The sequence below is a fragment of the Ruditapes philippinarum genome, unplaced genomic scaffold (assembly GCF_026571515.1).
Source record: "Ruditapes philippinarum isolate M1 unplaced genomic scaffold, ASM2657151v2 ctg1871_1_1_1_1, whole genome shotgun sequence".
NCBI lineage: Eukaryota > Metazoa > Mollusca > Bivalvia > Venerida > Veneridae > Ruditapes > Ruditapes philippinarum.
The window spans coordinates 1-114,186 of NW_026862769.1; the positions used below are offsets into that span (position 1 = coordinate 1).

Below are 114,186 nucleotides of genomic sequence, written 5' to 3' on the forward strand. Positions count from 1 at the left end.
CTTGCATTAGAATTAGAAATTGCAATTATTAGAGTAAACAATGAGCAAACACATTTTATTTGGTCGTATAATTTACCATTGTTTTCATAAGAATTACATAGGAATTACATTACATACTACGAACGCCAGAAAGGAATGGTAATTGAACTCACATTAAGCTATAAATTTTGTCATGATATTTTATAAAAAAAATATGACATTTATTGTCCTTGTGACGACGAAGACAATCCTGGTCGATATAAAATGCCTGTCGTTTTCAAGTACATATTTTGCTTACATAATCAGAATTGTAGGATATTCAAAATTAAGCGGAATTGCCTCATTAATCCAAAGAGAGTAAATGTTTTAATACTGTTTAAAGCTATTTTCATTAAATGCCTCATATTTCCAAAAAAGTGAAATAGTTTTAATACTTTTTAAATACAAGTTCTTTAAAGATATTCAGGCTATTGACCTTTAACATTAGATTGATATCATACCGCATCCAACTCGGTTTAGTTACGCTATATATTGTCTCTAAATGAGATAAATAAATGCTTATAAAATTAAACAAATTAACTTTCAACGTTGAACCACGTGAAATCAATATTGGATACAACCTGATGAATTTCATTGTCATTTTCAGAGTCCATGTTATCTAAATCAAAAGCATATTGCTCCCCATATCACGAGGTGGGAACTGTTACATTAGAGAGGGAGCTCGTATGATATATTGTCAGCAGTTCTTGTGATAACTGTAGCGAAGTTCGTCGGAAAACATTAAATTTTGTATATAACTACAGAAAAACGCTCGTCAAAAATGGTAATTTTCATCTTTAAAAATGAGTTTGAGGTGCTTAAATAACTTTAATGATTAAGCTTGCCTTACATCTTGTATGTGTCAAAACTAATCCATACTTCATATTTCATCTCCCCTTGTTTGTTATCAGATAGTTTATAGTAAGATTACCAAATTATTTGCCTATTCACACGCATTGACCTGTTCCTTTCTGTTTTTCATCCTTGCCATACATATTTACATAATTATAATCAGGTCATTACGTGCAAATTAGCAAATAATTTGGAAATTTTACTCAAAACTACCTGATTTTAAACACGACACGATGAAAAAATGGACTAGGAATCAGTTTTTAAACCTATGTCAGATCCGGCCGCTAGCCCTACGTCAAATTTATTTCTTTCTCAATTGAAAAAAATATATCTATAAACCTACATACCCACACCTGCTTGTGACTGAGGGCTGCCTTTATTTGTTGAGGCATCATTATTGCAGCTACCGGGTATCTGCTAGATCGTATGAGGCGACTAAATGAGTTCAAATTAATGAGTCTATGTATCTCTTGGTTCCAGAGGTGAGGCGGTTTTGACATTTAGTTTTGCTTTACACCCGAAATTAGCAAAAAAATAATATTTTTTTAAAGTGTCGGGGGATGCGTCCTGTGAACGTTGCCTTTGCCTTGTTGATCTTTATTCTTGTTTTTCTTTCTTGTTTCGGCACCATATAACGTAAATTGTGCTGGTGCGCCATTAAACCAAACCAAAGAAAGAAATACATAACCACACATCCATCGACCACCTACAAAATCAGGAAAAACTGATCTGTGTCTGCTGTTTCAATAAAGGAGGAGTACAATCAATGACTTATCATCTTTTGTCTAAGATAAGACGCGACATATGAATAATTCTAAACTATATTGACTTTTATGTGGAAATGCTGCTACATACGGGAATTAAGAAAGGAATTTTTAAAAAAATGCACCACTGGCTTATTTAGTAAACCAAGATAAGTAGTAGGTCATCTATTTTTACCTAAAATCATGTTGTTGAAATGCAGTGATAATTATCCAATTACATTCAATAATTCTTGTTTCTTATAAAACACAAAATTTGAACACAACAAAAAAGACCTTATTTTATTTAGTTTCGCATATTGTTTTCTTGTTTAGGGCGGACGCACACTTTTACTTGGGGACCATACGCCGCTTTTCATGGAATGGCACTACTATGTCACATTGAAGGTTCCATGATAATCGCAATATGAACACGTCTGCGGATTTCTCTAAATTCAAAATTTCACCATTTTTGTAGTTTAAGTGTCAAATTCTGCTTAAGCCGGTGCTAGAGGACGTGGACGGTAACTTGCACTTTCCAGTACCGTCCATGAACAGGCTTAATCAAACCAAGTCTGCAACATTTTCAATTTTGTCGCGTTGGGCTTTCTTACGAGATTCTGTAGTCGTACTTTGGAAAGAATTGATATTATCGTCGTTGTAAAAAGAACATTGTAGAGATTAGCTATGCAGAGGTCGTACTGTATATCTTTGTCCGATTTATTTCCAATCGTTATTTGCTTTCAACGCCTCAATCACTTACAGCATATTCATGTATAAAAAACGACAACATTGTTTAAACTTCAATAATTTATGTTTAAAATTTAAGGACCATCCAGCAAAACATTTAGATCAATATTCGTAAAATCGACAGTGCAAGATATGCCGAATGTTGTGCTGACACAATCATGCACAATCGCAACTTAACTATCGTGGCAACGTGTTTTCACCATCCTCTCATGATTAAACCATAGTGTCATCGTTGTTTAACAATCGTGTCATCGTTTTTTTAACCTTCGTGTCATCGTTGTTTACATCGTGCCATAAGGATTTAACCACCGTAACAATTCTAGCCCTATCCAGCTTGCTTACGTGACGTTGGTGGTTCTAAAAATATGAAATATCACACAGAGTGGCAGCTGAGGTCATCCTCCACCAATTAAGCTGGAACATCGCCATATGACCTATACTGTGTCGATGTGACTTACCAATCAAACAAACAAACAATTATAGCAATCGTTGTTTCAAAATCATGCGATTTAATGATATTGCTTCACATTGGTTTCTTCTTGGTTTAAGAGATTAAAGAAGATCATAGGAATACATGTGTCCCCGTAATGTCAACTCAGAAAGGAAACCCGTATATCTATCAGTTAACAAAAATTCTTCATACACTATCCCGACTTATAATTGTAACAATATAATGAACGGGTCAATACAATGTATTTTCAATGAAAAGTTTTTTTAGGATAACATATTTGACACACAAGTAACCTATAGTTTTAAAGAATTTTAAGATATAAGATCGATGCACACAAGATTATGTTTAATACTTTCTTCTTTTTTTGCCCATAATATATATTTACAAATATAAGCTTACACGAATTTGATTATTTCAATATTGCGTCAATCGCTATTTTGAACTATCGAAACTTTTAGAGCAAGCATATAGACAGTTTTAATAAAAAAAAACGGTACACCTTACATATGATAAACAAAACCTTTTAAAAGCAAATTATTGGCGTGGTTGTGTGACTTACGCGTCCCACTAGTAATTTTATTGGTTGAAAATTCGACCGTGTCAAGCCGTTTTTTTCCTTGAGAACATGGTAATAAAACTTTTACCAGCATCCTTTAATCATTTTACTATAAGTAAAACGGCAACATATTACCCAAAGACACGAAAAATTCTGTCAATACATTTTTATATGCCCGAAAGAATTTCGGGCATATTATGTTATACCCACTGGCGTCCGTCCGTCCGTCTGTCCGAGCAAACATTTGATATTTATGAGCTTCATTCCGTAGTTAAAAAAAGAACAAAACTCATAAAATTCACATTGTGAGCTAATTTTTGTTTTTATGAGCTAAATTCAGCTTATGGACTTACGTCCAGGTGTAGTTTATGAGCTGATTTGCCTCTTAAATATCGAAAGTTAGTACGGATGTCCGTCCGTTAGCAATTTGGTTTCCGGAGCAAAACTTAAGTTCCATTTGACCCACCAAATATTCAAACTTCATAGGATGATTGTCCATATTGGGTAGAAGACCCCTATTGATTTTGGGGTCACAAAGACAAAGGTCAAGGTCACTATTTTCTTATAACAGAAAACTGTTTCCGAGCATAACTTAAGTCCCATTTGGCCTACAGTCTTCAATTTTCATAGGATGATTGTCTATATTGGGTAGAAGACCCCTATTGATTTAAGGTCACAAGGTCGAAGGTCAAGGACAATTTTACTTTTAAATTGAAAACAGTTTCCGGAGCATAACTTAGGTTCCATTTGGCCCACAGTGCTCAAATTTCAAAGAATGATTGTCCATATTAGGTAGAAGACCCCTATTGGTTTTTTTGGTCACAAGGTCAAAGGTCAAGGTCACTTTTACCTTAAAACTGAAAACAGTTTCCGGAGCAAAACTTAAGTTCCATTTGGCCCACAGTGTTGAAACTTCATAGAATGATTGTCCATATTAGAACCCAATTGATTTTGGGGTCACAAGGTCAAATGTCAAGGTCACTATTACCTTAAAACTGAAAACAGTTTCCGGGGCATAACTTAAGTTCCATTTGGACCACAATATTTAAACTTCATAAGATTGTTAATTGAAGGAGGTAATACTTTATTTAATTTCAATGTCTGACAAATGCTTCATCTTTACTAAAAAAAATCTCTTTCGGGCATCTATTGCTCCGCCTAGCGGTGCTCTTGTTTTTAAATGTTTCCTAAAATGATGAATTGTTTTGCTCAAATTGAAAGATGGACAATTTTGCATGGTAAAGTAAAAGCAAAACATGACTATTGTATAATCAATCGGTGCATTTAATGTTCACTGGAAATCTCTATGCCGAAACATGCAACCTCTATAGTTTATTTTACTGTCAATCATTAATGAAATCAAGACACTGGTCATTTAAACTAATGCAAGCATATGATTTGATTTTCCGATCAAATAGCTTCAAGAGGGGATATGAGATATGCAAGATATTTATCTATTGCGATATTAAAGTAAATAATATAAAACTAATTGATTTTTTACGTTTTAATAGGAGAATTCATATGATATATTGTTACATCGATACTACAAACAAACTCACAAGCCGCGAAAGTGTACAGTTTTGCCACATAACCTGCTTTGAAAATCAGAAAATCAAAATTCGTTGCTCGTTGCCATCCGAAAATAAAGCCGACGGTTTCGAAAAGTGAGACGGGATCACTGAGTACGTGATCTTTTTTAATGCCACTAGAGCATCTAAATTGTTTTAATAAGTTGATACCAGGTTTTTCAATGTTTTGTACTTGGAAATACTGTAACTAAAGGTCATCATGTTACAGTCCGCCATTTCTACGTGACAATACAATAAGTGTTCACTTATCATCTTCAAACATGCTAATATACGGACCACCACAGACTGACGTTGTGTCCTTCCTAAAGGATTGATTTCATAGGCTGTTAAGTAAAAGAAAATGTAGTAAGAGTGCAAAAAGAGGTTATACTGCATCATTACTTTATATAAAGAAATAACCATCATCAGAGCAAGGTACACGCTTCATTCGATTTGGAGATTATACACCATCTTTCATGGAATGACATAGAACGTTATATTGAAGGTTCCATCATAACCGCCGTATAACATGTATAAACATAATTATCCGTATTTTTATACATTTTATCACATACATGTTAATTGTTGAATGTTTCTTTGGACGGTGCTAGGGTTCGTAAACCACTAGTTACCGCCGATGAACAGGCTCCTGAAGCAGTTTAATTGTGCCGTTAAGAACGTTTTTTGTGGGTTCTGTTCTTTTTCTAGTTATTTTAGTAGATGTTCACGCAATAACTATCAAATATACCAAGATATATATCTTAATAAATTCTTGGATAAGGTGCTAGTCAACAGTTTCCGAATGTGATGATAGGTTTACCACATGCAATCACATGCAATCAACACGTGCTTTTGAATGAAATCAGGACATATATCAATTTGTGTAAAACTGGAACATCTGAAAATAATCTTAACAAACATTAGGCATCTAAAATATAAAAATTATGTAATCAATTAATTTATAACTTAACTTGTTCTGTTGGATAATTATTAGTTTTAATTTGTTTTGGTCGTCAGTCCAATCAAATAATGGCCTTATATACTTATTTGCAAACACCGAAAGTAGTCCGAACTCCTCGAAGCGGTTGCTTCCCTTTAAAAGTACACTAACGCCGAAAAATAAGGAGAGATCACTGCGTCAAGATTGTCAAATAACAGGCGCATTGATTTTCAAGTCTTCTCGGGAAAGAAAAAATAGTTAGCGATAAGTCGAATATTTCTAATATTGTTTAACTCTTTACAGATATACATGCTTATATCAAGCTCCATAATTATCTACATCAGTGTTAAAAAACAAGTTTACCGTGAACAAAACATCTCGAAATTGATAAGGGTTTCAAACCCTAATTTAGAATGATGTGGTTTTCTTCAGGCTGTTAACGTCCCCGTGGTCGAGGGGTTACACGCTCGTTTAGAAAGCGACAGGTCTGGAGTTCAAATCCAGTAAAGGCAACTTTTTTAATGTTTCAGCCAAATAAACATTGAATTGAATTACAGTGTTGCAATTAGCCTTATAGCGAATTTACTACAATTATAACACTGGAAACAGAATTGATGGAACTATGCAAAAACAAATTGGTTTATAATCTCACAAACTTCACCTTTCTGGCATTCTGAAACTCGAACACATTCAGCGCCTTCTTTGCTTTGATTTAATAATGTCAGCGAGCTAACAGAAGGTCAGTTTTCATATTTAAATTCCAAGCTAAAGGTCTGCAATAGAAATGAATGATTTGGTTCAACGAACAGCGTTTTAATTATGTTGGATACGTAGCATATAACAAAATGATATACGGTACTCTTTTATACACTTTGGTGATAGTTACATTATGCTTATTTGATTGAATTTCAAAACTGAAGGAACAGAAATTCAATTATTCTCTTTCAGTCAACAAGATACAAACTTTCATTGCCCCTCATCGCTTTGGGTTCGAATCCTGACATAGACTTTGGATATGAAGAAGCTATCCAGCTAGCTTACGGAACGTCGGTGGTGCTACTCAGGTGCCCGTTCGTGCCTGAAATAATGCACGGAAGGACACCTGAGGTCTCCCTCCACCAGTTAAGCTGCAATGTCGCTAAATGAGCTATACTGTGCCTGTGTTAAGTAAACAAACAAACGTTCATTAATAGAACATTTAAACAGCTGAAATACAAAAGTAATCGACAACAATTCTTTTTCTTCTTGTTCAACATGATATAATGTTTGTTCATTGGTAAAACAAATAATATACACTGTACTCGTACAGTTTATCAAAAGTTTAACGTAACTTTGAAAAAGTCAAATTCCTGTTTTACCTGAAATACTTGCAAAAGTTCCATCAAATCAAACACATTTCAGATTTCTACCGACCTAATTATATAGTTAGTAGACAGCTGAAATACATAAAAATAATTCTCAATTTGTACAGAAGGAAATTTTGTTTCTCAGTAAAATGGTCAAGGCGTGATTATTTCAATGCTTCGAAGAAGTGTTGCTTGTACGATAAAAAAGAAAAAAATACTTATAGATAAAATACGTTTATATCAGGCTAATGGGCACTTGTGCATGGACAATAAACTTTCCTTTAAGTACAAGAAAGGTTAACCTTTATCATCTGATGTATTTTAAGTCCTATATCAAAATGAAATGTGTACGTGGTAAAGGTTTCATAATGTAGGAGGTAATATTTATTAAATAATACGTTGTAGATGCCGCTGTGGTTTTCCACATAATTGAACTACTTGAATAATATCATTGATGAATATATTTATTATATAAGCATTGGGTCAAATCTTTGATCAAACAGTTATGCAACTGGATGATACGGATATTTGGCAAAATAAAAGCTGCGTGTAGGGAAAACAGTATCAAAAAGACAGGTAGAGTTGTGATTGAGAATTGTGTAGGTTTTCGTTAATCAGATCATCATAACAGAGATACAATCATGTCCACATTCCTTTGTTCATTGAACCTAAGGGTCGACGAGGGCTAACCTAGTGACGGGAGGGTTTCCCGAAATACGGTTGTTTTGGGCTTAAGCAGTGATGTTACATTGTTTTAGCAGACTGTATCTGTATCATTTCACTTTTCAACTTTTGTGAGTTGTTTCTTCATAGAATATATTGTTTGATATAAGATAAAGTAACATGATTTCCATTTCTATCATTTTACATCCTAACATTTAGGAAGTGGACCAGGTTCATTACTATGCGTTATTCTGCAAATATGAGAGCCTCATCTAAATTGGTAAAATGAGCTTCTTGTTTAGGATTTATATAATTGTGCCAAATAAGAATTACTGTCTCCTCACAAATAATTATGTTTGTTTTTAAGATATAACAACAATTCTGCCCAACAAATAGATATGATCTCCACAAAACTAAACAACAATTGGGAATGTGTGGAACAAATGCATTTATTTTTTTTTCGTATTCACTTCATGTATAAAATCAATTTACCATAATAATAGTTGAGACAATGTCTCTTTTTTATCATACATTTTGGAAAGGGATTAATTACCAACCAGGAATCAAATTAATGAATTACTACCATATATCTGACATGAGACATGTCTTATGGTTTAATCCAAATAATATTGACATTTATGTGAAAACAAGTGCAGCTGGAAATAATAAAGAAAGAAAACCATATGTACACTGTCTGGCGTGGGAGAATATAATTATATATTTAACGAACAGAGATAGGAAACTGCCGGTTTGTGTGTTGTCGTCCCGTTAAACAAACCAATGAAACAATCATTTTTTTGTCTTCGTCCTTGAATTAGTGGTTTTGCTACATTATGCAAACATTCGACTTTGGACTGTTAAATGTTTGTAAGGAATTGCTTTGGCATCCTTAGTGTATTTTACTTGCCTTTGATCAATCCTCAACTACAAGTGTTATAAAAATTTAACATACGACATATAAGACATACAACGATTCATTCTCAACCGCATTTCATTTCGAATTTGTGCATGCCTATCATTATGTACGGAGGGGCACCTGAGATGTGTATCCACCATAAAAGTAGTTGTAAGACCTTATCAGTCTCTTTGTGTCTTAATATCTAATAAAACAAATAAACAAGGATATGTGACGTTTTCATTCGAAAACAGTGAGTGCCAACGTAGGTCAATACCTAATTGTGGCCGCTGTGGCCGAGTGTATACGTAGCTGACTTTTTGATATATATATATATTTAAATTATATAAAAATATTTAAAATTCAATTGACTTTCATGTCCTTAAGAAAGAAAAAGAAGGTGTATACATTTTTGATAACATTAGATTTGACTTACGAGGAACAACATAATAAAAACAGATAATTTATAGTACACTATTTTATCTTTCTTTTTTCTATTTAAGTGACTTTTCCGCCTCGACTTAAAATTCAAAATTACGTTATTATATCAACTTATTAATAAGTCTTTTTCTAAATTTGATTTTGTGTGTGCAACCTTCAAATAAAAAAATATCTATATATATTTAAAATTCAATTGACTTTCATGTCCTTTAGAAGGAAAAAGAAGGTGTATACATTTTTGATAACATTAGATTTGACTTACGAGGAACAACATAATAAAAACAGATAATTTATAGTACACTATTTTATCTTTCTTTTTTCTATTTAAGTGACTTTTCCGCCTCGACTTAAAATTCAAAATTACGTTATTATAGTAAACAATGAGCAAAGACATTCAATTTAGTCGTATAATTTACCACTGTTTTCATAGGAATTATATTACATAATACGTACACCAGAATGGAATGGTAATTGAATTCACATTAAGCTTTAAACTTTGTCATGATATTTTGTAAAAACAATGACATTTATTGTCCTTGAGACGACGAAGACAAACCTGATCGATATAAAATGACGGTCGTGTTCAAGTACATATTTTGCTTACATAATCAGAATTGTAGAACATTCAAAATTGAGCGAAAATGCCTCATTGATCCAAAAAGTGTTACAGTTTTAATACTTTTGAAATACAATTTCTCTAATTTAAAAGGTATTCAGGCTATAAACCTTTAACATTAGATTGATATGATACCGCATTGAAGTCGTTCTAATAATCTAGCTACGTTGAATGTTAGCTGCTAATGAGATTAATGAGGCTTATAAAATATATCCAATGAACTTGAAACCAAGGTTGAACCACGTGATATCATTATCGAATTTAAGCTAATCATTTTTTGTTGTCTTTTTCAGAGTCCAAAATATCTTTATCAAAAACATTTTGCGCCTTATCTTACTTCATTTTCATGTTCAGAGTAAAATAGGTAGTTCTGTCAAAAAGGCAAAGAATGTAATATAAAGAAGGCATTATATTTTGTTGAGAACATTACAGATTCTGTAAGACTCGTACACTGCTGCAACACCTATATCAGATCCGACTAGCTCCTAGTTCAATATATTTCATTCTCAACTAGTCACTTTCTTACATACCTATATTCCTAACCAACCACACCCACCTGTAGCTTGGGTTGCCTTTAAAGGTTGGTGCATCATAATGAAGCTACAGTGTATCTATGCGAGATCTGCAAGAGGCGACTAAATGGGCTCGAATTACTGAGTTTTTGCATATCTTAGCTCCAGAGGTGAGATTGTTGTGACCCCTGATGTAAAGTTGTTACACCCGAGGTTAGCAAACATCGTCTTTCCTCTAACGGCGCCATATGACCTAAACTTAGTTGGTGCGTCGTAAAATCAAACCAAACAAACACACATCTATCTACCACCTACAAAAATCAGGAGAAAATTGATCTGCGTCTGCTGTTTCAATAAAGGAGGAGTACAATCAGTGAACTATCATCATTTGTCTAGGATAAGACGTGAGTTATGGTTAATTCTAAACTATATTGACTTTTATGTAGAAATACTGATGCATAAAGAAATAAAAAAGAATAAATATGCACCACTGCTGATTTAATAGAGCAATACTAGTATAAGTAGTTGGTCATCTATACTTTCCTAAAATTATTTTGATAAAATGCCGTGATAATTATCCAATTTAATTCTATTACTCTTGTTTCTTATAAACAATATCTGAACAAAATAAAACGCAAAACTTAACGGAAGCAAGCTGAATAAGTAGAGCAGTTAACTGTGAATTCGTTGTGATTGATCATCAAATTATTCCTTTGGTCATGTACTATGGAGGGCACTCGTTGCCAAAATTTATGACATGTAAAGTGTTCCTTTGAAAATGCTAGCTTGTATGCCTACCATTTTTATTGTTCCCGTGCATAGCACATAATATGCCTTCTAATCCAATCTTTTAATTTAAGGTTCCTGCCTATCTTAAATTAACAACTTACTTAACATTGAAAACAGCAACATTTTTACAAGTTCGTATCTTCCATTGCATACATACATGTGCTAGTTTGCACACTTTTAGATAGCTATCTGTACCTGAGATATACCATTGAAATGTAAAACTCGAATACAGAAAAACGTGTTTCCGGTTGTAAAACTACAAGAGTACGTTGACACTAAAATACCCAAAGAGGGGCGGGCGTCATGCATGACTTAAAATCATTTAACTTTGTGTGTTTGTTATATTAAACATTTTACTGTGTAAACGTATTCTTGTAGTTTTACAACTGGAAAAATGTTTTCTTAAAACTGTTTTTCTGTATACGAGTTATACATTTCATTTATATATATCTGAGGTACAAGTGTGCAAACTTGCTTATGTATTGTATGAAATGGAAGATACGAGCTTGTAAATTTGTTGTTGCTTTCCATGTTAGGTCAGGTGTTAAGATATGCATGTAAACGTGTTATTTAAAAGCGGGTACCTTCAATTAAATGATTGGATTAAGAGGCATATTATTTGCTGTTGACGAATACAATAAAAAATGATAGACATACACAATCGTATTTTCAAAAGTAGTTTTCAAAAGGAGGACTTTACATGTCTAGAATTTTGTTTGGCAACGAACGCCCTCTAACTTTAATTTACACCAGAACTGTACATTAACTGTAAACTACCAACAGCGAAATATTGCTTACTTCTATCGGAAAATATATCAACTAATAGAAAAGGGTTTTTGCATTCTTAGAATAAAATTCTATCTACTTGTTATCAGTTCTAAATGCAGTACTACTTCTACAAAGTAACATTCTTTATTTATTTATTTATTTATTTGTTTAATTATTTTTGTTGCGGCGGAGATGGGGTGATTCTACAATATATTGTTCAAGGGAGATTAAATATTGTATAATCGTACTATGGAAATAATTCATATTATGTTAAAAACTTAAAAAATATCCAGTATAAAAGAACAATATGGAATTCGTAAAGTTGTGCCAAGGTGTATTCACCGTCGTGCTATCGTTGCTTAATCACCATACCCTTGTGATTAAACCATCGTGCTGTCATGAGTTAAATATCGTGTCATTGTTGTTGAAACGTTTGTTCCATCGTTGTTTAACTACCATAACCTAGTGATTTAAACATAGTGCAATCGTTGTTTTAACCGTCGTGCCATCATTATTTAACCACCATGTCATCGTAATGTAACAATTATGGTCATCGTTGTTTCAAAATCATACAATTTAATCATATTGCTTATGGGGATCAAAGATGAACATGGAATACCCCAATAATGTCAATCCAGGACGAACGCCCGTATATCTATCCGTAAATAACGTTCTTCATTTTAATTATAGCAAACGATTTCACAGTATTGTGACTTATTATTAAAACAATATTAGAACGGTAAAACACATACAATGTATATCTAAAATACTTGTTGTTGAATAGTTTTTTTTAATTATATTGGCCATATTTGACAGTCAAGGTATGTTTAAGACTAAGATGTAAGATCGTTGCACAAAAGATGTTCATACTTAAATTGTTTGCCTATTATGTACATTTACTTAAGATAAGCTTATACGGATTTGAATTATTTCAAATAATGTGCATTAATTGTCATTTTAAACTGTCGAAACTTTTGGAGCGAGCATTTTACAGTTATAATAAAAAAAATCGGAACACCTTATATATATTATCCATAACCTTTTAAAAGCAAATCATTGGCTTGGTTGAGGGAAGTCCTAACGCGTCCCACTTGTAATGTTATGGGTTCAATACTCGTCCAAGTCAAGCCATTGTTTCCTTCACGTGGTAAGCATCCTTTCATCATTAATCTATTAGAAGTAGCGGCAACACTTTACCCAAAGGCATGCCCACTTCTGTCAATATATTATTTTAAATGTTCCTTAAACGATGAATGGTTTCGCCCAAATTTAAAGATGGACACTTTTTAACATGGAAAAGTAAAAGCAAAGCATGACTATTGTATTATCAATCGGGTGCATTTAAAGTTTCCCGGAATTGTCATTGCCGAAACATGCCACCTCTAGTTTATGCTACACTCAATCATTAATGAAATCAAGACACTGGTCATTTAAACTAGTGCAAGCATATGATTTGATTTTCCGATCAAATAACTCCAAGAGGGGATATGAAATATGCGATATATTTATCTATCGAGATATTTAAGTAAATAATATGAAACTGCTTGATGTTTACGTTCTGCTAGGAGCATTCAAATGATATATTGTTACATCGATACTACAAACAAACTCACATGTCGCGAAAGCGTACATTTTTGCCACATAAACTGCGTTGAAAATCAGCGTATGAAAAATCGTTACTCTTTGCCATCCGTAAAATAGCCGACGGTTTCGAAAAGTAAAACTAGATCAATGAGTGCGTGATCTTTTCTAATGTCACTAGAGCATCTAAATTGTTTTAATAAGTTGATACCAGGTTTTTCAATGTTTTGTACTTGGAAACACTGTAACTAAAGGTCATCATGTTACAGTCCGCCATTTCTACGTGACAATACGATAAGTGTTCACTTTATCATCTTCAAACATGCTAATGTACGGACCACCACAGACTGACGTTGTGCCTTTCCTCAAAGGATTGATGATAAAAGTTGTTTATTAAAAGAAAATGTAGTAAGAGTACACAAAGCGGTTATATTGCATCGTTGGTTTATACAAAGAAATTACCATCATCAGAGCAAGGTACACGCTTTATTCTAGTTGGAGACTATACGCCACCTTTCATGGAATGACATTGCAAGTTAGATTGAAGGTTCCATCATAACCGCCGTATAACATGTATAAACATAATTATCCGTATTTTTATACATTTATTATCACATTCATGTTTAATTGTTAAATGTTGCTTTGGACGGTGCTACGGTTCGTAAACCACTAGTTAATACCGCCGATGACAGGGTTAATCAAACCGAGTCTGAAGCAGTTTACTTTTGCCGTTAAGTACGTTCTTTGTGGGTTCTGTTCTTTTTCTAGTTATTTATAGTAGATGTTCACGCAATTACTATCAAATTCTCCCAAGATATATCTCTTAATACATTCTTGGATAAGGTGCTAGTCAACAGTTGCCGAATGTGGTGATAGGTTTTCCATATACTATGCAATCAACACGTGCTTTTGAATGAAATCAGGACATTAGGACATAAATCAATTCTTGTAAAACGGAAACATCTGAAAATAATCTTAACAAAAACGAAGATCTGCTATTAGGCATATAGAATATGAAATTTATGTAATCAATTAATTTATTACTTAATTTGTTCTGTTGGGTAGTTACTAGTTTTTTTTAATAATTTCAGCGATCTAACGGAAGGTCAGTGGTTCTACTTACTTTGCCGCTTAAACCTGAAAAAATGCACGAGGGGAACATTTTCTGTTTCTACATGATTAAAGCTTGAAAAGATGGAAACGATGAAAATAATATTGTATGAAAATTGCAGACACGGTTTGGTTGGGTCTCTTTGAGAGAGAAAATGTGAAATATAAACACCTCTTTTGGCCCAAGCACCGGCTTTAACGGTATTGGATCGGTATTCAATTAAGGAAAGTCGCATATCTATGTTACACTGTTGGTGTGAACAAATAGCAATACTATCTTCTTGTATGTCTTAAATACTGCATGGCTCATTGTTTACCGGGTATTTTGACTTTTATGTTGCAGAATAAAGGAGAATAAATAAACAGTATTTCATGCAAATTGAACCTATTTACTTGATAAACACTGACCAGTCATATGAATTTGGATGTTTTAATTATTATAATATAAGTAACACTGACCAGACATACGATTTTTTTATTTCAATATGAGAAAGTAAATTTAAAAATATGTATTATAATAACGGAGCTTGCCACGTGAATATAAGTTCATGAGAACACCCATCCATCGATCTCTCTTTTCACCCGGTTTTTTTGTTTTTTTTTATTATTATTATTTTTTCTTATTTATTTATTCCTTTTGTCATTTTTTTCGGAAATAAAATAGTACTTACTAAAAAATAATCACACATTTATTGGTCATTGACAATTCTTTTTTTAATAATCTTTCTTTCTCCTACTATCATTGTTTGTTTTTATTATTAAAACAATCGATCATTCATATTTTTTTAATGAAATGAATAGTATCACCGCCTTTTACCGTTGATTATCGAACTTATTTCTCAGCCCAAAACCTCTTGTATTTTATGAGAAATTCGACCAATACATGTACATAATAAAGGCTACCAGTGGGGAAACAGATTTTAATATCATAGTTAATATCAAGGAAATTTCGTTTTAACTTGTTTTAAGCATAAAATAAAAAGAAAATTTGTTTGTTTATTGTGTAAGATGTAATTTTATTTCATCTTACACACAAACAAACAAATATCCTCTATATAGTTATCAAGAACAAGAACAAGCTAATAAATTCTGACACACACAGAGTCCTCAAGGATTGGTGGAATTTTCCAACCGGAATAAATTAGTCTTTGGCAGCTATTTGAGGCTAAACCCGTCTATACATCCGGTTCTATAGTGTAGGTACATGTAGCTTTTTTGTTTATTTATTTATTTTATTTTATTTCATTTTAGTTTACTTTATTCTTTCTTTCTTTCTTTCTTTCTTTCTTTCTTTCTTTCTTTCTTTCTTTCTTTCTTTCTTTCTTTCTTTATTTTTCATTCTTAATTTGAAAAGCCTTTTAACTTTGAATGGGTTGCTTCAGGTTAAAAAGACGGGGAACTAGTGAAAAAAGAAGGGGAAATAGTTAAATTATTGGTTGACCACCCGCCGCTTAGCTCAATTGTTAAAGCGTAAGATATATCGCACTGTACTGTACCACAGCTCTGGTATGCACATATATTTAATTCCTTGTGAAAGTGAAAATAATTGGTACTGTTTAACTGCTTGACAGCCTATCCTGAAAAGATGCGGTGGCTGAACTGTGCTCTGATAATTTCCAAATTAAAACTGTCCTTCAGCCGTGATCCGGAGGATATTATGAATATTAATTCCATTTTTTTTATCAAAATCGAATCAATAGATTTTAAAAAATACCTGCTTATTTCTTGATTTATGTAACATGTATTATCAATTTGTTTGTTTGTTGGTTTGTTTGTTTGTTGATTAATGATTGATTAATATATTTTTTCATGCATTTATACATACATTTTATTTATTTATTTTTTATGTTTTTTATTTATTTATTTATTCATTCATTCATTCATTTATTCATTCATTTATTTATTTACTTATTTATTTATTTATTCATTTTATTTATTTATTTATTTATCTTTTTATTTATTTATTTACTTATTTATTTAATTTAATTAATTAATTTATTTATTTATTTATTTATTTATTTATTTTTGTATTTCACGAGAAACCTTTGAATACAATTTGCTTTTCTTTGGCCAGGTGTAATGGCCTACAAAATGATAATACATTATTTCTCCTACCGCTATCTATATATTAATGTTGGGAAACATGATAAATAATCTTTAAAAAATACAATTAAAACTAAAGTACTAAGTGAAAATATTCTTAAAACTAGCTGTTTCAAATTATTTTTTTTCGCTTTAGCATCAATTCAAATAAAACCATTCTGTTATCAAATTTAACATAAACCGTAATACGCGGTATATATATAAACTATCGAAAAGCCGCGGAATGAAGTGATAACGTGATAAGTTATTGATCTTTTTTATTCTGAATGCCAATTTTCTACACTTTTTGATATGACAAAACATCGCTGACCTCCTGTACAAAGAACGTGGCATCACTCAATCAGTAAATATTAAAGATGTTTCGCGCGTATACAAAGACTGGTTATTGAAAGCTTTTGCGGCAACAAGCGCCTGTCATATACAGATCAATATATGGAAAGCTAACTCGCGACTCTACTTCGTTTTTACGGCATTTCCTAACACGGATGATCTCTATAAGGCTACAGTTGGTAATTCTCGGAGGAACGGATTCAATTTAAAGGGACTAATGTTTCCGGAATTAAAGTTTAACTCGTGTGTATTCAAATGTTAAAGGAAGTAAATTAAAGTGTTTTCTTTCATTAAAATAGTGTTTGGAATTAGAAAGAAAAGAAGAAAAAAATTAACGCGAGATAGTTTTCTTTTTTCGCAGTTTGATAAAGAAAGGTTACGGATATATCAAGAATTATACTTTTTGATGTGGTAAGTTGATTTTTGTTGTTTTTTATATAGGTTAAAGTGTCTTTATTATACTAAAGAAAAAAAAGTTCGTGTCGATCTACCTATGACTATTTTTAGAATAGATATTATTGTTACAAGGAAGCGGTATTAAAACGTAAATATTGCTAAATGAGGTGTAAGAATTGGTTTAAAATGTCGTTTCTTTGCTTGATTCTTATTAGCGAATTATGTAAGCATGTGTTTAACATGAAATAATCCTGATAAATTATGATTTGAATTATTATAGAAAAAAATGTACTATTATCACTTTGAATATTTCACCAATTATCAGTATTAATACTTAATATATACATTAACGTAACGTAATTGTTAAAGCATACTTATTTAATAACTTATTATTTTGATTAACATTATTAGTCCACTTATTATAGTTAATATTTCTTATAATTCATCATCATCATCATCATCGTCGTCGTCGTCGTCATTTTTTTTTATTTTTATTTTTTGAAGCCCAAGAGGTAACTCCGTTATCGTCGTCGTCGTCATCGTCGTCGTCGTTATTATTATTATTTATATAAAAAAATAATAATAATAATTATTATTATTATTATCATTATTATTTTTATTATTATTATTATTTTTATTATTATTATTATAACATCATCATAGTTGTCGTTATCATCATCATCATCATCTTATTATTATATTGTTATTGTTATAAATTATTTTATTATTATTATTATTACTATTATTATTATTATTATTATTATCATTATTATTATAACATCATCACCATCATTATCATCATCGTCATCATAATCATCATTATTATAATAATTATTATTATTATTTTTTTTATTATTATCTTTATTTTTATTATAACATCATCATCATCGTCATTATCATCGTCATCATCATCATCATTATCATCATCATTATTATTATTATTATTATTATTATTATTATTATTATTATTATTATTACTTTTATTTTTATCATTATTATTATTATCATTATTATCATTTTAATTATTATTTTAGTAATTTTATTATAATTATCATTATTATTATCTCCAATGTTATCTTCATTTTTATCCTAGTTTTATTATTATCATTTATTTACATGATATTATAAAAAGTCAATTATCATGTTAGTTATCGTCATTATAAGTTCATGATAATAATCAAAATTGTGATAATTTTGATGACAAAATAATAATAACGATGAACGAATTTTATAATAATACAAGACTTATCTAATTATTTTGATTAATATTACTTGCCGAAAATGGATTTTTAGTGATTATTCAAAACAAATCACTTTTAAAAGCCGAGCTTGATAAAAGGAAAAAGAAATCATTTTAACTATACTATAAATGAAACGAAGACTTTTTTGCAGGATGAAAATAATATCATATTATAAAAAAAGTATTTTGATGACTTTAAGAAATAAGCATTCTAAAGTTTTCAACATATTAAAATGTAAAAAAACCAATTAAACATGAAGGAATATGTGTGTCGTTCCTAACTAGTTTATTTATGGAAAATGAACATATCTTGTTTTTATTCTCCTTGTTTTATTTCTTGTTTTAAATCTTTATTATCTTTTATGTATAAACTTGTATAATTATATTGTTTATATACTAAGTATTACCTCACACACTGGCAATAAGAAAATTACCATTAAAACAACAACAAAAGTACATTTATCTTTTTTCAAAAAAGTTGTTTGTTGATGTTGTTGTTGTTTGAAATTGAAAACAATTTGCAAAAAGTAATTGTGGCTGTATGTCAACAACAACAACAACATTAATTTCTGTTTTCGGACATGTATTATTTACATGTAATATTGAAATATTGTGTGAAGATGTTTTATGCAATATATTGATTTCAAATAGTTTTGTTAAATATCGGTCGGGTATTTTTCCACTTCAACAAAATGTCATTTTTCTACAGAATGATTAATGGCCTTTGGAATCAAACTTTTAATGTTTTAATTATGCAAATTTATCCGACATATTTTCAGATCATTTAAGCAAACTCGAAAGCAGAAAACAAGATAATAAAATGAATAAATGAACAAAAAAGTTAAAAACTGATGATAAATCGATTCATCAACATAATAAGAATAAATCAAATGAGCCGCGTCACGACAAAACCAACATAATGTGTTTGCGACCAGCATGGATCCAGACCAGCCTGCGCATCTGCGCAGGCTGATCAGGATCCATGCTGTTCGCTTATAGACCCTATAACAAGTAAAGAAACTGATAGCGAACAGCATGGATACTGATCAGACTGCGCGGATGCGCAGGCTGGTCTGGATCCATGCTGGTCGCAAACCCATTATGTTGGTTTTGTCGTGACGCGGCTCAAATGTAAACTGAATCGTTAGAAACGCTAAACGCATAACAAACAAATACAGCACAGGAAAGATTCTTGTGTATTTATTACTTGTTCATCTATACAACGCCATAGAAATAAACAAAAGTTAGACTTAATTTTAGCAGTTAAAATGCATCATGGAAAACATATTCAAATATCATTTTATGCCCACTTTTTTTTTTTTTTTTTTTTTTTACGAACAAGTTCCGCATACTCGAGTATGGTAACATCTGGATGTACATATATCATTTTGCTGCGTTTCTATGTACATACTTGTAAGTAAGACAGGTTGACCAGATATTATACTGTACAGAAATAGTGATTTTTTTCTTTTACCAATATTTTGTTTGATATTTTACATGAAAATAACTGTTTTATTAAAGGCCTATTCAGTTTCAGAAATGCTATCATTGTTATTTCACAAAAAAACTGTTTATTTTTGGTGTATTGTTACTGATAAAATATACAAAGGATATATACTCATTGGCCATAAACATTAGCTATCATTTGCATCATTTGCTCTCTACGCAAATTGAACATAATATTATGAATTATAGTTTTGTTTGGAAGACATAATACTACTTTGCTTACATTTTGTACATTTGCGACACATAAGGCCATGTTCACTGCTACTTTTCCAGCTGTTTAACATCTAACATGCTTTAAAGTTCATTACTTAAAAATCATTAAAGACATATTGACATTTCTTTCTTAAGAAATAGAAGAAAAAATATTTCTGAGGCATCATGTGCCGTTAACATTGTTGACATAAATAGAAATATTTAATAAACATCACGCTTTAACAGCTGGTTGTCCAGGACTAGATTAAGAAGCCATATTCAAAATGCTAGGTATATTTCAAAATGAACATGAAGTCACTTGCACCCTCTTATTCTAATGAATGGAAGTGAACTTCAGTGACAGAAACTTTGTAAATTGACTAGCTATGACTTAATATACTTAAAAATTGACATTGACAGAAAATAAATTCAGATTTAATTTAGCTTTGCATTTATATAACAGAACATATCTATGACGATTGATTTCGGACATTAAGTCTGATGGCCATTTGTCTCTTACCGCTGAGAATAGGAGTCAGTCACTTGCAAAGAAACTTGTATCTACTGGTTAGTTATCAAGGAAAATCTATTTGGTGGTCTGACCGCCGAGGTATGAACATAATTGACATAAATAAGTTCAAGTCAGCGTATAAACCAAGTAAACAAACAAACAAATAAAAAGAGATACACGTGCGACTCATGTTGGCAAACACGTATCCCAAAATGACACAAAATGATTCCTAAACATTTTACCTCTTGTATGAATATAAATAATGTACAAAATCACACGAAAGTTTCTGATGGTACGGGTATATATAATATTTAATACAAAATATAGTACATTTGTTATCTATTGCATTCTTTAAGAAAAACGCTTAATGTATTTTTGTAAGTGAAGCAACGTGTTAAAATTAATTCATTCAGACTAAGTGTTTCTTACTTAAACTCCCATTTATTCTAAAAAAAAAAAGAAAAATACATGATATTTCCATTACAGAATATAACATTTAAATATTGTTACAAGTCTACAATTAACTGATTGATCATAATTCTCATTTCAAATACTTATTGTTTAATTAAAAAAAACTGTTTCTGAAAGAAGCAAATTAGTATTTTGTATGGACTGTCAATATTCTGATTGCATTTACTTATTTCCCCAGCGAGTGTGTCCGTAATACATCGCTGACATTTCGTAATTAGGTCGTATCACCCGGTAACATTCGCCGTATGTTTTGTAAAAGCGTGAGTTCAATGCCCAATCCAAACAGTTTCATTTTGACACTTAAGCACGAACATGGATTCCTTCAAAATTCTAAAAAATATACTTCTTTAAAAAATTAAAAATGAACTAGTGAAAACCATTAGTTTTCAATGATTTTTCTCGCGACTCAGAACGTGTATTTAATGATATTGTTTTATACTCAAACAAAATATTTCAAAGACACAGAGTTTTCGAAAGATACATTAATATTTTACTTTTTAAAATTTTATAAGCGCATTTGTTCATTACTCAAACATTTTTTGGCTATTTAAGTGCGTTCATTAGACACATTTATGATCATATGTTAACCGATTGAATTTGACCTTTACCCTTCATCTACTGATAAGCCTTTAGCCGTGCAATCTGACCGCACTCTACACTGTTAGTACTTCAGCTTTTCTTCTTTTTTTATTTTGATATTAAAATCCCTCAAACTATATAATGGGAGGCAACACAACTTAAGCAATTTAAATGGTAAATTTGACCAGAATCTACCATACATATAATATTTATATACACAATTTTATAATTACATTTATATTTGTGTTACTGTATATCGTTCATAGTTACGGCAACAACAAAGCTAAACATCGCTCCATTTTAGCGCCAGGTAACAAATCCATTATTGACGGTTGCCATGGTAACCGTTTGTCACGACAATAATACTTGAACGCGCAGAGAGCCTATATCGCTGCTAATTACAGGTGAAAACTATTGATTTACAGTGACGTACATCTGCTTAATAGATCGCAGATAGTTTCTATTAATCCTTGTAATCAAGCACAGTCATCCGGTAAAATGGATTTTTCTCTAATTTGATGAGATGTATGAAAATAAATAACAATGATTTCCAAGTATTCATTAAATCCTAGTGTTGATGAAACGTTTAATGTATAATGTTAAAGGAATTCCATTGCATGTCCAAAGGCCTAAACTCATAAAATTTAAAAATCTTCAAACTTAAAATGGAAAACAATGCAAATGGAAACAAAATATATACTCATATTGAATTGAAAATTGGTTCTTGTGCATTAGTTAGCTAGATTTTAGGGAAAAAGGTTGTGTCGGTTTTGATATTTTGAACAAAACAGGATGAGGGAATGAGCTTAGAAAGTGCATACAAGCTATTTAACCAGGCCTTCATCATTTGGTACACTTATCTCGGAAAAATATTTCCAGTTCCGTCATGTCAAAAAAAAATCAGTAAAGTCCTTTTAAAATTTTGTGCTTACTGACAAACTATCTCTTATTACATGTTATATTATAAAACGTACAAAATAACAGTTGACCAGTAAACAAAAAAACTTAACATTTTGTGATTGATAAAACTTAATACAATCCGAATTACATGTAATAATAAAAATTTTTAATAACACTATAATTATCTTCTTTGCATTATAACCCCGATTACAATGAACAAATGATACAATATTTAAATACAGTATCAAATGCCTACAAAATAACTTTCGTGCAGATTTAATGTTTATTTAAATTTCATATAGAAGTTATTTGTAGTTGTGGATGAACATTTCATGTTGATTTCGCAGATTTAGGATCAATTTTTGGGAAGCGTATTGTGTTTTTTTTCTCTCAAAACGAAGAAAATCATAAAATCAAAATGACGAATTATCAACAACGTTATTTTGTTGTTGTTAAACAACACTTCATCAATGATTGAACAACAAATATCTCTTTTTTTCACATTACCATAATGATGAAAAAGATAATTTCTTTCAAAAAGTAGATAAGTGTTGACATTATTTAAAATGAGAAAAAAGAGAGAAAAAAACAACAAACAAAACACAGAACAAAAAAAATCAACGACGTAAAATTTTGATAATCTAACATCTCAGTAAACCAGTAAACACAGCAATTTAGTCATCATTATCTGTGTCTACAAAACGTTACTTTGTCTGCAGAGTAACCGGGGGCTTCTAATGTACTATTCATTGTTTACCATGATTCTTTGATGTAACAGTATTCAGTCTTTTCTCCACTTATATCATATAGAAATTCAGAATCTTTATAAGTGTTATTAATTTTACATTTATGTCAGCTGACAGCATGATTAATGTTCTAAAGTCTTTTACCTGATATACACGTGTTTGTATTTAATCAAGGAAACTTTTTGAACTATAAATTTCAAAAACACGTGTTTGTTCCATATCCTAGCTCTTCTCTTCTTGAACTGAAAAGTTGAATAACATGAAAGAACTATCATTGTTCTTATTACACTAATGGGGCGGGAGCGGTGGCTTTGTTGTAAATATTTTTTTCTTCGAGATTCGAGATCGAACAGGGTTTCTGAAATGCGAGACCAATACATAATGGTACATTTAATAATGGAGCCCAGCAGACTTCCGATTTCTTCAAATAAGCTAAAAACATTATCAGTATTTTAGTTCAAAATTTAATTTCGTTTTAAACAGTACGTACAAAATGGACTGCTGTCAAATTATGTATATATACATGTAGCCTATGATTATGATATCCACTAATGAGACCACCCTGCAATTAAGACAACCTTAGATAAGTCCCGTTGGTGGTCTTGAAAATATGTCTATAAATGTTTAAAAGGCGTTTTTTATAACAAAAAGTAATAAGATTTGATTTAATAATTCTGTGATGACATTCGTGTCGCCTATGAATCAATAGTGATAGTATTATACTTAAATTGTATACTGCAAATTATTGACATTATTCATTAGGTCATTGTTATATGTCCCAGAACTAACGGCTGTTACCTTATTCATACAAACTGTGCCGTTATGAATAAATTATAACGAATTTACAATGAAGCACAATTGATTTCATTTTGTGTAATTCGTAACTTGATATCAAAAATAATATAAACTGTTCCGTTGTCCAATGAAAATCGGCGTTACAAAACCTGCATAAATCGTTTTGGGAATGATAATGACCAGAAAAGTTCAATAAACTTGCACAAATTATCTATATTATCACTCTTATATTAGCGATGTTGCATTTACGTCATTGAAAAAGACCCCCGCTGGACCAACGCTAAGGTCGAATAAGAGAAAGGTTTGAGTTTCTTTGTATAAAATATTTTAATCCGCCGGACCATCAGAAATAAATTAGGTATGGAAAAGTACCCAGTATTATTGCAGTAATAGACGATAAAAAATATGTTGACAAAGAAAAAAAAGCTTTTCAATTAATCGAATTTGCGTACATTGTGTTTACCACATGAACTTTAAAAGGAATGGTTCTATGCTTTAATAAATTATCCTAGTAATACAGCGGATAATGATTGTGATGATGATGATGATGATGATGATGATGATGATGATATGATGATGATGATGATGATGATGATGATGATGATGATGATGATGATGCAGAAGAGAAAACATAATAGTGAAGATGATAATTATCATTTTTATTATTATTATTCTTTTATTATTATTATTATTATTTTATTATTATTATTATTATTATTATTATTATTATTATTATTATTATTATTATTACGGAAGGAATGTTAGTGATGGCTATAATGATTATGATAATACTGATAATTACGGAAATAAGTGATTAGTAAGATAAATTTTAAAAAAAATGTTTACTATTAATAAAAAGGTGTGTAGGGCAGTAAATAATTGTGTGCTCCATTGAAGGAAATGCCTTCGGATTATTCATAATTCAACAAGATTCGTTTTCCACGAACATACTTTAGCAGGCTATTTCCCGGAAACGATGAATTCCTAACATTAGATTTTCATAATATCTTTCGCAGATATGCTTTCAATTGTAATCCCCTGAAAACTGATGCAATACAAAAACACAAACTGTCACTTTTAATTTGTTCCAACAACTCCCCTAGAGTTATGTTAAAATTGAATTTTCGCAAAAAGAACGAATGGGAGCAGTAATTTTCCAATATTGAAATTTCAAATATTCACATATCTGTAAATCGTATTCTATATGGCGTGTTGTTTACGTTGTCGTATGCGGCATTTATTTGTCGTCTGCTAAAAATTAAAAAGAAGCAAGAAAAAAGTTGTTGTTGTTTCCAAATCGAAAGAAGTCTCAGGGATTAAGACTTACAAACATGTGATATCTATCTTTAAATATATACAAAATATACGATGAATATAATCGTCTGCAAATTAGGGACGAGACAGCCAGTGCCTGTAGCGAAACTTTTTATTTGAACTATGTATGTTCTGTCGAAGACCTAAGTAATTGTTGTTTTATTTTTTTTTTAAATATTATCTTTTTTTATTTAAATGTTGTTTCTCGATTTGAATGATACTATTAAAATGTTTCAAATTTCTATTTACGTGGACGTTATCTAAATATATACATATCTGATTTCATACTTTATATTTTAAACATATCTGGTGTAGTTATTTTGATCTTTGTTTTCCATTATTGTATCACCTAATGGTCGCCCGAGGATAAAATTTCATGACGTCATTAGACATATACAGTTTAAATGACAAACAAAATCTGTGCTTTTAGAAGAATTAAAGAATTCCTTTGATGCCAGTTTAATTCAGCGCCCGCACATTAAATGCCATGTCCTTAGAGATTGTGAAATACAATTATATAAATTGCCGTAGCAAAAAGAAGTTTTTCAATCGCAAGGTAAGCTGTTAAAATAGCGGGAATAATCAAATACCAAACGGGGAGCTTTTCATTTCACGATTTCTTCGGTATAGCACAGATTCACACAAACAAACTTTCTAGGTTGAACACTGTTAAAATAGGTCTTTCCCAGTGTGCTCCAAAACAACTGAATCCGTAACACTTAAAATTTCTGATTGAATGATGGAAGGCGGTTTTTTATTTATTTATTGGAACAAAGTCTTTTTAATAATCTTCAATTTGCACTTGAACACATAAATCCAAGGGGGATATGTCCTGATGAAGTCATTCTTTACGGGTTGCTGAAGCTACATATATGTCCCAAAGCCTTATGGTAATAATATCATGCTGCGCTGCTGTACAGATTACGGAAATAAACTGTTGTGGGCAGTATATGCATTGGACACAGTCTACGCGTGTGAAACAATAATGGTATCATTTTTCCATTAGACGTACAAAAAATATCTTTAGAATTTCAATGTTATGGCGTTTCACAAGTTTTATGTCTGTAAACACTTATTTTAAAAGTGACTCGTTCCGATTTACTCAACTGACATCAAACAAAATTCATATTTCTACGGGTATGCATAGTTCTTTAGCAATTGTAAACGACGTCATACAAGAAAGTGATTGCTTTTGACAAAATCACTGATGGAAAATAAAAGTGTTCTTTAACTAGTTTTCAAGCTTTCACTGCGAAGAATGTGGAACAGAAGCGTGTGCGTATAAAAAGTACATATATTTACGATAACAACTTACACGGACACATGACTAAACAGTCTTGAAACCATCCAGTATTTAATGAATATCCAGCGGATAGGACACCGTCTATGAACGGAATGGGGATTTAACATTCGACCTCTCTGAAACGAGCGACTGGTTTTGCCTAATATTTACACGCCAATATGTAAATACATAGATTTGACAAGCGTCATTAAAATCCGTAAAACGCTTGATAAAATAAATATCAGTTTCAGCACTTTCTAATGCTAAAAGCAAACAGACAGCATGTATAGTTTGTACCTTGATATCACTAATGACAAGCCCAACGGTCATGTAAGAGTTTTGTTTGATTTGGAAATGAAGTCGCTATCTATGTATTGATCATTTGCCGACTGAGGGTTATTTGATATTATGATTACGGGCAAATTAGATGCTCACAGCTGATGAATTACATCAATATTTGTAGGATTGCTTAGTGGAAAAAATGTTGTGGGAATCTGAAATCTGTGACAGGCGAAAGTTAGCTATTTAATATACGTCTGTGATGACACGCAACTGGGACCTCCACGTGCGTTCTGCTGTCTTATGTGATTTGAATCGATGAGTATTTAATATAAAGATATAAAATTAATTAAAAAAAATCTTGTGAAGTCAAATCAGCATATAAAATCCTTTCTTTTTACACAACTAATTGTCTTTAAGGTAGATATATTCCTTATTGTATTTTGCAGCGTAAATAACATTAATCCTGGCTCGAACGTGAATAAAGTTTATATTTTATTTGACTTATTCATGAAACACTGAATAGTATTAGTGTCATATGCAAGAACACGATTGTTACCAAAGTGTGCTCAAATATAGGAGCTTTATTTCGGAATCCTTCAGTTTGACATTTTCCAGTATCCCTACTGACATACTGCTTCATTGAATGTACCTCTGATTGTCTTTTAAAACTCCAATATATTTAGTTTCACCCATTTCTAGTAAGGGCACACAAAGAATCTAACTTTGGGACCATACGCCTCGTGTCATTGAATGTCATGAAAGAGTCGCATTAAAGTTGCATGCCTCCACATCAGCCGAACATATTTTCAAGATAAATTAAACTTGAGAAAATGTACTAAGATTTTAATTTTGGAAAAGTAAAAGAGATTTAAGATTCATGTAATAATTAACATTTTATGTGCGATTAAGCATCCATTTTTGCAGTATTTACATGTATCACCATATTTATAATGCGTTACTTACGCAATAAGGACTTGTTTTTGCTTATTTCGACCATCTGTGGATTACAAGTGCTGTTTGAAATGTGTAAATCATTTTCTTTGTTCAAGTTACAATATTTTACTTTTAAATACATTCTGAAAATGTTCATGATAATTGATTAAATTAAATATGAATTGGCATGCTCTTGTTAAGTTGGAGAAAGGAAAGGTCTACAGTAATGTAATTTGGGAGAAAATTGTCCTGTAATGTTTTGACAGTGCGTAGATATGTCTGCGAGTTTGATGGAACAATTGATCATAATTACATGTCTTCTGCAGAATTCCGATAAAAAATGACCACTCTCCGGCCGGCTTCTGGACGCTAAAGTGACCAGGAAACTCTTATATCTTGCCCACACTCGCCTCATAGATGTTTCAATTAATTTCTAGCAGTGCCACTTGTCAAAAGAATTGGCAAATAAATAAATCTCCTTTACAGAGATGCAACAATTTTACCATTCTTCTGACGGGGAAGCGTAAATTGTATTTTTTTGTTTGGCAATTATTATATATTTTTTATCATTCGGTCATGTTTTTCTTTTGATATTTTAAGTTCAGTCCTACATAACCGATTATTTATAGATGACACTTTAAAACCATAAATTACAAGGATGAAAAGGACTTAGTTTGTATTTACGGATAACAAATTATCCCTATGGTTATTAAATTATTTCAAATTTAAGATAAGTATTTTTCCCGATATAAATGGGGAAAAAGTTTGTTATTAAAACCTTTTATTCTAAAACATTTTTAATACAGATACCGTTTCTGTACGCAGTCAGAGTCACTTGAGCTGAATCTGTTTTATACATAATTCTTAATGAACGTTTCGCTGTCCTGTATAAAATGCTAAATGCAACTTGTTCGCTTGTTTGTTTGCTTTTGTATTTTATTTTTTTTTTTTTTTGTGTGTGTGTGTTACCGATTTTCATGATTTACTCTTCTTTTGAATTATTGATTTACTGTTTGGCATTCAGTTTGGTATTCTTAGTTGATATAAAAAAGACTTAATAAATGTTGTTAAACCCTTCAAAGATTTTCCCCACGTGACCAGTGCAGGTCAAGATAGGTTGATACGTATGTTTTGTCTTCCACTTATAATTAGTAACTTGGTTTGTTCTACGGTGTACCTTTAGGGCCAGCGCGTTTTGTCTGATAACGAAGCGCGCAAAACACGAGAATAATATGATGACGGTACGACAATACGATAGGGAAATGCGCCAGACCGATGGTGACAGTGCGACAGTAATATGTCTAAGTCCATTTTAGATATTTACTGTTGTAATGGTAAACTAATGAGAGGTAGGAGGGATCAATAATTATTGTTTTTTACTGATTTACACCAGCTGTTGCACAAGTAAACAAAGCAAATTAGTTTGTACAGTTGGTATGGTCGTGAATAATTACATTTATATCAATAGCAAAAAAGTGTAGTTATGCACTTCATGGCATCTTCGGCTGTTTATGTATCATTTATAATGGCTTATGTAAAATCCAGTGTACAAAGAAACAGGCACTTGAATGTTATTATGATTATTTTAAATCTAAGACGTCCGTTACTGAGTGAGTAAGGTCATTGTTTCAAAACAACTGTCCACTCACAGCCCCGCGTTCGAATCCCTCCAGAGTTTCTTTTTATGTAAGGAAGCTATCCGGCTAGCTTACGGAACGTCAGTGGTTCTGCTAGGTTGCCGTTGAATAATGCACGGAGGGGCACATGAGGTCTTCCTCCACCAGTAAAAAATCTAAACTTTATTGCGATATATGCTTTATGAAATGCTAAAAGTTTACTTTTAAATTAAAGAGTTTCAATATAAACATATCTTATGAATTTACTGATATTTTCTATCATTTGTAAATGGAAAAATCATGCAGTATCCTTATGTGTTGCCTATTCTCAAAAGAGTTGTAAACAAAATGTCTGTTGCATAACACATACGAATCATGTGGTATCCATATTTTTATCGATTCTCAAAGGAATTGTAAAATAGAATGTCTCTGTTAATAACTTACTAAAATGTCATGTACAAAATATAAAAAAAGCTTTTTTGTTAACGATTTTAACCGATTAGCAATGAGTTTTTGCAATCGCAATATACTTTTAAGGAAATATACAAAGTTAACATATTTTTCTCATTCCATCTTTTAACACTAATTTCTCTTTACAAAATTTAAATAATAACTTTGTAAACTAAAGTCAGCAAATATATAGCTTTAAACATTTTTACAGATTTTGTGTTCGGAACTTCTTTTAATCGAATAATCGGACATACCTGTCCCGTATTTGGGTCATATGCGGAAACCTGGTCGTGATCAAAAATAGGGCTTGAACCGACGATTTCTATATTAAGAGACATGTATGGTAACCACTGGGCTACTTTTCAAACAAAAATATCTCACAAAGCAGAACTTATTACACTGCGAAATAACTTTATATTCAAGGTTTCCAATTATACAGCTTTTTATGTGTCAATGGAAAGAGTAAAATATATTGTTTTTAACTGTGCTTGAAATACTTAATAATATTAAATAAGTTGTTATTAAAAGAATCAGAGAAGAGGGCGGGGCGAGACAATTCTTGCAGAAAGCAAGCCCGTTGAGAAAAAGTTTTATGTCTTTATTGCAACACGTGTTTAGTTCATATGATTATCAAATACTTTATTTTGAATCAACTATATGTAAATATGCTGGCCTAATAGCCAATTTCGCCAGATTTTCGTGTACGGTGCAATGTCTTAATTTCCGACTTTATACATTATATACGAAATACTGAAAAATCATCTATGTTACATTAGGCATTATCATTATTTGTGCTTCAGTTCTGCTTTATTTTGGAACCATTAACTTGCATCAAAATCAGAATGGTCGATAGCAAAATATTCTTGCAAGGAAATTGAATGAATTACTGTAGCAAACGAGCGTTTAAACCATTTAAACATACAAAACGGACGCCATAAAGAATCCAATTAGGGACGTTATTGACATGTCGCCTGCATATAAAATAAAATGTTACAGTTCAACATACGTTAACATGAAAAGAGAATGGTAATTTGTCCCAGAAATCCATACCCATAGTTCCCGTAGCTAGGTTTTAATGAGGTTGTGTTTAATGATATGGTATTATCTATTCATTGATCTATTCAACATTGGCGTAATAAAACTATGTAGTTAAATAATTGAATGCTTTCAAATACTTGCTTGTTGGACAGTGGCATCAGTCAAACATTGCTTTAATACGGTGTTGCACAATCATAGAAAAAGAACAACAACATAACTCTTCTTACAGAACGCCAATATCGCAAACACGAAAACAAAACAGAGAAACAAAATCTGAACAAAAAGCACAACAAAATTGAAAATGATACGGGCTTGGTATGACTTGGAACTTTGATTGCTTTTAGTTTAAATAAATAATAATGTTTTTAAAACAAATATGTGTTTTTGTTGTTGTTGTTTGTTTTTCCAAGAAAAAAGATAAATGACAGTGTACTTGTTTGCCGACAAATACAACATGCATGACATACAAAATTTGAATATAACAGTACAAAGGGAATTTCTCATGACACCCAAAGCATTCTGTAGTCAACTTCGTTATAACATTTATTGTATGTATACATTTCAAATCGTTTGTGACTTCTTTAGAATCATAATTAATTAAAGGTAGGCTGCATAATGATTTCGCTATAATTGTAATTATTAATCAATTCACCTCTCGCTGCTCCGCATTTATGCCCTCTTCCGTGTTTGTCAAATTCCGGACGGTATCCTACTGACGAATCTATAAAGCTGGAGTTTGACCTTGTTCCTTTTCATTCTCACTATGTATCGAACTGGCAACCGTGTACTAAAATCTTTTTCCCTTTTTTTCAAAACTACACTTTGCTAATAATAATCACTAAACATTTTGAAATTGCAAAAAAAGTGTGAACTGCGTCATTAAATCATACATTCACAGAGTATTTTGTTTAGGTTCCTATTTTGGACTAAAAGATGATAACAAATCACGTTAACTACAAAATAATCTCGGAATAACGACGAGGGTTAATGCTGCATTGCATGCAAGTTTACCATTTTGACGACTGATTTATTTATTCCGTCATGTGATTGCAAAATGTTTTGGCATGATTCCAAATGTAGCTCTGTAAAATACAAAGCAATCCATGTTATCCGTTGCAATTCGACAAAAACCGAATTATATGATTATATTATTTATATGTAAATTATTTTAACTTTAGCGTTGAAATCTTTTATAAATCATGTGAATCATTTTTGTCATCAAACAACTTTCATTTCAACTTGATATTATTCAAATTCATAGCAATCAATTTATAGACATACTTAGACTACTACCTTAGATGTATTGCTTCATAAACATGTTGGACCTTAATGAAATTTGATAATACAAATTATATTATTTATCTAACAGATTTTACATACAAATAGCTTCAAATAAAAAAAAACTGTAATATAACTATTATAATTATATGAATAAAAGTTTTATTAACAAATAACGGAGCCGAAAAGTTTTTTTTAGCTAATCTCTTTCGTAACCAGAACAAAAATGGAAATTATAAAAGCACTTATTGACCTCAGATGAGAAATCTTTTCCATTTAAGACAATCTTGAATGATCTAATTGAGTCTTGGAATATTTCTCATATTAAGATTGCCATCAAGAGCAACGGCTTCATGGCTTCTGGTGTATGATCTCTTCATGAATATGTTAGTGTGATCTTTGTGATAAGACTTGCATCCGATGTAAAAGATTAGCATCATTGTGTTTCAGAAAGCGATGGAATATTCGTCGCATATTGATATGTAAATTAACCAATCAGCAGCCGGCTTTAATTGTCTGATATGATATATAACGGTTATTGTTCCATAACTAAGACTTAAGAGAAAGTTAACTGAACACTAGAAAGTTTGTATACGTCCGTACTAACTCTTTTGTGTGTGTGTGTAATCCTTAGCAGATTTGAACCATACTGTGAGAAAATAAAAATCGTTTATGACCACGCAATTCATTAAACATTTAAATTGGTGCAGAGGCCCCTTTCCGAGCATGGGGAGACATGTTAACAGGTAAATAAGACAAAAAGTTTAAGAAATAAAAGTATAACTTGTCATTTCTTAATATTGATATCGCATACAAAATTACCTCCCCAGAGCGACCCTCTGTAAAGCTAAAACCTCTGTATTACATAACTTAAAATGTGTTCAAAAGTAAGACTTCGTAACCGATCTAGATTGTAACCTTTCTAAAGCAACACATTTCTACAACGACCAAAACAAAACTTTCGTGTTCCTTTGCAGAGGTTTTAATTGTAATTTGTCATGTTTCTTGAACTAATAAATCAAGACATTTCAAATGTGGTGAATATGACCATATACGTGAAGAGCTAAAACATAAAAGTTAATTGGTCCATTATTGGAGGTCTGTTTTTCCATAATTACACGTAATTATGTTGATATACCACGTACTAATTATATGTGGATGTTGCTAATAAGTGTGAGATACACGATTCGATTCGACAAATCTGTATATAACAGAGAATAAATTTGTTACAAGCTTCATCAAATCAATATACAAACTAATCCACTTAGAACTCTATCAACATCATGTCTCAAGATATATCAGGAAAATGCAAGATGACTGATCAAATATCCCCTATAACCGGTAAACTAAATCGAGTCTAAAATTAAAAGCATTTCTAATATCATTGACCTAGTCTATTTCTGTCATTGAACAAATAACCATTTAATTTAATGCAAACAGTCCAAGTATAGCAATTTCAAAGCCTAACCTTAAGGCTATAATTTACGAACATGTGTATATACATGTATTGCTTTTCTTGCACATAAGGCTGTTAGTACTTTAGTGTATGTAAAAACGCACACAAATAACATTATATACGAAATTTGCTATTAAACAAATAAGCACTAATTTCGCTATTATAGTGTTTTTCTTTGATTGTATGTAGAAAACAAAATCGCTCGAATACTAGCATTTTGACTTGGCCGCTTGTGGCATTTATACTAGACAGCGTACAATCCAGCATCTTTCAATCAGAAATTATGGCCGTTTGTATTGCCATAAATGTGTGTAAAACGTATGAAAAGTATTTAGAGTTGTAGTGGCGTTAAGGGTGGACATAAATCCAATAAAACAAATCATCACTGTCATCGAGAAATACTCTCCGGGAAAGCAATCTTATTAATCTATCTCAATATTTACATTAATTATATTCATGAACTCTTTAAGCGCTTGCGGTTATAATAGTCAGTCTATGTTAAAGGTATAGTAGTTGATTGTCTTTCTCTTAAGTCTTTGGAGTCTGATTAGACTATTGGCGCACATATATAATCAAAGTGCTGAAGGCACTGCATTAAGTACTCGCGCATGAGATATCTATCTGTACAGCCTTTCCGTGCATGTTACGTAACGTTTCATAATAATTCATAATTAAAATGAAATCACTGGTATAGGATTGCAAAAATACCGACCGTGTACCTGCTTCCATGTTTCATTAGTCGTGTTATATCATTACGATTCTGTTAATCAAACGCATAAATATTAATAGTGGTGTATTGATTTTCATCGGTCAATAAAGTTAAATTGTAGAACGGCACATTTTCTGATGAACAGAAATAAATAAGTATAATGTGTGTACGTGTGCTCTTCCATGCGCATTTATATTATGATATTGAAAGTAATTTTAAAAGCTTTGAAATAAAATGTGCAGTAACTGTTGTTTTTTTAAGCAATTTCACTGAAAAAAAAACAGTTGTAAGTAGTTCCAAAGAACTACTTTTTAATGCAGTGTTATTGGAGTTTTATGATACCTACCCGCCGTCCACATAAATTTACGCAAAAAAAAAACAACAACAAAAAACCGCAGTTAATCATTTAACATTTGTATAGTAAAAGAGCACTCTACAGACATACTCTTGTCAAAGCGTGACAGCTGGTAATTTACGCGTATGATGTATTTCACCAATACATGAAACCTATATTTGCTATTTCCTCAGAGGACAAGCTGAAAACGAAGGTTTAAAGCCATTTATGCCACTTTAGCAGAGTGGCCTGGAACAATATGAAAAATCTGGGCAAGCAGCCTTTAAAGGGATATTGGTCAGTAAGAAATCAGCTATAGAATGTACTCGTTTAAATTATAGTCCATATGTTATCGTCCGGTCCGCTAGATATCAATGTGCAAATGTTATTGAGGAAACATCACTGGTGTAAAAACAATAATAATCGTTTACGCCTTATGAGGAAACATACGACGACATGATCTCGTCTTCATGATTACATTTATATTGATAAGTTGTATTATATTCTAGTAAAGTTTTTTTTTATTCAAATTTAAAGAAACCGAGAGTTTTCTAAAACTGATCGTTATTTCTCCAACTGGTAAGTTTATTCTCGAACTTAATACTTATCTCAAATTGATATCTTTTCTCGATCTGATTTCTTTTACTATAGATGACAGATTTACTAGGATTTACATACTTAAATCTATGGTTTTACTCAAACTAGTTTTTTCTCTACAGTAGCATATTTACTGTTAAAATCTTATTCGTTATGACAAAGTTCTTATCAGCTGAAATTAAATTTGTATCTCTGAACACACTGTCCAAAACTACTGATCATGTCACGAACTATGATTTAATTCCTTCAAAGTTATACTGAAACGTGACCGATCGATTACTGCCTGAAGTAAACATATTAATCATTCTCGTAAATGTAGAAACGGGAAATGATAAACAAATAACCAATTAACCAAATCACTAATGACTCCTTTGTTTCGAATTAAATGATTTTGAAAGTGGACTAGTCGCAGACGTTTTTTGTATGAATAATGATATAATAACGAGGGTGAAAAAACAACAAAAATTAACTTGACCAAAGTACATTTTTAACGTGATCGGGAGAAAACGATAAGTTTTACCGATATAAAACCCCATTGAATTAAAACCATTAGCGATAATTATAATTTAAAAGCTAAACTTTGATTTGTGCAACCACATTATAAAGAAATCCACCATTTACTTTGGCAAGACATATATTTCTTGTAAGCTCAATCAAGTCATAATGGATTTCCAAATGAGCTTGTAGAAAGTGTCTTTATGAACATCATAATGTATAAGAAGACAATAAAAAACAACTTTTAAAAATATTATATGTAGCCACCACAAAAGAAATAGAAAATAAGAAGCAAACACACAAGAGCAATTACAAAGTCAGAAAATAACGATACAACAACAACAACAAAATCAATTCAAAAATTTAAATAACGAATACTTAATAAAAATATTTGAAAATAAGCGAGCTTCTGTTCCAGCAATTTGTGATGAAAAATGTGCTGAAGGTTAACGAGAGTTGAATATGAATTCGAAAGCAAAACCTGAATTGATGAGCATTTTACAATCGCAGGAGTGTTTTTGCAGCACAATCTGGAAAATGTAAATGTGTCCTCGGAGAATTGATATCACTTTAGGCATCGTAGAGATTGTTTTTTTTTTTCTTAATATAAGCTTTGGCAACTTGTTTGAGTAAACATTAAAATAGTGTTCAGATTTTTTTTTGCTTAGGTTAGTTGCATTTTATAGAACACAATTAGCTTCTTATCTGTCGATAGTTATTGTTTGTTGTAATTGGTGATCATTGTTCCCCACTTGACTTATCATTAAAAAAGAAATATGTTTATAAGAACACACGAAACGGCATTCCTTGAATAAAAAACAAAACGACAGAGTTCATAACGGTTAGTCGCAAACTCGATTTGGCGGCTCTAGGCTGTTCCAGGACGGAAATGGTAAATACAGACCGCAACTCATCACAGGCTTACTATTATTCAACATTTAATTATATAAATAGTGACTATCTGAATTTGGAAACATCCACAGACCATTTCATACGGCGACTATCCTGGTATATTTAATTAATGTGATCAGTTTGTGTCATACCGTGAAAAGCAACGTATGGTCCGTATGCCACCTATTTCTAAGAATACAAAAATAGTGCAATTAGAAATTTTATCATACATTTATTTATTGATGGCTATAATGAGGCAAAATTGAATTAATGTGAAGATACTTTCTGTGATATTTTGATTTATTATTAATATCAACTGTAGATTTGAATATATCATGTTTACTTTATAAACCCATCGAAACATAACTTCATTCATTTTGCCTTCTCCTAACTGTTTCCATATCCTTTGCGTTTTGAAGGCACTGGAAAGGGCAAATTACCCGCAAAAAAACTCTCAACTAATTGACTTCAAACACAACACACATTGCATTCTTCCTCGCGGATTGATTACCCGGCTCGGTGCAGCTCAAATGATTGATTCAAACTGATGATTGCGAGTGATATTGAACTGTGTTTAGTATTTCGTCTGTTCCTGCCCTGTGTGATGCCCGAAATGTCCGGGAGTTTCCAGTCTTTATATGTACACGACAAATGGCTACCATACGGCAATTATATCTAATAAATTAAACACTATTTAAACAATAGTTTTGAAGGTTACCGAAGTATTTGAATTTTAGATTTCAGATAATGTATTTTGATAATAATTATCATTTTAACCAAATTTTTGTATGTTTATCATCCGAAAAGTTCTACGTGAAAATTGATCAATATAACATGTGTCCTTTACACTAATTAGTCAGTAAATATTAACCACTTTCGAGTAATTACGTTTTAAACCTAAAGGAGCTATCACCATCCTTTAAAAGAGTTTTAGCTATACATAATTATAAAAATAATTGAACACTTTTTACGTGAGAAGATGTTTCATCTGTGACGTCAACTTTTGAGAAAAAAAAACACTTATATAACAGCTTCAATTAATGCTAATTATGGGCAGGTAACCTTTAAAGATACTTATAAAATACGAACTTTGGGGTGCTGCTTAGCTCCTTGCCGGTGGGCCTGCATTGCTTGGTCGTATGGTAGTTGCGTTCATTGAACGCCGCCTTCCTTGTTAATCCTATTTTTCATATTTCCTTTTGCAAATTTGTAGCAGATATATGTACAAACCAAAACAATCTATATTCCTTTCGACATTTGATTGCTTTGAAATGAACTGCCTGTCATTCTGCTTATCTTAACCCATCTGAGAGTTATTTGATATAAGGATTTCAAGCAAAAACTATATCACGTGACAGCCATGAAAAATGACAATGATATTAGTTCTGGACAGAATTGTCTGAAACATTCCAAAGCCTCCATACATCGGAATTAATTATCCATAATTTTGACATCTTAGTAATTCTTCCCCATGTCTTCACAAATTAGATTTTTGCCATCACATTTCTTCTTTTTACCGATTCTCAGGAAAAAAACTTTCTGAACAGATGATTCAATGGAAAAGTCGTTAAAGAAACCTTTAGGAAACCTTTAAGAAAAATTGAAAATGCTGCAGGTCCGTTTCGAGTTAGCCTTTTCATGGACAGCTGTGGCAAATTCCATGTCCCCTATCAACGGCTTGTGCAAAATGCAAAACATCAAATGGCCCATACTATGTACATTTTTTATATATTAATTTTTATGAAATCTGTAATTTGAAAGTAAAAAATCGTTTTTGTTAAAGCTCCTGTAAGCCAGTTTGTACCTGTTAGTATCCAAACTAAACATATCCTACCTGAACTAGATGTATGTTTTCTTGAAACGAAGAAGTGATACAGTGGACATTCAATAGTTCTCTTCCGGGTCTTAAGATGTCAGTTTTAAGCTATGGAGGGTACATATAACCTCCTTCATCTGAAAACTTCTTGTGCAGTACACCATTCTTGCTTAATTCCGGTGTTATCATGTGGCACAGTAATATGAGCTTCTATAATGGGTGTTACGGAATCCCCACGGAGACCGACGGACATATAAAGTAAAGCCGATAAACAGAAGTTGTATAGTTAAGAAGATGTTATTTGAATTTTAACTTTTATTTCTCCTGAACAGATACAACTGTGCTTATATTTTATATATCAATTTGTTGTGAATAAATATTAGTAAACCTGAATGCGTAGATCCTTACATGGCCCTGATACATGTATGACTAATTCCAATTTATATTTATCACATTTAGCGGACCACTTAATGCATTTGTTAACAAAAGAACTTATACTAAATCTTTTGTAATTAAGTCAGAGTTCTCTAATTATTTTTGAAAAGTGATTACTGCAAAGTGCATGTTTAGATTGATAACATTCGTGTTTCGTTTCCAATTTGAATGACTGTTATAGTTTTAAAAGCAACCAACCTTTAGTTTGATATCGTTTGTTCCATTAGACTGCGTTTAAATTGAGGCATTTTATATCATTATGGTATTAAATACACACTTTATTCCAGCATTGTTTTCTTAAATTACGTTTTAATTGCGACATCTGATACTCTTATAACAACAAATTTCTTAGAAAACGTTTCTAATCTTTACAGGTTATGAACCTATAAATGTCGGCATGATATTAAAGATGAAAGGAAAAGTATTGCGATCACGCAATGCCACATAGACTGTATTACTGTTGATTATGATTGATAAATAATGATCATTGATTATCCTAGACCGATTTATTATGTCAGCTTAGATTGTGCATTTGTATAAAAGAAAATAGTGATTTAGACAAAATGAAGACAAACGCTCTAACCATCCGAATAAATTACCGAGCATATGTCGAAACACGCAAAAACAACCATTACTGTTAATTTATCAATAATACTGTATAAATATGTAGTTATAAATAAAACATTGAATCTATTTTCCCATGCGATAAAGTTGCGATGAAAAATTAATGCTTTTCTAAAATCTTATTTTGATTGTTCCAAGGTTTACGTTTTTAAAAATAATTTACCCATTTAGAGGCATGCATCTGTGAATTTATTGTAACTGCGTCATACAAACTGTAAATAAAACTATATTCAATGAGTGCAGTTTTTAAAACAAATCCGAATGTAACTGTAAATTGCAAACATAAATGATGATTAAGTCTGGACCATTGACGTCAGTGCATTCTTTCACATTTTAAAATAATCAAAATGTTTAGACATATATTTAACACCTGGGTAGTAGCCGTTTTAATGTAGAGGATAATTATGGAATTACAGGCATGAACATTATGCCTGGTGGACAATGAGAAATCTAAATAAAGATATTATTCTTTCTTAATTATAATGATTTTTTTATAAAATGTAAGATGAAAATGTCAAAAGAACAAAAAATGTTTCGTATATGAGAAGTAGTCTGACAATCAATGGATGAGTTATTGTTTTGTTTCGTTATTTCCTTATTTTGACTATCGTGGCATCAGCAGTTGAAATGAATAGAAGCAAAAACATAATCGAACTTTCTATCACTTGCCTTGCAGAGAAAATGACAATTGCTGGTTAGTTATCAAGGGAAGCCGGATAGGTAGATCGACTGCTGAGATTTGACCAAAAACATGTGTTAAGACAGCGTAAAACCAGAAAAAACAAAAACAAAAAAACAACAAAAACCAAGCAAAAAATAGCCTCCGAAATACTCGTACATGTTTTGTTCATAAGATATTTTTGTTTCGCTGCTTTTTTCCCTCACATTTTTATCATTCATCTCTGTGTTTCCTCTTAGTAATACAATTTTATCATGATCTTCCAACATGGCGTATTTCTATCTTATTTATAAAGATATCACTCTTACATCGTAATTACATTTTATTTCGAGAAATCGATTCAATTTACGTATATCTGTATGGAGCAAGTGTTATAGTTGCCTTGTTGCTATGTAGCGATCTAGACATGGGAATTTCTAATTATCAAGTTATTTCTATGGTACTGACAATGCAATCGGACATAATTGTTTGTCCAGGACAGAAATTCGATAATGAATGACCAAACTACCACCACCTTCTTGGCCAAAAAAGACCTGATTAACAAAAAAGTCACACATACTCAAGAGGCTGAAGGATGGCAAAAAAGTAGTTTGTTGGCGAGACGCTTTGGTAATTTTAGAAAATAAATACAGCGTTTATCATTCATGACACTATAATTACAGATCGGATGATATGCACGCAAAGAAACGCAGATAATTGAGCAAAAGTTTACACTGCAAGCGCTCACATGTTAACTCTGCACGCGCGCACATATCAACATTGCGCGCACATAATAACACATACATGCTATCATATTATTTATAATGACGATCCGATCTGATATGTCTTATTAAGAAAAGTACTAAAAATTAAAAAGATAACTTAATAAGATAAAAGAAAGGAATAGTCCTTAGAGCTGTAACTATAGTTATCATAAATAAAAACGGTTAATGCATAAGCTTTTTTATTTTATTACATTCCTCTAAATCAGGTGTTAAGAATGACTTTTATTCTTTCATTTTGTTTTTGCTATAACCTTTATAAATTAATAGTATATTGCATTTGTTATAATCAGATCGAGTAATCTCAAAAGTAAAAACCATTGAAATTATGAAATCGATTCAATGTCGTTTACTTAGAAGCATGTACATACAATGAAGTTGACATATCATTGTATTATCGAAGCTGGTTCTATGTGCGGATAAATAATTTAAGATTAAAATAAAATTGTTTTATCGATTAACGGCAATCCGTTCGTTGAAGTTGATTGGTCTATATAATAGACAATTCTTTCATATATTGATAAAAGCAATAGAAATGCATCATTTAGATATTCTTGTATCATATTTTTTGAAACTTTCTGTTGAAAATGTGTAAGAGTTCAACCGTATAAATATACATGCACAGTGCGTTGACTGGAGTGACCGAGGGACGGATATTCCGATCCGAACCGCAAACATATGTCAGATATTTTTTCTTGCATATTCTACTATATGCCATTTTATTTTAAATTCTTTATCTTTATTTTCAATGAAAATTTATATCATTACAACCGTAACTACTTTCTTACAACAGCGTATGAATCATTCATAACGGTAAAATGACGTCATCTTATCGTGCCATTGTACAGCACGCGACTCATCTGGAACCCCCCATTGCCAGATGAAATTTCCGGCATGGGTAAAACTAACGGAAACGCCAGTCTGATATGCAAGAATAGCAACTTCCATATTTATTTCTGTTGTGGTTTGTTGTCACATATGTCACTAAAAACTATCAACATTACTATATATGGTAAAACAAACCTTCAATGGAACAATTCACTTTAATGTTTCGGTGTAATTATTGCTCAGTTATTTGATTCTTTGGCTTCATGTTAATATATTTTAACCGTGGTTTGGCTATATACTAGCTGGTAATTACCCGAGGCGCGTTGTCGAATGCTGTATCATTACTAGACTATTGTTTTCTTTTTAGATAACTGCCAATTTCCATCATATTGACTTGTTACAATGTACGTATTTGGAAAGAATTATTTACAGAAAACATTAACTAAAATCCATGGACAGTAAATATACCAAAATCTAAGAAAAAGTAAAAAGATTCAATATTTAAGTTATAATTGACATGTTGTATGCGTATAATGACTCACTCGGCAGTAGTTATCAATATATTTGTACTGCGCAACTAACGCAGCAAGGAATATTTTTGCATAATTTTTATTCTGACACATTTTTGTAAATTTTCGTAGATTTTGACTGCCGTATCCAATGTGTAAATGTGTTATACTGACAGCATTTAACTGTTTAATACATTTTTGTAAAATGTTCATTTACATTAGCATGAAGTATGGAGGCATGCTGCTTTTAAACTCTGTCAATGTCATCGTTTCTTTCAAAGACATCGTGACTGCTTAATTTGGAAGATAATTGCTGGAAATCGTTGGAGGAAAAGTAGATTTACCGATGCCATACTTAACGTAAATGTCAAATTAGAAAAAAGAGAAATGACAGCTATTTTTGACGTTAAAAGGTTCACAAAATCATGTCATTCCATTCACATTTTGCCTCATCAATCCGGAACGTTAGACAGCGGGACGAGATAAATGTCATATATAAATAGTCTTTTGAACTTCTTTACATCTTATTAAGTGCAACCAACAATTTAGAAGAGAAAAACTGATATGATGCATTTCATAACTCAATTACTTTCGGAATTCATATGCTCCTGTATAAGTTCTCAGCTTCTTCGATTTGAGCCTTGGATTTGGTCAAATAAGTTACAGGGTTAACAAAGGCGTTATCCTTGCTCCCTTCTTCCAATGCAACCCTCAAATTTGAAACCTCTCCTATTTACCTAACCCTAACCCTGTGTCGACGAATCAAAGATGGTTAAATCATTTCTGCATGTCTTGTGTGTTTCTAAATGTATATTGAAGGTGTTAAGGGATTCACTGTTTCTACTTTCTTGCTACATTAGTGATGTTCGTTCCGTGAAGAGGCCGTAAAATGTCGCCCCGTGCATTCACTTAGAGATGAGACATTTCCCATCTTTTAAGATTGTTCAGCACGAAACAATTGAATTATCACTGCCATATGAACTTATAATGTGAATTCTGTCTAAGTTTTAAATTTCGCAACTTTTACGACCGTCACTGTATAAATAAACTGCTAGAGATAGTGCAAGGGAGCGTGAATGGTAGCACATACTTACAACTAACGGTCAAAATACAAATTAATCAAACAGTACTTTAATTTATTTTTCAGGGATTCCTTTTTTCCAAATATAATTTTATTCTTTTTGTGATTATGTATTTTATAGGATAAGAAGATAAATGTTCTTCTCACTTTATCATTATTACAGAGTAGCAAAATCAAAAATGTATAATTATTGTATTTTGATATAAAAATCAAAGCCTTATGGTGTCATGTACATCGTAACACCTCTGATATACATCAAGAACAAGGAAAACGTGATAATTATAATAGAAACATGACAAAATAAAACAATTTTGTTTTTCCTCACTAAATTAGTCATGTTTATAAATAAAAAAGAAAAATACACGTGGTAACATTCATGATAGTATTAAAGTTTAATTTCATTCATTAGCATGAATTAAAACCTAAAAGAAATGTATTCCCCTTCATAATAAGCAATATGTTTTGAAAACAAATCAGTATTTTAATGCCCGTACAATATATATATTAAGTTAAACTCCGTATGTCTTTCTTTTCATTAGCTGTTTTCCGATTTTAATAGTTTGCCGTTTTCAAAATATTGAGAATTTTGTCTAAGTTCGGTTGTTATGCGATCGTTAAACTTGTTTTCAATTCAGTTACACTCGCATCCCTCTGGAAAAACTATCTTCCCAATTTTATCCTCCAATCTATGTTTTTTCTAATGTTTCAGGGTGGTTTCAGCGCATCAGACAAAACTCTTTTTCTTTCGTTGCATACCCAAAGGGCGCCAATTGCTATGCAATTTGAACAACATTTGCAAAACCTGATTACATTACAATAAAAGAAAACAAATTTATGATCGATCACCATCGGGGTAATGGGAAAATCGCAGCATGGCGTCTTTCAATGGGGCTTTACTATTCACGATTCATTAGGAAAGTCATCGTCGATACATCAAAGTTGCTTAAAATGATAGAAATGACATAGATATATTAATGTATATCTATAGAATGTTTTATTAGAAATATTAGACAGAATGTAAATTTAATGAAATAATTATTGGAATGTTAAATGTCGCGCAGTTCAAAGACATGAAAATGGCACAGGTCTAGGTTGTTTATACGTATCTATATGCATTAAGTTACCTTTTATCAAAATGCATTAATGTTATTTCTGCTTAAGACAATAAGAATGCGCCCGAGTACTACTGTATCGATTTGGTAAAATGTGCAGAGAAATGTTATAGATCTTATGCATCGTTTTGGTATTTTTTTTTAATTTAATTTTATTTTATTATATGTTTTTTATTATTTTTATTATCTTTTAATCTTATTTATTTAAGCTCGAATGTGATATAAGTGTGTTTTGAACTTCAATTTATCACTTTCAATTCTACTAACTTGAAATATAACCTGACCTTTAGGTTATAAACGTTTTTGTCCCCTAAACTTTGCCTCTTATCTCAGGATTTTTATTTGACGGTGCACATTCTATGTCGGTTATTGACCAATCAAATAATAATAAGACTATGTCTTAATAAACTCGGGTCTTATGAGAAAACATGACTGTGACACCAGTTAGGCTATTCTCCACGATGTGTGTACTTGCATTCAAGTATTCACATCATATTCAATACATATTTTGAATTTCTACTTTTGAAGACACTTGACTATTTTGCCACTCTTTAACAGGTCTTGTTTATGGCACGAGGGTGGAGATGATGGGTCACATTTTGATCCGGAATAAAACTGTTTTGATTGATTAACAATGTTTTGTTTTTATTCGTTTGTTTGTATTTCCTTTGTGCCTTCGTTTTTTTGATAATTGCCGAAATCATAACATTACAAAGGTAACAAATCGCAGCATTATAATGTTTACAAAATCTTATTGTTTCCATTTTCAATTCCATGTTCACCCTTTGTATTTCGAAAAAATATCATAGCTGAATTTTTTAATCAGACTCTTAATATCCGAACTCACTGATTTGCGCATGGTCTTACATAATCTCTCGTAAAAGCGCACATTGTCTGAAATGTCTAAGATAATGACGGGCTCTCCTAAACCAATCAATGTTCTTGTTAAACAAACAACTCTGATAGAATTGCTCCTAAGTTAAGAGCGATTTATTACCTAGCGGCAGAGTAAACGGGTTAAGAGTGTTTAACATCAAGCTTTGACATCGCAAGAACACTTGTACTTCCTCAAGTATGACGCTTTGGGCGATCAGATATCGCTTTTATCAGTGTCTTAACAGGCAATCGAGCTGACCCTTCAGTTCCATTAGCCAAACTATGGCATTAAAATGGTAGGACAGACCAATAAAGTAACGTCCTTTTATCAGTGACTTAATTGACTGTTGTTTTGTGAAGATACTCAATAGTACAGCAATGAAACAGGAGGTTATAGACTTAAAATTCCCTAATGGGATTAGAGTTAAGATAAAGGTTTAGGTTTATTATAGTATGTTATAATTGAAAAAAAGTGCTGTTTGTGGCGATGTCTCGGGAGAAAGAACAACAACAAGAAAAACACCAACACTATTTTGTTTCTTTAGTCAGTCTCCTGTGACTTTTTGCGTGTAAGGGTGTTTCAAGACTGTTTCAGATCGATATGAACTATATATCCAATTTCGATGTAACACTTTGGCGTGTTTTTAGTATATTGTATCTTTAACATAACGTACAAAGGGAATCGGAATTTCAAACTTAACGGTGTACACCCGGTAAAAGTAGAAACATTTTAAATATCAATATTTCCTTTCCTTTTCCATTGTTTGTTTATTTCAAGCGAAGCCTTTCTGTTTTTGTATTTTCTGATCGCAAGATCAGTAAAATACATAGCTAACATCCACGGTCTAACACAAATTTTCCTAACAGACCTAAGCCCTTTGATTGAATATGCGTCTGCTATAATGTAATATACGAGTAAAGTTTGCCTCTCAACTAAATTTGTACATATACATATTGAATATATATTTTAAATAATATGTATTTGTAACCAGTATAAAAACCTTAATTTTCATGTTATGAAGCTTGTCATACATTTTAATACTGGAAATATGTGATTTTATGTACTATATGTTTCCTTGTAACAGTTTCTTTTAAAATATATCTTTCCCGATATCTTGTACCCTGGGGGATACCAACCTTGAGGTATTAATTTTGTACGTACTTTCTCTTTCTTTACATTATTGCATGTCAATGGATTGCGACTTAATGGGATTTCATTTCTGTAAATTTTTATGGTTCAAACCTTTGGTGTAAATAGTCATCAAACACGAGAAAACGCATAATTTGCTCCGACAATAAAACGCAAATTTCCCTCGAAGCTGCTAGATTACTCTCAATATTCGGATAAGGACAAAAAAGAGAACTTTTGGATTAATTAAAAGTTTCTGATAATATCAAAGGGAGAAAGAAGAACAAATTCTTGCAATTATTCATTCAATAAAGATGATGTAAAATTAGAAAATCCCTCATACAAATTAATAGTTAAGGATGAAGCTGGTGTGTTTTTATAAATTTAATCAATTCTTTAATTAAATGGTTTCTGTTATAGAATGGGAAATGACATTGAATACATGAAATTAGTACTTTGAGGTCTTGCACAGCCTCCAGTCTGTTACGTTAGTGATAAAGATTGAATATCGCTTTAGTCGGTGCAACGTGGCGTGGGAGATATTTCACCTTTACATTATCTCGCATGAATACACTTAATTAAACCAAGTCTGCAATATACATATAATATAACCATGTTCATTGCTTCCGAGAGAGTATCCCTTTTCCAGAACTGTTCCCTTTATAGTCAGAATTACAATACTAAATTCAACATCGAAATATTTGTGCTATACTTGAGAACTTGTATATGTAAATTTTGTGTCTACAAATTGTGAATGAAAATGTGTGTACCTTATTTTTTATGTTATTTAGTCATTTCAATGTTTTCACACACATAAATTCAATGTTACACTTTTCTTGTTTCATATTTCATTATCATATTTTAATATCTATGTATTTTACATTGATTAGTCTGTAGTAATAATGTAATAACAATGATACTAGAAAATTGCGTATTTCAATATGGCCAAAACATTATATCATTTTAAGGATCAATTCTGAGGCTGAAGCATTTTCAATTTTTCCGTGCTTGCTTTTCTTTAGGGATCCTATTTTCCTTTTTTTAGTAGAAAACGCATGGGTTTTATTTCCTGCTAAAATTATCATGTTAGTGTAGTGCGTCCCAGTAATTTCTGGCTAATTTATATAAAGTTGGTATGTTTTTCGTCATCGTCCTCTTAAAGTGAGTGTAGCAAAACACTTCGTACTAAAATCAACAGACACTTTATAAAGACATTTGTTTCAGAGCACCGATTCCCCTTCAATATTAAAATCAATTTTTCCCGGTCCTCCAAGAGGGAAGATTAGATAAGACTTTTCTTCCTTTTCCAATGACGTCATTCATATGCAAATATATCTTAAGACATATCTCTAGCTCTTGTTATGGAGAGAGAAATATATTCTTTAAGCTTTTAATATCGTTGCCTGGCAAACGCGTTTGTTGTGTAAATTTTTCTACCATTCATACCCAACTGTAGACAATAATGTAAATATCTAGAACCGTAAGCATTAAACTCGTATAACAGACATTTCGTATCTTTTTGAGCGTACTTTAGAATAAGAGATGATACAAGTGTCTATTTTATAGACTACTGAGGTTAATTGTTTTTAGGAAAACAGACAGCTGACTGTCAATAGTTGTCAGTAGATATCTTTTTTTCATAATGTAAACAACTTTGAAGTGTATAGAGCTATATTTTTTTTATAAAAGGCGAAATTCATCGTGTCTTCTATTCATAGACTACGGTAGATACGTAGCCTTAATAAAATAGAATGATTGCCCATCCTTTGTTTTCTCTACCCGGCGTTTTCATGGGTGCCTCTCCGTGCTTTCCTGTGTTACTGGATGTTGTTCCGTGAAAGTATTTCACCTTTGTTTATCTGTTTATTTTATGTTGCTTCTTGGTATTACTTTCTTATAATATGGTTAAGTTTAGGGGCGTCCATGGCTAGTGGTTAAAGTCATTTACTTTAAATCACTTGAACCTCATCGTTGTGGGTTCGTATCATGTCAGTTACTGTGGATTTTGTCATGTGAGGAAGATATCTATTTAGCATACGGAACGTGGGTTTTTATTCCTACTCTAATGCCTGTTCGTGCCTGACAAAATGCACGAACGGGCACTTGAAGTCGTTCTCTGGAAGTAAAGCCAATGGCAGTAGCCATATGTCCTTTACAGAATTGATGCAAAATAAGTAACTGTGAAAATCAACCATTAGAAGCTGTTTATATATAACACAATTGCGTCAGTTTTCGTCATGAAATTTTTATGAGGATAATACCATTATAAACTAACTAACGAGCTGATGGAATTGTTGAATATGCTACTTGAATTTCAGTCATATCAATGCTGACTTAATGGATTTCAAGTACTGTAGCAAAACCATTGATACAGAATTACACCGACTGAAGTGCAATATTTCTGTCTGTCGGTCCATCATTGATATTACGTGACGAATGCTTAGGATTTTTATAAATCATAATATTTCATAATGTTGAACTGCGGTCGTTTAGTTGATATCTCTTTACTTCAAATACAAAGTTATATTTTCCTAATGAAACATTTTGTTAACACAACTTGTATATAAAACTTGAATATCACTCGAGATAACAATACCTTGAAGTGTAGTGAATATCCTGTAAATATGGTGATACATGACCTGGGAGAAGTGTATGATTTGAACAACAGTTTAATTTAGGTACAGATGAAATGCATTCTCTTACCAGTTTTTAACAGATAGTTGATATAATTAATGCAACATTATGATATTTCAATGGTTGACAGTGTCCGTAGAATTATGCCACATGGACCTTGTTTGGACCACTTGTTTACTGGTTTATTATACAGGCGTAAATACGTAATACTATGTTAAAATCGGCGTACAAAGCAGATAAACAAACAAATAAATCGGAAATTAACCAAGGTTATACATTGTTACAATTGAGAGAGAGAGCATCTGAGCCATTTCATAAAACTTCAAAAATACAAAGAGTGCTTTTGTGTGAATGTGTGTAAATTTAAAATTTGTGTTGTTATTTATTTGTTTGTTTGTTTGTTTAGTTTTTTTCTGTGCATGCAATGAATCAGAATTTAATTATACACGTGCGATTGCTTCTGTCATAATACATAGAGCCTTAAAATATGTTATTTTATTATGTCGAGGGTATGTAATATTAAATAAGTTTCAACATTTTAACTTTGTACGTATTGTTTCATTTTAAACTGATATGCTTCAATGAAGTTAAAACACTATCTATTATTAATTCCGCAGACTGCATTCAGCGCATTCGTTATTGTATTAAATTGTTATAAAAGTATTTCATCGATTGTTATTTCATATACACGGTAAATAATGAATATGCCATTTCTATAAAGTACAAAAAATGTAAGTACTGAATGTGTATTGGTTCATAAAAGGTCTGTAATAACATACATAAATTTATATGTTTTAGTGTCATACATAACAACAAACAGCGGACGAGTTTGCTATTAATGTCTTGGTACATGGCGATGTATTATGGACACGTCTAAGATAAAATATCTCTTCTATTCTTTTCTGTGATCCGATATCATATCTGTAAGGCTGAAAAATGAATTCATCCAGAACAAAATATCATTATTCACAAAATGAAAGTTCTTACGAAATCACTAAGAACTCTATCAACATTTTATTTTATGAGTATAATTTTTTCAGATGATTTACTTTTTGTTATTGTGTTCAATATAAGGAATTGTGGAAAGTGTGCCCATTCTAGACCATTGCACTATAAAGTGTATACAGTATTCGGATGTGAGAAACTGGGGTCCGTATGCTCAGTGCCTGCAAATGGAACCTCATTAAGCATAAAATACACAATATGGGACATTGATAGAATATTTGTTTTGACTGGATATAATTAAGACTAACGTACGCACGTTTTAAGTATACTGTTTGATAAGGAGGTGCGCCTTCAACAGTTGTTGGGTATGTCAAAGTAGTGATTTGTGAATCAATAGAGATACAAAAGAGGATTTTATTTCCTTAGCAACGAAGACATGAAGGGTACATGTATGTCAAATATAATAAACATGCCTCAAATAATATTAGATTTTGAGTTGATCACCAGATATTGACCATTAAAATATCAATACAATGTGAATGGACATGGTTTGAAATTGTTATTTTGCCAATTATAGCTTTTAGACTCTTAAGGTCGTGTATGGTTAAGCATGTTAATGGCATTCAAAAGTGTCTAAACGTGACTTAAGGTTCTAAATAGGACAATGCATGTAATATTATCTCATATGACGATATCATGTCACGTTTAAGCTAGCTTATTATAATTTCTTTAATTTATATTATCACCCTTCATGATTTGTCATAAAACCTACGCGCAAAGTATCTGTTTTTAATAATGATTATTTTAACTAATCACGGATATATACTTAATATAATGATATAAGCATAGCAGGGTGTGCCTGAAACATTTCAACGTATGACTGTTTGAAATGTATGCATAATCCAGAACGATTCGTTGCTTATGAAATAGAATCCTCTTTTCTCTAATGAATTACAATTCTCTAACGTGTGTTAAATTATCATCAAGACCAAATTTGACAAAGTAGTTTACTTCGTAATGAACGATTATGTATTTGATGTAACATTGCTGATATTGAGGACCAATTGTCATATCTCTATATAATTTATTTAGATAGAAAGACTTATTTCATAGACATGCGCCGCTACCTCTAAAATGCTTTAAATGTATGTGCTTTGTAAATTTGTATCAATAAATGTATGCAATTTTGCATGTAAAGTGAAAATATAGTGAATTTAAACATGTATAGGTTTGGATGTATTCCGCTATGACGATTCGTTTTCCTTTCATTACATTATTATGCGAACGTTTTGGATCAAACCACGTACAATGGAAATTAAATGTTTAGATACATATATAATTTTTACATTAGGAACTGATTTTCTCAATTTCATATATTTAACTTTTCAACGAACCATGAACAATATTGTTGTGAAATGCAACGGAATCCAAAATATGAAAACTTTCAAAGATGGAAATTTCTACATACTAATTTTAAGCTTGAATATTGGTTCGTCAATTGACGCTCGTGATTTACTGCTTATTTAGAATCTAATTCGTTTTAGTTCGATTGTGTTGGAAACTATAATCTTATTGAACCACTACCGAATCCGTTCTTTGAACCAACCATTACCAAGCAATGAGTGTAAAGTTCCTTGCTCATGGACAACAGCCTATCCCTGATAGAGTTTGAACCCACGCGGCCAACAATCCTTCGATAACCATTCTGCCTCACCGCAACTGCTAATTTCAAATGGCTTACGTGACATTCTACAGAATAATTTCCAATAATATCATTTTATCCATTGGCATAAAAAGTAAGCACAATTAAAAAACACTTCATTCGTGTTATTAAATTAGACATCTTATATAAATTTAGCAATATTTCGAAGAAAAACTGAGCCAGTCACCAATTTAAAAGAATCGCTAGATCTTATCCGGTATATATTTTTGAATGTTTTGCGGTTTATAGTTTAAGGCAAGGAGACAAATATAGCTTTAAGATTGATAGGTTTCTACAGGAAAGTAATTGCTGAAGAAGGAAAATCAAACGTTTTTTCTCCGATTGCCTTATTATAAAAATCCTCGTAGCAATAATTGTGATGTACTATTAAGATCCGATATCCAGCGAAGAAGTAAACTATTACTGTTATAACATCGAAGTATGTGACAAAAGACACTAGTACAGTAGCTGCTTGTCGGAGCCTCATTTTCGACACGGCACATTCATACAGCCTTGTTTGATTTGTTATGTTGGGTTACAAGCCATCGATTATAAGCCATTCATCAAGTCCTTTTGGAGGATGAAGCCCTAAGCGCAAATACGTGCATTATCCCAGTCATGAATGGGTAGATACCTGAGTAGCAATCCTGGCCTGTCGTTAGCTGCTAGCTACATGTAAATAGCTTCCTCACATGACAGAATGCGAGGTTTCTGATTCGATTCTACTTACCTATCTAGATTGGAGAATAATGATTTGCTTTCAAACTAAGGGACCTACCTCTTTTAACGGGCAATAAGTCCAAAGTCGAAAAATTAAAAGTACATTAGGATTTGTAAATAATTTGAACTTGGCCGTGGGAATAGTTTTGTGAAGTACATAAGTATGCATGCATGGTTATCAAAGGCTCAGTACGCGCAATAGACCGTGTTCTTTTTTTCAATGTAAAACATGAAACTATATTTTTTCAATTGAAATAGTTTTTGCTTTTTTTGGTATATTATCACATATTCTATTAAATGATCCAATGGTATAACAACATTGATTTGCCAACAGATTTATATGCAATATTTATTTCATAAACAGAAAATTAGCAGTTCAGTTATTCCATTAATGTACTGAATCAATGATAACATCAACTTTGTTAGTTTATTATTATTTTTACATTTGTCAAGGTCAAAGAAACAAATCAAATCACGTCCGAAAAATCACAAAATCCTCGCTTATCATTCAGAATGTCTTCAAGCATACACTGCTTTAAAAGCATGCATACATTTGTATAAGATAATCGTGAATAACGATTTATTGATTATGGGTTACCTACCAATGGTCGGATGCCATTAGTTGAAGGACAGAAAGTATACAAACACAGAATCCATTTGCATTAGCATGGGTTTATGTTTGTTTTGGCTTTACATATTCAAGTCTCCTAATATGATATGCTCTAAAAATGATTGAAAAGACCAGTCAATTGATTATTATACAATAATGATATACAGTTCAAACTTTCTAGAGCAGTACCCTTTGTTTTGTTATGCTTGTTGTGAGGTGTTGCTCTGAAAGGACAAAATATATATTTTCCGAAGACTTACTGTTTGAAGATTCGGTACTGTTGTTGTTAGAGGTCATTACTCTATAAAAGAGCATTGAACTTGTTAAACAAATGTGTATTTCTTAGCTACCCATCTTAAGAAATAATTTTAAAATTTCGAACACAAAGTAAACATCCTGTTGCAGACAATCCAATAACAACCGCAACAAAAAGGAAATAAGAATATAATTAAGAACCCGAACATTTCGCCATTATTGTTGACTAGCTAAATGTATTTAAGCATGTTCTTAAAGGGCAATCTCATCAAAAACAAAAACTTATGTTATTAATAGAAAGTGACGTTTTGTATTTGATGATTAATTGTTAGTTTTTGAATAGGTCCAATTCGGTTTTTTATAATTCTTTTCACTCAGACTAGTCAATATTCTTTTTTATTTGATACTTTTTATGTCATAATATATTATACATTGTAATAATAAATAATAATAATAATAATAATAACTTTATTCACCGAATGTAACACATTAAGACATATACAGATTGCAACATCTTATTTACAATGCAGCCTTCTAAAATAAAAAATAAACACACACACACACACACACAAGAACACATATCAAAAGAAATGATTCAATGGTTATCACAATTTTAACATATATTTTTACATATATTTATACAATTCATTTATTTATCATTAAACATAATACTTTAATAGAATGAATATGTTTGCTCTTTATATCTGAAAGAGATTTTAGTTTTCAATAATGTCGACAATTAGCTAGGTTTTTATAAATCCAACAAAAGTTGGATTTCAGGCAGTTACACGTATATTGTTATAATTTAAAAATTAATCATACTTAGTTGAAAATTTCCAATTTATGCGGATTAATTTCGTGATTTTAAGTGAAAAGGTTTTTGCTGATTCATATGTAATGAGAAGTTGTCACATTATTAAATGTAAAAAAAAACCCTGATTCGTATATTGTACTGGTTTGATCCCCATTTACTTTATTGCAAATATGATATTTTATGTTGTTGTAAAAATACCAAGACAAAGTCGAATGAAAACTTGATTCATTTCGAAAAGCTGTAACCTATTACGTAAAACTTTGGCAATTTCAACCTGTAAGAAGACTTTATAAACATTGCAAAGTTTTATGTATTAATATATAAATAATGCAGGCATATTTTGTTAGTAAAACATGCATTTCTAAACGAAATTTAGCCTTTCAAATGCTAAGACCCGTAATTTCATTTACAAAAATCAATAATTTAAGCACTGATTAGTTACAATGAATGTCAGTTCATACGGAAAATAATCATTTCAGAATTATGAGCGAGTGTTTCCGATTCAAACGAATCCTGACATCTTGAACCCTGCATATTAATAAAACCAGATGAAATAAACCGGAGACACTGGCCTGAAATACAAACTAGTTAAACATCAGAAATTCAGGAATAACATCCTAAATTCAGGATAAATGAACTTCTTTATCATATATATTGCCTTGCTGGCTTTTCTCAATGACAATAATATGAGGTACATTATCCATTTATTTACATAAAGAAGTCATAAGAATGGATACACAAGTTTTCCTCTGACAAAATCATTTCCAGAAATGGTATTTGCTTTGTGAGCAAAGAGACATTTAGCAAATTTATGGGCAATACTTGCGCATAAATGTTTTTAATATCATTTGCGTTGCTCTAATTGTTTTTGAATGTAACATCATCGACAAATAAAACATAATGAACTATTGTAACTGGAATCGAATGTATCGTTATAGATAGTAACAAGTACAATTACCTTCGTAAATTAAATCATCATATATATAAATTTGCAATTATATAACATTGGAACGTGGAATAAATGTTTTACTTGAATATAACAAAGAACAAACTACGTTTAACTCAACCGAAAATTGGATCGTAATTTCAATCCATCATTTTAACGTATTTGTTTCATTATTGTTTTGTCATAAAGCCATAAAACGTCACGAAAAACAATGCGTTAAGTAACATAAGACAAAAATGTAGCAAGACCAAATTTACCTTATCCCATTATCTTAAAAGCAGTAGGGAAGATATGATACATAATTTCATATCTAACCTAACATTACCAGGGCTTCTTCTAACATTTTTTTGTTTTATAACAGAAATAAATAAAGTCAGCTTTTCAATAAAGAGAAAGCCGCTATTTTACGTTCGAATGTTGCACCGGTGATGAAAAATGTGTGCTTAAATAAAATTAGTCATGATGGATCCCCAATCCCCAGTATATAATTCAATATTTTAGATGTTAAAATACAATGGATTGATTTGATACATTCCTTAACGAAAATACGTCTTTTAGAATTAATGATATAAAGATCTTTGAACTCACACCGGCCAGTCAATATGTATATAAACTTATTATAATTTCTAGAACATGTATTTGGATTATAAGTATGTCTCCATTTTAAAAAATGCACATATTATTCATTAATAAATTATAGCAAAATTGTTCCATCTTTATGCAAGTGTGCTATTTTTTTTTAAATTGTCAGCAGACATTAATTTTGGCAAAATTGGTTATAGCAAAACTCACATCAAAATGATTGATATTGTGTCTTGAAATGTCCCTGTTACCCCATTCACTGCCTTAATATGCTATAAAGTTACAATGTTTCTTAAAACATAGCTATTCTATTTTATTGTATTTTATTCAGGAATATCATATCATTTCATATTTTACCATCGAGACCACTATAGAAGAAGACAACATGCAGAAAATTGTATATTTAATAAATCAAACATTTTCCTTTTGAAAAAGAGCTTATTCATGTTGTTTTTTTTATTTTTTTTATGTTATTAGGTCTATTATTATTATTATTATTGGTATATATTCAATCACATTCTTATAACGGAAGCATGCCCTTTATAACTGTTTAATGCATTTTACTTTTATTTTCTGAACTACATTTTTTGAAATGTACGAGAATTATCCTTTTGCAATTCTTTGAAATATATTTTTCTCTCTATTCCTCTGAAATATTCGGGATTGCAAGACGAGCAGTCACATGACGTCATTATAGCATGTTTCCCCTTCATAAAAGTGTAAGGAATAACATTTATATAAAACAAAAAATGTATTTATCTTCAAGGAGTATCATGCAAGGCTACATAAGAATATACTTTACGTCATTCTTCCGTAATATGTAAAAGAAAAAAAAGAGTCAATTTCCAAAGAAATTTGTTTGTTGTTTAAATGTTCCGGAATAATTGATTATCTCAACATATTCTTTGTCATTATAAATCAAGTTATCGTAAACGATTTATTATAGCTTTTGTATTACATGAAAAAGAGCTCTACATAGAACGTTTATTACGGGACGGAAGTTTGTTTTCGAGGTTTGATATTGGATTGAATAAGTAACATGTCACTGTGCAAGATTTCAGATTATTAATTGAATATATTCCTGAATTAATTTTATAGTGTATTGTGACCCAATCTTGATAAGCGATTAAAAGCTTTCATAACAATTGCCCTACAAATCATGTTTTAATATGTATCATTAGTGTATTATTTTTCCCCTGCTTTAAGTGTGTCTGTTAGAATATTATTTTTACTGTTAGGCGTTATTGACCTCAGAGGAGCTCCTTTAATACTTAAAACGGCAAAAGCGTAAAGAATATTGAAGGAAGAGATGAATAAATTGTTTAGATAAACTACGTTTTTTGTTGTTGTTTTTGTTTTGTTTTTTCATTTGGTGTAGAGTCATTTCCTCGTGTCTCCAAATGTCCTACTACGACGGTCATTTGAATGCAAAATTTACCGCGAAACTACCAAAAAACGAACTGCTCCTAGGGAAATAAAAGGAAAACAAATCACGTCAAGGTGTCACACAGGGTGAAACAAATGATAAGTTTATGTTGTTAACAGTCCGGTAATGGTCTCGTGAGGTTATCGACCATGCTATCACCAACCTTTGCTATATCTAACAATGTGTTATTTTATTTGTGACGCTACTCCGAGGAATGTCTTGACAAACAGAACTTGTTGTTATTTTTCGTTTATTTGTATTATTATAATACTGCAAATTTGTAACGTCGAATTTCATTGGATAATCGCAACGTTTAATGTATGTAAATATAAACGGCTATATAGTAATTTTCGTTTTCCCTTTTAGATTAATTTTGACTGAAAAGAAATACTGAAATGAGAACGGTTTTCTTTGTCATTTCTTCATCTACATTTCACTGAGATGATATAAAATGTGAAATAAGAAATACATGATTGTATATTTCAATAAAGAAAATAGATCATTTTGTGATTTGTTTGCGTTTTCACACGCTACTATTGTGAGAATAGTTTTTACCGAATTAACAGAATGATAGAAATATTCCTAAAACGTTGTAACTTTCTTGTGTTAAAATAAAGAAATTAAAGCAGTTTAACAATTCAACCTTATTCCTCGACACATTTTTTGTCGCACAATACGAAAGAAGTTTTATATCACGGCATCTAAATTAATTTACTGACAGAACGTAGGCATATTTTCTGTTTTTCATCAGTTCCTTGTTTCTTTTGTTTTAATGTCATAACTGTTTCTTTATTGTAAAATGAGAGGAAAAAGGAGACATTGATGCATTTTTACGACAATTAAGACAAACCTACCTCGCCATAAATCAGCGATACATTGCATAATCATACATAGAATTAGACAAAGTTAAATGGGTTTTGGCCCTGAAATCATGATAAAATCAAAGATAAATAAGATAAAGAAGCATTATTACCAGAGTTCGGTCTCGGTTTCCTTGAGATTAGACATGTATTTTTATCAACCGAAAGTGTTACATAACACCAGGATGAGAACATGACTCCGCTTTCGTTGTGATACAGCATGAAAAGTAATCAAATGTATCGATTGCCTGGAGACAGTTCTTGATACGAAACAAGTGTAAGCCGTTTGCCTGATCTCAGCTAATACTCTTAACAATTGTAAGCAACCGTGGAATTACTGCGTGTCATCTCCAGATAAATTTTATTGGGGTTTATGAACGAGGAAATCAGACCCGAGAGGAAACTGTTGGAACAAAACTTGTTGATTTTCGTATCGTTGAATTAATATGAATTTCTTTATTTGGATTATCTTTAAATAAAAATTCGTAGACTTTGCGTAGAAATTCATATATTTAATGAATACACTTGTGCATGTAAATTGCAACTGCTTAGTACACTGAATGGGAAGTATCCTCCTTTAGCTATTTTAATCTTAAAAACGGAAACTGTTTAAAAGAGTTATTGATTTTTGTTGAACTATTGAATTGGTACAATATTTATTCATAAAATGCTCTAATAGAAGACATTCAGATCAAAATTTTGAATGTTTAACCAATTGATAACAATTATTATCATTTGTCAAGTATAATTTTCTAGTATTAAAAAATAAAAAAAAACAACAAAAAGAAGAAATAAAACGAACTGTTAAAAGAAAAATAGTTGACTTTTTTCTTATTCTTAAAGCAATTCGATTTTCCGTTGTATGTAAACATAGTTCTTAGAATATGCTTATAAATTTATTCTTATTCCTACGTACTTATTAGATTATAAACAAAATGTTTTATAGAAATTTAAAAAAAATATATTAAAATCCTCATTTTTAAACCATTGAGAACAGAAAATAAATAAGGGGTTAATTCATACATATCTTATGGTATTTTAAAAGATGTTTTAGATTTGACAGTTTCTGTAAGGCCATGGTAGTTTGTTAAACAAAGGGCAACAACATTTATGAAATTCCAGGTCAATGAAGACCAAGTGAACATGTAGCCAGATCATAAATGTAAAATTATTCATTAAACCATAAATTTTTAGAGACACAGAAGATAATTACATCAGATAAACCGGTTTTGCAATTCAAATACGAGACTCATTTGAATAGATGACACGTATCACACAATGCATGTGGTAACCATTATGAATGAAGAAAATTAAGATCTTCAATGTATTTCTATGTAACCACCTACGATCGTTATAAAACAGGTCACAGACAAAAAATGAACACAGTGCATTTTCTGATCATTGGAAGTTAAATATGTAATATTAAAGTCGCTCACAATTGCCTCAAGAATAAAACCTATTGAAAACACAGCATAACTTAAAGTGTACCTAACTTGTACCAATCCAAAAAATAAAATAAAATTTATAAAGTATACATTTTAAAATACTCTGAGTAAATATTCTAAATATGATAGCTTCTTGAAATCATGACCTCATAAATTGATGCATTAACTGTTGGGTAAAAGACGTAGGAAGATTCGATTACTGTAACAGTATCAGTTGTGATGTACTACAAGTTTCACAACCATGGGGAATTTCTTTTTTTTTTTCTTTTCTTTTCCCTTTTTTTAATAAAAAATACAATATCATACCAATACCGTAAGCTTCAATGATGCCCAAAAAGAAATTATATCAAAAATGTTTCGAGTGTTAGTGGTTTTGTTTTATATTTCCGCATGTTTACATATATAATTTAATAACATATATTGAAGTAAGCGAAAACCGAAGATATTATATTCTCGTTTATCAAGTCAGACATAAAAATAATCCATAATATTATTTATATATAAGACACAAACATCTTCTAATTCAATTTCTGTTCTATTTTTGAAAGCAAAAGAAGAAATTATTATGACCTACCGATATATAATTGTGTTCCAATGAGGGTTATTTTTCTCTTACGAAAACTACATGTATTTATCTTAGTTTTGCAAATATCGAGATCAATTTTAGAGGACAAACCTGTCTTATAATGTGAGTTTAATTGAGCATCTTATGGAACGTATACATGTACCTACATCGACATATATTCAGTGATAAATATCATTTTTTATAAATTATGGAATTTCTGAGAGTTTAACATTGAAATTAATTCGAAGGCTCAACACAGTTGCATTATGGATGGTAAAAAGTAAAAATCAAATTCTGTTTTGCACCAACGTGTTGTTGTTAGTTTTTTGTAGTAAATGTAGTAAAGGTTTTTAAGTATCAAATTACTTTTTATTTCTTGAACAATCTATAAAAAAGGCCATACACCTTGCAATATCTCTTGATTATATGTCACAACAGAGACAATCAACACAGAATTCAAAGAAAATTACTAACAGATCAAGTGCGGAAATGTAAATGTATCTTAATTTGACCATTCTGACATCCCCGATGATTTTGTGAATATATTATTATCATAATAAGTATTATTATCATCAGCATCATCATCATCATTATTATTATTATTTTATAATTATTGTTATTATTATTATTATTATTATTATTATTATTATTATTATTATCATCATCATCATCATCATCATCATCGTCGTCATCAAATCGGATCAAATCATTGAAGTTATTTCTCTCAGTGCACCATTCATGAAACTAAAACAAGGTATACATGTATTTACAGCGATACATTTGTAAAAACAGTATTACAAATCCAGTCAGTTGCTGAGTACAATCACAATATATGAATAATTAAGTGAACCATCTATCTTTCCGATCAATGTGAATATGCGTTATTTTAAACATATAATATCAACAATCAAGTTTAAATGATGATATTTGCCTTAATGTGATTGCATAACAATATTGTTTGAAATCGATTGAAACACACGAACATAGACGTTGTTAAATAAATAATTAGAAAATGAGACTTTTATTACATTAATAAATACATAGTCAATTAAAGATGCTTTATTTTGTTAATCCTATACTCTATATACTTATTTTACTTATAACAATCGTTGTTGTAATATACACTGTAAACAACAATATACACGTGTAATTACTTTGTACTTTAAGCAAAACAAGTTGCTCACTGGATATACGGGATAATATAGACTGAATGGCATACATAATCCTAGTCTATAAATTAAATGGCACTTTTTTTATTGACGACAGGTACAAAAAAACCTCAAAAAGTTGAAGACTGTTTTAATTGATAAGGGAGCAAAAAGATGCGCGTAAAGAATATGACGTCATACGTTCAATAGCTACGCGAACGCTGCGAAAACAATTTTTTTTTTCAAATTATATATAGTAATCATTTCGGTGTAACTTAAAACTATTTTGTCAGATTAATGATATTTGAACCGAGAATATGCCGAGAAGAACAAAACGCAATGGTTTTTTTTATTTCTTTATATGTTTGGGCAAGCTTATTAATAAATAATCGTCTACGGTGCAGAAAAAAGATTATTTTTCGTTTGCGTTTCGTTCTTCTTGGTAATATCATACTATAAAAAGTGTTAAGGCAATCAAACTTAGAAAAACACATTTGCATTATTATTATAACCCTAAGTAATATTTCCTTCACCTCTATTATACAATTGGAATATATTGTTAAAAAAGAATCACAATAGAAACTTAAAAGGTTGCCCAGCACTGTTGCAGGCTCGATTGAACCCCACTTGTAGATACATTATCCATTTTCCTTCTATTGTTTTTGTCAACTTCAGAAATGTGTTTACTGGAATATATCTTGACAATTTATTGGTTCTTAGAAATGACCTTACAAAACCAATACAAAATACAATGAAAAACACATCACTTTACTTTACGATAATAACAACGAGTAGCAAGTCAATTAGGTTTTGTCTTGGAATGACTATAAAAGAGTCTGGGGCTAATAAACGTATATAAGAAGATAAATTACACAACAGGGGAAGAAAGAAAACTACGTGACGAAGGAAGAATAAATGAACAGATGAATTGAAAGGCGCGAAATACATGATGTAGTTATTGTAGCCCATGAAATTTCTTTAATGAATTTGTCCATCTTCCATTCTTTTGACTGTTCATTTCGACTCCGTAAAACGGTATTGCACGACCGTACTGTCATTTACGATAATACCAACACAGCGAAAGATGCGCTAAATGTCAGCCTTACAGTAAATGCACGTCAATGTAAAAATATCCTTTTCCACTATAAACACTTCTTAATTTGGGTATGTGGTAAATAAAATTTTACATTCATGCAGATTCTATACTAAATTCATTAAAGAAAAACAAAACAATTATTATTCCCGCCAGACGCTCGCATAATATAGTTTTATTGAACTCGTTCAGTAGATTATGTATTGAACCTATATACTCATTCAATATCTTCTATACAATTTTAAGTTAGTTAGTCAATAACATAGCGTCTGGTCAGACAACACAGATGTACTGACTGGTCTAGTGCCGAATATAAATGAGCCGCGTCACGACAAAACCAACATAGTGCGTTTGCGACCAGCATGGATCCAGACCAGCCTGCGCATCCGTGCAGTCTGATCAGGATCCATGCTGTTCGCTATCAGTTTCTCTACTTGTAATAGGGTTTGTAAGCGAACAGCATGGATCCTGATCAGACTGTGCGGATGCGCAGACTGGTCTGGATCCATGCTGGTCGCAAACGCATTATGTTGGTTTTGTTATGACACGGCTCATTAATAAGTAAAAAATTGTGATTTTCTTAAGATTGTTTCCATAACATAATATTCTTTATGATATCGTGCTCTGTTTTTGTGTTTGTTTTTTTTTGTTGAATTGTTAAAGTATGATTGCTTTAATAAATAGTTGTGTTTGATTTTAGTTTATGCTGTTTATTTAGTTTATTTGTTTTATAACAAGATAAGTAACAAACTTGAAAAGAGTATTAATACGGGTACAAACTAGATAACAGGTTATATGTATTTAAGATTTGTTGTAAATGTTTTTCAGCAAGGATTTAGTAAATAATGAAAAGGTCTAATTTATTTAAGAAACATTTGCATTCTAAATGATATAATCATATATTGTGATGATAATTACATCTCTATCTTGAATTTTGCTGTAGCCTTTCCTCCATGGGCTTATTACATGTAGCCTTATTGGATTGAAATAAAATATCCGTAAATCTGTGTGTCATACATGTGCACTGTCTTATTAACTATCGTTTTGACTTTCACTTTTCACTCTTACCGATATTTTGATATAATTATACTTTTACGTCTTCTTTAAACATATTGCTCCTTCATTCATTTTGACATATTGCATTCGATTTAGTTTATTTTACGAAAACGCTATGATATATATGATATATCAGTAAATAATTCATTTTACATCTGACAGAAAACCTATTTTTATGAACATTTTATTACTTTTTATCCTGAACGATGTTGATTTACGCAAAAAAAGTAACATTGCGATAAATCGCACGAAGTCTACTATATTTGCTGAGAAAAACATCAACATCTTCATCAAAGTTTATTGTTTAGATACAATTATTTTATATTGTTAAGCAAGTTGTTAGAATGAATAACCGATTTAAGCAATGTAAAGGAGGCCAGAAATATAAGTGTAATGCTGTAATAGTAATTCTAAAACGTGATACACGTTGAAGGGTCGATCGATTGCTTTGTTTAGTTATTTTATTTTAATCAATTTATTTATTCTTTATGTATTTATTTGTTTTGTCATTAAATAATTTGCAATCGCTATTTCTCTTTCAACTATTATATACATACATATTTGGTTTTGCCGTAACGGTTGTTAAACTAGCAAAAAACGACTATTTATAGTAACAAACGTATTAGATGTATTTTCACAGGCGTTAAATGAAACTCCTTTTCTTATAAAGCCTATTAAAGTAAATTGAAAAATATTATAAACATATTCACCCCAAACACAATAGCCTTTTTTTGTTTTTGACATTTCATTAAATATTCAGTTGCTAAAAATGTATGTTTTCCTATTATCAAGATAACCTTTTTAATGATTATTTTTTTCTAAATCAATGCAATATGACATCTTTAGTTGTATTTTCGTTTATTGTTTCTGTGGATAAATATAGTATACCAAATGTCACGTTTACCTTGTTAATGAGATCGGAAAACAATACAAAATCAATAAAAATGTGTGTATGAAAATAGTTGTAAAACTGCAACATGTGTGCCTACAGACCAAAATACGCTTTAACAATAAGTGAAAAAAAATCATATTGATTTTCTTCTACGGAAGCATTTGAATTTCAAATCCAGAAATTACCTATTGTGCAAACTGACGGGATACGTTACGCCTATAGCCAGAAAATTTGCGTCAATGTGAAAATATATGAGCCGTGTCATGACAAAACCAACATAGTGCGTTTGCGACCAGCATGGATCCAGACCAGCATGCGCATCCGCGCAGTCTGATCAGGATCCATGCTGTTCGCTATCAGTTTCTTTACTTGTTATAGGGTCTGTAAGCGAACAGCATGGATCCTGATCAGACTGCGCGGATGCGCAGGCTGGTCTGGATCCATGCTGGTCGCAAACACATTATGTTGGTTTTGTCGTGACGCGGCTCAATTATTACTATTGTATGAAATTTCTACATTTTCGTCAGATTGACTGTTTGCGCTGTACGCTTTTCTTTTGTTCATTTAAATTTTCAATTTTTATAAACTTTTTTTGCCGTATTGAACACTTTCATAAGGAGAAGATAAAGTCGCTTTGAAAAAGCTTCTGAGAAAAGACAACGAACAACCACAATTGCTTTCACTGACTTTATAAGTTCAGCAACATACTTTGAACAAAATTGATTCATATAAATCAAAAAACAAAATCCGAATGAAGTTTATAGTTTTCCATTCAGATTCAGCTTCAATATATTGTGCAATTCAAAATCATCGGACTGCGAAGCCATAGAGCACGGATATAATGTTCCCTCCATTAGTGTAAGTGTCGTTTTTATTTCATTCCCATGGTAGATCAGTTGAGGAAGGGCGACCGTCATTATTTACATTGATATTCCGCGATGTAAAATAGTCATCGATTTTGCGGAGGCTTTGTTTGCAGTGAAAATAAACTTGTAAATGAGTCGGTGTACTTGTCAATGATAAATCATGGTATAGTGTAATCAGGCGTCTGGGCGATCTTTCCTCCCGGCTTTTCAATAATCTGCAAAGTTTTGTTAACATTTTTTTTTGTATTGGTATTCGCAAGTCAGTTCAGCCATTTGTTATATTTTTTTATTGAAAACTTGATAACTTCTTCAACTTTAATCTTAGTTCAAAACGGAAGCAGTTTCTTTAAAGAGACATTTGTTAAATGAATTTTATTATTATTATACATTCAACTAGTTGTTTCGTATAAAAAATTCCTGGTACAGTTAATAGATGGAAGTTAATCTGCACAGTTTGAATGTGTTTCGAAATTGTAATTGTTTCTTTTTTTTTCTCATTTACAAAGTTACAACAATTAAAGCAACGACAAGTTCATTATTTACATAAAAGAAAAAAGTAATATAATTGATTTCTTATTGTTTGTTTTTAGACTTTTTGTGTCACTTGTTATCATTGAATGAAGATAATGATAAAATTGATAATTAACTTTTAGATCATCAGAGGTTGATCTTTCTTTTATTATCATCTTTCTGCGGGCTTCCTTTTCCTCTTTTACTTTCCGACTTTCGTCGTTATTTTACTACAAATCCACTTAACACTTAAAATATCTAAGATGACCTAATACCTGCAATGTTTCAATGTGGATAATTATAATTACTCGTAATTTTTTTTTTGTAAATTTCAAAAATATTTACGTACTTAATACCGGACACTGGACCACGATCAGGCGGCACGTAGGTGACGGCTAATGTTAGTCTATACTTGACGCATGTACGGAATCTGTATAGTCGCAGTTATGCTAATAGTTAACGCAACAACTGTGCCCTCATCACCATTATGAAATAATGATCTCTTCTTAAATATTATCAACACTCCAATGAAAAGCATGTGCGTCCATGTTTAATATACTGAAGATGAAATATGCAAAAAAATCGAAAAGTTGCGTTTTGATAAAAGCATAATTTTAATACCCATCTCTTTGATGTTACAAATTCTTTAACACCCATTTCAAAAACTTTCAATTCATTAGGTCCAAAATTATCATTTACTTTTACAAGTAATATTTACGTCGAAATGTGAGTTTACATTAATATGTTTTACATAATAAATGGAGGAGGATATTGTACTCTATGTTTTAAGTTCGCTGACATATCTCAAAGCCGAAGACAGATTTGCTTCAGTCAACGACTTGATGTAGAAGTCTTTACATGAAACCATGCAAAAAATAAAAAAATGTTAATGCACTGATATTTTAATTGAGCATACAACCTTATTTATTTTCTTATGTTCATGTAATGTTCCTTAAAGTTGAATGTCCAACTGTTGTCAATGTTACCATGGTATAATGTACACATCATTTTGCTTTCCGAAAAAGTTTAAAGAAGCATGCTGATTTTCATGAAAATTTTGAATATATATTTAAAACTAAAATATTGTGAGGTGAATAAAGAAAGTAATGTACACATTCCAAAATGGTACCTTTAATCCACGCAAATTACAAAACAGATGTCACAGATGCAAAAATATCTCTTACTGTGTGAGTCACGCAGTAGAAATATGGTGATGAATACTAAAAATCATTCATTAATCACACCTTATATGTAAATTATTACTTAAATCTTGAATATTTTAATTTTTCATAAAACTCTATATACATTTCTCAAGTTTTTATTTTGGGCTGATCTGCAGGCATGCAGCTTAAAAGTAAACAAGACTATCAAGCAGTATGCAGATGGTTAGAGATATTCAATTGTATTTTATAGCAGAAAGAGACTGTAATATGAATATAATAAGATATGAACGTATAAATATGGTATGAAATTAATAAATTAATATACATGTGGAATAATTTGTTAACTTGTAAATCCTATATTAGGATCTCAAACACTAACCTTATGTTCATGTATAAGTTTCTTAGAAGTATATTAATGAGGTTTTATTGTTCAAGTTGCTTTAGTAAATCAAGTGTTATACGGAAAAGAAAAAATAATCCAAACGTTTATTAAATATAAAATCTTGTCTAAATGGAAGAATGCAAAACCTCTTTGGTACAGTTAAATAAGTTTGCGAAGATTTTACGAAACAACACACATGTTATATGTGGTTGTTAATATTAACTTAACAAATATGGAAGTTGTCGACTACAAGTACAAAATCGACAAAACTAACCTCTTAAATTAGAGATAAAAACAACAATCTTATAGTTTATTTGCTCGTCGTTGAATGGCCAATATAATAGGATTTATAATTGCAACGCGGCACAGATAAGGCTTGTGTAGGGTAATAAAGTGTAATAATTTTGTTAATTCCCCTATAGAATATTACTATAACAATCATATGACTTACTATAGTTATTATAAAAATAATTAATTATAAACGTTTACTAGGTTATTAAAATTAATGATGTATGTATCAGTATGATCTAAGGAATAGTATGATCAGTTGAACATATGTTTAAACAAATAATTGAGCCGCGTCACGACCAAACCAACATAATGGGTTTGCGACCAGCATGGATCCATACCAGCCTGCGCTGCCGCTTAGTCTGATCATGATCCATGCTGTTCGCTATCAGTTTCTCTACTTGTAATACGGTTGGTAAGCGAACAGCATGGATCCTGACCAGACTGCGCGGAGGCGCAGGCTGGTCTGGGTTCATTCTGGTCGCAAACGCATTATGTTGGTTTTGTCGTGACGCGGCTCATATGTCAATAGTATCAATAGTATGACAGATATATGTTAATTTAATACAAAACTTTACATGACAAGCATGGACCTTCGAAATTGCAGTTTATTTTCTTAATTATCTTATTGCTTTCGTGTAAATTTGTGAATTCAACTATTCTTTAGAAATCTTGCATAATTATGTACGGTTTCGCAGCATGCATTATATTGATAGTACTATTTCTAAGTATATCTTCATACTTCGGATTCGCAATGAATCGATCAACTGAAATAGTTTTCACATTTTAGTATAAACAACTTGGTATCAAAGTTAAATTCATAAATTGAGTTCTTCATCACACTTTATACTTATTTTACGAGGCGTCTTTAAACAGTTCTAAACAAATACGACCCAGTTTGAGAAATTATTTACTTTTTAATATGATTAGTAATGTAAAAAAGAACCACGTTGTACTGCACAAATGAAAATTTTACTTTTGTCTAAAAAAAAGATACTATCTTAAAATAACTATTAAATACCAATTTAACACTATTGTATCTTAATTTACTTTTCGGTCTTATAGCCTTTATCAAAGTATCACAAATTGTATACTTTTAACATAGGATTTATAATATTTCAAAATGTGGATCATATCTTGAGTATTCCTTAATGTAACACGGCTTGCTTATGACATTTTGTTCCCCCGTGATTTCAAGTTACACTGCTATAACGTATTACTGGTTCTTCGGAGTGATTGCCAGCATCCTGTAAATATAATATTTCACCATATCTTTCACCGCATAACAGTGTTGTATAAAACATGACGTCATTGGCCTTTAAAATAATCACGATTACTGTTCGGAAGACGATACGTTACACAAGACATGACAATATCTTTGACAACCGTAACAAAGTGGGGGAAAGACGATGCTATAACAGCATTATATTTGTCTCTCTTAGGAGTTTTTAATTTGTGTCGTATTAAGCAGTCGATATACGTACTGGACATTCTGAATCTTTCTACGTAGTCAAACGAAAATGAAGATGTGAAGATTATTTTTTTAGAAATCATAAACAGTACTGATTTTCCTTATTGTTTTACATGAAATTCTTTTAATATTTAAACAAATAAAAAGCACCTGTCCTACTAAAGAGTTGCGCCTACAACGGCATCAAAGGGGGAAATAATGAATCTTTTATTAACAACGTGTGCACGTGATAGTATTACGTGGTCACGCGATAACTATTACGTGCACAGCCGATAGCTTTTAAAATACATGTAATAGGCATCGCGTGCGCAATAGTAAACGCCCCCCCCCACACACACACCCACCCCCGTGCCACCGTATGCTTCTGTATCGGCCATGTTTATTACATATATACAAGTTTTTACAGCTTTCATTTTAGCGACAATTTAATAATGCCACATGAAAATATACATAAATAAATTTTCTAAACATCTTGGTACATGTAATATTAATAAAAAAAAATTCACACAAAAAAACAACAACAAGAAGAAAAACAAGCTTTTGTTATTTTGTATTTACATAAGTATTTTGCCAAATCATTCATTTATTCCAATTTAAGATTAAGTCCTGTAGGTTTGTAGAATACATTTTCTTTCCTTATCTTCGCCGTTGATCTAAATCCCCTGATCGCCGCTTTAAATCTCGAAAACAACCATGCTTAATGTAGATCATGAGTACTATCACCATCTTTCGCACATTATTCTCGCACTTCCTGATCCGATCATCTGATCATCTTCTTTTTGTTTTTTTCATACCGCTCTGATTTTTGTAAGTAACAGATTATAAAATCTTACCACTCCCATGAAAAGTTCAGCGTAAACCAAAATTGATTCACTTTTAATTTAAAACGGTTACAACGCGAGGAAAGAAAATCTTGAAATTCAAAACATTTAGGAAAATTGTGATGTATTAAATTGGATAAATGAAAAAAAAAATCATTCTAATAAATGTTATACAAAGACTCGACAAATGTGTGTGTAATATATAACTTTATGCATAGTAAGTGGAAAATTAGGAATTTAGTTGGTAATATTGTTTTTGTTGTTGTTGATTTTTGTGTGTTAAATTACCTAAGATTTATAATAATTACATGCACATTAAACATTTTTCTGTTATTACATAAACATTAAAGCACGAAGCAGACGATCACTGGAGACAATACGACAGTACGATGGCGAAGCACGACATTTCGATAGTGATAGTCCATTGTACTGTCGTACTGTCACTGTCGTACAGTCACATTAACAAACAAAAAAAACAAACAACTTATCTTATTTTTTGTGGAGCAATGATAATCTATACGTTGCTACATGCATGATCATATAATAATTTTATAAATATACTATTTTTTCCTGACTTACAGCTGCGATTGAGAATTGAATGAGATGTCGCAAGAAAATTAATGTCTGCAATCATTTTTAAAGAAGAAAATGCACTTTAATGATAATACAAACAATATCAAAATATCAATGATTGCATTGAATGAATTTCGTTTAATATGTGTATGATACAGCAAAATTTACAAAGTCTGCCTCAAGGAAACATTTATTTAAAGCAATTTAACTATGTTTAAAGAAATACACAGGCGTAATGGCATCGATTTGTAATGCGCGCTGATGTTAAAAAGGCATAAAAGAAGAGAAAATCATTACATATATGAATACTTTCGCTGTACATAACTTAGAAACAGCTGTCGGTGGTTTTATTGTAATTGATGGGGACTATCAGATCAATCTAATCGACAAATCTCCAAGAATGATAACACATTAAACAGATTCATGTTCCTTGTAATGTGAATAATCATAAATAGCCAGTAGCAGTTTAAAGAGTTTTATAACAAAATAAATAATTAAGTAAATAAATAAATAAATAAATAAATAAATAAATAAATAAATAAATAAATAAATAAATAAATAAATAAATAAATAAATAAATAAATAAATAAATAAATAAATAAATAAATATAATAAATGAATAAATAAATAAATAAATGAATAAATAAATAAATAAATAAATAAATAAATAAATAAATAAAATAAATAAATAAATAAATAATATAAATAAATGAATAATTATTCGGGAATAGGTAGAGCAGTTAAACTTTTATTGAATAAGTTTTTTTCTTTTCTTTTATTTAAAGCTACATGCTCCCGTTTGAATAAACTTATATACTTAAGAAACAAATATTTATGACAAATTCTACACATCATCAGTTAAATGTGATGGAACGCTAATCGTGTTTAACATCAGACTTGATCTTTATCATAATATTACAACCCCGTTTCTAACGGTAAAATAGTGCGTTTTGCATATTTTGATGATTTAAATGTCATTCATTGAGAATAGCTAGTGTCTAAGTCTAGCTCAGTCAATTTATTTGTCCACTTGACGATCCATGAAATATCATGTCAAATTGTCGTACAAATTATCACACTTTTGTAGGATTGTGCTACGTAAAGGATGGATACATTTATCTAGCAGAAATAAAAATTTAACTATATTCTATATTTCAATGTAGAATAAAACATAAACAGTATTAGTAAAACACATGCTATTGTAATATTAAAACCCCATTTTTTGTGGTATAAATCTAGGTTGAATCTTATTATATTACCCTTATCTTGTTGATTATAGTATAAGATCAATATATTCTTCATTGCTACGAAGCCTTTCATATAAGATCTAATTAAAAGAGGATTTAATATTGTACTGAAATATCTTGACATTGGAGAGGACAAATAGGCACAGAATGTGACATATGTCACAGATCGATTTATGACATTCAACAATAAGTGAAAACAAGATTGTTATACATGTATAATCTACAACCTGTGTCATTATAATTGGTAGTGTCTTGTTACAAAGAACTGAATAGATTACCCCCTGCTTTGATTAAGGATGAGGTATGGGAAAAATGATATAAGTATATCTATTTCCGTTATGAAACGACGGATGTAAGATCATGAAAAAAGATTTGATCATTATTTTGTTCAACGTTTAATTCCAGATGATGTCTTGATGTGACACAAATGGCTGCTTCAACGAGTAAAGCCAGGGAAGATGGCATTACGGTAGTGCAGAGCAAATCCGCAGACGACGAAGTTGTAGAAAATGGCGGAATTAGTCCTCAGCTCTCTGTTAAGACGGATGACGATGCTTGCTCAGAAATAATACGCATTGAAAACGAGGCTAAGGACGAAGATGAAAACACAGCGATTGGTCGGATTGTTAAAACAATACAGGTGCGTTCATTTTTTTGCTCGGATGTTTGTTTTTTCTTTGATGCTCTTTTAAAAGGATTAAGTCGTATAAAGCTGTAATGTTGGTAAGTCTGTGTGTTTGTAACATATGTGTTTCTACCTTGACGGAAACCACACTGAAGTATCTGAATTGAAAGATTTATGTATGTTTATGTTTGATAAACATGTGGTACATGCGCCGTATTTATCTGTAAATGAACTTAGAATGACAATTGATTATTATGTTAGAAAGTATTTATATGTGCTCTTATATAGTTCATAAAGGTTACATAAAAGTGAGGAAGAAAAATGTACAACATATTATTGCATTACAAGAAATGATACATTTCAAAAATTGTCCGAGTGATTTATTTAACATTTAATTTGTTACATACACAAATGTTCTAATAGTAATTAACACTAGAAAGGAAAGATGGCAAATATGTTAATCTAAATTCAGGAATAGTATGTTTCTAGCCCTACGTATATACTCGGTCAAGAACATATTTCAATACATTACACCAGTGTAAGCTTTCAACACAATCTGGCTAAAATAGATATCTATTTATTACATGCTTTTCGGTGGTTTATAGAAATATATCAGTGATATAAAACTGGTAATTTCACTGTTTGAAACAATGAAATTACCACTTTGGTAATTTCACTGTTTTGAATTTAAGCCCCTTACGTTGTTTCAGTGAAATACCAGCGTGCACAGTACTGGGTACCAGCCTAATGACGTGACGTCGTAAATGACGTCACGTTGTATTATTATTTGGCGCGCTTTTCATTCCGTATTAGGTTAAATGTCTTTTTAAAACGTTTCTTTGCATGTAATAAAAAGAAAATTTGTTTAGTTTAGTGTATGATTGAAATATATTTCACCTTGTGAACACTAAAAGTTCATATTTCACTCGTGGCTGCGCCACTCGTGAAATATTCCTTTTGGTGCTCACTCGGTGAAATATATTCCGATCTTACACTGAACTAAACAAATATCCTCTATATATTATCCTTTAACCTAACACCACCAGAAAGATATTGAGCCGGTTCATTAATGATAATTGACAGCATTAATGTTCACGTGGATCTTAGCAACAACATAAACCGATAATTAAGTTTAAACACTACGTGGTTTGTTAGTATCAAAATATGCAATGTCAACATTTTCCTTTCATTGTAAAATTTTATATGGCAAACAACAAATTTACATCTGAAAAAAATGAATGAAATAAGGTGAAATAAATGTAGAATTAATGTCAACCTAAATGCATCTTTAATCATGACATATACATTTTCATGTAAGACATATAGCTTTTTAAACCAAATCCAATGAAGCCATTTCAAATGTCATTTCACAAGTCGAGAAGAACTTCAAACATTTGCGCCCGTAGGAGAAACCGTATAACGGGTTACGGCTATTAATGTCTCCTTATCCCATAAAATGCGGATAAGTAACGCGGTAATTTTATGGTAATGACGTCTTAAATCATACCGGTTCGTTAACATTCACAAAGGTATTGTACGCAAGCAATCGCACCATTTGGTTTTATGACCCATTGAGCTTAATGCTTTATGCACATTTGCGATTTGTTTATTTACAAGCTATTCATGTATTTATTTTCGTATTATTTCGGCTTAAGATGAAAGAATACATTAATAACATCAATCATGATATGCTCTTTTCAGAACAGACTATTTTGTTTGTAGCAATATATAATAAATACATAAATAAATGTCTCAGTTTTGCGTGTATATTCTAAAAGCTAATAAACAGCTGTCACAAATAATATAGATTTGTATCGTTCAAATGAAAGAATATAACGCAGTTACAAAGTTGTTAGTGCAATCTTTTCATCATATAGACAAAGCTGAAACAAAAACACAAAGTAACAAAACCTTCTAGAAGGTGATAATTATAATGTAAAAGCTTTTGTCTATTTTCCTACGACTTTATTTTCTTTCTTTAAAGTCTTAAAGCAGCACGCCTCCAGATTCATGCTAATTTTCATGAAAATTTGAAAATGTATTTAACAGTATAATATTGTAAAGTTACCAAAAGAATGCAATTTACACATTACCAATGGCACTTACAACCTATGTAAATCACTATAAAGAGGTCAAAATATGCAAAAATAGCCCTTACTGCGTTAGTAATGCAGTAGAAGTGTAGTTATACATACTGAAAAATTCGGTCATTAATCGTATATAACATGTAAATTTTTACTAGAATTTTGAATCTTTATACCTTTCCTAAAATCTTAGTGCCTCTTTCTCAGGTTTGATTTTATCGAAATATTTTTGCTCATCTGGAGGCGTGCAGCTTTAACAAAGTAAAAAAAAATGTTTTATAAATTATCTGGGTTTACAATCTGTCCAGAGTGAGAGCATTCTTCCATTTAATACAATGTAATTTATTATTTTCATACCATCAACTTACCAGACCACTAGCACTAAGTCTTTTTGCCTATTGCGTGGCCATTTAATCCAGCCTATTTTCTATAATTAACTCACGTTAAAGTAAGAAATGGCTTAGTTATATAGGTAACAGCTTCTAAACAAAAGGATTGTGGATTCGAGCCCCACTTGTGTCATGACCATGTTTTTCTCAAAAGTGTGCCAACAGTGCTGATTAGTTCTAGGAAGCGATGGCGGGATTATGTTAACTTTCTAAACAATCTTATGTAAATAAATAACGTTTAGACTAAAACTAATTTAGCACGTCGAGAAAAGAGCATTTTGTCTGATCTGACCTAAATTGATGTAAATTGCTTTATATTAGATTACTCTCAGACTAAGGATGGTAAAGGTCATATTTAATAGCAAGATCTCTATTTACAGAAAATCAAATCGGGGGAAATAAAAATAGTAGGCCAACTAAATGACGTATTGCGCGGTTTTCATCTTAGTTGGTCTTGCGTTGCTATGCGCTGTTGGGGGCTGCGTTCCGTAAACGGTACTCCCCCTCTTTGATCTAAATGATAACATTTCAAGCCCCGCGGTTTTTTCGCTAATACGTGATAAATCAGAACAACTAATTCTACAAGTTTCAATCTTAGTTTTAAATTTAGTTTTAATTTTTCTGTTGATTCGAAAAGCATTATGCTAAATACATGTACACAATTATACTGACAAACAAACATACAGTATGCCGTAAAAAAGGAAGTGATAAAATGATGTATTTTGCGAAAATAAAACAAAAACAAAAAAAAAAACGTTTTATTGACATATTCATTCAGTTTCAATTTTAGTAGACTGTATTGCCTTGAATAATACCAAACAGAAGCATTCTCAGAGACATTAACAGGAAACCAGTCCCGTCGTGTTTTAGACTTACAGGCAAAACAACATGATTGACTTTTCAATTTAGTGTGTTTACGGGGATTTTACTATCGGCGCAAATGTGATAAAATTGATTTAAAGACGTCTGCTATCATATGTTAAAGATGATAAATCTAACTATAGACTTACATCCCGGTCCCATAGGGCTATTTACTTGTAAGAATTCAGACGGAGTTTCTGAACATTTCCTTCTCAAGTGAACACATGTGTATACACAATATAACCCTCAAGATGATATAATGTGCTCTTAAGAAACAATGCTTTTTATTATAAAATTTACAGCAAGTCATATTAAAAATTTAGGTAATGTCGTATTGTGCCAGAAAATCTGACACCATGTATCTTATTTATATATAGACAGGACTGGTACGCTCGTAATGGTTTATCCTACTGTTTTGGACATTAATTAATTTCATCCCAATTAAACGATGTATAAACTTTTATTAAGCAAATGACATCAATTAAAGAAAAAATCAAATTTTAGCATTAACATAGTGAACACGTATCACATTATCTATAACAAAATCAACAGTTTAATCATACATAATTCCATATTCAAGTCATCAGACCCGTTACCAAATCGAACCAAAATACAATAAAAACACTTGTGAACTCGCTTTACTATCAAAGTATTTCAAGCCGAGCAGCACAATCCAAATTTTCCAAACAGAACAATTATAAAACTTTAAAATATATTTTAAATTTCTTCAAAACAAAGCTGTTTCCTTGTTTCTAAAAGTAAACTAGCGCATAGAAAATTCAGATGTTTTATTATAGTCCAATGCAACACCAACGCGCTTTGGTCCGTGCGAAACCAATTCCCTTTTAGGTGGAGACAGCGCAATCTGCCGCCAGACTTACCTTTGTTTTTATAGATGAAACGTCTTTACGCATGATTTAATTTCAGCCTGGTTACACGATATTAAATTTTGGTAACTTACAGACGGTTGCTTAGTCCATTAATTGTAAACGGAGATAACAACACATTGTCTTTCCATTCGAAGGAAAATGTGAATCAAAAATGTTTTGCAACAAAGCAAGAAAATTCAAATCGGTACTTTGGTTTTTTTGACGACTCGATTAGAAAATCGTGTCGTTAAGCAGTAAGTCATGCGTTTTGTTCAAAATCATATAAGAGTGCAAAGCATGAGTGAATATAACAAATTAGAGTCCTTGATAAATGAAGTATTAACTCAAAATAAACATGTTTTTGTTGTTGTTGTTTTGTGTTTTAAGTTTTATTTATTCTGAGTCCGTTAAATATAGTAACATCTTAACAAAGAAAATGAAATGGCGTCAAATTAACCTTTTCAAAATTCAAATGTTGCCAATACTTCATACAACTAATTGTTTGCTTTTGTTTGTTCTATTAATCCTATTTCACTCAATAAAGAAGACCGTCAGCATTTCACTTGGCGTTAGACTTTCTCTAAAACGTATTTTAAATATCTGCTAAAAGAATATGAATAAATGAAGATAATATTATAACATTTACTCAAACTCTTCTTATTTGTTTATATGTCTATAAAAGTATAAAAACATCTTTATGCAGATCAGGGGTAGCAATTTTGAGGAACGCTTCTATATTGATCTCTTTCTCTACTGCCTCATCTCGTATAAAAGAAATTTTAATATCATATTTGCGTGTTACATAGTGTAGATTGTCTTCTGAAAACGTCAATGTTTCCTCTTGGGAAACAATAATATGTGTGTTTGTGATATGTATGTAAATACATATATCGCTCTAAAAGAATTGTTCATGTATAATTTGAATTTTCAGCATCGACATATGTTTTATATATATTATTTGGGAACAAAGATAATCTCAATGATTATAATAAGTGTGCAGAAATCTATACAAAATTTGCAAGTGTGTGCTCCTGCCATAGTCAAACTATCTTTCTTTGCTCATTAATTCTTTTAACAAAAGTTTTCCAAAACCGACGAAGGACCTGGGCTCAGGGAATATCAAAGTCTGTTCCAGTGTCCAGATCGTAACTTGAATTATATGAATGGTGACATGTTGTTGCGATATGTATAAAGTAAAAAGGCAATTATCGACCAAGTTTACCTTTGAAACATGAAAAAATAAATGATATTATCGACCCCTACATTTATAAAGAATGTTTAATGATTCAATATACAATTAAAGTTCAACGATGTTGCTTAATAGAATTATGTGTATTGTGCATGATTGAATCACGATTAATTCTCGCATCAACAATTAAATCGGTTCAATATCAATCAAATAATCTACCACAGCTGTTTCATTCAAACAAATGTGTAGTCTATGGTTAATAATACAATCTTGCTAAACATCATTTTTATATCATATGCGCGTCCTGTCTAATAACATGTAAATCATGTTTATTTTCATTTGGTTCAACACAAGGATTTTGTCTGAACAAAAGTGAATTACACCCCTGAAACAGATGAATTCTAACTAGAACACAAGCTCAAACAGTGAGAAAATGGGGGAAATATTTGTCATCTCTTTGCATAGTTTCGGTACATCTTTATGCAAACGAAGCTATTTGAATTGTAAATATTTTTACATTTGAATATGACATTTTAGTTGCGATATTCTTTTTTCTCTGAGAGAATAATTATTGCTGGGAATCAATGTGTGTGTGTTTCAAGTGAGATAAAAGCTACAATAACAGCAGGAAAGAACTGAGAAAACCAGAAATAATCAGATTCAAATTTCTGATGTTTCCAAAAATCAGATTTGGATTGAACACAAATTACTTGAAATATCTTGTTCTAAATCCTATTATTATATGCGATATATTAATATATAGGATCTTGTATTTAACCCTTGTTATATTTTCGTGGTTGCCACATATAATACCTACATAATTTGTATGGTACATGTATTACATATATTCTTTTATAATAGTCAATTCATTTTACAAAATTTAAAATTAATTTGTCAATTTGCATGCTCACAAAAAGGTAATGGACAGTATATGTGAAGAGATTGTTAACGGTCTACTTCCCGTATTATTGAGAACTAAAATGACATTATGCTTATGTTTATACGCCGTAAATAATTGTAATGCATCTAGTTGTTCGTCCATTTGTGAGCAATTTCGTATACACACTTTTTTTGAAAACGGATGGAAAGGAATTTGAACTAATAGGCAGAAAAATTAATAACCATTCTGAGACTATGTGCAGAGCACATGTTTGATCATTTAAAGTACCTCACAAAATGTAAAGGTCACACATAGCCATAATGTATAAAAAAAAGATAAATTTCAAAATTCCGTATCCTCGTTTTACTATTGGACATACTTATTGATATCACTTTTGCAATATATTTCAAAATATTGACGTTGGTAATGGTGCTTGACTAACAGTCAAATAACAATTGATAATGAATAATGATAAGATGGAATTTGAAATATTTGTAATATTTATAAAGACTGCTCCATTCATTTTATCAGTTGATCATTAACTCTACTTAATGAAAGATATCCGTGCTTTAACATGAGTTAATGATCTTTTTTGAGAAGCATATAATAATATTGAAAACAATTATAGCAAAATGAACAGTTTCTTAATTCACCATTAATATTTTGATGGGCGTAGTGTCACATTTAAGTATTTGGTAGACTTATCCTGTATCAGAGAAATAGGATTGATTTTTCATTCGGGGAATTATTTGTTCAATACAAACAAGATTAATATGATACGAAGATGTCTGCAATGTTATTGCAACGACAGTAACGTTTTTCACAGACAACAGACAGCTTTATTATATAAAGTCATTAGCCAGCACAAAGTCAAACGGTTAACTGTGCCTCCCCGGCAGAATGGTTATCGTCGCATAAGTCTTTATGTGACATTGTTGATGGCTGTTATGAAACATAAAGTGAACTTGTTCTTAATGAGCTGATACATAAAGACAGTGTTGTCTACAAAAGATTAATACTTGATATGATAAATAGAGTTGTAAAAACATTAAAATACAACGACAAAAGGGGAGGCGGAAAGAAAAGGTAACAACAACAGCAACAGTATGACTTTATATGTTATGGCAATAATCTCATTACATAAGGGACGGCCTACTTATTGTCAAAACATATCATTATGATGCTTTAAAATCTAAAAATGCTCATATTTATATGTATCCATCTCATGATTATTCTTGCAGGTTATCAAAGCATGGGCTTCCGGTCGATTACGGGGAACGCGGCCTTTACCACAGCGACCGGACTCGTTTCTCGAGCGTGTGGCTATGGGCGGAAATAATGAATCTAGGTCACATACTCCAGAAAGAAGAACGAGAAAAATATCGGACATAAAGTAAGAAAATTTAGTTCGTAATATCGTTGAAGAAATATCGGATGACATGAAACCTTTAAAATAAAGAAAACACGCAAAAATCCTATAAACAAAATATACTTTGTAAGCATTTAAACAATATATAAATCAAGAGCACTGTATTGCTGTAACTCAAGAGTTTGTATAAACAGATAGATGTCAAAAGCCGTGCAAAGTTGTCTCATTGAAATCTGAGTGTTTCTTATTTTTTTTATCTATTTATCTATTTTTTACTAAGGGATCATTTATTTTAGGATTGTGTACCACTAAAGCCGGTGCTAGGAGTTTGAGAGATATTGCTCATTACAATCCTAATCTTTCATAAATAGACAAAAATTGCCAACTTTATGTTTTGGAGGGATCTCCCCTTTCAAGATGTTTTGGCCGTGATTATTATTTAAAAGTTTGTTTACGTGTTGCTTACCTTGTATTTAGACACATAGACATAATATCATACTTCGTGACATCAGATTAATGATAAGCAACAATGTAATTTATTAAACAGTCAGTACATATCTTAAAAGACACAACATTTGTATTATATTTAAAGTAAAGAGATCTTCTTGCCCTGATGTAATGACCTTTTTTCTTGAAACGATTTTCCATTTTCCCAAGACGTAAGATTTATTTCACTCTCGATTTATAACGGCGCTGCGAAAATGGTAAATTTCACATGAGGAATAGAAAACTCTCATCAATTTTGTCTGGCAAAAGACCACACAATCAGGAATAATATCTTTCTCAGTCAAGTAAGACGTCAATACAATTTTAGGAATTATCTAGTAAGCGGTAACAGTTCAATATTGTCTGAACAATATATATTTAGTGACTCTTCTATCATAAAGTATTTTGTCTTGGACATTCTGGACTATTTCCATAACCAAAACCATCCAAAAATGACAGTATGTCACAAAAATTTCTAAGAAGTAATTAATAGAAAAATTAAATAGTTTTGCAGTCACTTTGGTTAAATGCTTTATAATACCTTACGTGAATACAATTTATATGAAAATCTCGTGTATAACTTGTGAATGGCCTAAATTAGAAAATTCATTTAACTTAAGACATTTTTGACAAGTAAATTATTCTTATTAATAAGCAGGAGTGCAGCTAAAATGTTAAAAATTATACGGAGACGTGTTTGATAGCCTCTTTCATAATATGATTTTAAATAACCACCCTTATTCGTTCATAATTTAAATATACAATTGCTTTAAATGAAATGCATGCATATAGACACACACAGATCTGCGGATGTTTCAAATTTCAAAATTGTACCAGTTCATTTTAAATGTTGAATTCTGCTTAAGCCGGTGCTAGGGGCATGGACGGTAGTATGCATTTTACAGTACCGTCCATGAACAGACTCAATCAAACCGAGCCTGCAACATTTTCAAGTGTTGTGTTGGACTTTCTTTAGGGATTCTTGCTTTCTCTATTTCAATACCACTTTTTCCTAATAGTAACATTATCAAATTGACCCTTAAACTGCTTCATACTGAATATTGTTTGTTCCACCTATTTGCGATTGTTAATTAATTTCAAAAATCTTGTTTCAGGTACTGGAAAGGTTTTGTCGTCGATCCCTCGGACACATTCTACTACCGTTGGTTACTGTTTGTGTCATGCGCAGTGATGTATAATGTACTGTTTATAATTGCTCGTAGTGTGTTTATTGAACTACAAGATAGTTATGTCGCTTTGTGGCTTACGTTGGACTACCTTGGTGATGTAATGTACATAATGGACATGTTTGTGTCCTCTAGAACAGGTTAGTATCCGATGAAAAATGCTTTTCGTTTTCAAAAAATATACAAAACAACAAAATCTCTAAAGAACACCTAAAACGGCAAAATTGAAAATAATGCAGGCTCGGTTTGATTGTATGGAACGTCTGTTATCATTAGTCAATCCTAACGTTTATATTATCCATATACACAGCTGCTGCAAGTTAATTTTTTTATTTCATATTGATTTTTTTACATGTTAAGAAAAAAATTGAAAGTTTGATAAATTCTTTAATAGAGGTTATATCTATCTATTGTGTGCTAGCACCGGTCAATTGTCATATTTAACCGTTATATTATTGTATGAATAAACATGAATCAAGTATAATACAATATTATTTATTATTTATGTTAACAATCCATAGTTAATTAATAAGACAAGGCGTGGTTAATGTGCTATAAGTAACACACTTTTGTCACATAAAAGTGAAATAAAACCTGAAGTATCCGTATCATTTACGTATATTTCGTCTGACACATTTTGCATCTTTTTTAACATAAACAGCCACGATGTGAGATTTAAAATGATCTAAATGTTTAGTTAGTATATAAGGTTTTGACAAACAAAGTATCAAGTGACTGAATTATATTAACAGACCTGTTAAAAATGAGAATAAACATGAAAAAGGCAAGCCTTGCATTTCTGATAATATTTACATATTTATGACAAAACAGTTGTTTTGTTATTGACTGTTTTGTCATGGTGAAAATGTTTGGCAAAATTACCGTCTGCAAGAATTTCATACCGTAGCGTTTGATGACCTTCACGAATTTATCTTTTGTCTAAAGAAATGATGTAAACAATAAACATAACTTTTGAATATTGGAAAGTGATTAATCTGATAAGATATCAATTATGTTACGATGATACAACACAGAATATCAATGGGAAAACATCACAAACAAAAGTGTTACATTAGCAGAGACCTCCATCTATTATTCTGAGAAACATGTCGAGTTGATGAATGACTTACGCTGACTTGCAATGTTAATAAAAGAGAAGATGTTTCCTATTCTTTCTCCATGATAGATTATAAACTATCTGCCGACGCCTGGTGTGTTTTTTATTTGCTTTCTTTGGAATATCAAGTAGTGACGATGTTGTTTTTGCCACTGTATATATATAGGCGGCCACCGTTTATCAGAAAATGGAATGTTATTGATAAGTGTTTGTGTAAGCCCCGGAAAAAAACTGAAACACGTACTAACATCATTAATTATGTTTCAAAACTTAAAACTAGCGCCACATTTAAATAGTCCTATTACAAGTAGTTATTATTACAATATAGCAAAAGAATAGCTTTCCAATATAACTGTAATATTTTGTGGGAGTGTTTGTTTACTTCATGTTCTTGTTTTCTTGTCGTTGTCTGCTACTTTGCAATAACAGTAAGTTTTACTATATTTCAGGTTATTTAGAGGAGGGGCTACTTGTGACAAACCCACAGAAGTTGAGGAAAAACTACATAAAAAGTACCAACTTTAAAATGGACATTATCAGTATACTTCCAACTGATGTATTGTATATAATTACTGGATTAGGCGTGCCAGAACTTCGTTTTAACCGTATATTTAAGTTTGGAAGATTGTTCGAATTTTTTGACCGGACGGCGACCCGGACAAGTTTCACAAACTTATTTAGAATAATGAACCTTGTTTTGTATATATTAATAATCATCCATTGGAATGCATGCATTTATTTTGCAATATCTCATGCAATAGGTTTCGGAACAGACAAATGGGTGTATCCGAATTCATCGCTACCAGAAAATAGACCTTTGACCCGGAAGTATATTTACAGTTTCTATTGGTCAACCTTGACATTAACTACTATAGGTGAAACACCGCAGCCAGAAAGAGACATTGAATACCTCTTTGTTGTTGTAGACTTTCTTATTGGAGTGCTCATTTTTGCTACGATTGTTGGTAATGTTGGTTCAATGATAACAAATATGAACGCAACACGAGCCGAGTTCCAGCAGAAAATGGATGGTGTTAAGCAATATATGGACTTTAGGAAAGTTTCCAAAGAGTTGGAGCAGAGGGTGATAAAGTGGTTTGATTATCTGTGGATAAATAAACAGTCCTTAAACGAGGAAGAAGTGCTGTGCGCTCTCCCAGACAAGCTTAAAGCTGAGATAGCGATACATGTGCACTTAGAAACGCTAAAAAGAGTGGCCTTATTCCAAGACTGTGAGCCGGGATTATTAGTGGAACTGGTGCTGAAATTAAAGTTACAAGTTTTCAGTCCGATGGACTACATATGTCGTAAAGGTGATATTGGTAAAGAAATGTACATTGTTAAACGCGGACAGCTTGGTGTTGTCTCCGACGACGGAAAAACAACTTTTGCTACTCTAAGTGAAGGCAGTGTGTTTGGTGAAATAAGTATTTTAAATATTGCAGGCAATAAAAATGGTAATAGGCGTACTGCTAATATTAGAAGCGTTGGTTACTCAGACTTGTTTTGTCTATCAAAAGACGATCTTTGGGAAGTTTTAAATCAATACCCCGATGCTAAGAAAATCCTTATTGATAAAGGAAAGAAAATTCTAAGAAAGGACAATTTGCTTGATGAAGATCTCATGGAAAGAATGGAACAACAGGAAGAGTCGACTGAACAAAAACTTGAACGTATTGAAAACAGTTTAGACACACTTCAGACTCGATTTGCCAGACTTTTGGCTGACTTTAACTCAACTCAACAAAAACTCAAACAACGAATAACGCGCGTTGAGAAAACTCTTCCCAAAGATGCAGATGCGATTTCGAATACGTCATATTTAGACACGTGAGAAAAACAATATTCCATGAATTGAATTGAGTTATATTTGAAAATTTAAGGGAATAACTGCATAACTGCATAAAAAAGTTTGAGAAATAAGAAGTATGGTACATTGACTTCATTGAATTCATTTGTAATGAAAGCAATAATATTGTCTTAAGATCTTGATCTGAATACGAGTTTGTTCGAAGAAGAAATACGAAAGATCAGATACTAACGGGAAAAAGCCTTGTAAAGATAGTTTCATTGGAAGACATTTTCAAATGGGAGGTCCACATATAAGGCAGGATGCTAGATTCTGATAAGGACAATGCCGATGAGAATGTCGCTGAAATATTATTTTAATCAGCGATTGATATTAGATATTTACAATTTGTGTTTGATAAACGATTATTTAATAATTGTAATTTGTAAAAATGAAAAGTTAACCTCCATTGTTGGTTTTAAATTCGATCTAACCTAACACATTTCGAAGTTATTATTCTTAGGAAGTAATTTTATTATATTTTCCAATACTTTAGGATTATAAAATATCACTTAGTGAACATATACACATTAGATCAGTTAGTTTTTATCATTATAAACAGTAAAAAAGGTACAGTCATATTTTAAGTGCGGTATGCATTATGTGATGAGGACGAATGAGTAAAGATACAGTATATTTATAAAATGTCACATGATTTCTTATCCTGTTTTTATCCTGGCAGGTTTTTTTTTCGAATATACTATTTTACGTCATGATATCAACTTGTATTTTTCTTTCTAAAAAAACAACCTCGTATAAAAAAAGAGTTATCCTTTCTGACAATTTCTTCTTTTCTTTTTTCATTAAGTATTTCACTTGTATTCCTTCCTCAATGCTGCTGTGAGGGGGGTGAAACTTGGATCTGGGAAGACATAAAATGAAAATTGAAAATAAAATTAATGATATTTGTTTATGTATTTGATCCGGTAGACGATGAAATTTTTTTAATGCATCTTGTAATGTTAAGTGAAAAAAGATTGGCCATTTTTTAATATTTGAAGTTATTTTATTATCATTTTATTTTAAGTAATTGTAGGTTAATTATTAAACAGTAGCACTGAATGCTCTTCCAACTTGTCCTACAAAACTGGTTGCTTGAAATGAATATTCATTAAGTTTTATTTACTTACACTACACATACTGCATGTAGCGAAACTTTTTTAAAGAACCAAATAAACATAATAAATGTTTATTATAATAATAAGTTACGTATAATTATATTACTTAGAGGTAAAATTTATAGTTTTCCATTTTTTAACGCCTGGGAAAGGGTGCAGCGGCTGAATTAGATATGAACCTGATCTATATCTGTTGTAATTATTTTCTATGTATATGACTTGTATGTGTTACAAGCGCTGGCGCTAGTGTTTACATGTAACGATGTCCTTGTTTTTTAATACAGTGATAAAACATAATATTCATTGTAAATTTGTCTCTGAGCCGTGGATAATAGAATTGGCTTTGATATCTACGGAAGCCCTGGAGGGACATTTATTATTTAAAAATTATAACTTATTACCTATTTTTTATTACTTATCACTTATTATTTACAGACTATAACTTATATTTAGTATTCAACAACGGCATGTTTGGCAGGAAAAAAACTGTTTACATAAAGACAATTACTGGAAAAGATGAAGGAGAACATCATTTATAGAAGGTCATGTTATGCGGAAGCCCTGGAAGGAAGATTATTATTTATTACTTATTATTTATTACTTAATATGTTTTATATAATTATCAATTATTATCTATTACTTATTATTTATAACTTACTATTTATCAATTTATTTCTTATTTCAGTCGAATATTTTTAGTTACATAATAATTTAAGAAGTATTTAGTTTTAACATATTTATTGCATACATTATATAATCAGACTACAACATATACAGATTTTAAATGATATATTCGACTGAAATAAGTAACAAGTGATAAATAATAAGTGATAAATAATAAGTTATAAATAATAAGTAATATTTTATAATTGATAATGATGTTAAACATATTAAGTATTAAATAATAAATAATAAGTAATAAATAATAAATGTCCTTCCAGGGCTTCCGTAATATATGGCCTTAAATAAATGATGTTCTTACGGTTCTCCTTCATCTTTTCCGGTATTTGTTTTGAGGTAAACAGAGCTTTTTCCTGCCAAACATGGCGCGTTTCAATACTAAATATAAGTAAGAATCTGTAAATAATAAGTGATAAGTTATAAATAATAGGTAATAAGTAATAAGTTTTAAATAATAAATGTCCCTACAGGGCTTCCGTAGATATCAGAAAACTCCTCGTAAAGTTTGCTATCTACGGGTGGCAGTGACCTTATAAATTCCCAACTATCCCCCACACTACAAATGAGGTTGTATCTGTCATTTCTTTCTGGAGGGGGTGGGGATTAGGGGGCAAATATTAAACCATCGCATTGGCCAGCTGTGGGGAATAAGTACGGTGTATTTCAGTTGTTTCTATACACCCATACTCACTAACGTTCAACGGGAGGGGCAGGGTTGGAAGGGAATAACCAATGACTGTTGTGATACATGTACTTACCGTTTTGACGCGGGAGAGTAGAGTGTTATAGTTTTAATAATGTAAATTATTGGTGGCTTCAAAATCTCGATCCACAAAATAACACGTTGTTTGCTGCTAGCAAATTGTTTTTGAAATACGTTTATTTATATATTTTTGTTTCATTTTCTAATCAGGATTATAAAAACCTTCACGGTATTTCGATTTTATTTTAAACGCTGCACAATTTTTGCTAGGGGTATTATGATAGCCAATCGTATTTAAAGCAATTTAGAACAATATATTTAGCATGTTTAACTTATTAGTTAGTAATATTATAATATTTGTTACATAAAACTTACATTATTTTTTCAATTTTATTCGTTAAATAAATGTAAGTATGTGTCAAACAAATGTAAGAAACGTAATCTTTATGATTGTTGTACGTGATTTATTTTTTTCAGGTCCAGAATTACGAAAAGGTGTTTGTCTGATTCAGGAAAAATGTTAATTGTTGTTAAGAATGATCTTAAAATCACACAAGCATTTGATGTGTTTTTTTTTTGCTATTGACCGAGTGTATGTTTTATTCGTTATCAATTATTTCATTGACAATGCCAAAATTAATATATGGTATTTGTATTATTCACATAAACCAAGGCACATGAGTGTAATAAAGTAGCTTGAATAATAACGATATTACACTTACTTAGTATAGTGTGATAGATATTTGACGTGACGTCTTTTGCGTTAAATAAAAAATGCATTGACACGTTCTAATGTTAGCTTTACACGATGTCAATGAAAAACACGATGTCAATGAAAAATGACCTTTTTTAAGTGTAAACCGTTCCTTATTTAGATATGTGATAAATAGAATAATTGCTATTATATTCAAAACTAGATTTATCGAACTCGTTGGATAAAACAGTATTATGCTCACCAAAGGCTCGCATATTATGAATCTATTCAACTCGTTCAATAAATTTTGTATAAAATCCTCGTATACTTATTAAATATCCTCTATATATATGTTATAACCTCTCTTATTTAAGCATAAGTGTGCTCTTTAACATTCCATTTAATTGAGTACCTTACGGAGGAATATCAGCCATGTACTTAACATATATTGGAGCAATAGTAAGATCGTTTATATTTTTGTTTCTTTCAAAATAAGCACATGGTCATGTTTAAGGTCATAAATAATTTGTTAGCGTCTGTCAGCAATAGAATATTTGGTTGTATCTTGATGTCAAATTGTGTGAAATTTGTAAATTTCCAATAACAAATAGCAGTTGAATGTTTTGTATTATTACTATTATGTTTCCTTAAAGCGCATGAAGCTATATGTTTTCTTTTTTATAGTATGAATGTATGTTTTTTGTTATCAATTGTTTCTTAGCCAATGCCAAAATTAAATATATGGTACTAATATATCTGTTATACATAATAACATGTTATTACTTACTCCACTTAAATGAGTACATTGCGGGGAATATAAGCAATGTGCTCAACATATGACAGAGCAATCGGGATTGTTTATTTTAGTAATATCATTTATATTTTTTGTTTGTTTTAAAATAAACACATGGTCGTGTTTAAGGCTATGAAGAACCTGTTTTGAATGTCTGCAATCGGTAGAATAGTTGGTTATACATGTATCTTGGTAAATCTTGTCAAACTATCGAAATTGTACAAATAGTCTTTGTAACTTTAAAAAACAAGCATTTAAATGTATTGTTAGGAAAAAGTGTTCAAGAAAAACAGTTAAATTGAGGTTTTTTATATAAATATATGACCGTTCTTGAAACATTTGAAACATAGTTAATTTAATACATATGAATATTGTGCGTAATCAGAGTAAAATGGTCGGGAATAAATATTTTGCTGCTATTTTAGCAGGTTTGACGATGATTAAACGCATAACTAACTCACTCTCAACAAATTATACTGATGTTTTTTTTCATTCTATGTACTCCTCAGTCATGTTAAAGTTAATTTAAAGAAAAAAAAGAGTTTGCGGGTGTGGTGGTTTTTCTTATCGCTGCATTGAACTGCTTTGAGAGAAGGGACGTTAATCGCACATAATTTTTATACGAGAAATTATTCAACATAAAATTAAGAAAAATAGATTTTTTCAAAAAAACATTTAATAAACCATAGTGAGGTTTCACATACTTTTTACAAGAATCGACATAATTATTAACTTTTTTACCTTTTTTGTACCGTTTATTTTGCTCAGTTTGACAGGTGTTAGAGGTGTATACGAGTTTCAATGCCTAATACTTCATTTTAAGACTGTAACCACTATTTTGAATACATACATTTTACACATCATATAGATCATGCATTTATTGGCGCGCTGCTTTAATGTTTTAAGTACGCCTAGTGGGGCTATTTTACGAGTGTAATTTATAAAGGTTTCAGCATTTGAAAGATTACGTCTGAGGTAGTATGTGTGAATTATTATCTTACAAAATTACTGGCATTTGTCGTGGTGTGTCTTTGATAAACAACCCAGTAGCGTTCAGACATATTTTTATTTTATATTTTCTGTCCATATGTATTCAAATAAACAACTTCATTCTACTCAAATTTATCATTTTTTACAAATATATGACATATGCGATATTAAATTGTTATATAACATGCATTTATTATAAATAAAGAATGAAAAACCATGTTTATATTGTTATTTTTAAAACAACAAAACAGGTATTTAGTTGTGAATACAAAAGCAAAGGCGTACGTATGTGCAGTTTTTATTTTTGTATACATGAGTGAAGACAAATATATATCTTATCTCTTTTCCAAGATAAAGTCAGGGGCAAGTTGTTGTGTTCTTGAGCAAGAAACTTTACACTTATTGCTCAGTACTGGTTGGTTCCAGATATTGATTTGAAAGTGTGTTTATAAGCCTATAGCTTCCTACACAATCGAACTAAATAAATTCTGTATAAACCTCATACCTAGTCTGAGACATTCAATTAATACTATTTTACTTTTCCCTTCCACTATTTTTATTTAGTCACATTTAATTTGCATATCCGCCGAATACAATCTTTTATATGGTAGTGATCGCTTGAATACTAACTTAAACCTTTTCACACTTGTTTTTGGCTTCATTTGAGAAAATCTTCAAAGTGTTTTGATTCTTTATTTCCAAGTCAGCGTTTTCCAAATGTCATTCAATAGCTAACTGTGCAATACAATTATTTTTTTATCTTATATTCATTTTCAATTCTTTATTTTAAAAGATATAGCATATTGTAGCGTGAATACAGAATACATGTTTACGAATTTTTATTATATCAGTTCTGAACTATAAAAAATTCATACTTGTTTCATTTAAGAGGGATATAATAATTTTGACAAAACTCAAGCACGGAAAGAAATGTATTTATTTTATTATTTTTTACTTATTAACCTTATTGACCTTTGAAATGTAAAGATGCCTACACTTATTGACCTAATTAACGTATTTCTCTCATTTCATGAAAATGTATCACATAGTCAACATTGCTTTATTAGAAATTCTTACAAGTACGACTTTCAAAGGCTTCAGTAAAGTCATTAAGTCATGCAGTAGTAAATTTTTAATTTAGCGATAATTTTCTTCTACATGTAACATATTTTAGAATATCGACGGAATTTATCATTTAATTTAATGTCTTATAATAATATTAACAATAATAATAATAATATTATTAATAATAATAATAATGCTATAAACAAAACAAATAAATAAATAAATAAATAAGTTATGCTGTTGAATATACTGATGATGATAAAGATGATGATGGTGATGATGATGATGATAATAACTACGAATATTTGTTTATTATCATTATTATAATGAATATAATGATGATAATGATGATGATGATAGCAGCATTTGAATAATAAGTGAAATAGGCATTTTATCTTAAAATAACTGTATGATGATGATGTTTTTTATATTTTTTTTCATTTCACATACGTTTTGTTAAAATGTTTGAGTTTCATTTTTTGTCTTTTGCAGAACACTGCAATCAACCTTGCCTAATGCCTATTTCAATTAAATCAATTAGGCATGGTATACGGTAACACATTTCTATCAGATTAAAACATTCAAAATATCAGATTAAAACATTCAAAATAATTAAGGCTCATGTAAGGACTTTGACGGTAAAAATTCAAGCAATATGTATCCAAATTATTCAAACTTAAACTGCTAAATAAAATGAAATTAACGTATATTTATCACCTTTTCAAGATTAACGTGTTCACAATTTATCAGTCATCAATAATTTTGTTACGCCAACAAGAATTTAAACAGTAACTGTTGAAAAAACTGTTACAGTAACGTAAACAAACGTTCAACAGTGCAAAACATTTGAAAGTCTTTTTAGGAATATTGTACCAGCAATAGCGTCGAGCAGTAATTTTATTTAATATGGAGATAACGGCTTCATTTTGTTTGAAGTATTTGTAATTTGAACAATATGTTACATATAAGAAGGAAAAAAACTTAGTTTTCAGAATATTTAAATTCGCGTCGAGCTAAAGTTTTCTTAAAGAGAAGGTTATAGTTTGAATTGATGGAACGTTTTCGATCAAAAATTATAATTAAAAAGGATAAAAAATATTTAAAATGTTTCTGAAAATCAGCTGAATATGGTCGGGTTTTATAACTTTGGTTAAAGTTCTTTTTTAACAAAACATTATATATTGAGAGGAGTTGTTGTGTACATTAAGATATAAAACATAATATTTCCTTTAAAATATAACTGTAAGGCAAAAAGGTGGAGAATGAAGTGAACATTTAAGTAATGCATGCATTTAGTACAAAATTAAAAAAAGGAGAAATTTCAAATGTATTTCCAACTTGACCACCTTTAAGCAATGCGACGAGACATATACTTTTCATTGCCATATTCTTAAAACATGGGGGTAGTCCTAAGTGGGCTTGTATCATTGATCTGCCAGCAATGTCATCTGTTTACTTTGGCTTTTTTATGTAACTTGAAAAATGTTTCGTTTATTTATAATAACATAATTATATGATCTTTAGAAACTCTTGACTATCCAAACGTATCAGATTGCAAACGATTGTTATTGTTTATACAACAAAATAGTATTCAAGACTATTAACAGTTTTCAATGTTGTGACTGGCTGATGCTACTAACATGACTGCAAACATGGCATGAACTTTACGGCTGAGGAATGGCTCTTCTCTAGTATCAATAAGGAATGACATATACGATCTAATGTTGAAACTAGTTAACCATTTTTTTTTGATATTGTCAAACAGATTAGTGTGAATGTCTTTCTACACCTGATGCTCTCTTTGGAGAGTTGACAAATTGAAAACTAACAAGCCCGTATGTTTTCATTTTAGTATATATTTTAATGGTTCTTTAAACAACCATCAAATATTGCAATATCTTTTACTTCAAAACTGGAAAAATGATAAAAACGGAGAAAATGATGATTATAGAAAATTGTTTAAATATTGGATGTGCTTAATATGTAAAAGTAATATTTATAGATTTATTTTTAAATAAAGAAAGCAATGAAGATTAATTGACGTTCCAAATGATACAAAATCATTTTGAATATAATTGGCGTAAAATATGTCATGGATTGACACATTGACCATTTCTGTTCATCAAATGATCCAGTTGAACAGTGTGCACTGTCCATTTTAATAGTCAATATATACATGTATCTCAACTAGACAGTGAGAAAGAAAATAGGCACGTTGCTTCTTTTGAAAATAAACACGTTCTCCACGCTATGTACTATGGTGTCAGTTTAAACATCGCACTCTCTGACCGACTAAATAAAAACTGAGTATTCTGTCGAAGAGATATTAATCCAAACAAAATGAGTAAATATTATTAACGTTTTGTTTAGATGTCTGAAAGTAATTATCTGAAATGATTTTAAATTGTATAAGGGAAACAACGGAACGTGCAATACTCATGATTGTTGGCAAAACATACATTTAATAAATTGTAGGTTGATTAAGATAATTATTTAGCAAATAAAATTGATTTATATTTATGTGTAGCAGTAGGCTTACGGCAGTAAACTGCTGAAACCGAACGTGATAAGCATTTGTCAACAGTATAGATGCAGTCTCGTCAGGCTTCTGCGGATGTTCAGAAGTTAACCATGCCGTGTCAACTGTTGATTTCTGCTTTAACCGGTGCTCGGGAGCCTGAGACAGTTGCTTGCACTTTACTGTACCGATCATGAATAGATAGATCAAGAAGATTGGGCCGGCAACATTTGTAATGAGGCCGTTTTTTTAAGGATTCAACTTCTTTACCTTATCCTGTTTGAATCTCTGTTTTATATTAAAATCCCAAAATCTTGACAGGACATCTCTTAGTTCAAAACAAAAAGGTTCGTTAGTTTAATGATTAAATGGCACTTGCTTACATATTAGAATATGACAACAAGGACGAGACCATAAAGTCATTTTTTAAACTTAAATTAACATTGAAAGAACATCTTTAAATTGAACGTTTCTGATATGGAACTTTTCTTGTCAAAGTACGTTTTATTTGATTCAGCAAAAGCAGTATTTTTATCTTTATTCTTATAATACTTTACCGTTTATGAATGCCTAGCTACAAATGTATCGACTGAATGAACATACATACAGACAGACATACAGACAACAGGCAATCAAACATACTACTGACAAACCTTTTACTGACTAACACACAAACAGGGTTTAATCTCTCAACATCATTCATTAATATCATTATACTAGAATTGTTGCCATAAGTTTGTACATGTAACACCAGAGATAGGCTAAAATCATTTTAACTCTTTCGTGTAATATGACCTAAATTGTGTGTGCGCCGAAAAAGAAAAAAAAAACATACTTAAATTACTGTGAACACACTAGGTATTGTATTGACATATTTATAAGTTCATAAATCAATAAGGAATGAAGAAATCGGTTCAAAGCATATTCTCAGAACGTATAAACCGCATTATGTTTCTGCGTCATAAATATATTGTCATATATTGTTTCACACCTGATGTCAATTAAGTGACGCAAAATAAACAATAAATCAGACTGAATCTTTGCTTTATATAATTATTAAATTCTGTTTTTGGTTCAATCAATATTAATTCTAAAGGATAACAGTAACTTAGCAACGGTTCTTACCCAGACATTTAACATTATGTAATACAGAGTTGCTAAGGGGGTGACGCATACCTCTTTCGCTCTCTATGACACATGGCATCATGTTGTGCAATTTATTATTGTTTTTGATGAAAAAGATTTGAGAAAGGTTTCGAAACAAGTCATTTGTATGCAGAAGTATAAAATTTAAAGTTCAGAAACAAAATGTTCGAATTTTGACATTCCATTGGTATAACATTTAACAGTATCAGACATTTGACCAGCAATGGTGTCCCTGACCTTACGCCTGAACAATAGCAGCATACGTTCTGCACCCTTTTGAGGTAGAAAGCTGTTCTATAGTTGTATACGATTTTTATGGCGAAGACAAAATTTCGAGGAACTTTTAAATGCAATTCTATATGATTACATGCGTGTTAATGTAAGATGAACACCAAAGACAATAGACGTAGCTTTCACAAAACAACACTTATGACCATTGTTTTCTTGTTTAGGGCACACGCATTCTTTTACTTTGGAACCATACGCCGTTTTTCATTAAATTGCACAAAGAAGGTTCCATGATGACCACGGAGCCCTCTTCCACAATATCCATCCAGCAGGACAACCTGAAAGTACTCAAGTGGGCCACTAACAAAATTAGGGTAAAAAAATTGTCCAATATGAATAAAATGACATCAGTCCTAATCGTCCGCTTGCATACACATTGGTTCACATCGGTTCACAAACGGCACATACATGCATGGATATAGAGGCTTATTTTTAAATGTTAAGATTTTAAATGATGATTTAATTGTTTTAAAATGTTGTTATTATTCGAACATGTTAGCCTCAGTTGAGAAGGCATGGTGGGCCAGTATTGTAAAAATAACTCCCTTTTCCGAAAACACATAAATCCAATACATAAAAAAGCCATAAAATGTATTATTGCGTTGCTATAGAAACATCAACTCTTCGATTTCTGAAAGTAATTATCTGACATGATTTGTTCAATAAGATAAGAAAATTACAAATAGACAACTAATAAACTACAAGTAACTGTCTGATAAAATAAACAATAAACGCAAACTGCCAGTTTTATTCGGAGGGCAGATTGTCTATTCTGGCTTAGTATAAATAGATACATATAATTACAAATGTATGAGGAAATATAGTATGTAATAGTAAGAAAAGTATTATTTCAACAAAGGAATGCTGTTGTTCTTATGGTTGATGTTTGACGTCTGCCATGCACAGTGTCTGTCCTACCTTTCTAGATAAATAACCGTTTGTAGCTTATATGGTTATGTTACAATATATTAGTTAATACACATTTAGAGAAACTGTTCATTTTTCTATTTTATGCAGAGGGCTGTTTTCTTAATAATAGTTTTACATGTCACGTTTTTTTCCCATTAATGTAACGCCCAATAACTATATGGCGTTTTCATCACAGTAAAAACTGCAACTTTTCAGCTAAGGACCTAAGGTATGAACTTTTTATTGACCAAATCAGTATGTAAATACTGAAAGGATTCAAGGGCAAAGACATAGCCTTTAATGTAACATTCAAGGCGAAAAATACTTAATTGATAAAAAATAATGACATAAATCTACTTTTTAAAACGAAACAAAATTAATTAAAGAAATCGTACATGATGTTATCAACAATACCATTATGTAAACTGATTTATGTCATTGTTTCCATTGTTTTCATTGATTTATATCGGACATGAACCTACAGAAGAAGTGTTGTCATAGTTAAGGTTATACATAGATTACTTTTATCGCATGATGTCGCTTAGCGCAATTGATTTAAAACATAAATTTAATATTTTAAAGGATATATGAATGAGAGCAAAATAACAACTAAAATCTCAAAAAAGTGTGATCTCTCAGAAGCATTAATCACAACAAAGTTACATGAAGATTACAGACTCGGTTTGATTGAGTCTGTACATGAGGGTTAATGCAAAAGTATATATCTCACGCCTCCTAGCATCGGCTTGTGCGGTACTCAATTTTCAAAACTTAATACCCCGGTCACATATTCACGGAAAACGCCCACGGAAGAGCCACGGATTAATTCCGGCATCGTCCGTAGTTACCCGTACTGGTCAGTAGCTCTCCGTATTGTAACCGTGATCAATCGTAGTAGTCCTTGTATAGCGATCCTTAACAATTTTTGAACATGTACAAAAATTTGCTACGGAAAAAATCAACCGTAGCGTATCCCTATTAGTCCGTATTAAACCGTAATGATATGTACTGGTCCGTACGAAAACCGTACTAGTCCGTACTGATTCGTAGGCCCCAACTTGTACACGGTTTGGTACGGAGAACTACGTATTTGTACGGTTACCCTACGTATAAGCTACGGTTTTAATACGGATTAATACGGCATTATCACGGAAAGCCACGATCGTAATACGCTGTACTACGGAGAGGCAGGGATTAGCACGGTCTTTTACGGTTTATTGCGTTGCATCACGAAACGGTACGGAATGGTACGGTCCACCACTGTTTAGTACGGATTTTCAAGGGTATAAATACCACCTGCTTGTTAAAAACATGTGTGAACATTCAATAAATGATAATTGCCATTTACTGGCTGCAACTGTATATTGGTATGGCTCAGAATGCGGAGACAGTGGTCGAGCTGCTTGATGACATGCATAGAGGTAAAAAAAATGTTAATATCGTACAACAATGCATAAGTAATATAATAACATTTTAATGTTACATAATTATTTTACAAAACATTGAATTGTGAAATTGGAGTAAATATGTACATCAAACGAAGTGTCTCATAAGCCTTGAACGCTGGCCCTTGAGTGATACTAAGATTAATTAACTAGCATTTTACATATTCTTAAACCATAAACATTTACGATAATTAATGTAATTGTAAAATGAACAGCACATTTTAAATTCAAAAGAGAAGCAATATTGATCAACATTTTTCATTAATGATTACTAGTCCATATCTAATCAGGTAAGAGAAGACAGAGGTGATGGTTGACTAGAGATGGGCTTTTACGAAGACCCCTTCATGTTAAGTATGAGGCTCTCATGGCCGAACTTGTTGAGGATCCGGCGTCCTTCAAGAAATTCACTATAATCGGACCTGATATGTCTCGGGGGTCGGACGCGATGAGGCCGAATCCTTTCCGCCAAAATCATTGAACTCTGCAATTCGTTTTCTAGGTGTTCTTTTCTTGTGAGACATTGAGCATGCAAGAGGTTGTGGACAGATATAATAGGTCCGTATAGATCCCTGGCAATTCGTTCTTCTCCGTATTAATTCGTTCTTCTCCGTATCAGACCGTACTTATTCGTACTAACCCGTGCTTATACCGTAGCAGACTGTAGTGTATCCGTAGTGCGTCCGTCCTGATTTGTGTCGCTCCGTATCAAACCGTGTCGGTCCGTAACAATCCGTGTCTCTCCCGGGGCTTTTGGTGGTAAATCCGTCGAACTCCGTACTCATACCGTTGTGTGTCCGTACTGGAACCGTAGCGGACTACGGAATTTCAAATTTCCGTAGTAATCCGTGAACAATTAGACCCTATCTCTTCCGTGGCATTATCCGTGAATATGTGACCGGGGCATAACAGTGCTGGAATAAATGACCCCTTAGCCCTTAACCTGCTGAATTTTTGACCATTATTGTAAAATGTATCTTGTCAATTTTAAAGATATAAATTCGAAAAAACTATTTTAAGTTATAAGTCAGCTGACAATATGGAGCCTTGATAGACCGCACGGATTTATGAACTGGACTGGCTCTTTCAAGATTGAAAAGAAGTTCACATTCGGTTCCATCGGGGTAAAGGATACCTATATCTAATAAATGGAAAAGTCATTCGTTTTGAACTTGTACAATTCGTTATAGTTATAGAATATATACGAGGACTTTACCGGCTGGTATCAGCGCATGGGGCAACAACAAGGGTCAATCATAGGAAATTAATCGAGACGGAACGTCGAGATTAATTTCCACGATTGACCCTTTTTGTCGCCCCATGCGCTGAAACCAGCCGGTGAAGTCCGAGTATTTATTCTGTAACTGTTTTATCGCATGACCATCACCACAACTTTTTTCATCTCTCGTAATATTTGCTTTATTTAAACATATTTTAAGAAATACCCACAGAAATACACCTATTAGATGCCGTTGAAGGAACTGGACATTAATAACCATTTCATGAGGTAAGTTGGTCCATTTTTTCTAAATGCGAAATAATAATCACCTTTCCAGCACATTTTCAAAATATAATCTAGGACATATTGTCGATAAGTATCTCGGTGTATATTTCAGAGGTATATCTTGTACGCGTATCTTTTTAAGACTAACAATATATTGTAATTTTTATTTAACACTACTTCCATCGCTAGAATATTATGTTCATATACGTGTAGTGATTTGCTGAATGATTTACTGGTCAGAATCTCCTGTAAAACGAAGGCATGGTTTAAAGTAAAAAAAAGAGAATAATTTGATCATTGTTTCAGATTTGTCCTCGAGGTCAGGATGCAGAATATGGCGATTACTTTCCACTGGAGTCAACATCTTTATTCAGGTTTTGAAAAAAAAAAGATCGAGATGATATATAAATATTTTAAAAAAAAGTTCTCTAAATTGTGTAATGTTTTGTTTTGCTCTTTTTCAGGTATGCTCACTTTATTATTTGAAATAAATAATAAACTGGGCATGCGCGAGAAAAGTGTACTGATACCTCATTTAGAGCACCCCAAAGCGTACTGATACCTCATTTAGAGCACCCGAAAGTTTTCCAATACTAAAATTTAGAGAACGCCTTTCTTCAAAGGAATGTTGTGGCGGTCATGCGATAATCTTATTTAAAGAAGCATTAGGCTTAGCAAAATCTAACAATTTTCTAAAGCCCCAGTCACATTAGAGCTTACGACCAGTGAAGACCAGTTCACGATCACCAGTGACCTCTGGTCGCGGACAATCTTCAAAACGTCTAACGACGGTCATCGGTGATCTTTGACAGTCGCAGGTTATCTTATTTAGGTCCCACGACCAATTTCAGTCGTAGAGAGGTTTTTGAGCTTGCACAAAAACCTCCTTGCGATCAAACAGGTCGCTAGTGATCTTAAAAAGTCTTAAGGCTGTCGCACGATGGTCGTTCGGAAGTGCGACAATCTAACGACAGTCTTTACAAATTGCCACTAGTCACTGATAATCTTAAGTAGTCTTTAGTAATCGTGTGATGGTCGTACGACAAGTTGTAGGTGATCGCATGTTATGTCACGGGTAGTCGTAAGTAATCCCAGGCAATCTTGAGACCATCGTACGTTAACTTATGACCTGTCGTGCGATTGGCAATGATGACTCCCCGTACATTTAATCAATGATGTTATATTTTCGATCCTTGAAGATCGTTCAGCACGACATTATTGTTGTGCTTGTGGTATTTTTAGTTTCAACTTTTTGGCACTTTCTAGTTGGGTGGTTCCAATATTCCTACTTGAATAATGTTGAATCACCCTTAGGATATGTTGCCTGCTTTTTAAATTTGTCTTTTGACGTCCTATCTGTGATACGCAGGCTTCATAACCTCAGATCCCCTTTCAAAATTCCATTTTATTTAGTTCCGCCCATTGTTTTCTCGTTTAGGGCACACGCATTTTTTTACTTGGGGGACCATATGCCGCTTTTCATGGAATGGCACTACCGTGTCACATTGAAGGTTCCATGATAACCGCCATATGAACACATCTGCGGATGTTTCAAAATTCTAAATTTTACCAGTTCATGTTAAATGTTGAATTCTGCTTAAGCCGGTGCTAGGGGGCGTGGACGGTAACTTGCACTTTCCAGTACCGTCCATGAACAGGCTCAATCAAACCGAGCCTGCAACATTTTCAATTTTGCCGTGTTGGGCTTTCTTTAGGGATTCTGTATTTATCTATTTTATGATCACATCAGTGTTATTTGTGCCGTGTGGCGGCTGTAAAAAGTCTCCCCGTACATTTAATCAATGATGTTATATTTTCGATCCTTGAAGATCGTTCAGCACGACATTATTGTTGTGCTTGTGGTATTTTTAGTTTCAACTTTTTGGCACTTTCTAGTTGGGTGGTTCCAATATTCCTACTTGAATAATGTTGAATCACCCTTAGGATATGTTGCCTGCTTTTTAAATTTGTCTTTTGACGTCCTATCTGTGATACGCAGGCTTCATAACCTCAGATCCCCTTTCAAAATTCCATTTTATTTAGTTCCGCCCATTGTTTTCTCGTTTAGGGCACACGCATTTTTTTACTTGGGGGACCATATGCCGCTTTTCATGGAATGGCACTACCGTGTCACATTGAAGGTTCCATGATAACCGCCATATGAACACATCTGCGGATGTTTCAAAATTCTAAATTTTACCAGTTCATGTTAAATGTTGAATTCTGCTTAAGCCGGTGCTAGGGGGCGTGGACGGTAACTTGCACTTTCCAGTACCGTCCATGAACAGGCTCAATCAAACCGAGCCTGCAACATTTTCAATTTTGCCGTGTTGGGCTTTCTTTAGGGATTCTGTATTTATCTATTTTATTGTCTTATTACGATACTCGCAAAAGTAAATTTATCTGTGCAAAAATGATTTTGGTCGCAGACAATCGCTGATGATCGTCAGTTTTACAAGTCGCCGGTGGTCGCAAGTAATCGTAAGCTCTAGTGTGACTGGGGTTTAATGTACAGTGTTTGATTGGTTGATTGGTCTTGTTTTTAACGCCGTTTTTGACATCAACCTATTCATATTTCGGCGCTCGGTCGACCGAACCAGCTTTCTTGGATTACTAACTTTAATATGTTATTACAAATTACTTTGCATATGACTATCTCTCAGTCCTGCATTACTTTTAATCAGCGATGAGAGACAAACTAATATTAGACTAACAATATCTCTTGTCGTTTGCCCGTGGATTGAATTGGCGACTTCTGGTCAAATTCAATTTTCTCTTTATTTAGATAAGCTGGCAAACATTCTACGTAATATAAATTTTAATATAATTCATAAATTTTGCATGTTACAGTATCGTTTTTATGTCTCTGAGGGACAATTTTTAGATTGAAGTAAGTCATTTCCCAAACTTGTAAGGAAATGTTTACACACCAGCACGATTGAAATTCATCAATTTTGTTCAATAAAAACTTGCCTCCTAGAATATATAGCCACGTTCCCCAAATACTTAAATGAGAAGAGCGTCAACAAATACATGAATGTAAATGTAAAAGCATGTCAAGATTTGATATCGTAAGACTTCAATGGAAATGTTTGGCACTGTAACAAACAGAAATGAATTATGTACAAACACGTTTTTATCAGTATTGTGTGCCAAGAACTGAGACTTCAAATTCTTGTTGTTGCTTCTATGATGCCGATTCAAATTGACGGGAGCGAAGTCAAATCTGTTTTACTCATTGCAAAGCAAATTACTTTGCTTTGAAAGGAATAAGACCCACAACTGTGCTTACCGATTGTATGTCCTTCACACATTGAATTTATCTGGAGGGATAGATTCGTTTTTTTATATAATGTTAAACACATTTATAATATCTTAACTTGCATTAACCAAACTGAGCCAACATAATATTCAATTTCGCGGTTTTGGCCTTTTTAAGAAACGCGTATTTTCTGTTTTCATGGTTTAAATGTGGGGATCAATTTGACGTTTATAAAAAGCTGCAAATATAAGAAATATAGTTCATATTATATTCCTTCTACAGACAAAATTAAAATGTATCTTGTTTTATAATAAATACATGTTAACGATTATATGTTCATGTTTGTGAATACCTTATAAATTTGACATAATGATTTTTACGAGGACAATGTACTCATTACTTAGGAGTATATGTTTCAAAATTAAATGATAAATCAATTGATTTTCTAAGAAATCTATAATATTCATGTATAAACTACGTTTTCTTTCTGAGATTAAAATGTATTTATATCAATACCTTAATTATAGTACATGTAAATTATAGTTTCCTGGCTATTTTTAGTTAAATTTAAATACACATGAGACAAATGATGTCATTAAAACTAAATACCGCGGACATGCATTCGTTTTTGTCGATGCTACTTAAAAAGATGCATTGTACTAATTATAAATATAATTTTATAGGGTTTCTATAATGCATACATTGTTTTTTTTAATTTCTGAGAGCAATTATCTGTATTTATTTTAAAGAGGGATCAGACAGTGCAAATAAACAATTCACAAGCTTACAGGCGAGGCGAATTTTATGTACACTTTGTGTACTTTTGAGGCCACTTATTATGAGATATGTAATGTATGTCAACATTTAATGTTTTTTATGTCTCAGACTTAAAACCTTGAGAACGGCAGTGGTAAGTGTAAGCTACTTTTCAAGGAAAGACAACTATAACTAAAGGAAGAAGAAAACGAAAACGTCGACCCCGCCGCCCGATGTTTCTTTTTTATTATATTTTAAGCTCAAACAAAGTTTAAATATATATTTATGCTGCAGTTTTTATTCAGCCTATATTATGTCTAATATGAAAACTCTAGCACACGTAAAGTAAGCACAGCTTTACTCTAGCAATGAACTAAAAAAGCACGCAGTGACGTTTTGCTACAATATCAAAATAGAACGAGAATTGAAGAGCTAAATATGCTCCTGCCTAAAACAAGACAATTTTTTTCTAAAAACAGTATGGATTATTTATCAATCGATTCGGAATATAAACATGACAATATTTCATGAGTAACAAAGAAGCATCAATACTGTCTGGAATATGAACTAAGACGAGGACTGCTATCTATAGTAGTCAAATAGACCGTCAATAACATTCAATGATTTACATCAACTGCGGCCAATATGTAGAAGAAAGGAAAATGTAACAAGTCAATTATTATAGTTTCTAAGTATTTAAAAAAATCTAAAAAAGGCACTCACACTTCTTACTATATACCAAGGTTAACGAGTTTAGCTACACAATTAAACTATCTGTTGCTACATTCTTAGAGTTTAATCAGTTACGGAAAACACTAAATTATCACAGAGTATTTATGTTTCTAAACAATTTCGTTAACTTTTCCTAAGTAAATATTCATACATGTATTTGTATGGTTATATTGCACAAGCGTTTTCAAAATATCTATAGAAAAACCTATGAGTTATACCAATAAAATTGACATATTTTTTCGTTTACGTTAGTAAAAATCCTAATAACCTATTTCTTATTGAAATAAACTTTTAATGATATCTCCTTATAAGGAAAGACAAAACATTGCTATTGCTGATGTCCTTAATCTAATAAACTGTTGCTTGAGACAACAGAAAATCAAACTCAATCGATGTTGTCTGAAGGATGGTATCAAAATCAGAAATTCTAGCTGTCTTATTCAGATAAGATGCCAAATTTATATTTGTGAGTCTATAAAAGGCAGACATGACAGATTAAAATAACGAACCGGTATATCTACCGGAATGTCGATCATTTAGAGTCCTTATGTATTGTAAAACATGTTTGTTTTTTTTTGTATTTTCAGCTCCACTTTTCAAATAAGAAGTGGAACTATTGTCATGATCAACTTGTCGACGTTAAGGTTTAAACTGGTTTGTGCCTAACCGATGAAACTAAGTGGCTAGGCTTTGTTTAGGACCATGAACAGTGAATGTCTGCCTCTCTTTCATTTTATAATGCATGAAACTTCCATACTCCCGTTTAATGCGAATGTATGTAACTTGAAAACTCCGGACTGATAAAATGTGATTATGCCAACTAGCTTTATTTACTATCTGCAGCTCAATTACATTCATAGAAAGGTAATCAAAAGTTTTATAGATCAACGGATTATCCAGTCTTACTTTAATTGTACCTCTCAATACTTCTGTTTTATGTACACATGTTTCATGTCCAGAAGACATGGAAGAGCGAAAATCAAATCCTAGCGTTCATTAATTGACAATAGACCTATTGAAATTGAAGCTGGATCATAAATTCTAATAGCAGAAACCAACATTATCACATATGTAGGACAAAGGCTTCTCAATTTGTCGTAAAATATACAAGTAAGCAGTCTCTACTCAGATATTTTAAAATCAAAATATCCTATATATCATCATGCTATTAGTTTCCTATCAGTTACCGAGATATCCTTTGTATGAACCTGACACATCTTGTCCTATCAACATTCAGCCAGTCATGAAATCAATTTGTCATTCACATTGAATCCAGAATGCGTGTAATACGTTATCTTATAGTTGGTTTCATTGGATATGGAAGAATATATGTTTCCAGCTTGTTGTAAGGAGAAAGAAATTCTGTTTATATTTTAAAGCTTTCAACAAGTGCCTATCCTAATTAACTTAATGCCTTCTTTATACAAGTATGATGTTTCTGGTCTTAAGGATAAAGAGTAGTAATCTTTTGTGAATTTCTGTTACCTACAGAAACAGAAAAATGCAGCTAGTAGTTGGTTTGGTTGGTTGGTTATTAAGATAGTTTCTTAGTATTTTGATTTGGTAGGTTGGCTTGGTTGGCTTGATCGCCTGCTGGCTGACTGTGAGTAGGACATTTAGTTCGTTCAGCAGCACACAACCTTGTTTACTGTCGTGCAAACTTATACATAGCATGAAAATATTATATTTCAGATCTCTAAAACAATCATGATAATAGATGAGCTTGAATTCTGAATGATAATAGGAATATATTTGTTATTGGTTTAATTCGTTTACATTTAACATAATTGACGTTCTTCGATTGCAAAATCATTAAAACAAACATATAATGCAATGTCACATTTTTAACAATAGCAAATTATTATGTTAACATATCTTTTAGGGATGGTGTGCATTTTTGTAATCAAAGCAGAAAAGTGAAACTTCTCATTTTAAATGTTGTTCTAAAATTCTAAAGCATTTGTTTTGAACGAAAGCAATTAGGCTTACATCAAAGGACGCTCTTTTGGGAATGATATCAGATAAGAGAATAACTGACATGTAATCCCTGCAAAAATCTTCTTCTCCACGTTGATTGGTTTCCCTTGTCTATATCATTTTCAGCAACTCTTTTTGAAAGGAAATACAATTCATAAACAAAAAGCAATAAACAAAACCGGATATTCTGCCAAAGTAACATGTATCCCAAATATGGAATGAGTGTCCCTTAAAAGTATGATTTCTAGTTTATTTAAATGTTGCCTGATCAACGGGTCATTGACGTACATGTGAAAGTTTACACATAACACATTGCAAATTCATATCAGATGACTTAAGTATAGTTATATATCCAGTAAAGTTTGGAAAAAAAACCTATTTTTTATTATGTATCATGTACTTTTATGGTACTTTCAGTACCGGCATCATATTGTTAAATAATATAATTATCTGCATATTACTGTTTTATTTTGATGCTATATTAGTGTTGCAATGATTTTAATCTGGAAATCTTATTAAAGAAAAGGAGCCCTGTAAATAACTTTGATTTGAGTAGACAAATTTGTAGGTACTGTTCAGAATTAACATGACATTTTTAAGAATGCATCATAAAACTTTTGGATATACGAAAGACCGGTGGGGACATTTAAACTTCATGAATTCTCGATTTCGACTTCATGAAGTTGAAATCGTGAATTCGTGAAGTTGAAATCGTGAATTCGTGAAGTTGAAATCGTGAATTCGTGAAGTTGAAATCATGAATTCACGAAGTTGAATTCGTGAAGTTGAAATCGTGAATTCATGAAGTTGAAATCGTGAATTCATGAAGTTGAAATCGTGAATTCGTGAAGTTGAAATCGTGAATTCATGAAGTTGAAATCGTGAATTCATGAAGTTGAAATCGTAAATTCGTGAAGTTGAAGTCGTGAATTCATGAAGCTGACTCGTGAATTCGTGAATTCCGTATTTTGAAAACAGGAATACATGAAGTTTAAATTGTGAATTCATGAAGATGAAATCCGGAATTCATGAAGTTGAAATGGCCCTACCGGTCTTTCGTAGATAACCCCTGTAAAATTGCTACCACACCATTTAACTGTTTTCTCGATTTTGTTTTATTTTTAATGATATTTTATGACACACGAATGGTATATACCTAACAGAATAGAGCCTTGCCATGACTGAGACTGCATAATTATTCAGACTGACTTGAATAAATATATATATATATATATATATATATATATATATATATATATATATATATATATATAAAACAACAAAAACGGAAGCCATAGATACTGAATTTTTAAGAGACAATCCTATTTTACATTTTAGTGGTAAGATATACATTATGCATGGACATATGTTATCTTTCGGGTCTCTGTGTTAAATTTTTCAGTTTGCCCATAAGTAACAGTTATAAAGAAGCGATTATTTTACAATCAAAATTATAATTTTATAGTCAATTAACAAATATTGTTTTCAATAAAATCGTACATCCTAGCTCATGTGGCTGATTTATTTATCAATTACTTGAAGTAGAGTCATTGGTTTTAAGATTAAATAGTTAACTTAAGTTTACAAAAGAGAATAGAAAGCACATCTGATTTGTAACATTTTTTCTATTTTATAAAATTTTTAGGTTGTTTATAATTAAAACTAACATTTTTATATTATAAATCTGTGAATAAAGCATTAAGTAAATTAGTTTATTCTTTTAATGGCACACCGTTTTTGTGCAGTGGATAAAAAAACAATGTTTGAAACTTTAACTTCATTTCTCTTTAAGCCAAAATGGTCTCAGTAAGATATTACATCTTAGAATAATGATAATTATTATAATAGTTGTTGTTGTCAAATACTTAAATGAATAGAGCGTCGGGAAATAAAAGTAAACAAAATATCAAAAACATGTAAAGATATTATATCAAAAGACTTCAATAGGAAATGTTGGCACTGTAACAATCGGAAATGATCCGTGTACAAACAAGCTTTTATCGGTTTTGTATGGCAAGTACGTCGACTGATTTTTTCTTGTTGCTAAGATGATGCCAATTTAAATTAACGAGGGCGAATCAAATATGTTATACTCATTATAAGGCTAATTTCTTAAATTTCTTTGCAAAGAGTTTAGCTCATAATTGTATTCACCGACGTTATATAAATTGTTTCCTTCACAAAATAATATTAGTTTGATCTTTCTTTTTATTTCATATAGTTTGCATGTACCACTTACGTTTATGAACAGGGCCAATAAAACTGAGCCTACAGCATTTTCAGTTATGCTGTTTTGGCTTCCTGTATTATTTTTATTTTTCTTTTCTTTTCTTACGTATAAAGTTTATCAATCATCTGATTTAAAATGGAAATATGATATTGCTATATATATTTTATACAATAACGATAACGGGATGCCTCGTTTAATTACTTATTGAAATAAAAGGAATAGATAAAACATCATCTTATTTGTAACGCACAATTGCATATAATGTAATAAATAATAATATATTATATAACTTTCAACTTTTTATACAATCAGCAATTAATCAAGCATTAAATAAGTAATTCATCGGTAATATACGGATGTCCTAGTGCCGACTTAATAATGTTCTTTTGGAGATAAAAAGCTTTGATAAGGACTTTACAACTGCTATAAAATTAATAGGTTAATAAGGAGTAACTGCTTATACTTCTTATACAGGAATAAAAGCCTTTAAAAAAATTAAAACGTAGAAGATATAAAATCCTAACTAGGTTTTTTTTTAATATCGTATAAGACGTTATAAAGAGCAGCGTAGGAGTTACAGAGTCCTATTTAGACATTTTCGTGTACTGCACGGAAGATTTAAAGTCCAGCGTAGAAGCTCAAAGCTATGTTAATAAAGATTTTAGGAGTATACGTTTTGTAAATACATAAAAAAATAAATAAAAAGAAAAAAAAAAACATTAAAAAAAACATTATAACACCAATCAAAACTGCTTATTTTAGGATGACATCAATGATTAAAGTCATGCATTATCTTTTCTAAAGTAAATTAAACTTACATATATTTAGAATTAAACTTGATGATAGATGTACAATTAATTAACTATTAACAATTAATAGTTGCAAATTAAACACTTCTGCATGTAGATAATGTCAATTAGTTTTGAATCATACTTAAAAGAAATGATGACATTTATTTATTTTTATAAGAAACTAAATGCTGCTTTTATTTGTTTTCGTTGATGGGTACTTAAAATTATACAAATTATACAAACTTTATAGACATTTATATAGTGTTTCTATGGCGACATTTTCTCTTAAAATTCTGAAAGCAATTATCAGAATTGATTTTAAAGTGGGATGAGGAAAGTACACATAAACAATGCACCAGCTTACAGACGGTAATAAAAATATTTGAGCAATTTACATATTTTTAATTCGTGAAACCAAATATAAGGAGTAATCTTTTTAAATGAATAATTTTATATAAAATAAAGCTTTTAGAATTCAAAGTTCTTGGTCATAAACTATAACAAATAACAGCAGTGTATGAAATGAGATAGTGCCGCTTGTAAAACATAACCTAATACAAAAAGAACCGTCAAAACTATACCTTAGTAGCATTTTCTGATATATCTGTACCCTGATGAAGGCTATTGAATAGCCGAAACGTAGGTCTTTAATAAAATTATAGAAACCTGACCTACTTTGTTTCGTGTGTTTCACTTTCCTTATTCTTTTTATTAATTATTAAAATAGTAAAAATAAGGAAATATGAATGCCGCCTAGTTTTTAACAATTTAATGAAGGAGTTTTTTTTCAGCCTATATGACTAAATATAAAAATCTTTAGCAACCGTCTTTAAGGTATGCACATTTTTAGGTTGCAATACGCAGTTTTGGTGTTGGAGTTTCGAATTGGCCAGGGTCAAATATACAAATAAGAGACATTTTGAAAAGTCGATTTTACCTTCTAAATATCCCAAGTTGCTCTATTTCAAGTTTCAGTGGGTAGTTTTGTGTTTTAAGTATAAGACAAATGATGTTAGTGGCGTTTGACCCATAAGTTTCTAGGGAGAAACTGAGCATCTGTCAGATTCAGGTAGATGATCCATGGAGCTGGCTTGGAAATCAGCTCTTCAATTTATACAGAAGACCTAAAATACTAAGAAAAATGCATATCTCCCTGTTTGGATTTTTTTTAGAGTATATATTGTTTCTGATGGAAGAAACAGAGTAGCATGTGATTCTAATGATTATGCAATAAGCTTGCACTTTACATTATCACTCATGTACAGACTCAATCAAACCGAGTCTGCAATTCGTTTGTAATTTTGTTGTGATTAATGCTTCCGAGGGATCAATTTGTTTCCAGATTTTGAATACTGCCTAGGAATATAAAACCAAGTCAACCACGTGTCAATAAAACATAATGATCTATATAAACTTTGTCCAGTATGCCAATATATATCAAAAAGGAATATGCAAAAATACGAATTATCGAAACTTCTATCTTGCAAACAATAAACCTTCTAATAAAGCTGGACTATAACTTCTGATAAAAAAATAACAGTATGATAATCATAAATCCGGGACAAGGTTTCCTCAATCTGTCGTAAGAACAAGCAGTCTATACTCAAATACTTTTAAACAATATACACTATATATCATCATTCTATCAGTTTCTTATCAGTTACCGAGATATCCTTTGTATGAACCTGACACATCTCATCCTGTCAACATTCAGCCAGTCATGAAATCAATTTGTCATTCACATTGAATCCAGAATGCGTGTAATACGTTATCTTATAGTTGGATTTATTGAACATGTAAAGGTACAAGAACATTTGTAAGGGGAATCAAATTCTATTAATTTTAAAGTTTTTTTTTAATTACAGTCTTCCCTGAGTAAAAAAAGTCTTTTTACAGGTCTTAAAATTATAGAGTAGTAAGTAACACTTTTTAAATATCTGATGTCTACGAAGGTGTGAAAATTAGTAAAAAAATTAGTTAGTAAGCTAGTTAGTTTAGTTAGTTTTCAATTAGTTAGATGGTTTGTTGGTTGATTAAAAGATTGATTGATTGGTTGGTTGGTTGGTTAGATAGTTAGTTAGTTAGTTAGTTGGTTAGTTAGTTATTTAGTTAGTTAGTTAGTTAGTTAGTTAGTTATTAATTAGTCAGTCAGTTAGTAAGTTAGTTAGTCAGTTAGTAAGTTAGTTAGTTGGTTAGTTAGTTAGTTAGTTAGTTAGTTAGTTAGTTAGTTAGTTAGTTAGTTAGTTAGTTGGTTAGTTAGTTATTTATTTATTTATTTAGTTAGTTATTAATTAGTCAGTCAGTTATAGTTAGCTATTTAGTTAGTTAGTTAGTTAGTTAGTTAGTTAGTTAGAACAAAATAGGAAAAGATATCCTGCATTTAAAGGAAAAAAGATTCCCATATCGTGCTACAAATCTACGAGCAACTGTATTGATTGAAAGTAATTAGACTCATATCAAAGCAAGCTCTTTTTGAATGATATCAGATAAGAGAATAATTGGCATGTGATCCCTGCAAAATAACTTCTTCTTTACATTGATTTTGACGTTCATTAAGTTTATTTAATGATGACATCAGTTTGATTTCCCTTGTTTATTCCATTTTCAGCAACAATTTTCCAAAAGAAATACAATGCATATAAAAAAGCATAAACAGTTCATTGTTTCAAAATCAGATATTCTACCAAAGAAACACGTATCCTTAACATGGATTGTGTGTCACTTTATACCATGTTTCTAATTTATTTAAAACTGTCTGTTAAATGGGTTATTGACGGACGTACATGTGATAGTTTTCAAATAGCATATTGCAAATAAGCTAAGAATTAGAAGTTAAGATGTTTCTATTATGTTACATGTATTTAGATGGTACTTTCAGTAGCTAGTATAATAATATAACTGCATGTTTTGTTTGTTTTGATGCTATACTAATGTTGCAATGTTTTTAATCTGGAACTCTTATCAACACTTGCATAAGGATCATTGGTAGGAACTTGGACTTGACTAAACCAATTTATTTAATTGTAGGTACTGACAGGGAATAAAACTAAGACAAAGGCATAGACTTTTGATATGTATTTGTGACATTAGAGCGAAAAGCATTTCAATGGAATATATAAATCACTTGAATCTGCTTTTTATAAAACATCAAAGTTATTTAAGAAAATTTTGCATGACGTCAACAGAAATGATACTATTATTATAACGGATTATTTTCATACTTTAGATAAAGTATTATGATCGGTTTGCGAATGTGTTGTCATAGAAACTGTTAAACAGAGATTATTTTCTACCATATGGTATCAATTAGTATTATAAATTGTAAAACAAATAACAGAATATGTCAAGAGTTAAAGTTAAAGAAATTAATGTGAGAAACAAAAAGTGGGAAACAAAAGTTATTTTCCCACCAATATTTTGGAAATTCATGATAAAACTTTTGGCATATCCCTGGTTAAACTGATACCATGACATAAATCTGAATTGTCGATCGATATTTATACATGTGTTAAAATATGTATCTCTAAGATTCAAAATTTTCTTTCATATGATGTGTTACTGAACTTTTGTGACACATTAATCTTCTTTGTGTAACAATTCAGGTTACTCTGTGCCAGGATATAAAGTTGAGAATTGGTAAGTCAACAATATAACACAATATAACGGACTGCAGATTATCTAGTCTGACCTGGCGCTACATTAATGGAGGCTGCGTTTCTTGAATTTTGGCTTTTTATTTTGATCTATGCTTTCATATTTTATCACTTTCCGTTTAATCAGTGTGAAGATTCTCTGTCAAAGGAAAGGCCATTTCCGTTGTACTAGAACCTTTTTTTTAGGTCTTCGTTTTTTGATTCTGTGTGTAATCTATTGATACGCGATTATTGTCCGCCGGTACCAAATGTATTCCTATCTTAAGCAAAGAAAACACTTATTAGTCTAACTTTTAATTATTATAGAAGGAGATGTTGGTCGATATATAACATTACAGAAGCCATAGCTTAATGAATTTAAGACACATCGATATCTTACTTTGCTTCTAGATATTTTATGTAACTAATGTTATCTTTGAAATATCTGAAATGATTTTTGTAAATTATTGCCTAAGACATAAAGAAAATTACCATAAACAAAAAAAGTAAAACCATTAAAAATCACTAATTATTAACAAAAAATGTTTTTCTATAATATCTTACACCCTAGAATATGTAGTTGATTTTCTGAAATACTTCAATAAAGAGAGCGTTAGAAAATACACAGTGTCTAAAACATGTGAGGATCTGATATTAAAAGACTTCAGTAGAAATTGTTTGGCACGGTTACAATCGGAAATTACTACAAACAAACTTCTATCGGTACTTTTTGGCAGGTACTTCCACTTATTCTTTCTTTTGCTAATATGACGCCATTCGAAAATCAAATCTGTTCTACACATTACACGGCTTATTTCTTTACTTCGAAGAGTATGACCTATAAATGTATTCAAAGAATGTGTCCTTCCCAAATATTGGTTATTATTTTATTGGAATAATTAATTCATAATGATATAATATTATGTTATTTACACAACTGTATTATATTTATACTTAGCTTGCATTTGCTACTTCCGTCCATGAACTAGGTTCATCAAATCAAGCCAGCAAAATTTTCATTTTGAGTTTTGCTTGTTTCGGCGTCCTTCAGGATACAGTTATTTGTTTTTACTTTGTAATTTTTTACAGATAAGTGTGGTTGTCAGTGTGCTGAATTAAAATAGAAATACTATGATATTGTTTTTTATTATAACATAATTATATGTGATACAATAAAAAATAACGGACTGATTCTTTGGTGTATTATTTAACAAAATACAAAACAAAATGACAAGAAATAGAAAGGAAAAGCATAGTTTTTTTATACTTTTTTTATTTTAAATTCACCAAATTTTTTCGAAACGTTTGACGTTTGACAGTGACCGTATAAACAAAAAGTCAAAACAGAAAGATAAAGGGGCATTATGCCAAACCAAGAGTATCTAGTGAGTAAAAGAGAATGTAAAAATTTGGCCATAATTCCTTTAAATTTTATAATTGCCTTCGAATAAACGATAAATTACTCACATGGCCAACTTTCTGTACAAATCTATCGGAATTTGCATGTAATATTAAATTTATAAATGTTGGATAGCAATAATTTTATACTTTATGCAAATGTATATTTTATCATGAACATTTTCAATATCAATTGTTGGCCAATCACTATTCTAACAGTCAATCCTTTTTTAAATGTATAGTCAATTCAGCCCTGGTCGGCTTGACAATGAAAAGGAATGAGCATACTATTATTAATTACTGAAAGCCTTTTTCTTATGTCCAAAATCGTTCGTTTTGTAAGAAAACCAAGCTCATGTAGGTATACCTTGTTCCATATTTTTTTCCAAGAATAGTATATATCCGAATCATCTTTACTGTCTTACGTTTTCATAAAACAATTATTTCAGGTTAGGGGGAAAATATATTATTAATGAGATGCAAGGAAGGTAGCATATTATTTTGTAAATACATGTAAAGTGTGAATTTGATTCTGATAAATACATTATTCTTCAGTTATTTTGCCTTTACAAAGAGTCATAAGATTGTACACTCTGTGAATACCCAAAAACAATAGCAGATACTTATTATTTTAGAAGCAAATCAACATTTTAAGGCATGCATCGTTATTTTTCAAGTACTTTATACTTATTTATAATAAAATCTGATGATAGCTATACGTTATAGTTGAAAATAAAATATTTCT

General features: G+C 31.2%; 1 protein-coding gene across 1 annotated transcript; it reads left to right on the forward strand.

Annotated features, from left to right (window-relative positions):
* The first annotated feature begins 17,162 nt into the window (after positions 1–17,162).
* LOC132720134 (cyclic nucleotide-gated cation channel alpha-3-like) lies at positions 17,163–84,825 on the forward strand. Its single transcript, XM_060704163.1, has 5 exons — positions 17,163–17,440; positions 72,310–72,544; positions 80,043–80,194; positions 81,772–81,983; positions 83,410–84,825. The coding sequence occupies exons 2-5, from the start codon at positions 72,332–72,334 to the stop codon at positions 84,792–84,794; spliced, it is 1,962 nt and encodes a 653-aa protein (XP_060560146.1). The 5' UTR covers positions 17,163–17,440; positions 72,310–72,331; the 3' UTR covers positions 84,795–84,825.
* Positions 84,826–114,186: the final 29,361 nt, after the last annotated feature.

Bases quoted from the DNA above. Each gene is read 5' to 3' on its own strand.
- LOC132720134 (XM_060704163.1), top strand. From the start codon at position 72,332: ATGGCTGCTTCAACGAGTAAAGCCAGGGAAGATGGCATTACGGTAGTG. The intron at 72,545-80,042 runs GTGCGTTCATTT...TTATTCTTGCAG, and splicing joins GGATTGTTAAAACAATACAG to GTTATCAAAGCATGGGCTTC. The intron at 81,984-83,409 runs GTTAGTATCCGA...ACTATATTTCAG, and splicing joins GTTTGTGTCCTCTAGAACAG to GTTATTTAGAGGAGGGGCTA.